Source organism: Gymnoscopelus microlampas (assembly GCF_963454915.1).
Source record: "Gymnoscopelus microlampas genome assembly, chromosome: 4".
Lineage (NCBI taxonomy): Eukaryota > Metazoa > Chordata > Actinopteri > Myctophiformes > Myctophidae > Gymnoscopelus > Gymnoscopelus microlampas.
In genome coordinates, this window is record NC_139941.1 from 23,059,424 (window position 1) to 23,203,602 (window position 144,179).

The 144,179-nt window shown below is 41.8% G+C and overlaps 2 protein-coding genes across 6 annotated transcripts in view; one reads left to right on the plus strand and one right to left on the minus strand.

Moving 5' to 3' along the window:
• The first annotated feature begins 33,445 nt into the window (after window positions 1-33,445).
• Window positions 33,446-103,656, plus strand: dmxl1 (Dmx like 1). Of its 5 annotated transcripts, XM_084056066.1 has the most exons (52): window positions 33,449-33,761; window positions 33,922-34,053; window positions 35,585-35,814; window positions 39,403-39,528; window positions 40,630-40,707; window positions 41,458-41,536; window positions 43,287-43,434; window positions 43,710-43,776; window positions 44,409-44,608; window positions 48,638-48,842; window positions 50,484-50,664; window positions 51,216-51,392; window positions 51,565-51,818; window positions 54,080-54,809; window positions 55,392-55,513; window positions 56,624-56,713; window positions 57,334-57,436; window positions 58,100-58,219; window positions 58,407-58,619; window positions 59,300-60,594; window positions 60,886-61,144; window positions 62,282-62,415; window positions 63,652-63,838; window positions 65,318-65,428; window positions 66,511-66,680; window positions 69,588-69,685; window positions 70,258-70,423; window positions 71,634-71,762; window positions 72,113-72,251; window positions 74,294-75,078; window positions 76,316-76,414; window positions 77,187-77,354; window positions 80,810-81,001; window positions 82,659-82,735; window positions 86,589-86,710; window positions 87,482-87,739; window positions 88,133-88,350; window positions 88,748-88,896; window positions 89,195-89,280; window positions 89,686-89,887; window positions 90,591-90,708; window positions 91,224-91,286; window positions 92,706-92,792; window positions 93,499-93,620; window positions 94,038-94,185; window positions 95,287-95,347; window positions 96,777-96,904; window positions 97,695-97,772; window positions 98,832-98,923; window positions 99,360-99,412; window positions 100,028-100,245; window positions 100,430-103,656. In XM_084056066.1, exons 3-52 carry the CDS (start codon window positions 35,728-35,730, stop codon window positions 100,658-100,660), a joined length of 9,423 nt encoding a protein of 3,140 aa, XP_083912192.1. In that variant the 5' UTR covers window positions 33,449-33,761; window positions 33,922-34,053; window positions 35,585-35,727; the 3' UTR covers window positions 100,661-103,656. The 5 variants fall into 5 exon arrangements, with proteins under 5 accessions (XP_083912194.1, XP_083912192.1, XP_083912191.1 ...); XM_084056068.1 differs by lacking the exon at window positions 33,922-34,053 and having other exon boundaries at window positions 33,446-33,462; XM_084056065.1 differs by lacking the exon at window positions 33,922-34,053.
• A 13,452-nt stretch (window positions 103,657-117,108) lies between these two features.
• hsd17b4 (hydroxysteroid (17-beta) dehydrogenase 4) overlaps window positions 117,109-144,179 on the minus strand; it is a 36,787-nt gene continuing 9,716 nt past the window's right edge. The window contains exons 7-25 of the mRNA XM_084055668.1: window positions 143,874-143,958; window positions 142,304-142,491; window positions 135,916-136,007; window positions 135,662-135,686; window positions 135,285-135,413; window positions 133,279-133,394; window positions 130,835-130,947; window positions 130,566-130,689; window positions 130,237-130,288; window positions 129,570-129,641; window positions 127,608-127,711; window positions 127,423-127,488; window positions 126,925-126,994; window positions 124,159-124,265; window positions 123,320-123,406; window positions 122,440-122,526; window positions 122,101-122,239; window positions 119,869-119,996; window positions 117,109-118,548 (exon numbers count right to left, since the gene is read on the minus strand). Of these exons, the coding sequence (XP_083911794.1) occupies window positions 118,459-118,548; window positions 119,869-119,996; window positions 122,101-122,239; window positions 122,440-122,526; window positions 123,320-123,406; window positions 124,159-124,265; window positions 126,925-126,994; window positions 127,423-127,488; window positions 127,608-127,711; window positions 129,570-129,641; window positions 130,237-130,288; window positions 130,566-130,689; window positions 130,835-130,947; window positions 133,279-133,394; window positions 135,285-135,413; window positions 135,662-135,686; window positions 135,916-136,007; window positions 142,304-142,491; window positions 143,874-143,958 (1,874 nt within the window). The 3' untranslated portion in view covers window positions 117,109-118,458. The remainder of the gene's footprint in view (window positions 118,549-119,868; window positions 119,997-122,100; window positions 122,240-122,439; window positions 122,527-123,319; window positions 123,407-124,158; window positions 124,266-126,924; window positions 126,995-127,422; window positions 127,489-127,607; window positions 127,712-129,569; window positions 129,642-130,236; window positions 130,289-130,565; window positions 130,690-130,834; window positions 130,948-133,278; window positions 133,395-135,284; window positions 135,414-135,661; window positions 135,687-135,915; window positions 136,008-142,303; window positions 142,492-143,873; window positions 143,959-144,179) is intronic.

The window sequence follows — 144,179 nt, forward strand, 5'->3', positions numbered from 1 at the left end:
TTGTAATGTATGGATAGTCTTTACTGTCGGGGGTATAGCTCAGTGGCAGAGCATTTGACTGCAGATCAAGAGGTCCCCAGTTCAACTCTGGGTGCCCCCTCACCAACATGTTGTGACATGCATATTTGGCTCTAGACTGGATTGAATCTTAACGCTCAAAAAAGAGTTTATGGAAAGTATACCAGTTGTACTGTAAGGCTGTACTTTGTGTGGGGGTATAGCTCAGTGGTAGAGCATTTGACTGCAGATCAAGAGGTCCCCAGTTCAACTCTGGGTGCCCCCTTAAGTCTTTTGCCCTAATCATCGGAATTGACTCTAGTCTGCATTCAATCCTGCTGAATAACCAAAATTGACTTCATGACAAACACATAGTTTGTAATCATATAAGGACAGTCAACACAAGCGGGGGTATAGTTCTTTCTTAAAGCATTTGACTGCAGATCAAGAGCGTTCCAGTATAACTTTGGACGTAGACAGGATATTGAAATATTTAACACTAAAATCTATTGTATTCTATACAACGGGCAAACTGGGGTTTATGGAAAATATACAGTGTGTAATGTATGGATAGTCTTTACTGTCGGGGGTATAGCTCAGTGGCAGAGCATTTGACTGCAGATCAAGAGGTCCCCAGTTCAACTCTGGGTGCCCCCTCACCAACATGTTGTGACATGCATATTTGGCTCTAGACTGGATTGAATCTTAACACTCAAAAAAGAGTTTATGGAAAGTATACCAGTTGTACTGTAAGGCTGTACTTTGTGTGGGGGTATAGCTCAGTGGTAGAGCATTTGACTGCAGATCAAGAGGTCCCCAGTTCAACTCTGGGTGCCCCCTTAAATCCTTTGTCCTAATCGTCGGAATTGTCTCTAGTCTGCATTCAATCCTTCTCAATAACCAAAATTGACTTTGTGACAAACACATAGTTTGTAATCATCGAAGGACAGTTAGTACAAGTAGCAGTATAGTTCTGTCTTAAAGCATTTGACTGCATATCAAGAGCGTCCCAGTATAACTTTGAACGTAGATAGGATTTTGAAATATTTAACACTAACCTCTATTATATTCTATACAAAGGGCAAACTGGGGTTTATGGAAAATATACAGTTTGTAATGTATGGATAGTCTTTACTGTCGGGGTATAGCTCAGTGGCAGAGCATTTGACTGCAGATCAAGAGGTCCCCAGTTCAACTCTGGGTGCCCCCTCACCAACATGTTGTGACATGCATATTTGGCTCTAGACTGGATTGAATCTTAACGCTCAAAAAAGAGTTTATGGAAAGTATACCAGTTGTACTGTAAGGCTGTACTTTGTGTGGGGGTATAGCTCAGTGGTAGAGCATTTGACTGCAGATCAAGAGGTCCCCAGTTCAACTCTGGGTGCCCCCTTAAATCCTTCGTCCTAATCATCGCAATTGTCTCTATTCTGCATTCAATCCTGCTCAATAACCAAAATTGACTTTGTGACAAACACATAGTTTGTAATCATCGAAGGACAAGCAGGGGTATAGTTCTGTCTTAAAGCAATTGACTGCAGATCAAGAGCGTCCCAGTATAACTTTGGACGTAGATAGGATTTTGAAATATTTCACACTAACCTCTATTATATTCTATAAAACGGGCAAGCTGGGGTTTATGGAAAATATACAGTTTGTAATGTATGGATAGTCTTTACTGTCGGGGGTATAGCTCAGTGGCAGAGCATTTGACTGCAGATCAAGAGGTCCCCAGTTCAACTCTGGGTGCCCCCTCACCAACATGTTGTGACATGCATATTTGGCTCTAGACTGGATTGAATCTTAACACTCAAAAAAGAGTTCATGGAAAGTATACCAGTTGTACTGTAAGGCTGTACTTTGTGTGGGGGTATAGCTCAGTGGTAGAGCATTTGACTGCAGATCAAGAGGTCCCCAGTTCAACTCTGGGTGCCCCCTTAAATCCTTTGTCCTAATCGTCGGAATTTTCTCTAGTCTGCATTCAATCCTTCTCAATAACCAAAATTGACTTTGTGACAAACACATAGTTTGTAATCATCGAAGGACAGTTAGTACAAGTAGCAGTATAGTTCTGTCTTAAAGCATTTGACTGCATATCAAGAGCGTCCCAGTATAACTTTGAACGTAGATAGGATTTTGAAATATTTAACACTAACCTCTATTATATTCTATGCAAAGGGCAAACTGGGGTTTATGGAAAATATACAGTTTGTAATGTATGGATAGTCTTTACTGTCGGGGGTATAGCTCAGTGGCAGAGCATTTGACTGCAGATCAAGAGGTCCCCAGTTCAACTCTGGGTGCCCCCTTACCAACATGTTGTGACATGCATATTTGGCTCTAGACTGGATTGAATCTTAACGCTCAAAAAAGAGTTTATGGAAAGTATACCAGTTGTACTGTAAGGCTGTACTTTGTGTGGGGGTATAGCTCAGTGGTAGAGCATTTGACTGCAGATCAAGAGGTCCCCAGTTCAACTCTGGGTGCCCCCTTAAATCCTTCGTCCTAATCATCGCAATTGTCTCTATTCTGCATTCAACCCTGCTCAATAACCAAAATTGACTTTGTGACAAACACATAGTTTGTAATCATCGAAGGACAAGCAGGGGTATAGTTCTGTCTTAAAGCAATTGACTGCAGATCAAGAGCGTCCCAGTATAACTTTGGACGTAGATAGGATTTTGAAATATTTCACACTAACCTCTATTATATTCTATAAAACGGGCAAGCTGGGGTTTATGGAAAATATACAGTTTGTAATGTATGGATAGTCTTTACTGTCGGGGGTATAGCTCAGTGGCAGAGCATTTGACTGCAGATCAAGAGGTCCCCAGTTCAACTCTGGGTGCCCCCTCACCAACATGTTGTGACATGCATATTTGGCTCTAGACTGGATTGAATCTTAACGCTCAAAAAAGAGTTTATGGAAAGTATACCAGTTGTACTGTAAGGCTGTACTTTGTGTGGGGGTATAGCTCAGTGGTAGAGCATTTGACTGCAGATCAAGAGGTCCCCAGTTCAACTCTGGGTGCCCCTTTAAGTCTTTTGCCCTAATCATCGGAATTGACTCTAGTCTGCATTCAATCCTGCTGAATAACCAAAATTGACTTCATGACAAACACATAGTTTGTAATCATATAAGGACAGTCAACACAAGCGGGGGTATAGTTCTTTCTTAAAGCATTTGACTGCAGATCAAGAGCGTTCCAGTATAACTTTGGACGTAGACAGGATATTGAAATATTTAACACTAAAATCTATTGTATTCTATACAACGGGCAAACTGGGGTTTATGGAAAATATACAGTGTGTAATGTATGGATAGTCTTTACTGTCGGGGGTATAGCTCAGTGGCAGAGCATTTGACTGCAGATCAAGAGGTCCCCAGTTCAACTCTGGGTGCCCCCTCACCAACATGTTGTGACATGCATATTTGGCTCTAGACTGGATTGAATCTTAACACTCAAAAAAGAGTTTATGGAAAGTATACCAGTTGTACTGTAAGGCTGTACTTTGTGTGGGGGTATAGCTCAGTGGTAGAGCATTTGACTGCAGATCAAGAGGTCCCCAGTTCAACTCTGGGTGCCCCCTTAAATCCTTTGTCCTAATCGTCGGAATTGTCTCTAGTCTGCATTCAATCCTTCTCAATAACCAAAATTGACTTTGTGACAAACACATAGTTTGTAATCATCGAAGGACAGTTAGTACAAGTAGCAGTATAGTTCTGTCTTAAAGCATTTGACTGCATATCAAGAGCGTCCCAGTATAACTTTGAACGTAGATAGGATTTTGAAATATTTAACACTAACCTCTATTATATTCTATACAAAGGGCAAACTGGGGTTTATGGAAAATATACAGTTTGTAATGTATGGATAGTCTTTACTGTCGGGGTATAGCTCAGTGGCAGAGCATTTGACTGCAGATCAAGAGGTCCCCAGTTCAACTCTGGGTGCCCCCTCACCAACATGTTGTGACATGCATATTTGGCTCTAGACTGGATTGAATCTTAACGCTCAAAAAAGAGTTTATGGAAAGTATACCAGTTGTACTGTAAGGCTGTACTTTGTGTGGGGGTATAGCTCAGTGGTAGAGCATTTGACTGCAGATCAAGAGGTCCCCAGTTCAACTCTGGGTGCCCCCTTAAATCCTTCGTCCTAATCATCGCAATTGTCTCTATTCTGCATTCAATCCTGCTCAATAACCAAAATTGACTTTGTGACAAACACATAGTTTGTAATCATCGAAGGACAAGCAGGGGTATAGTTCTGTCTTAAAGCAATTGACTGCAGATCAAGAGCGTCCCAGTATAACTTTGGACGTAGATAGGATTTTGAAATATTTCACACTAACCTCTATTATATTCTATAAAACGGGCAAGCTGGGGTTTATGGAAAATATACAGTTTGTAATGTATGGATAGTCTTTACTGTCGGGGGTATAGCTCAGTGGCAGAGCATTTGACTGCAGATCAAGAGGTCCCCAGTTCAACTCTGGGTGCCCCCTCACCAACATGTTGTGACATGCATATTTGGCTCTAGACTGGATTGAATCTTAACACTCAAAAAAGAGTTCATGGAAAGTATACCAGTTGTACTGTAAGGCTGTACTTTGTGTGGGGGTATAGCTCAGTGGTAGAGCATTTGACTGCAGATCAAGAGGTCCCCAGTTCAACTCTGGGTGCCCCCTTAAATCCTTTGTCCTAATCGTCGGAATTTTCTCTAGTCTGCATTCAATCCTTCTCAATAACCAAAATTGACTTTGTGACAAACACATAGTTTGTAATCATCGAAGGACAGTTAGTACAAGTAGCAGTATAGTTCTGTCTTAAAGCATTTGACTGCATATCAAGAGCGTCCCAGTATAACTTTGAACGTAGATAGGATTTTGAAATATTTAACACTAACCTCTATTATATTCTATACAAAGGGCAAACTGGGGTTTATGGAAAATATACAGTTTGTAATGTATGGATAGTCTTTACTGTCGGGGTATAGCTCAGTGGCAGAGCATTTGACTGCAGATCAAGAGGTCCCCAGTTCAACTCTGGGTGCCCCCTCACCAACATGTTGTGACATGCATATTTGGCTCTAGACTGGATTGAATCTTAACGCTCAAAAAAGAGTTTATGGAAAGTATACCAGTTGTACTGTAAGGCTGTACTTTGTGTGGGGGTATAGCTCAGTGGTAGAGCATTTGACTGCAGATCAAGAGGTCCCCAGTTCAACTCTGGGTGCCCCCTTAAATCCTTCGTCCTAATCATCGCAATTGTCTCTATTCTGCATTCAATCCTGCTCAATAACCAAAATTGACTTTGTGACAAACACATAGTTTGTAATCATCGAAGGACAAGCAGGGGTATAGTTCTGTCTTAAAGCAATTGACTGCAGATCAAGAGCGTCCCAGTATAACTTTGGACGTAGATAGGATTTTGAAATATTTCACACTAACCTCTATTATATTCTATAAAACGGGCAAGCTGGGGTTTATGGAAAATATACAGTTTGTAATGTATGGATAGTCTTTACTGTCGGGGGTATAGCTCAGTGGCAGAGCATTTGACTGCAGATCAAGAGGTCCCCAGTTCAACTCTGGGTGCCCCCTCACCAACATGTTGTGACATGCATATTTGGCTCTAGACTGGATTGAATCTTAACGCTCAAAAAAGAGTTTATGGAAAGTATACCAGTTGTACTGTAAGGCTGTACTTTGTGTGGGGGTATAGCTCAGTGGTAGAGCATTTGACTGCAGATCAAGAGGTCCCCAGTTCAACTCTGGGTGCCCCCTTAAGTCTTTTGCCCTAATCATCGGAATTGACTCTAGTCTGCATTCAATCCTGCTGAATAACCAAAATTGACTTCATGACAAACACATAGTTTGTAATCATATAAGGACAGTCAACACAAGCGGGGGTATAGTTCTTTCTTAAAGCATTTGACTGCAGATCAAGAGCGTTCCAGTATAACTTTGGACGTAGACAGGATATTGAAATATTTAACACTAAAATCTATTGTATTCTATACAACGGGCAAACTGGGGTTTATGGAAAATATACAGTGTGTAATGTATGGATAGTCTTTACTGTCGGGGGTATAGCTCAGTGGCAGAGCATTTGACTGCAGATCAAGAGGTCCCCAGTTCAACTCTGGGTGCCCCCTCAACAGCATGTTGTGACATGCATATTTGGCTCTAGACTGGATTGAATCTTAACACTCAAAAAAGAGTTTATGGAAAGTATACCAGTTGTACTGTAAGGCTTTACTTTGTGTGGGGGTATAGCTCAGTGGTAGAGCATTTGACTGCAGATCAAGAGGTCCCCAGTTCAACTCTGGGTGCCCCCTTAAATCCTTTGTCCTAATCGTCGGAATTGTCTCTAGTCTGCATTCAATCCTTCTCAATAACCAAAATTGACTTTGTGACAAACACATATTTTGTAATCATCGAAGGACAGCTAGTACAAGTAGCAGTATAGTTCTGTCTTAAAGCATTTGACTGCATATCAAGAGCGTCCCAGTATAACTTTGAACGTAGATAGGATTTTGAAATATTTAACACTAACCTCTATTATATTCTATACAAAGGGCAAACTGGGGTTTATGGAAAATATACAGTTTGTAATGTATGGATAGTCTTTACTGTCGGGGGTGTAGCTCAGTGGCAGAGCATTTGACTGCAGATCAAGAGGTCCCCAGTTCAACTCTGGGTGCCCCCTCACCAACATGTTGTGACATGCATATTTGGCTCTAGACTGGATTGAATCTTAACGCTCAAAAAAGAGTTTATGGAAAGTATACCAGTTGTACTGTAAGGCTGTACTTTGTGTGGGGGTATAGCTCAGTGGTAGAGCATTTGACTGCAGATCAAGAGGTCCCCAGTTCAACTCTGGGTGCCCCCTTAAATCCTTCGTCCTAATCATCGCAATTGTCTCTATTCTGCATTCAATCCTGCTCAATAACCAAAATTGACTTTGTGACAAACACATAGTTTGTAATCATCGAAGGACAAGCAGGGGTATAGTTCTGTCTTAAAGCAATTGACTGCAGATCAAGAGCGTCCCAGTATAACTTTGGACGTAGATAGGATTTTGAAATATTTCACACTAACCTCTATTATATTCTATAAAACGGGCAAGCTGGGGTTTATGGAAAATATACAGTTTGTAATGTATGGATAGTCTTTACTGTCGGGGGTATAGCTCAGTGGCAGAGCATTTGACTGCAGATCAAGAGGTCCCCAGTTCAACTCTGGGTGCCCCCTCACCAACATGTTGTGACATGCATATTTGGCTCTAGACTGGATTGAATCTTAACGCTCAAAAAAGAGTTTATGGAAAGTATACCAGTTGTACTGTAAGGCTGTACTTTGTGTGGGGGTATAGCTCAGTGGTAGAGCATTTGACTGCAGATCAAGAGGTCCCCAGTTCAACTCTGGGTGCCCCCTTAAGTCTTTTGCCCTAATCATCGGAATTGACTCTAGTCTGCATTCAATCCTGCTGAATAACCAAAATTGACTTAATAAACACATAGTTTGTAATCATATAAGGACAGTCAACACAAGCGGGGGTATAGTTCTTTCTTAAAGCATTTGACTGCAGATCAAGAGCGTTCCAGTATAACTTTGGACGTAGACAGGATATTGAAATATTTAACACTAAAATCTATTGTATTCTATACAACGGGCAAACTGGGGTTTATGGAAAATATATGTGAACAGGGCCGAAATTGTATCACATTTGACTTGCAATTTGTTTGTACTATTGCACTCTTCTCCTTTAATAAATAATCCAGAATAAAACTCACAACAATAAAATATAAATGCACAATAAAGTGCTGGGTGCGTAATTACTGTGAGTCCTATCTGAACTAATTGTTTGTCGACTACGCCACTTTTGTTATAGAGGGAAGTCCCCTTTGAATACACTTTAACTTCTTCTTCAGGCTTTCACAGGTTCGAGGTTAACTGGTAAGTTTCAATACTTTTGGTTTTGAGAATACAACACTGGCATGAGAATATCCCTTTAAGAAACTGGACACGAATACAGTGTATCAAAAAAAAGGTAAGTCATATTTATTGGGTCCCTAATACATTGGCTTCTGTGCCTTAAAAACAATCAAATAAACACTATACTAATAAAACCTATATAAACATACAAAACACAATTAATCTACACAACAACTATAAAATAAATTATAAAGTTGTGCAAATTACGCGGGGCTTAATCACAAGGGTTCCTTAGCATGGGGGGTTTCTGTGCAACAAATACTTTTCAAGTAAAGTGCTGTGCCAATAAAGTGCTTCAAGATACTCAACACGGTTTGTTCAGGGGTAATGCTGCATGTCCATATATGGGGGTAAGATGGGAAAGGGTTTGAGGCCAGTCGTCTTCTTCTTCTCTCTTCTTTCTCTCCGCCTGCAATTATAGAGATCTAGACCAGTTCACTGTGCATTTACACGATACATTTGCGTTGTCTCAGGCAGTGGTTATACAGGGATTCAACGTTGCTTGTTCGAATACTCACTCGCCAGCCAGGTTTTTACACCTGGCGCTGAGTTGGTTGCGTATGCAACGTTATCGCCACTTTCCAGTCTCAGCGCTCCTCATGTGGTCTGGTCTCACTCGCCTCTTCCTCCCCTTCGGTTCGATCGCTTTCTCCTCTTGGTTTCTCCTTTGAATGTAGGCACACCTCGGCTTCCAAACTCCTAGGTGGCTGGTATGTCTACTTCATCTATGCACTCCTCTACTCCGTGTCTCGGCACAACCTTCCCCTCTGCTGTCCTTCTCCTCACTGACGCCTCTGTCACTTGGGTGCTCTGTTCTCCCTTTCAAACGGTCCCGCCTCCGCTTTTGTACCTGCCAAACCACACCTCCCTCTTCTTTCATTTGTCCGTGGTGACAGTCTGTCTGGGGACATTGGCCATGACCGTGGCCTTGGGCGTGACCGCGTGACTGCCGCTCTGCCACTCAATGTCTCTCAATACCTGTGACCAGGGGATCATGGGGAAAACAATTATAAACAATACAGTGCGTAATAATAATTGGTACAAAAATAATAAGATGGTGGGGTTAAATGAGGCAATTATACACATTAAGCACCAATAAAAACAAATTACAAAAGTTTTAAGAACCCCTCATTTCACCCTTGTCACATATACAGTGTGTAATGTATGGATAGTCTTTACTGTCGGGGGTATAGCTCAGTGGCAGAGCATTTGACTGCAGATCAAGAGGTCCCCAGTTCAACTCTGGGTGCCCCCTCACCAACATGTTGTGACATGCATATTTGGCTCTAGACTGGATTGAAACTTAACACTCAAAAAATAGTTTATGGAAAGTATACCAGTTGTACTGTAAGGCTGTACTTTGTGTGGGGGTATAGCTCAGTGGTAGAGCATTTGACTGCAGATCAAGAGGTCCCCAGTTCAACTCTGGGTGCCCCCTTAAATCCTTTGTCCTAATCGTCGGAATTGTCTCTAGTCTGCATTCAATCCTTCTCAATAACCAAAATTGACTTTGTGACAAACACATAGTTTGTAATCATCGAAGGACAGTTAGTACAAGTAGCAGTATAGTTCTGTCTTAAAGCATTTGACTGCATATCAAGAGCGTCCCAGTATAACTTTGAACGTAGATAGGATTTTGAAATATTTAACACTAACCTCTATTATATTCTATACAAAGGGCAAACTGGGGTTTATGGAAAATATACAGTTTGTAATGTATGGATAGTCTTTACTGTCGGGGGTATAGCTCAGTGGCAGAGCATTTGACTGCAGATCAAGAAGTCCCCAGTTCAACTCTGGGTGCCCCCTCACCAACATGTTGTGACATGCATATTTGGCTCTAGACTGGATTGAATCTTAACGCTCAAAAAAGAGTTTATGGAAAGTATACCAGTTGTACTCTAAGGCTGTACTTTGTGTGGGGGTATAGCTCAGTGGTAGAGCATTTGACTGCAGATCAAGAGGTCCCCAGTTCAACTCTGGGTGCCCCCTTAAATCCTTCGTCCTAATCATCGCAATTGTCTCTATTCTGCATTCAATCCTGCTCAATAACCAAAATTGACTTTGAGACAAACACATAGTTTGTAATCATCGAAGGACAAGTAGGAGTATAGTTCTGTCTTAAAGCAATTGACTGCAGATCAAGAGCGTCCCAGTATAACTTTGGACCTAGATAGGATTTTGAAATATTTCACACTAACCTCTATTATATTCTATAAAACGGGCAAGCTGGGGTTTATGGAAAATATACATTTTGTAATGTATGGCGAGTCTGTACTGTCGGGGGTATAGCTCAGTGGCAGAGCATTTGACTGCAGATCAAGAGGTCCCCAGTTCAACTCTGGGTGCCCCCTTAAGTCTTTTGCCCTAATCATCGGAATTGACTCTAGTCTGCATTCAATCCTGCTCAATAACCAAAATTGACTTTGTGACAAACACATAGTTTGTAATCATCGAAGGACAAGCAGGGGTATAGTTCTGTCTTAAAGCATTTGACTGCAGATCAAGAGCGTTCCAGTATAACTTTGGACGTAGACAGGATATTGAAATATTTAACACTAACCTCTATTATATTCTATACAAAGGGCAAACTGGGGTTTATGGAAAATATACAGTTTGTAATTAGGGGTGTGCCGATATATCGTCCCGCGATATATCGCGATACGTTTTCGCGACGATATGTATCGTTTTGGAAAAAAAATATATCGTTTTTGAAAAATGATTTTTCAAATGATTTACAATCATAATAATCAGGCATGCAAACGGCCCCGAAGTGAAAAGAGTGACAACATGTTTTTTTTTCGGGTCAGGTGTCATACTATTTGGATTCAAAACGGCTATTGTAGCTGAAAAGCTACAAGTTTGCATGTCTGAATAATGCAAAAACAGAATTATTTGTTTGCATTTTCTTTTTTTCTCCTCCATATATTTTCATAATAAAAAAAGTGCGTATCGTATCGTATCGAAATCGTATCGAAGTTGTGAGCCAAATATCGTATCGTATCGTTTCGTGAAATTAGTGTATCGGCACACCCCTATTTGTAATGTATAGATAGTCTTTACTGTCGGGGGTATAGCTCAGTGGCAGAGCATTTGACTGCAGATCAAGAGGTCCCCAGTTCAACTCTGGGTGCCCCCTCACCAACATGTTGTGACATTCATATTTGGCTCTAGACTGGTTTGAATCTTAACACTCAAAATAGAGTTAATGGAAAGTATACCAGTTGTACTGTAAGGCTGTACTTTGTGTGGGGGTATAGCTCAGTATTAGAGAATTTGACTGCAGATCAAGAGGTCCCCAGTTCAACTCTGGGTGCCCCCTTAAATCCTTTGTCCTAATCGTCGGAATTGTCTCTAGTCTGCATTCAATCCTATCAATAACCAAAATTGACTTTGTGACAAACACATAGTTTGTAATCATCGAAGGACAAGTAGGGGTATAGTTCTGTCTTAAAGCAATTGACTGCAGATCAAGAGCGTCCCAGTATAACTTTGGACCTAGATAGGATTTTGAAATATTTAACACTAACCTCAATAGACGGATTTCCGCGCGACGTCATCACAGAGCAGAATGCGCAATCTGCGCATGCCCGGGTGAAAGGCGCGTTCGAAAATACAGCCCTGAGCGGCAGTGAGCGCACTGGCCAATACAAACTAATAGGCGAGTGTGCTCCGGTGCGTAATTTCCAAACGCACCCATAGGCTTCCCCCTCCTCTGCGCGGTCATATAGGGAGGTTTCCTGTTAGTAAACATGAGAGGAATATGACCGCGCAGCTGCGGGGGGGAGCCTATGGGTGCGTTTGGAAATTACGCACCGGAGCACACTCGCCTATTAGTTTGTATTGGCCAGTGCGCTCACTGCCGCTCAGGGCTGTATTTTCGAACGCGCCTTCCCCCAGGCATGCGCAGATTGCGCATTCTGCTCTGTGATGACGTCGCGCGGAAATCCGTCTATTCCTCTCATGTTTACTAACAGGAAACCCGTCTATTATATTCTATACAACGGGCAAGCTGGGGTTTATGGAAAATATACATTTTGTAATGTATGGCGAGTCTGCACTGTCGGAGGTATAGCTCAGTGGCAGAGCATTTGACTGCAGATCAAGAGGTCCCCAGTTCAACTCAGGGTGCCCCCATAAGTCTTTTGCCCTAATCGTCGGAATTGACTCTAGTCTGCATTCAATCCTGCTCAATAACCAAAATTGACTTCATGACAAACACATAGTTTGTAATCATATAAGGACAGTCAACACAAGCGGGGGTGTAGTTCTTTCTTAAAGCATTTGACTGCAGATCAAGAGCGTTCCAGTATAACTTTGGACGTAGATAGGGTATTGAAATATTTAACACTAAAATCTATTATATTCTATACAACGGGCAAACTGGGGTTTATGGAAAATATACAGTGTGTAATGTATGGATAGTCTTTACTGTCGGGGGTATAGCTCAGTGGCAGAGCATTTGACTGCAGATCAAGAGGTTCCCAGTTCAGCTCTGGGTGCCCCCTCACCAACATGTTGTGACATGCATATTTGGCTCTAGACTGGATTGAATCTTAACGCTCAAAAAAGAGCTTATGGAAAGTATACCAGTTGTACTGTAAGGCTGTACTTTGTGTGGGGGTATAGCTCAGTGGTAGAGCATTTGACTGCAGATCAAGAGGTCCCCAGTTCAACTCTGGGTGCCCCCTTAAATCCTTTGTCCTAATCGTCGGAATTGTCTCTAGTCTGCATTCAATCCTTCTCAATAACCAAAATTGACTTCGTGACAAACACATAGTTTGTAATCATCGAAGGACAGTTAGTACAAGTAGCGGTATAGTTCTTTCTTAAAGCATTTGACTGCATATCAAGAGCGTCCCAGTATAACTTTGAACGTAGATTGGATTTTGAAATATTTAACACTAACCTCTATTATATTCTATACAAAGGGCAAACTGGGGTTTATGGAAAATATACAGTTTGTAATGTATGGATAGTCTTTACTGTCGGGGGTATAGCTCAGTGGCAGAGCATTTGACTGCAGATCAAGAGGTCCCCAGTTCAACTCTGGGTGCCCCCTCACCAACATGTTGTGACATGCATATTTGGCTCTAGACTGGATTGAATCTTAACGCTCAAAAAAGAGTTTATGGAAAGTATACCAGTTTTACTGTAAGGCTGTACTTTCTGTGGGGGTATAGCTCAGTGGTAGAGCATTTGACTGCAGATCAAGAGGTCCCCAGTTCAACTCTGGGTGCCCCCTTAAATCCTTCGTCCTAATCATCGCAATTGTCTCTATTCTGCATTCAATCCTGCTCAAAAAACAAAATTGACTTTGTGAGAAACACATAGTTTGTAATCATTGAAGGACAAGCAGGGGTATAGTTCTGTCTTAAAGCAATGGACCCTTCGCTAAACCCCACCCCAAAAGCGATTGTCCAGTGCCAGCTTAGCAACCGTTGTTAGCCTGGCATAGGTCTGGCAAGCTTTCGTCACCTGCCATAGCTGTCAATGTTATCGTCCGCACACACACAATCATTTCCAATATAATGGCAAGAATAGGAATACCACGATAACATAATGGTGACTATGAACCACGTACCCAAACCCGTTGGAGGCTACTTTTCCCAAGCTGAAATCTGCACTTAAACTGCAAGGCTTCATGGCTGTGTTGTTGAACACATACGCAGCCTAACTTACGTCGGGAAAGTTACACGATTCACTCGCCCAGGTGGTGTCAATAATAGGCTACTAATCACCGTAATCGTAACAAAATTCAGAATCACAGCGCTGCCTGTTTCGGATTCCGCACGTTAAAGTATATTAATTCATTTGTTCGTCTATTTGTTAACTGCTACTGCAGTCCCTGCGGTACATGAAAACTCCTGTTACAGTCAAGGATCACCTTCAACCTGGTGTTTGCACTTTCTCCATTTACGGTCCGTATATCTATATAAACGTTCAGATTTTAAATATAAAGTGCTTACCCCATGGCCACGGATGTTACAATTATGCACGGGACTCTCAAAATTACCCGTATATTCCGTATTGTTCAATGAAAAGCATTTTAATCCGATCAGTGGCCATTTTATCATAATGTATTCGAGTGCAATACACCTACCAACCGATAGGGTCACTCAGTTGAAAGCATATGGAGAAAATGGCCACCGATCAGATTAAAATGCTTTTTATTGAACAATACGGATTATACAGGTACTTCTGAGAGCCCGTATATACATGTAACATCCGTGGCCATGGGATAAGCACTTTATATTTGAAATATGAACGTTTATGTAGATGTACGGGCCATAAATGGAGAAAGTGCAAACACCAGGTTGAAGTTCATCCATGACGGTCGTGACAGTCGACCATCGTGTATCCATGGCTATTACTCCCTCTAACATTTCCCATGTTTTTAGTTTATTGAAATAATGTCATGCACATTTGTCCAGTGCATAGCCTACTGCAGGCCTTCTTGACTAGATTTAGAAGAGATTTTGAAGCTCTTGCTCCTGAAATGATCGATTATTTTTAAGGGGAAAAGCCATCATTTAACATGCAAGTCAATGGGTGAGAAGCAGAGATTGCCAGGCGCTGCCAGGCCTGGGTGTGACTAACTTCGCACCACCAGTCACAGAGTGGAGTGGGTGGGGCTTAGCGAAGGGTCCATTGACTGCAGATCAAGAGCGTCCCAATATAACTTTGGACCTAGATAGGATTTTGAAATATTTAACACTAACCTCTATTATATTCTATACAACGGGCAAGCTGGGGTTTATGGAAAATATACAGTTTGTAATGTATGGATAGTCTTTACTGTCGGGGGTATAGCTCAGTGGCAGAGCATTTGACTGCAGATCAAGAGGTCCCCAGTTCAACTCTGGGTGCCCCCTCACCAACATGTTGTGACAGGCATATTTGGCTCTAGACTGGATTGAATCTTAACGCTCAAAAAAGAGTTTATGGAAAGGATACCAGTTGTACTGTAAGGCTGCACTGTGTGTGGGGGTAGAGCATTTGACTGCAGATCAAGAGGTCCCCAGTTCAACTCTGGATGCCCCCTTAAATCCTTTGTCCTAATCATCGGAATTGTCTCTAGTCTGCATTCAATCCTACTCAATAACCAAAATTGACTTTGTGACAAACACATAGTTTGTAATCATCGAAGGACAAGTAGGAGTATAGTTCTGTCTTAAAGCAATTGACTGCAGATCAAGAGCGTCCCAGTATAACTTTGGACCTAGATAGGATTTTGAAATATTTAACACTAACCTCTATTATATTCTATACAAAGGGCAAACTGGGGTTTATGGAAAATATACAGTTTGTAATGTATGGATAGTCTTTACTGTCGGGGGTATAGCTCAGTGGCAGAGCATTTGACTGCAGATCAAGAGGTCCCCAGTTCAACTCTGGGTGCCCCCTTACCAACATGTTGTGACATGCATATTTGGCTTTAGACTGGATTGAATCTTAACGCTCAAAAAATAGTTCATGGAAAGTATACCAGTTGTACTGTAAGGCTGTACTTTGTGTGGGGGTATAGCTCAGTTGTAGAGCATTTGACTGCAGATCAAGAGGTCCCCAGTTTAACTCTGCGTGCCCCCTTAAATCCTTTGTCCTAATCGTCGGAATTGTCTCTAGTCTGCATTAAATCCTTCTCAATAACCAAAATTGACTTTGTGACAAACACATAGTTTGTAATGATCAAAGGACAGTTAGTACAAGTAGGGGTATAGTTCTGTCTTAAAGCATTTGACTGCAGATCAAGAACGTCCCATTATAACTTTGGACGTAGATAGGATTTTGAAATATTTAACACTAACCTCTATTATATTCTATACAAAGGGCAAACTGGGGTTTATGGAAAATAATATACAGTTTGTAATGTATGGATAGTCTTTACTGTCGGGGGTATAGCTCAGTGGCAGAGCATTTGACTGCAGATCAAGAGGTCCCCAGTTCAACTCTGGGTGCCCCCTCACCGACATGCATATTTGGCTCTAGACTGGATTGAATTTTAACACTCAAAAAATAGTTAATGGAAAGAATACCAGTTGAACTGTAAGGCTGCACTTTGCGTGGGGGTAGAGCATTTGACTGCAGATCAAGAGGTTCCCCGTTCAACTCTGGGTGCCCCCTCAAATCCAGTTAGTCCATGAGCCAGACAAGATTTCATTATCGAAAGAGTGGGCAAAACCATATCTATATTACATTTTTATAGGGTCAATATAAGTAAATACATATATGATATTATATGAAAATGACAACATTTTAAAAATAGTTATCATTATGAAACTTCCCCAGTTGATTACTTACATGAAGACAATGATTTATCGTATTACAAGTTTTCTGAAATTGTATATTTAAAAATGCAAATTAGGCATTAGGAAAATATGCCCGAATTTGCACAACTTTCCAGAATCAACATTGGACAAAGCCAGAGTCAACATTCTTATTTAATTTTGTTAAGATGTTGGAGTCAAAGGTTTTTAACAAGGGAATATTCAATATCTGGCTCAATTTTGGGTCTCTGGCTCATGGACTAAATGCCTAATTTGTATCTTTAAATATACCATTTCAGAAAACTTGTAATACGATAAATCATTGTCATCATGTAAGTAATCAACTGGGGAAGTTTCATCATGATAACTATTTTTTACATTTTGTCCTTTTTTCACCTGCTCCTGTGGAAAGGTTATCATATATTTATTTACTTATATTGACCCTATAAACAATTTAATATAGGTATGGTTTTGTCCACTCTTTCGATAATCATTGCTCAATTTTGGGGCTCTGGCTCATGGACTAAGTGTCCTAAATTAGGGAATTGTCTCTATTTTGCATTCAATCCTACTCAATAAACAGAATTGACTAAATGAAAAACACAGTTTTTGGGCGGTGCTATAACCGCCCCTATATGTGAGGTTTGGACATCGACATTCGCTGCACTGTGATTGGCAACCATTGTACCCCCCTAACCCTGCACCGTGATTGGCCACCATTGTACACCCCTAACCCCTACACATTCAATGCAAATCTATACTTTTCTTTAAGTGAGCTTCCATCGACATTCGCTGCACTGTGATTGGCCACCATTGTACCCCCCTAACCCTGCACCATGATTGGCCACCCTTGTACACCCCTAACCCCTACACACTCTATTCAGGACTGTGATTGGCTAGTGAAACACATGACACATGTGCATAGCCCTATAAATAGGACTAAGCACTTAAAAAAACACATTTATGGTTTTTGGGCGGTGTAGCCGCCCCTATATGTGAGGTTGGGACATTGACATTTGCTGCACTGTGATTGGCCACCCATTGTACCCCCCTAACCCTGCACTGTGATTGGCCACCCATTGTACACCCCTAACCCCTACACATTCAATGCAAATCTATACTTTTCTTTAAGTGAGCTTCCATCACTGTGATGACCACTAGCTGCACTGTGATTGGCTGACTCTATTGGCTGACTCTTTTCAGCACTGTGATTGGCTAGCGAGACACATGACACATGTGCATAGTCCTATAAATAGGACTATGCACAAAACACTAGGGATGCACCGAATGGGAAATTCTTGGCCGAAACCGCAAACCAAAAATAGAAAACAGTTGGCCGAAAACCGAATACCGAAAGGCCGAATATGATAAATATATATAACATATATATAATAGAGATGGTCATGGTCCGATCAGGTTTTTTGAAACCGATCACCAATCCGATCATGATCAAGTCTGATCATCCGATACCGATCACCCATCCGATCATGTGGCGCAATAATATTTTTTATATTTTTAAACTTTTTGTATTTTTATTTAACTTTTTTATTTATTAATTAATTCACTAATGCATGTATTGGCTGGTCGTCCAGGCCCAGAGGTGGACAGAGTACTCGACCCCAGTACTTGAGTAAGAGTACAGAGTACTCCTGGTTACATTTACTCCACTACAACTAAAAGTAGCTCAGTCAAAATGTTACTCAAGTAAAAAAGTACTTGCTTTTAAATGTACTTAAGTATTCAAGAGTACATGCTTTTAAAAATACTTAAGTACAAGTAAAAGTACATTTCTATTTTTATTATAAGGCTTTTTTAAATCAGTAAGTCAAATGAGTGCAGCATTGGTTCAAAACGAGTAAACTAAATCCACAAAATATTACATTTAAATATACTGTCTTGAACAAACTAAAATGTGTCTAAAACCTCAGCAATTCCAATGCAACAAAATAACTCCTCATCTAAAGCAGTAACAGTGATGTTAGGTTTTCAATGTAGTTAGTGGGGGTCAGGACCCAGGAGTATGCCATACTGTCTGAATGAAAGCCATACCATTTTGGCATACTGAGTATAGCAGCATTGTATGCCTTTCATTTTTTTCAAGGCAAAAAAACAAACCATGTCACTCTGCCTTTCATGAATATTCAAGGCAAAAAAAGTACCATATGTCATTGCTATGTGCTAGCTGCTAACACCAAACTCCGCTGGAATTGATAGTTTTAAACTCTCTAAAGGGGTCTAAAATGTTGTGCTTAACTCGACAATAAGTGTTGTCCCTATCTACTTCAATGGACTACTTTATTTGGGCTGTTTGCTGGATTCTTTTTTTTAACGAGGCACAACGAGCGGGCGCGCGCGCGCACACACACACACACACACACACACACACACACACACACACACTGCGCGCGCGCGCGCACGCACACACACACACACACACACACACACACACACACACACACACACACACACACACACACACGCACACACACACACACACACACGCACACACACACGCACGCACACACACACACACACACAGAGACTGAATGTTTTTTTCATAGCGTGTGTCGCATCGGTCTCACACACTGTAAAGAAGTTCCACACCGGACCTTTTTAAACCTGCGTGCGTGCAGCAGAGGAGCAGTGCAGCGAGATCATAACAAACACTTCTTCCTTCTTTTAAGGCGGCTTTAAATAGCATTGTTTCGGTGTCATTCGGTGTCTTTCGGCCGATATGTTTCGGTGTCTTTCGGCCGATATGTTTCGGTGTCTTTCGGTGATATTCTTTCGGCGCTAAAACCCTTTCGGCCGAAAGCCGAAAATAGATTTTTTAACCATTTTCGGCCGATATGTTTCGGTGGCCGAATATTCGGTGCATCCCTACAAAACACATTTATGTTTTTTTTAAGTGAGTCATGGGTCTGTGATGACCACTGTGATGACCACACCGCCCACTTCACACTGGGTGTGATTTTTAGCGGCGCTAGCCGCTCGATCCTGCTCTATACCTGACTTTGTCCGTGTGCGTACGTCAACGTTCTGATTGGTCAGGTGCGTCAACAAAGTGATTGGTCAAGCTCCACGTGACACGTGGCTATAAACACATTATAAACACATATCGATAACAAAATGTATCAAAGGCGCCGCTACCTTCACACAGGGTGTGATTTTTGGGGCGGTGCCCCTATAAGTGACTTTTGGACACCGACCAAAAGATTTGTATACCCCCTAACCCTTCCATTGTTAATGCAAATCGATACTTTTGCAAAGTCAGCCAATCACATTACAGCTAGTGTCATCACCACTAACTGTAATGTGATTGGCTGACTTTGCAAATTCAGGACTGTGATTGGCTAGCGAAACACATGACACATGTGCAGCCCTATGAATAGCAGTATGGACTTTAAAAAAAGTAAATTATCCTTTTTTTAAAGTGAGTCATGTTGTGATGACCACACACCGCCCACTTCACACTGGGTGTGATTTTTAATCATCAAAGGACATTTAGTACAAGTGGGGGTATTGGTCTGTCCTAAAGCATTTGACTGCAGAACAAGAGGCCTCCAGTAAAACATTGGACGTACATACGATTATGAGATATTTAACACTAATCTCTATTATATTCTATACAGCGGCCAAACTGGGGTTTGTAATGTATGGACACTCATCACTGTTGGAGGTATAGCTCAGTGGCAGAGCATTTGACTGCAGATCAAGAGGTCCCCAGTTCAACTCTGGGTACCCCCTCAATAGAATGATGTGGCATGCATATTTAGCTCTAGACTGGATTCAACCCTAACAGTCACAAAGGAGTTTATGGAAAGGATACAAGTTGCAATGTAAATCTCGAATTTGTGTGTGCAAAATTTCACATGTTCATGATTTGAGGCATTTTGTTCAAACTCCTGTAAACTTTGGAAGCCAATCTTAGCCAATCAGGATGGAATTTGAAAAATCTGAAACATCCGTTTTGTTTAAAGACTATAGAGATACTGTGTACCGATTTGCGTGATGTTTGGACATAATCCATAGGACTACTGTCAAAAAAAATATTTTGCAAAAAACGGAACCACACACACACACGGTGCAAAACAGTCTCGGCCATGCCTTTCGGCCTGGCGAGAACAAAAATTGTGTAGGCTATACTGGTGGACTACATGATGAAACAAAATATTTGTAGAATAGTCATTTATGAGATGGTCTACTCTAGTCACAAGAACATAGTTTACAAATACACATAGGCTGTCATATAGTGAGGAGTGCAGAGCGTCAACCTGGGAATATGCATTTGTTAAACAGCTGAGGCCCCATGGCTGCCATGCCAAGTAATCCACAGGACAAAGTCATCTAAAAATAACATTGCCATGCAGTGCAGAGAGAGGGGGTATAGCTCAGTGGTAGAGCATTTGACTGCAGATCAAGAGGTCCCTAGTTCAAATCTGGGTGCCCCCTCTTTTTAGGGAGCTACTCAGACTATAGTAATCTATAAACTTTATTCTTCCTAGATAAACTTTATTTTGGCACGCTTTTTTTCCCCCAATTTCGTGCTATATATGTCAAAATGAACGGCTTCAACGGGAATCGTGCACTTGTACTTTGCTAAGAGATTGGTTACATAGTTTAATTGATATTGATTTATTAGTGCATTAAATGTCCCCATCCACTTTAAAGGACGACTTCACCACTTTTCAACATATCTTCATATAATAGGTCCTCACTAATGCTCATGATAAAATGATACAATTTTTTTCTAATCAGTCTGTGTCTCAGAGGAGGGCTGTAGACAGTTCAGAAACCCGTCTACCAGTGACATCATCGATGGGGAATCCAAGCTAATAGAAACTGCAGGCTTTGTATTCCTGGAAAGTTGCAATGCAATAATAGATCCCATTGTTCTCGCCTTAATACAAATCTGAATAAAAAAATTGTAATCTTTTGGGGGGGAAAAATCCTGCCTAACGATGATGTCACTGGTAGACGGGTTTCTGGACTGTCCACAGCCCTCCTATGAGACACAGACCAAGTAGAAAAAAATGGTATCATTTTATCATGAGCATTAGTGAGGACCTATTATATGAAGATATGTTGAAAAGTGGTGAAGTCGTCCTTTAATGGGAAAATGAAAAAACTCCCATTCAAGTATTTTTGTCTCGGAAACCGCAAGGGCTAGAGTTACAAGACTTTGAGGGAAGGTTCATAGTTTATTGACAAATTATTTAAAAAACAAAATTACACCAGTCGGCCACATGGTGGCGCTATAACAGCCCACTTTACCTTTTGGCCTATAACTTTTGAACCGTAGGTCGTAAAATAAAATATATTTACCCCTAGATTCCTTGGGTCATGACGCAACTCCCCATATAGGCCACGCCCATTTGCGTCTGGATAGATTTTCCGCCATTTTGAATTTTCTTCAAAACACACCTTTAGCTCCTCCTCCCACATATTTTATCCAAAAACGGTACACATGATCTCTGGACCCATGCGATAAACATATCCAAACGGCATTTTGATAGTCCTCACGGTTCGTCCGTAATTTGCTTCCAAAGTTAGTGGGAGGGGCCCGTTTTACCAAAAATGCCAAAGTTTACGAACGAAGCGTCCGGTCAATCCCAAATTTGAATCACATGTCGAGGGTGGTTTACTCAACGAATACCCAAAAGCGTTTACACTTTGATCCGTAGAGGGCGCCACAAATGTGCAACATGTAACCGTTGGATGCCTGCAAAATACAGTTTTTGCACCTTTTCCTACAGATTTTGTCCAAATCTCACAAAAATCGGTACACATGATCTCTGGACCCTAGCAATAAACATATCCAAACGGCATTTTGATAGTCCCTACCGTTCGTCCGTAATTGGCTTCCACAGTTAGTGGGAGGGGCTCATTTTACAAAGAATGCCAAAAATCACGAACGAAACGTCCAATCAATCCCAAATTTGAATCACATGTTGAGGGTGGTTTACTCAACAAATCCCCAAAAGCATTTCCACTTTGATCCATAGGAGGCGCCACAAATGTGCAAAATGTAACCGTTTGATGCAAAAACATGATTTTTGGGGGGATCAGTTCTCTCAAAAAGAAAAGCAAGTGATCTCAGGAGTGACATGACGATGTTATTGGCCCGCTACATTTGTGGGAGGGGCCTGTTTCTTTAGTGGGAGGGGCCTATTTCCTCAAATCAAAACGGCACGTGTCACGATTCACGAACGAGGGATCGCACGTCACGCGGCCTCCGACGGTAATCCTCCCGGCGTATTCCTCATGTCCCGGCGGTCGCCTGCGACCCGCGTCGGCGCAACCACACTTTGCAATTTCCCAGAATTGCGACGCGTCTAGTTTCTTTATATTTTTTATTTTAATGTATTTATTTGTATCTTTTATGTGTATCCATGGCTATCCTGGCTTAATTTATCCAGGATCAGCCATGAATCGGTTTCATGAAAGCTGAGTTATCTCGCCTGATTAATTTAGCCAGTTAACCCTGGATATGTTTATCCTGACTCGGTTTCATGAAAGCAATGCCACGTTAGTTACCATGGAAATGTAGCTGTGAAGTTAGCCTGGTAAGCTAACAGCCAGGTTTAACTAATCCTATTGCCTTTACTGCTCATTAATGTTGATCAATCTGAACACAAACCAATGAGTTTTTCCACACTTATTCAATTCTTATGTGTTTATGTGGCCTTATGAGGTTTTAATGCAGACGAATACAAATATTATACAGGTAGACAATGACATTAAAGGACTTAAGCCCTATATACACTTCATTCATTATACATCAAATAACGAAAATATATAGGCTGCACAACCTCACCATGACAGCTTGTGAGCTTGTAGATCGGCTATTTTTGCTGTGATAGAAGTGGAGAAGTGGATGGAAGAAGTTCAGGGAACTCATGTCCTTCCTAACATCCAAGGCCCCATCCCTGAAGATGAAAGGGCAAGTGTACTCAGCCTGCGTCAGAAGTGGCATGACGTATGGAAGTGAGACATGGGCCCTGAGGGTGGAGCATGAACAGAGGCTGAACAGAGCAGAGATGAGGATGATCAGATGGATGTGCGGTGTGTCACTGAGGGAGAGAATGACCAGTGCAGAGCTGAGACAGAAGATGGGAGTGGAGGCCATAGTGGATGTGGTGAGGAGAGGCAGACTGCGATGGTATGGGCATGTACAGTAGCAAGGAAGGAAGAGAATGATTGGGTGAAGAAAGTAATGTCGATTAACTTGGAGGGGACAAGACCCACTGGCCGGCCTAAGAAGACCTGGCAGACGACCGTGTTAGCGGACATGAAAGCACTCAATCACGAGATGGCCATGGGCCGTTCCCGGTAGAAGAAAGCCATAGCGAGAATCCAGGCCAACCCAGCGGTGCCTGGAAAGCAGACTTTAAACAGATGATGATGATGATGATGATGATGATGGACTATGATAGACCATAGTTTACTGCTTATGGTGATCCATTTTGATAGACATAGACCTATTTTTGTGATAGGCCTATATATAACTGCATGCCACAATCACTGGAGTTAAGCTACGCACAGGAATATATCAATGTCATTATACCAGTGAGATTTGTGGGTTAGCTGAGTTGTGGATTATTTCCAGGACTATGGATTCTTGGTCTATCCTGAGGAGTTATTGGATTACTTTTGTTAGTTTGGATTTATTTATGAACATGGAGTGGAGACGCAAATGGATGCGTGCGTGTGCAATATTGAGCCTTGCGGAGATGTCACTTGAATTCAATTACTGTGCACGTTGGAGTGATCTATTCAAATTATACAAAACTAGGCTTGATCTTCAGAGCTTGATTGTTTGTCATTTTATTTTTTAAATTATGCAATTCAATATAATCTAATAGTTTAATCTGAAACACTTAAACCTCAATTGATCAAACACACCACTGTACAACGCTCGTTTTTCACTTTTAAGCCTACACCTACAGCCAATCTAGCCGATCTACAAGCTCACAATGCGTTGCAACGCTCAAGACGGAAATTAACAATCTTTGGCAACGCAACGCAAGTAAGCTTGTAGATCGGCTATTTTTGGCGAATGTTCCCCCAGAGTAGGTTTGCTGGGTTTCAAGTGGTTAAGGAGAATCAAATAGGCCTACATCCCGTTTATTTTTTGTAAAAATGAATACTTACTCAATGTTACTGCTACTGATTGTTATATAACATATTAATATTATTATGCTTACAGTATTAAGAATTCTGTTATATTATATTTATTTATATGACGATTTAATTATGGAGTTTAAGTTAAGAGCAGTGGTTAAATGTAGCCTATATATTTTGGGGGTACTTGAACATTCAGTCTATCCACTATTGCGACTCGCAATTTTCTCTTTTATCACAGCAGCAGTATTTCTTTTATAAGCTTAATTCCTGGTAGGATCAGTAAATCTGTGCTCCACGGCATGGTTCTCAGCCTGGCTTGGCGTTAGTGGAATGGAATAAACCAGGCTGTACTAAGCAGACTTTGTCAAACCTGGATTTGGCTTAAATCCAGGATTATTTAATTCTGCCTTTGTGAAACAGGCCTAGGTGTCCAATTTATGAAAATGATCAATGAGGTTATCTAGTCATGCTGTAACAGATTCCAAGAGAATGGTGCGGCATACTGTAGCTGAAAGCATGTTTCTCAAAATTGACAGCTTAAACTTTTAGTTAAAGGACAATGAAAAACAAACCCACCCACCTTTGTAAACATGCTGAAAATCTGGAGTCTGGAGTTACCAGGAAGGATTTTCTCTTCTCACATACAGTCCCACACTCCACTGATCCCAGTGGTGGGGTAGCAATGGCCTTGGTGAGTCCACCCATTCAGCAGAGATCTAGAGAGTGGCAAACCCTTGGTTAAACTACATACTTACAAATGGATACTTATATGAATATAAATGATAACAAAAACAATGCACAATACAAAGATTACATCTAAATATAAATTTCAGGAATTTCTGTATGTACGGTTTGTCTGTCTGTCTGTCTGTCTGTCGCACATCTCTAGAACCTTGATCAAACAAACAAATTCACACTTGATGGGTGTATTGCTGAGGACACAAGGAGTGCAGTCTGAAGTTGATCGGATGAGTAACTCTCCAGAACCAGCCCGGCCATACGTAACTCACAAACCGCTCGTCCGATTGACCCGACACTTGAGTCAACACTGCACATCTTTGGGTCCTCAGCAGTACAACCACCAAGTATGAAGTTGATCGAGTGGTTCTCCAGAACTGCCCCTCTGTAAAACAACACGTGTTTCTGTGGGCAATGTCATAGTCCATAAATTCCAGGAATCTCTGTATGAACTGTATTTCAGTTTCTTCGCATATCTCAAGAAGGGACATTCTTTCAATCAACTTCACACCTGGCAGAAGATACTGCTCAAGGAATTATCAAGGATTCAAGGAAGTACAGTGATGAGTGTGAAATTGATTGGCTGAGTGGTTCTCCAGAACCGACCCGCATATCTCCAGAACCACTCATCCAATCGGCTTCACACTTGGCGTGTATCCTAAGGATGTGTAGGGTGGAGAACCTGCTAGACCCACTCTGAACCAATGAATGCGCTTTCTGAACGGTGGTCATGTCCCAAACTTCGCCAATGATATTAAATGGGGGAATCAGGCAATAAATTATGCTGATTATATAAACCGCTCACAAAATGTAAGGAAACTTGAATTTGGGCCATTATATATCATTTTTATCGTTGATTAGTCACCTTTACAACGAGGTACAGCTTGTAAGCATCGGGCATTCATGGAATGAGCAGCACAAGCAAACGTGTGGGTAGCGCCAAGCAAAAATGTGCCAAAATGGCCTGTTAAGACTTTTCTGCTGACATTCAATGTTGTGACATTCATGACATTCAATGGGCTTCAGGTGTGTGCCAGTCACAGGTGTGTGACTGTCTCACAGGTGAGTGACTGGCACCTGAACATGGGTTTTGCAACTTTGTTGAATTTGTGTATGCTCCAAGCAGCAACACTGCCCCCATGGAAAGATGCCACTTTTGTCAGGATAAGGCCCGTGCAACAGGGCAAGTGAAGCTGGTGTTCCGTTATGCAGAGTGACAGCATTATTTGGTGTTAGCCCTGGTACCATTTCCAAACTTAGGATTAAGTTCAGTGAGACTGGTGAAGTCAACAAGGAAGACAACAACCCAGAACCCTTGCTTCACTGAGGAACCATAGATTTACAGGCAAGATTTGCACAACGGTACCAAATACAGATGTCAAAGTTGCAGGGCCCATGCTCAGGTGCCAGACACACACCTTTGACTGGCACACACCGGCCTGCAAATGCTACCAGGGCTGACATCAAATAAATGCGTAATCTGCGTAACGGAACACCAGCTTCACTTGCCCTATTGCACGGGCCTTATCCTGAAGGGACAAACGTGGCATCTTTCTATGGGGGCAGTGTTGCTGCTTGGAGCATACACAAACTCAACAAAGTTGCAGAACCCATGTTGCAGAACGCAAAGTTGTAGAACCCACCTCTCAGCAGGTGTGTGCTGGCAGGTTGCTCAAAACAAGAGCGATTACCTGCAAAAGCATATTGGGTGATTTTGGCACATTTTTGCTCGGCGCTACCCACACGTTTGCCTGTGTTGCTCATTCCATGAATGCCCAATGCTTACAAGCTGTACCTCGTTGTAACGGTGACTAATCACCGATACAAATGATATGTAACACTTTACTGATTGGTATTAGTAAAGGGGAGATATAATGGCCCAAATTCAAGTTTCCTTACATTTTGTGAGCAGTTTAATTGAATATGGAAGCTGACAGATAGAATCTGTGGCTGTGAGAGTTACTGTATTTATTCTAAGAAGGTATTTCTTGGTGTAGCAAACATTTTGAGGATTTTAAGTGTTGCTGTTTTTTTTTCCAATTTTTGTCACCTGAGCGTTTTGAATTTGTCCTCCTGCTTCCTCCAGACATGCGTGTAACACTTTTTCAATTATGTTTTCTCTGTGACACATACTGTACACACACACACACACACACACACACACACACACACACACACACACACACACACACACACACACACACACACACACACACACACACACACACACGCACAGGTCTACCCATTGTGTCGTTGGGCATCATTGAAAGGTCTGTGAGGTCTGTGAAGGGAAACAAAATATAAGAGAAAAGGCAATAGCCACACATGTATTTATGTGGCTATCCAGCGAGCTAAACACTCTTCTACAAAAGCAGCCAAGACAGGAGCTGACTTGACAATCTTTAATAGAAGCTGTGAAACTATAAAAGAAAATATAGAGTGTTCCACTTAACATTACACAATTTGTATGAACATTAAACAAATGAGCATTATCAGACAAATTAATTATAAAAGCATAATGAGTTATCACTAAAGTAATGAAACGAAATGACAACACGACTGAGAATCTATACATTAATAGATAAAACATCACAGGAAGGGACAAAACAGGTAGGTAAAATAGGTAGGTACTAGGTAGGTATGCACAAACACAGGTTAATCTAAGGTAGGTAGGTATACAGGTGAGCTAGCATAAAGCCAGGTGACTATACAGTAAAAATCAATTATCACAGGTAAGTATAACCAATGTAGGTACAAAAGATCACAAACACAAATCAGGGACCAGAAAGCATGGCATAGCAATACACGTTGTCCAAAGAAACCACTCAAACCAGTAAATAAAAGTACATACTATCACTATACATTTACCAAAACAGACTTATAAACACATTTACTTACAAACTTTGCTTCTCAAGGGCATACAGAAACAGGATGGATGTCAAACTGAAGCTTCCTTCTTTTACTGTGGCTGAACCAGAGTGTAAAAGAGAGAGTAACGTCACGCTTTGATCTCACGCAAAGCGGGCTGCTATGGTTATAGTTCCAAACATTGGCACTATTTCATTGGTGATTGTTTCACGCAATCAATTCCACAACCCTCTTGTGTGTTGGCTAGTGAGGCACTAGTCCTAGCGAGCTGCGAGACCTGCCAGAATGGTTCATAGCACGCACACTGGTTGCGCGCATACTGTTTTTTTTATCAGTGTGACGTCGTCTGTTAAGGGGTCTATTCAATGGGAGTCAACGCTAGTAAACGCTAGTGTCATCTCTGGGCTAGAATAAAAGCCTGGAGCTCGAGGCTATCTCTGGGCTGAACTAACTGCAAAACTGCTGATAATCACTTGATTGCTGAACGCTGATAGACAACACCTGGAGCATTCAAAGCTGCAACTTTATGAACAGAACCACTAAACAAGAAACAAAAAACATTGACTTGCCCCTAGAGGGCACTAAACAGCACCCCAAGGGAATGTCAGAATATTAAATGCTTGTAGTGGGGGCAGAAATTCAGAATAACTACATAATTTGAGGTTCCAAACTTTTTCATGTCAAGGTTAGGACCCCCAAATTAATATGTATCTGGCCCCCCATCTGAAAAAAAGATTTGTGATGCTTCAAAAATGTTCCACATTTTTCAAATCAATATCTTTTGAAAATAGCCAATCTACAAGCTCACAACACGTCGCATCGTGCATTGTGTGTATAGGTTTAAAGTGGTTAAACTGATTTTGATGCTATACAAATTTTGGTGGTGACCCCTCAAGGAACCCCTGATCCCTGGACCCCACGTTGAGAACCACTGAATTATGGAAAACAAAAAGGACAATCAAACTGATAACCTATTTGCCCGTTTATTTAGGAGTTTCTCACATCCTTAATCTACAGTTTTAAATGTATAGGTGAGTTAATACAACCCCTTACACAGAGGTCATGGAGATGTTGGAAAATGACAGATATTTTACAGAAAAACGGCCACCACTAAATAACAGGCCTACCAGAGCCAATTCTTACATCAACAGTAAGGTGAATTAGCGATGATTGGAACAGTTTGGGAATTTCCGCCTAGTGTAAAGCTTTTTTGCCTTAAATTCAAACAAAATTGGCCAACACATGATGCATTTCTGTACTACTGAAGATGTTACCATACCTATCCATTTGAGGAGGAAAGAAGTTATCATATTCTAAGGAGGAGTGGCATACCTTTTTGGGTGATTGGGACAGCTCATCTTATCATCTTATCATTGATTTAGCACAGCCAGGCACAATGCGCTGTGTTATCAGACAAAACATGGACATCATGGACTGCATGGCGCCTTACAGTACAAGGTATTTCACTTTCAGCCATTTACACACCGATGGCAAAGGAAAGCATTCACATGGCACCAAACTGCTCATCTTGAGCTGTTAGGGTCTTGTCTTCCGTCTCCAATGACTCCATATTTGGGCATGCCTGACATGGAACTCCATATACTGTATGAGCAGGGATGAGAAGGGACACAGACAGACGGATACATACATCTCCATATTTGTGCATAAAAGGGACAGACAGACGGATAAAACAGGGATTGCATAACTGGGTCGGACTCGGGCATGCATTTCCAACTTTTACCGAGTGGGTAACAGACTGCTTAAAGATGTGGAATAATATAAGATTAGGTGAAGGGAGTGCATTGCGGAATCAGAAGTTGTGATCTCCATATATGAGTATAAAAGGGACACAGACAGGCAGTACAAGGGGTATTCTGACAACGGGTACAATGGGTATTGCATAACGGGAGGGGCATGGGTTCCAACAGGCATAGTTAGTTTATTTAAATTTTATTATATATATTTAAATCTCTGTCTGTCCCCTGCATATCTCAAGCACCATCTGACTGACCAACTTCAAACTGTGTGTTGTGCTGAGTGCAAATTCGGTTGGACCGGCAGTTGCCCAGAACAGAAGATCCACAAATCCCTGTATCTGTGTCCCTTGCTTTTATGCCCATATATGGAGATCCCTGATGTCATCAATATGACGTCATAGTACTGAATGGCGTGAACTTAGTTCTACAGTAAAGGTATTTGTTCCCAGTATACTCACCAAAATGGTGTGGATTATGGAAGTCATCTGGAATAGTAGAGAAAATGTGCTGTTGACATGCTCTCTGCTCAGAGAGAGGGGCACTATTAAATCCTCAGATAATTCAAGAGTACTGTGCAGATTGCCTGACATCAAGAATTTTCTAAGCACACATCCTTTTGTTTACTCCGTGAATGCTAACTCAACACAGAGAAACATATGAGATAGTGTAACGAGATGTTTACACTGGGTGAAATGGAACGTTTTTGAGTGTGTGTGCCTGGAATATGTTTCATACGTATGAGTGTACGCCTAATGTGCGTTTATTGAACATTTACACACATGCACGTGTGTGTGTGTGTGTGTGTGTGTGTGTGTGTGTGTGTGTGTGTGTGTGTGTGTGTGTGTGTGTGTGTGCGCGCGTGCGTGCGTGTGTGAAAAATCGATGTAATATTTAACAGTAGTTATACTGTGAAGCATGCCATGAACTGCATCTTTAATAACATTGTGTGACCTACTTCTTCATGAGGGAAGTTAACAGTTCACCATAAGAACCACCACTCAAATGCCATGGAAAAGAATGTCCCCAACCTTCCTTAATGTCAGTGACATGTCAGGCGTTTTAATTATTCATGGAGAGACTGTCTGCCCCATTTTCTCTCTCAGCTCTTTAATTGAACTTGAAGTGCCATCCCCTTCAAAATCCAAAGTGTTTTGCCCGTTCCAGTGAAGGGCGAGCAGAATATCACGCAACACTGTACACACTGTGATTAATAAAGAGGCTGTGGGACAACGGTCACGCCATAGATAAAGAGATACACTGTCAAAAAAGAACATGCAGAAAGGTTTAATTTTTTTTAATTGTCTCCCTCTCCCGAAGGAGAGAGGAAATTGCAGAACTATAAGAAATATGGATAAAGACATTGTCCAATCTGGTCTGCTTCAAATAACTTTACTAACAGGTGTCCTACTGGTACAGGCTCAACATTTCTCAACGCAAGAGTAGGGAGATTACCTCCAACCACTGTAGATGTGCTATATTGTTTTTAACATACAGATTGGTTAAAATAAATGTTATTCAGTAAAATAAGTTCCAAATTGTTAATTGTTAACACAACATTTTTTTGCACAATAAACCCCTGACAGGATGATGCAGACCCTGAAATATGTACCCTGCATCACCTGCATTACCATATTGTACAGAACGTAGTATCACCCTGATTTGCCACAAAATACATCAATGTCAAAATATGTTATTGATTGTATATTATCCCGCTTATTACATAGCTACTTATCATAATACTGTAATAAGAAAGCTTATTGGTTTACATAGTCCTGCCTCCATTGAAAAGTAAACAAAGGCACACAAACACACACACACACACACACACACACACACACACACACACACACACACACACACACACACACTACAATGTAAGATGGTGTGACTGCAGACTGCTGTACCTCTGAGTATATAACAATAGTGACATCTTGTGGCCATTTAAAACAAGAGACGAGAACGTTCTTCTGTTCATTTTCAGTGAGTGATGCCATCATACAACAAATGATAAATGAGGAGAACAGGGTTATGCTGAATAGGCAGTCCACCTTTGTTGTCACTCAGATGTCAGGGGGCACCCTGAGTTGAACTGGGGACCTCTTGATCTGCAGTCATATACTCTACCACTGAGCTACACCCCCACTAGCAATGATTCTCCATACATTACAAACTGTATCTTTTCCATAAACTAACAGTTTGCCTGTTGTTGTATAGAATATAACCCAGACTTGAGTTAAATATCACAAACTATACTCAATACTCAGAGTTTTACTGGGGGCCTCTTGATTTGCAGTTAAATGCTTTATGACAGAGCTATACCCCACAATGTCCTTAAATGATTACAAACTATGTATTTTCATTAAGTCCATTTTGATTATTGTGTAGGATTCAATCCCAACTAGAGCTAAAAAATGTAATTTCAGGGGGCACCCAGAGTTGAACTGGGGTCCTCTTGATCTGCATTCAAATGCTCTACCACTGAGCTATACAATTCACAGACAATGCTCTCAATACAACCTGTATCTTTTCTATAAAATCCTTTTTGAGTAATAGGATTGAATCCAATATAGAACTAAAAGTACAATGTTCTGGAGAGGGGGCACCCAGAGTTGAACTGGGGACCTCTTGATCTGCAGTCAAATGCTCTACCGCTGAGCTATACCCCCACTGGTGCTAAATGTCCTTACAGGATTACAAAGTATGTGTTTTTTCATGAAATCAATTCTGATTATTGTGTAGGATTCAATCTAGACTAGAGCTAAAACCCAGGATTAGCACATTGTATTTCAGGGGGCATCTAGAGTTGAACTGGGGACCTCTTGAACTGCATTCAAAAGCTCTACCACTGAGCTATACCCCATACACGCAAAGATTTACAAAACAACCTATATCTTTTCCATAAACTCCTTTTTGAGTTTTAGAATTCAATCCAGTCCAGAGCTAATATGCATGTCACAACATTTTGGTGAGGGGCATCTTAGATCTGAGTCAGATCTCTAGATTAGAGTCTAGACCAGCCCACAACCTTTGAGGCTAGCCTTGATGACTTGATTTCTGTGAACTCATCATAACCATCTGTTTTACTCTGAGGCAAGTAAATACAATTGTATTCTATTTGGAAGAACCTGAGTTAAGTTATCTTCAATAAGATATTTTGTATTACAACTATGTTCAACACAAATATGAAAAACATCATATGCACCTGACTCTTGCACAGTGAAACAGCTATAGGCTTAACTGTAATAAAATATCATTAATCAACTCATTGTTCTTTTATCAGAGTAGGCCTATATAGCAAAATATAATTGCACAAGTAAAACTAAGCCTACATTTAACATTATTCAAAATATCATTTGCTTCTGGAGGTCCCTGGCACAAAATATTTTTGAGATGAGGGGTCCTCATCATTTTGGGGGTCCTTGACATGAAAAAAGTTTGAGAAGCACTGGACTAGGTTATATCTAGAAATCTATATAGTTTCTAATCTTAGTAATATAATACAAACATTAGTAATAAACCAATTTAAAACTGTATGTACAGATCATCCTATCCTGCAGAGCCTGTTCTGCAGGAACCTCCCCTCAGTTCACCTCACGGTTCACCTCACCTGCTTTCACGTTTGTGACTACAAGGACCACAATGCATTGCACCTAAACAGTCGTCACCGTGACACATCTCCAACGTTGAGGAACAGACAGATACCGTAGGTAGGACAGGATGGTGTCTGGTATTTGGTAACTTTTAGGGACTCCCTGGTGTGTGGTTTGCATTCAGAACTGTTAGCCACTGTACACACAGCCGGGCAACGTGACTCAGACAGCTACCGAATGGTTGACATACATTAAACGCTCTCAGCTGGTTTGTTTGCTGTTCTAAGCTAGCGAGCTACTGCTGAAGCTATGGTGTGCTATCGCTAGTTAGCTGGAAAGACTGCAAGGAAGAGCTATAATACTCGCCAGGCAAAGCTACAAAAGAGTAACGGGACATAATTTAGCAATAGTACGAGGTAAGTCGTTACTTGCGTATATTACGGGTCATCATGGCATGTGTTACATTTGTTATGGTTGTGGCCGCTGTACAGTGTGGGCTAAGACACTTCAACTTGACAGTATAAGTTAGCTTAATGATTCATTGACCTGAAACTGCTCGATTTGCCTTTCGTTCAGATCGACGGTGTGTTTAAAGTCATGTAAATTGACTACTGAGACAGTTCAGCTGACGATACGCTGATCCAGTGGTGTTGACATTGACATTGTGTCACCGTGTTGCTGCGGTGTATGGATATGGAACCTCATCACGTGAGTTGCCACACGGAACAGATGCCTCAATATTGTCCAGTTTAGAATCGCCTACTGCAGTGGTTTTCAACGCTTTTTCCCGTTATGTATTTGGCATGTGAGCCACGGACCACCGTTTAATGAGATTTAGCCTCTCAGAACTCAGAACTTAGAATATTTTGTTATCTTTGGATAAGATTTTGTCCACAATTCTATGCTGTGTTGATGTTGGTACCATAGGAGAGATGACAGGCAAACGTTGATCAAAATAACAATTCTTCTACATTCCGTAATTATAGACTTCTTGTAAATTAAGTAATGCAGATGTTTAACAATAATTAAACTCTTGAGAGCATAAAATGAAACTAGGGTCCATTTGGTTTCATTTTACACTCTCAAGAGATAAAGATCTATAAGGGTCCATTGGTTTCATTTTACACTCTCAAGATAAAGATCTAATTAGGGTCCATTTGGTTATCAACTCAACATCATTTAGCTGGGACCACCTGGACCACTGGTGGTCCCCGGCCCACTGGTGAGACTCACTGGCCTACTGCAATGTGAAATAACTACTGCATTTAGGCCAAACTGTGACATTTAAGGGGCCTGACTTGCACATTGCTGGTATTATAAGTGAATAAATGTGTGTGTAATTGTCAGTATCATTGCTGACACGAGAGACACTGCTCAAGCAGTGCTAACTGACAGCTAGCATGTTCAGCTAGCTTGCTCCATAATGATGCATTCAGATGTGTCATAAATTACAGATTGATTTGGTTTACTGTGACAGATGACATTAATCGCCCCCCCCCCCCCCCCCTCCTACCTGTGGTTTCAGAATAAAGCCTCTAGCAGTAAACATTAAAGTGGATTAGCCGGCCAAACCAGTAGCATTGTAGTTGAGTTATAACAGAATTTTGCTGCGCTGACCCATTTCGATCACTGACTGACACAACCTGACCTGTTCCCATTTGTATAATAATAGGCTATTGTAAACCCAGCGTCAGGACTCAAGAGATTCAAGAGATTCTGCTCACACCCTGAAGCTGAAATTGGAAAAATCTTGAATTAACATACACTGTCTTGCTACTGGTTTACAAAGATGAGCACTTTAAAAAATATTCTGGTGGTTGTACCCTCAGTAATTGGCATGTAAGCACACCCTGAGGCTAACAAAATTGGGTGTTTAAACTGTAAAGTGCACCTGCTGGTGATATTATCACTATCATTATACACAGTAGTACTAATATTTTGGCTGGGTTCCCGTTTCAGAGTAAATTCACTAAGGCTGGGCCAGATAAGGAAACATTCATGTAATGCAACCGTAATATGTTGGGCAGCATACTGTATGTTGCGTAGAGGCTATGGGTGAGCTGTCAGCTCTGCGGTTTCCTTTTCATGAGCTTACTACTAGTGTTCAGTGTTAAATCAATTTACAATGAATATATGCAATGCCTTAAAGTCGATCCCAAACTGTCGTCATGTCTGTTTCTCTCCCATCTTAATTTCTCTTACTCATCTTTCTGCTTGTCTCTCTGTCTCTTCCCCTCAGAAAGCCTGCAGGGATGCTGTAGTGAAATCACAGCCTACATGTCACAATGACCGCATCATTACACTGGTTTCCAATCAAACTCACCTGGAGTAGGAGGGTACAGTGAGGCAGCAGGGAAGGAGAACAGGCAAACAACAAGAGCCATGAATCTCCATCAGGTCCTCACCGGGGCCGTCAACCCAGGGGACAGTTGTTTCTCAGTGGGGAGTGTCAACAATGTGCCATTCACGGTAAGTTGTTCCATGTTCCGGAAATACTTTCCTATCGTCTTTATAGGTGCATGTGTTGCTCTGTCTCATTGTCTGCTAGCCTGGCCCCAGATAAAAACTTGCGTTGCTGCTTATCTTTTTCTCAGAGTGTAGGAAGGTGCAGCTGCGACAGTGCTGTCAAACAATAGAAATATGCTCTACCCACACACTGGATCATGCTCCCAAAGTGTATTTGATTAATTATCACCAAGGTGACATTTCAAGCACCTCTCTTCCTCCTTGTCTGAGGAAGAGTGGAGATGCTCGAAATGTCACCTCGGTGGTAATTAAATAAATACACTTCAGGAGCATGAATCAGTGTGCGCTGCGGCCTCTATATTTCTATGTTCTGTCCAGCACCTGGGAATTTATCATTTACTTGGTTTTGTCATTCAAGGCAGATGACACATTAAAATACCCAGTGTTAAAAGTACACTATGAATAAAATGTTATTTAGACCAATCACTATGGTAGAGTATACTAATATAATATAACTTAGACAATTGCTGCAATTGTATTTGGTCTCCCTGCTCTTCTATTGAGACATTTATATTCTGTGGTCTGGTTTGACCACTACTGGTTGGCAAGTGGTACTGCATGAAGGTCAAAATTCAATTTCTCCCCCTGAGCAAGCAGGCAGGCTCTATTAGCTCAGTGGTAAAAAGCCCTTGCTTGTGGGATCCGGGTGTGAATTCCGGCTAAGAATCCCAGGTAGGACAGGAAAGTTATAGAGTGTAGCTGTAAGTTACGGGTCAATTCATTTTCTACACTCAGCAATGCATTAAATTAACTCTTGAGGATGTTGCTGTGTGGAACAGGGCTGGAAGTGTTAACCAATGCTGTACTTGACGGATTATATCAAACGCAAGATAGATGTTGGCAAGTACTTTATGTTGGACCTGCAGAAAGCGTTACGCGTGACACTTTTAATCATTCCATCTTGTTGAATAAGCTGAGGGCAATTGGTTTTGACAGCTCATCTGTGAACTGGGTGAGATCCAACCAAGATCTTACCTGGAGGGAAGAGAACAGGTGGTTGAGGTGAATGGTACCCTGTCCTCTTCCCTCCCAGTGGACTGTGGGGTCCCACAGCGAAGCATTCTGGGGACGTCACCATTCTTGCTTCATGTTAATGAGTCACGCTGTGAAATGAGCATGTAACTGAAATTTGTTCTTGTTCGCGGATGACTCGGCTCTCCTGGTTTCAGACAGGGACAAGTTGCAAGTTGAAAGTAGTGTTCTTAGCACAGAGCTCAGCAATATTTGCCTGACTTGATTCAATCAACCGTATTGATTATGAATAATCAATAGGGTGGCCTCAGATGATTCAGGTGATTCTTTTGTACTGACCAAGGTTACAGCTGGTTAGTTGGTGGCAAAGCTGGGCGGTCACAGTCAGGGGTATGACTGTACACTATTGTCATGGTCCTGTTGTCCTGCTTGTATGAGTATATAAAGTGACTGTAAGAGACATGTAGGGATCTTTTGGGATGAGCCGAATGTTTGCCTAAATGATACTGTATGCCCATAATTGGGATGCTAGGGTTCATGTGGTCAACAACAGTTAAACTGTTCCTTTGTGATACTGCTGCTATTCTTGATTATTCTATTATTTTCTTTGTTGTATACATATTGTTTATTACTCTCCGCAGGAGAGTTTTGTTTTCACTTTCTAAATATGACACACCGATTGGTCAAGCCTCACGTGACACGTGACAATACGGTGAAATATTGTATAAATACATGGCGTCACTTTGGCAGTGTCTTTGCCACTGCCAAAGTGAGGTAAGACAGGAACCATCACGAAATGGCTGCATGGCTGATACATAATTGGCAAATAGGACAGATAGGACACTTATATAGACAGGAGGGATATGACACTTACACAGACGGATAGGACACTTATAGTACACAGACAGGACGGATAGGACACTTATACAGACAGGACGGATAGGACACTTATACAGACAGGACGGATAGGACACTTATACAGACAGGACGGATAGAACACTTACACAGACAGGACGGATAGGACACTTACATAGACAGGAGGGATATGACACTTACACAGACAGGACGGATAGGACACTTACAGTATACAGACAGGACGGATAGGACACTTACAGTATACAGACAGGACGGATAGGACACTTATACAGACAGGAGGGATAGGACACTTACACAGACAGGAGGGATAGGACACTTACATAGACAGGACGGATAGGACACTTATACAGACAAGACGGATAGGACACTTATACAGACGGATAGGACACTTATACAGACAGGACGGATCGGACACTTATACAGACAGGATGGATAGGACAGTTAGAACATAAGAATTAGAACATTCCCAACATTCCCAACACAAGTCTGGTAAGAGTGAGGTAAGACAGGAACAATCACGAAATGGTTGAGAAATGGCGGATACTGTAACAATTGGATAGGACACTTACACAGACAGGACGGATAGGACACTTACACAGACAGGACGGATAGGACACTTACATAGACAGGACGGATAGGACACTTATACACACAGGAGGGATAGGACACTTATACAGACAGGACGGATAGGACACTTATACAGATAGAACATTCCCAACATTCCCAACAGCGGAGAGTTGTGCTCCGAGGAGCACTTTTTCTAGTTATTATTATTATTATTATTATTATTATTATTATTATTATTATTATTATTATTATTATTAATGCTGCTACAATGTTTTACTCTTATATACCTGTACTCAAAATAACAACAAAGAAACCTTGAACTAAACCTTGAATGGGAAGTAACTGTCAGCGACAGACTGACTTTGCACATTGTGGTGGACAGAATCTGACACTGTTCCCAATGGAGAGTCATTCTCGCTGAATGGATCAATAGCACAACTATTTCTGTCCCTCCATCCTCTAGTGAAGGAGGCAAAGGTTAGATCTCTGGATAGTCACAGTGAATTACAGCCCATTGATGACCCCCCCCCCCCCCCCACCCACCCTGCACACAGAACCACAGAAATTCAGAATGGAATGCATATCTTATCTTGCCGTACTAGCACTCCACAGCTATCATATGATGGTATGTGTGTGATGATGTCGTGACACTGGAGCCGGGGTCACTCATTAGCCTTGTCCAATTAGGCTTGTCCAACTGACCACTCTCACACTGTGGGTGCTGTATATGTCCTTGTCATCCCTGTCCTCCAACCCAGGGGCTCCCAAATGTTTACAGCTCGAGACCCAAAAGGGTATATTCCCCTGTACCCCCCCCAAAAAAGGAAAAAAAAGTGAATATAGCAACAAGCTCACAACGGCCCTTGTGATGTGGAACGTTCACAACTGCAGATCGCCTATTTGTTATTTAAATTTTCTTTTCTTTTTTTGATTCATGAAAACAAGTTAGAAAATGAACATTTTTAGAAATTTTGCCTTTTTTTGTTGGAAAGGTAAAAAAAACAAAAGGATATTTACTCGCGACATAGAAAAACAAGGATCCAAAATGGGTGGCAGACCTATGTTTGGTACACTACTCCAACTCTTTGTCAACTCTTTTCTCATGTCATGGGACAGGCCTACGCATCCGGCTGTGATGTTGTGATTTTGGGCAGTGACTTTGAGCGGCTGCAGATCATCCCGGGGGCCAAGCATGGCAACATCCAGGTGGGCTGCGTGGACTGCCCCCTACAGGGAGGACAGGTAAGAACGATCACTTCCCAGGCCTTGTCCATTTTGTGTTGTCGATTAATTGATAATTTATAAATATATTGGTCAAATCATGTAATGCTGATGCTGGCCCCAGTCCATGTCATTGCATTTGTAACATCGTATGACTGCAAAATGGTTTGATAAAAGGTGGGAAAAAACTCAAGCTCAATCAATGTCCAGTGTCCTTTACAAATCACAGGCCGCATAATAAGCTATCTTAGTCAAAATGGGCCCGAGTCTACATTATTAGTTCTTTCACGGCCTAAATGGGCTTCATTTCTGGTGTGTAATGTGGTTTCAGCCTGAACAGCTGCATTGCTGTCAACAGGTCTGATAGAATAGACAAAGAAACCCACACGTCAAGCTGTAATACAGATAAAGTGGAAAGAGACAAATGTGCCACGGCGGGGAAAAGAGAGCGAATGCTTTCAGCTGCCAATGTATCATCCTCTACTTCTCCAAAATGGAAAACTATAAAAATCTTCTGAAGCCTGTAGTCAAGTCATCCTGTGTAGAAGAAACAATGTATTTTCCTAATGTATGTCACAGTGCTCTGATTCATAGTCTGTCTGCACCAAGTCTTGTGCGTGCCTTTTTATTATAATCTGTGGTGCACATACGGTACACATGCACGTGTGTGTGCATGCATATGCACATTTGCAAGTGTCTGTGTGTGACTCATTTGTTCCTGACATTCAGCATCCTTGACAGTTGGCATATTATTTACCTCATTACACACAACTTGTATTATCCAGGGCCCAGGCCTTGTTAGAATCGTTATTTCTATTCAGGCATTTCAGTCATCCAGTCTGTTTACCGTAGTGACAGTGGCCACTGACACTGGCATTTGAGCACGGAGCCCGAGCCAATGTGTTAATAGGAGGAGTACAAGCTGCAATCATGACAATGCTGAGTCAACAAAGGATTGTAACAATCACAAGATATTATTGCCCCCTTTTCAAGTAATTCAAGTTCAGTAGCCAGTAGCCAGTATGACTTGTTTCTGGAACAAGAAATATTGGTTTGAGGAAGTTTTTTTTGTTTTGTGCTTAATATGTAGAAGTAATTGAGACATGTGTTTTCTGCTGACAGATTGCAGCTTCCTATGGAAGTATTGTATGTGTCTTTGAGCCTGTTCATCGCCAAGATGTGAAGGAGGGGCCATTGACGGTGAGTAGCCAACAGGACTGTTCAGTCCACAACCAGTCATGCATGTCTTCACATTAGCCCAAGAAACGAGACCCCTTTTCTCCCTTCAGCACTTTTCATTGACCTTTCAATTGCAGCTGAACCTTGACCACCACAGTAAAGTCTCAATTTTCAAGATTTTATTCATAATCTCATATACAAGAGTAACATAACAAGAAAAATACATTAACCAGAAACGGGGATGTATGTTTTCAATGAGTCTAACATGGTTAAAATTTGGTTTGAATGGGTTTATAATAGGAGGGGGGCATGTCTGATAGAATTCGTATCATCAAACATCTAAATATTGAACCGAGCAACTTAAAATTTGTCACACAAAAGCCAGTGTAGACGTTAAAATAACCCCAGATGTGTTTTTAAAGTGAAATACCCCTTTTAATACCCAATCGACTGATCTTATATCAATACATCTTTTCAAAAGTCTCATGTTTATGACATTGGTCCTAAGCAAGAGAAGTCAGGGAACAGTCACATGGAATCAATGGAAAGATGATAGACATCTCAGACACAGCCTGAGGGTCATGCATGATATCATGTGATTCGCATGAGAGCAGGCTCACAGGAGGTTCTCACAATACAGTCATACCTCCTGATATGAAAGACATGAAAAGATATGATTTAGCTCTGGTACCATCTTATTTGTGTTAGATGAAGGATGTTTATTTTATGTTGTCATTGAGACTTCTTTCTTTCATGTTTTATTGTGAACAGAAGCTGAACTACCAGTGGCAGAAGACTGGCCAGTTTGCTTTGCAGTCTACAGTGCGGAACCTGGCCTGGCACCCCACAGGTACATTTACACTAGGAGCACACCTTGTGTAGTACAACACAAAGATACAGTCATACTATACTGCAGTGGTTCCCAAACGGGAAGTCCAGGTTTGCCTTTGGGTTTTGTGACAACCACACATTATTACTGCTACAGTATGTTTACAACTATATAAAAATAGTGCACTCATTTACCAATACAGAGACACATTCTATGCCCTCCCAAATATATTTAAATAGCTTTCAACCTGGCATCCCTATTTTGGACTTGTCATTATAACCAAACATTTGACCAAATATTACCAAGTATCTGAACCCATTAAGACCTGAGGCCGATACTACAAATGTCTTCTAAACCCTAACAGTGTTCTGAAACACTTCTGTTTCTATAATATCAGTGGTTCTCAAACTTTTTCATGTCAAGGACCACCCAAAATTATATTTATTTGGCTGCGGACCCCGATCTCAAAATATTTAGTTCCAGGCACCCCCAGAAGCAAAGATTTGAGTAAAAAATCACACCCTGTGTGAAGTGAGTGGTGCCTTTGATGAGCCCCGTATTGACCCCCGTATTGATGTTGTCATCAATGTTTGTGGACAGACATACATACATACATACATACGGACACACGGACAAAGTCATGTATAGGAGTGGTTGCCTTCGGCACCACTCAAAAATGTTGTCTTTAAAAAATATATATTCAAAGATTTGCAAACATTTTCATGATTTTTCTAAAATAGCAGATCTACAAGCTCATAGCGCTATCAGCTTGTATATCTGTTATTTTTTAATAGCCAAAGTATAAAATAATGGTTAAAATCTAAAATGACAGATGCTTTCCGGGTCTTAACGGGTTAAATACCAATCCCACTGGGGGCGCAGATGGCCTAGTGGTTAAGGCGCATACCACATATATGCTATAATGCAGCCTGACAGAAAGTCGCATGTTCGATTCCCGAGCCTGACGGTCTTTGCTGCATGTCACTCCCCGTCTCCCGGTTTCTCAAACTGTACTATCCAAATAAAGGCAGAAAAGCCCCCAAAATATCTAACCCTGTCTTCTACCCCGAGCCATCCCAAACTAGAAAGTGTGTTGGAATTAGGTGGGTCATGGGCTTAACCAATTCAATCCGCGAACGCATCTGTGCCACTTAAGATTTCTTTGGCTATTCAAAAATGGCAGATCTACAACCTCATAGCTTGTAGATCTGCAATTTTTGAATAGCCAAAGAAATCTAAAATGACAGAGATGCGTAACCGGAATGAATGGGTTAAGGCCGAGAAGTAGTCCTATCAGTTTATTTTGGGAGGTCTGAAGCTTAGTTTTTAGTGACATTCAGATGTGTTGGAGAACCAAGAGGCACAAGCATAATCAAAATGGCATTGAATGAGGGCTCAAGCTAGAGTCTTGAGAGCACTTTTGTTGACAAAAGAGTAAATCCTGCCCAAAAATCTTGTTCTTTGATTGACTTTCTTGATTACATTTGATGCAATTTTTCCACCCGTCAGTTTGTGTACTTTTCTTTTAACATGACGTCTAAATAAATCAAAACCACTGCTATAGTGTCCAGTGAAAGGTTTTTATGAGAATGATGTGTGAATGTCACTGACAACCGGCCTACATCACTAAATCTCATCTGTCGCGAAACATGCCTGCACATCTTTTTTTGCTCATTTGTTTTGTACTACTTGTGTTGCAAATATGTATTAAATACAATACAGAAAATGGACAATCTCATGGTGACTGGGGTTTTGTTATTGGTTCTTTTAGGCAGCCATCTCTTAACAGGCTCTAGTAGCCTCCAGTTGTGGTGTAATGGTGGCGAGGCAGAGGAGGTCTGCGAGGAGGCTGGGAAGCAGACTGAGATGACCATAGGTGACTCCTCTCAGTCTCCCTGGAGGTGTATCTGGCACTGCAAGTAAGAGCCCACACTTTTAAAAAAAAGGATGTCCACTGGGGCTGGGTGATATGACTTCAAATTAATGTCACAATTATTTTAAACCTTTGCCTTGATTACGATTAATGAACGATTTTAAAAACAAGCTTGTGAATTGGCTATTATTTATAAATTAGTAGAACTTCACATGTGACAATATCCACATTGCTTGTGAATATCTTACTGTTCTTAGAGTACCGTACATTAGTGTTTTTCTAAACGATTGTATTCATTGATCTATTTTCCTTTGACTGTAGGACTGCCTCTCCCATCAATCTGATGAAGTTCTCTCCTGATGGGGATTTCTTTGCTTCTGCTGGACAGGTCCGTTGGCTTTGCACCCTGAGAGCCATGCAAGACATTTACTCTCAGCCTGGCAACAAGGCTCATTAAGACAGTATTACTGTGGTCATACTAATGTAGAGATCCACCAACCCCTGGTTTAAGACCTGTTATTGAATTCAATGTCATAGTCCAGATAGTTAACTTGTTAATATATGATATATAATATTAATAGAACTAATAACTCTCTAATAGTTTTGCTGCATTGATTCTAGCATTCACAATATTTGTTTTTATTGTACAACTACATTGCATTTCTAAACACACTATACAGTAAAATCCAATCACTTTTTGCACTGCTCCGCCTCCTGTTGCAATTAATTAGCTTCTCGCCATAGGCAATGCATGGAACCATGCTGCAATCTCAGAAAGCGGTGATTTCTGGGAATTCTGGTGATGGTCAAAACTCGACATTACTGCTATTGCTACTATGGAACCTGAATTTCCCCCCAGCGATCAAAGGCTTATCTGATCTTATACACTTGTTTGCACATCACTGCCACACCTTTCTCTTTATATATCTCCAGGGAACACCTCACAAATTCTCTATTTTTCCCCTGCCTTTTGTATGTTCTTTATGTCCTCTGTTTGTCTGTCCCCTGGTTTCCCCTTAGGATGACTGCCTCGTGAAGGTGTGGTACAGCACCAGTAAGTGGCAGTCTGGTATCTCCAGACTGTTCACACCTCCAGAGCCCAGCGACAGCAGCTACAGCATTAACACCCAAGGGGAACTGTCCTTCTCCTTTGTCTATTTGGCCCATCCTCGCTCTGTCACTGGCTTCTCCTGGAGGAAGACTAGCAAGTACATGCCACGGTATGGAACAACTTTGAGTGTTCTTGTTTGAGTCACTTTAATGTATGATGAATTTGAGTCACTTTAATGTATGAATTTGAATCTGATATGTTTAACTGTTCAATTCACCTATTCGAACCAATGCACCAGTTATGATATTTAACATAGAGATACATGTTCGATTTAGACTGTCTCCTGCCTGCGCTCAAAGAAATAAACGTTCCGCTTTTTTCCCCCTGTGTGTTCCTCTTGCCATCGTTGTCAAGGATATTGAATGACGGGCAAATACTGTATATTATACACAAACACTTAACAAATCACAAACAGTGACTAACTGCTTTTATAAAAAAAAGATGGGAAGCTTGATAAGTGTCACAATATATAAAACCTGCCGAACAGCAGGTTTTGCTTATCAACTAATCTCACGACTCACTTTGACACCATGGACATGTTGGGTAGTAGGACCGGTAACCGGAACGCTTCACCCCATTTCTTTTGCACACCGCTCGCCCCCAGCGGTTCTTGTATTCTTGTATTTGTTTTACTGAGGTTAAGGTTAGGAATACGTTTAGGGTTAGGCATGGATTTACTGAGGTTAGGTTTAGGAATAATGGTTAGCTTTAGGCACAGTTTTACTAAGGTTACTTTTAGGAATAAGGGTTAGGTTTAGGAATACTTTTTACTGAGGTTACGTTTAAGAACACCTGGTGGCGACCACTCCGTTGAGGCGAGCGTTCTTGTATTCGTAAGACCTACATGCAATAGGTTAACAAATTAATTTGTTTTTAAGCAGTAATTGCAAAGATGGGTTGTACACAATAGAAACCTCAGTGTTAATGTAACTCTGAGAGTGTATATATTTTCCTCATGGGCCCATGTTTACCCTCTCATGGGCAAATTCACAAAGGGATTCTGTGGCTTTTGTGCCCGCTAAACCTGAGCAAATATGGGGGAAAAAAGAAACGGCAAAGGGTGAAATGCCCCCCTAACTGTGCTGCCAAGCAAATAGCATCACAGAGCTCTGGTGCTATTTTCACATTTAATTGAGGTAATAATATGCATACATTTTGCGCAAATCTTGCACTTTTATATGCAAATGAGCCTCATTGTGAATAAATTCACAAACACCACCGCTAAAGGTCACATTCAGTTGGGGGCAAAATTATTATTATCTTCAGAGAGCTGGTTGTGAAGCGCATTTATAAGGGTTGTCACTTTCCACTGACTTTCCAGTGATCATGGCAACAGTAATTGTAGCCAGACTAATACATTGTCATGCCAGGCGTGCTTTTCAGCAGACATTTCAACTCACTTAATGGGAATCTATTATGTTTCATTTGCATTTCATACTTGGTCATCTGTGTACAGTGCAGAAGCTTTCAGGCTGCATTGTCCAATCATCCAATGCAGCCTTTCAGCGTGCCTACAAGCACTGTCTGTGCATTATATGATGCTGTGAGTGTGATTTACAGTATTTGATTTGCAAAACAGAACATATTTATATACATACAGTATGCATAGTATACTAGTTCTTTCCTGATGTGGTAGCCACTAGGTGGAAATGGGCATTCCATAAGGAGACACCTTTGTACCTTTGTGCGCATGGTGCTGTTAATATGGTTATAATAATCAGAAGCCGGCTCATGTCATGTTTCATGAATGAGGTTGAAAATGTGAGGCCATTGCTGCTTCATTCATTAGCGCTCCCCAATTATTCTTTAGTGAGGCTTTTTAGTCTCATGAAACTCGGGTGACAGTTTGGTGCAAATAAAATTCATACTTTTGTGGGATTACCTCTGTCAAGGTGGCCGTGGGCAGCTGTGGAAAGCTAGTGTGCCATTGGGCATGGCTTCTCCAACATGCGTAATTATAAGTAATAATGGTGCTCAGGTGGGCAAAGTTACTCTGTACTGGAAAGTAGGCTACTGGCTCAACTCGAGCATTGTCTGTAACAACAACCTTGTTCATGAATAGTCCAGTTTTAAGATGTAGCCTAATTGAAAATAATGTTTGAGCACAGCCCTTTTGCTCAACCTGCAAAGTCATTGTGGCAGGGAGAAGGTAGGCTGTGTGAAATATTTTCAATCAAAAGAGCTTCAAATTGCCAATATTGGCTCTAATCAATTTTGATTACTACACTGGCATTGTCCATTTCAGGCTTTGGCTACATAACACCTCTGCACCTGCTCCACAAACTCTCCGGTGACAGTCAAAGATGCATCCACATATATAAATAGTGAGGTTCAAAGACTATTTTATGTTTTGTTTATTTATAGTTTGCCACATTGTTAATTGCAGTCCGGCAAAACAACGGCAAACTGCCCCCTACTGAAAAACTTTATGGACATGTTTGCTTATATTATATCTTTTGAATCTGACCTTAAGACGTGGCAGATAGCAGGTGCAATTGATGCACAATAAATGGTGCTATCAGCGGACATAATCCATTCTTTGTGAATTTCTGGCAGAGTTAAATTAACATGGAGCAATGTACTCTCAAAAGAGCAGCTTGCTATCAGTGCTGTACAGTTCCACTGTTAATGGCCTTTCCTGACCTACAATCCGTCACTGACTCGCACAATATCCCTGTTCACACCAGATTTAGGCTGCAAGAAGACATTTAGTTGGGAATAGTGCTGCACATTTACATCCCCAACAAAATAAAGCTAAATACTGTGAATCTAATGCATGCAGAAACAGCCATTTTGTTGCAAAATAATGATTTCAAATATGTATGTCAGTAACAAATTAGATTCTAATGCTTTAGATTCAGTTTATTTATAAACAAACACATTCTTCTTTGACCTGCAGTGGGACACAGTGGGGGCAGTTATGTTATTCATTACAAAGCTGCAGACATCAGAGGTGATTTCTTTTTTGCAATAAGGAATATTTAGACTACTGCAGAATGCTACCTGCCAACATTAAATTGAAAGCTTCAAATTACATTTCAGGAAGCATACTAGTTAGATTTTGCTGTCAGTTTCCAAACGATCCCTGCTGTGTACTATGCAGAAGCTATGTCAATGAAGAGTCATTTTATTTCTACGCCGTAAATACAAAGTCCCTTTATTTCACATTTTATTCCTGTTTCTATGGTATCTGCCATTGTCTGGAACAGCCTTCAAAGCCAAGATCCCACTAAACACATTTTTTTTGTGAGTGCTGGAAGTTACAGTACAACATCATTGATGCTGTGCAACACAAAGTTTGACACTTGTGTTACTTAAACGTTGACCTAAACAGCATGGCATGGCTAAAGTAAGCACATTTCCAATGTACTGTCCCCGAAAATGCATCATCTAAAAACATCAGCCGTGTAGTTTGGAGGAAATGCGTCACTGCAACGACCAAACCATTGGCAACAACTGAAAAACCAAAGGCCGGTTTAAAACCATGTTCAATGGCATCACAGCCTTAAGGGGAAAGGGAGTATTTACAGGTCCCGGGGGATGGGAAATTACTTTTACTGCTTCACCCAGCAGATGGCTGTTCAGATGGCTCAGATTTGGCCGCACAGGGCGTGTCGCACTGCCTTTCCCTGTGCAGTCTACAAAGCAGAACAGCTTGCATTGCCTTTGTGTTGATGTTACCGGGCAACCAGATACTCACCTGTCACTCACTTTCAAGCCCGGCCCTGATCACACAAGTGCTCCTCCAGAAACACGGGGTGCATAGGGCGCATGTACGCAAGGCGACCTGCAACGCAAAAGCAGCAAATAAAACGCTTCATTCACATTGATAATAACAATTACAAAAACAGTGTGATTGGCCCTTTTAGGATGTAAATATTGGTTTTAAAAAACGTTACTGTGAAAATAATGGATGTTTCGGTCCTGAGACCATCATCAGCACCTCGTCCACTCCTTTTTTCACGGTGTCACTTATTTCAATATGTAAATACATCTATTTTTTGCATCCTAAGAGCCTCAACATGTGTTGTTAATGGGTGGGCCTGTTCTGTTTTTTCTGTCATATCAACACTCATCACTGATGCTGTCATTACCAATAACATCACTACCTTCCTGTAACCTTCTCCTCTCCTAACAGGGGCTCAGTGTGTAATGTTCTGCTAACCTGCTGTAAGGACAGTGTGTGTCGCCTCTGGGCAGAGACGCTGTTGCCGGGCGACAGCCTCCTGTCAGGTCTCCATAACAACCATACCAACAGTCCGCCCAGCGACCCGGTCCGGTCCGCTGGCACCAGCAGGAAGAATGCCTCTAATGGGAAGACGCAGGGGGGAAGACCTTCAGAGGTGAGCCTTGACAATTTTTGTCAGTGTGTGTGGGTGAATAGCACAGGTTGGTTTGCTCTTTGATAATAATCTGATTTGGCTTTTAAAACTTCAACTTCAAGTACACATAGGCATTATAGAAGACACTGAGCCATTCTCCAAATAAGGGTCAGTGGCTGAGGTCATTATGCACAAATGAACAGTTGCACACAAAGTCTAAAGGATGAACACAAAAAAAGCTCAAGATATATTCCCACTGTGGTCCTTGACACGTTTGTTTTCTTGCTTTTGTTAAAGCACTACGTGGGTGCCCATAATGTAACAGTACTAAGCTATGATGACACAGACTGAAGTCTCTTAATTTAATTTGAAAGCACAACACAGGAAACATCCTTAAGGTTGACACATAATCTAAGCTATCCAAGGTCAGGACAGCGCCGCATTAAAAGGATGATGTGTTTACGATACTGTAGCACAGCAGTCATATATCATCTCCGTTGAGTAATGACATGCGAGAATAATCGCACTGTAGCTGTTGCTCATCCTGCTCGGCCTTGTGGTGGACACCAGGCAGTCTTCTGTCCAGCATTGCTAATGCAGCACATTAGCTATTGCAGAGATAAAGGGTAAGAGTGCAAGAGAGGGGGAGGAAGGAGATAGAAAAAGCAGAGGAGAGAGGAGGCTTAGCGGAGTTGAAAGGGAAAATTAATTGGCTATCAGATAGTTTTCAAGGCTTAGTTTGTAGTGCTTAAGAGGAGCATCAGTGGGGAAAATTAGCCCCATTTCTGTGATCTGTGTCACACACACCTCACAATTATTACTCCGACATTGTTCCAGTTCCTTTGACAATTATATTATTTATTTATGATGTATTGTTCTCTACCCAGCTCAGAATATTCTTTTGTACATTGAGCCACAGCTGACTTAGGTTTGTTGCTGAAGGCTTAGTTATGCTCCATACACAATGCTTAAATCTGGTTTGCTATAATTTTGAATATGGCCATTTACGTGGTTATGGGACTTGCTGGCAATTATAGAGTTTGGGGACATGATAGATTACAGGGAGGAAAGAGAAATTGGTATGCAAATTCCTCCACTGTGCCCCTAGGACAGTCTGTGAGAGTACATGTGTGGAATTATTCATTAAATACATCACAGACTGCGCAGGATGAACCATAATACCGCTTTTCCCCAAGACTGGCTTGATAGGCAACACAGAAAACGCCCTGTCGCTTGTCATGTGCGTAGACTAGAGTGAAAGATTTCATGCAGAATAATTTAACTAATGACGAGTCAGGGTTGTATGGTCAGGGTGCTGTTAGACAGCATTTCAGGTAAATTGCAGATATGTTTAAGCAGTTATAAAACTGATCCAGAGTGTGTGTCTGGGCACATGCCTGTTCAACAGAACAGAACACACAACACATTTTAAGAAGAATTGGGAAAATGGAAAATAAAAAACTGCCATAATTTGGCATCCTAATAGCCACCAATCCTCTTGATTTTGTACGAAATGCAAATAACGGCCCGATATATCGGCTGACCTCTAGTTTTTCAAGGTCTATCAGCCTATTTTGGGCAATTGTCAGGTTCCATCATCTAAGAATACTTCTCATTGTTGATGAGTAAATTGGTTTTAATCAATCTGTTTTTTCCGTCAAGTTGAATCTGCAGGAGTCGTGGCGTTCGTCCTTTCTCCGAAGTGTGGTCCAGCCTTCCGTCATGGGCAGCCTGCCTCATCAGCAGAGCCGGCACTACAGCCACAAGACTGGCAGTAGCAGCATGCCGCACGCCAACGCCCTCTGCCACTTCCACATTGCTGCCAGCATCAACCCTGCCACAGGTTAGAATAGAAACGGAGGCACACCCAGCTCTATGTCCCCCAAAAACAATTCTGGATCTTGCAAAGAAAAACCTCCCATTTATGAATTCCAGCCCAGTGCGTTTCGGAGACGTTTTGCTCACGTCCGTCCGTGTGTGTCCGCCTGTCATTTGTCTGTGCTAATCTAATCAATGTAATGTGAAACTTTGCATGCACACTCTCGGAACGCCAAGGAAGAACCTCTTCCCCAAACTTTTCACATCGGCCTGTTATAGCACCACCAGGAGGCCAATTTTTTAAAAACGTTTTTATGTTACTTCTACAGATTTTGGCCAAACCTTATGCAAATCCGTTCACATTATCTCTATGGTCATGTGATCAAGAATGTTTCATTTTCCGTCTTGTTTGGCTTCCAAATTTAGCGGGAGTGACACACACACACACACACACACACACACACACACACACACACACACACACACACACACACACACACACACACACACACACACACACACACACACACACACACACACACGCAGCATAATTTTTTTTTATGCTTTTCACTCCAGACATCCCGTTGCTTCCTTCCATCTCCTCTTTGTGTGGGGTGGATGATGGAGAACCAGGAGGCCCATTCACTGTCCACTGGCTCAACAACAAGGAGCTCCACCTCACTCTAGCCATGGAGGTCTTCCTCCAGCAGCTCCGGGGCAGTCTGGAACAACAGAACGAAAGCACCCAGGAAGGTAGGGCAAAGAGGAGATGATAATAGATGGAAAAAACATTGCGATATGTGGATGTTTTCTGGCTCATCATCAAACTTCAAGGACTTTTAAAGAGAGATAAATGAAAATGAATATTTGCGTTCTTCGCCGTGCGCTGTCCTGAGCACCACAATTATGCTTCATTTTCATTTAGAACACGAAGATGGCGACGACTTCAACGAGGAGAATCCTGCTACCAAGCCGGTGTCTGAGGATCCCCAGGGAGCTGACGGAACGTCCATGCAGCTGCATTTGGCCGCTGTGGAGCACCAGGTGGAGGTTCTGCTAGAGGACTGGAACAAAGGGGCGGACATGTTGTTCAGCATCCACCCCATGGATGGCTCCCTGTTGGTCTGGCATGTTGACTGGCTGGATGAATACCAGCCGGGCATGTTCAGACAAGCACAGGTAGATTTGTGGTCATTACTGATGGACGCCGTATTCTCTCTTTTACATCATCCAACTTTATGTTGCATAAATGCAACAGCATTATGCTATTCTTCACCCCTTGAACAGCGTTCCTATTCTAGGCATTTCATAACATTCGGCAAAAAAACGTGAAATCTGCAAGCTCACAGCGCGTCGCATTGTGAGCTTGTAGATTGGCTATTTCCCGCAAAGAGAGTACAAAGAGTAGAAAGTGTAGAGGGAAAAAAAGGAGGGGTCAAGTAGACCCCCAGTGGACCCCTATCAACGAAGTATATAGGGTTTAAGTGGTTAAAGCACGGACGAAGAGTACCTGTAGCTTGATGTAAGCCAGTAAAGGAAAGTGCATACTTGTATGTGCGATCTCGTTTCACTCATGTGTTTGCCAATCTTGCAGATTGGCAAACACAGATCAGAAGTTTTTTGAAAAGTACAGGAACAAAGTGGCATGATTCCACCCATCCGTCTTCACTCAGCCTATCAGTATTTCATTGTTCCTCCCACGTAACCAGAGCAGGCTGCCATGTCCTCACTTTAGGCCAACCCCGGGCCCTTATATTCCAAGACAAATGTTTGACACTCCCATTAGTGGCGAAAGCTGATATTTATGTAATCTGTGACGGTTGACACTGATGTCCATATATATTCCCATTCCAACTTGCTGCATTTTTATGACCCTTCAATTTCAAATATATTTAGCCGTTGCATTGTACTTCAGTGTGCTACTTGGCGAAAGCATTAGCCGCCATCTCGATGAGGCCCCTGAATCACTTTGACAGCTGTGATTGTCTGGCACCCGTTCTTATAGCTTCCCATCCAGACGTCGAGATAATTATGTTCTAATTAGTGTGACTTCACATGAAATTGGAAAGTCCCTTGATGCGTTTTAATCAGCAGCCAAATGATTAGGTCTCTGTCATGATGCAGCCAGTCAGTCAGTCAATGAAGTCAGGGGAACTGATAGAATCACTGTCAGTGACATGCAGGTTGATTAGGCCTGGCTGGTTTCATTAGATAAAGGAAACTGAGCAGATGCATATACCCATGTTGATTAACATTTATGAGGATGGGGAATAAGCATGGTTGCGACGCTTGACGCTCCATCACTGTCAGAGTACATTTGGATAGGGTTCGGTGTGATGGGGGGGGGGGGGGGGGGGACTCTATGCCCTCTGGTCATTAATTGTTAATGCAGGTGGGGATATGTTTTATCCCTGCTTTTAGTCAGACTGAATTAAATAGATTTTAGGAAAAGTAGACTGGTTAATATTTACTTTATTGATAATCACAATTTATGTGAACCACACTCACCTTGGCGTCCCCATTCTGGGCAAGTTGTAAACATTTGTCAGCATTTTTTGAAATGTTTCAAAGCCAAAATATAATAAAATGATTGAGAAAATAGCAGATAGACGACACTTTGTGAGCTTGTAAGATTTGCTTTTTTGACTATTTGTCATATCACAAAATATGTAGGGCATAAGTGGTTAAGAAAATTCCCCCTTGTGTTTGATTTACAAATTGAACCCTGAATTCGGAAGCCATTTCATTACGTGACCAGAAAACGTTGGCCCCCTCTGTTCTAGACGGTTTTCTTTTTCTTTTTTAAGGAGCTGATAACCATTCCATTTCATCCATTAGCTGAAATAAAGACCCATAAAAGCATTTAGAGCTGAAACTTTTTTTAATTATTTATGATTTAATAATGAGTGTCACTTTTATTCACTCTTCCAAGCTGCTACATTATATCAGTAAATTGTGCTTTGTAGTCTGGCAAGAGGAAGCTTGATCACTTCACCCTTAATCGTTTCATCTAAATCATATTCACTCCCAAACTGAAACAGACAAACGTAATTGGTACAAACACAATTCAATTCTTACAGTGGGAAATGGTGAGTACATTGTGGGGAGTAATACAGATGAGCCTGTCAAGTAACCAGTGATCCAAGAGGGTGTGCTCCAGTCAGAACAAATAAGCCTCATTATTGACTTCAGGCTGCTGGGCACATTCTGTACTGTACCCCAATTGAAACAAGCCATAGGCTTTCTTGGGTTTAAAATCCTCTTAGCAGACCTGGTATTGAACTGTACTTTCCTGTGCTTTTTTTGCAAACTGCTTATAAAGTATTCAATCAATCAATCAAAACATCTGTCTGAATAGTCTAGCATTAGTGATGTTGCAGTTGATCCCCAACTTTGCTTTCCCTACTATTCTCTCCCTTTTCCCTGTCTCTCTCTATCAGGTGTCATTCGTGTCCCGCATCCCCGTAGCATTCCCCACAGGGGACGCCAACTCCCTGAGTCGCAGCGTGGTCATGTACGCCTGCATCAAGAACGTGGACCTGGCCATCCAACACGGCCGACAGCGTCCGACCGGCGGGAGCATGTTGCCCCACTCCACGTCTGCGCTCATCAGCTACGGCGGTCAAGGCAAGCCTCCTCCCAGCAGCAGCCTCCGCCTCAGCATTTTCACACCCAACGTGCTCATGATCTCCGCACACAGCGATGGCTCGCTCAACCAGTGGGGGGTGAGCTTCGCCGAGGATTCCGCCTTCTCGACGGTGCTCAGCGTGTCGCACAAGTCGCGCTACTGCGGCCACCGTTTCCACCTCAACGACCTCGCGTGTCACTCCCTGCTGCCCCTCCTGCTCACCACGTCCCACCACAACGCCCTGCGCACACCGGATGTGGACAGCATCCTGACCCCGCCCGGGGCACCCCGGTCTGCGGGTCTCTCAGGCCAGCCTCTTGCACGTCCGCTACACGGGTCGCGTCCCAGCCGGCTGTCCCTGGGCACCGTTTCGCAGGATCCCAATGCCATCTACAGTGAGCTGATCCTGTGGAGGGTGGACCCTGTGGGGCCGCTGTCCTTCTCTGGGGGGGTCTCGGAACTGGCAAGGATCAATTCGCTCCACGCATCCGCCTTCGCTAATGTTGCCTGGCTCCCCATGCTCATCCCCAGCAACTGTCTAGGTGACGTAGTATTTATATATATAAATTTCACAACTGCAGCTTGTTGTCATATCTGGAATAAAAAGCATTTCTCATGACTCACTGACCAATGACGGTGCACTATTGTAATTATTTTACCAACATGGGTCACTTAAGGTCAGTGGATGTATCTGGGAAAGTAGGAAAGAAAACATTTCTGCATTGTGAATGTCTAAATATTGCAAATGAGACTAACAAGGAGACTAGCTCAGTCTCTGTATGATGGCCCAGAAATACCATTTTGTTTTCTTTTTTTAGCCTTTTATGTAAATAAATGAACTCGACTCAACTCTTTAACTCCGTCTGGGTTCCAAATGCTCCAAATGCTTCCAAATGCTCCACGTAATATCCCATTCATGAAGACTCTGGAGTTACATCTAACTTTTTTATTGCCACAATAAAAAAGTTATAGGCAAGCTCCTGTCATAGTCTTTATTCTCTTGTTTGTTAAATATACTGTTCCCACGTCAGTTTTTTGACCTACTTCCATCTCTATTTAAGCACCCAGTAGAGTGAGAATTTTGTACCTCTAAATGATGAGTCTCTCTCTCTCTCGCTTTTCAGGTGTGTACTGTAACTCGCCCAGTGCATGCTTCGTAGCCAGCGACGGCCACTCCCTCAGGCTCTACCAGGCTGTTATTGAAGCCAAGAAGCTCCTGAGCGAGCTCTCTAATCCTGATATATCAGTAAGTCAACAACCAGTACAAAAAAACAAAAAAAACAAGGCATAAGTCTAATAATGGCATGGCGTCCCTGTCCACTCTTAAAGGTTTCATGACATGCTGGTTTACAAAACATTAAAAGTCTTTATCATGGTCCTTCAAACTTGTATTAAAATTTTTAACTGGAAAATCCACTCCAGTCAGCCATGGCAGGTTTTTTTTCTATCTGTGTTCTGAGGTCTTTTCAACTGCAATGAAATGATGTGCCTGCGGGTGTCGCTGTTGAGTGATTTTGCCTGTCAATCATCGCCTCTGCCCCCCCCCCCCAAGGAGAAGGACAGGGAGGGGAGGGGCGAGGAGGAGAGCGGGGAGGGATTAATGGACTGACATCAAGGTCCACGGGCCAATCACAGCACTTTTCTGAGCCTAATTATTCCGAAAACCCCAGACCCCAGAAAATCCACTGAAAGTTCTACCGACACCACCAATGGAGGAGTAGGGAGACCACCTCCGACCACATACAGTACTCTACTATACAGATTGGTTAAAATGTGTTATTCAGTAAAATAAATCCTGGATTGTACAGTACAGTATCTTTAACATTTGTAGCATTGACAATTTCGATTGAGATTGAAGTGGTGGGATGACACCCACCACATGCAGAGGTGCTAACTGCAACCTGTGCGACAGAGGGAGTGAAGGAAATTAACTATTGATTGTCGTTCCACATACCAGAGATAGAAGAACATGTGCCACTCCTTTTAAGAGTTAGCACTGGATTAATTGCAGGGAAATTGCATCGATAAAACATGAAATACCATGGGTTTAATGCTTGTTGGGGGGGATCAGTTGATGTACAGTATTCATTGCAGCACAAGAAGATTTTTCTGAACATTCTTTTTGCGTGCCGCATGTTATCACAAGTTATATCATGTCTCCACAGCAAACTATTTTCAAACTGATGGTAATGATCACATTTCCGTGGTAATGTAAATGCATTTGATTTTCATTCTACCGGAAAACTGACATAGCTTCATAACATTTATACTATAGTATGTTATGAATCCTGTGCCTTAAATGTGCCCGAAGATTTCTTAACATCTGTGTTTTTTTTGTTTGCTTGTTTCCATGTAGAAATATGTGGGTGAGGTATTCAACATCATTAGTCAGCAGTCCACTGCAAAACCAGGGTGTATCATTGAGCTGGATGCCATCACTGACTTTGTGAGTATACTTTGGTACAAAGGCCAAGACAAGCCAGTGGGCTGTGAAGAGAACACCATTGTTCAACAATGGTGACGTAGCAGTGCTCTGCTTAGCACGCACATCTGTGGTCACTGAATAGGTCTTGGATACAAAAGGGAATTCAAAGAGATTTCCCATTTAAAATAAAGGAGATAAAGTACAAAAAGGTAGCACTTTCTTTGACGCCCATGATGTCTATAATGCTTAGAATACTTAGAATTGCGTTGCAATATAATCTGGTTTTAACATTGCATAGTTATAGCATTAATACTCAAGGTGCTTTATAACACTTATAACATTATATGTAAAGTATTATAAGTATGTTTATAATGCATTATAAACATGGCCTACATTGAAACTGTTTCCGTACAAAGATTCACGATTGAAATCTGGACCCTGTGAAGCATAAAATCCTCCACAGTAGACTTCCTGCATCTCTTTGAAAGGTCAACCATGAACACTGCCACGTCCAAACCTCCCTATCACCCGAAAACCCCACAGGCATTTCTGGAGATGGATGTGTGTGTGTGTGTGTGTGTGTGTGTGTGTGTGTATACAGTATACACAGTAAACACATTGTTCTCTCTTGTCCTGTACAGCAGGGGAAGGAGACACAGCTGCTCCATGTTTTTGAGGAAGACCTGATCCTGGGCAGCAAGAAGCCAGACGGCACACAGGAGATCCAGGCTACTTTTGACACTGGTACGTGAAAAAAGCATCTACTGTAAAAGGAGGCATTTAGATAGAACGGCTATTTTCTCGGTTGTTCTATCCTATCTGAAATATGTAGCTGAGGGAACAGATCTTGCAACGCCTATAGTTTGGACCTTTTGATTACCTGTGAACCAGAGTGCAGCCGCAGACCCTCAGATAAAGCACAAATACTGTACATTGGATTGTTTTTCTCAGCCATTCTATTTCATCCTCCAAAATATGTAGCTGGGGGACCAGACCTTGCAATGCCTATAGGTTTGAACTTTTGATTACCTATGGGCCACAGAGCAGCCGCACAGCGCAGACCCACAGATAAAGCACATACTGTACTTTGTTCCAAAACTCCAGGCTCAAGACAAAAGTGCGGAAAGGAAAATCTGAGGAACTTGTATACTGGCTGGTTTTAAATCAGTTCTCAACGACTTTATAATTCACACTATTTTATTTTTTATTTTCTTATTAAACTTTTATCGCTTCTCATTCTACTTTGTGATTCTATTGTTTATTTATCTTTTTGTTCAGTTCAATCATGCTTAGTTTTTATATGTGCCTTTATATACTTTTGCTATAACTCTTTTTAACCGTTGTTTTACTACTATGCAGTATGCACTAGTACTACTACACACTGCGTTTCTGTGCTTTCCCCTGCAGGGTCCAACCAGACAGGCTTCTCAGCCAGCTTCTTCCTGGTGGTGGTAGAGTTCACCCAGACAGGTCGCTCACTCCTCCACATGTGGCACCTCCACCTGGCTGCCCAGCCTGTCATCATGGGTGGGTACCTTTTTTTTTTTTTTAAGATTCTTTTGGGGCTTTTTATGCCTTTTTATGTAGATAGGGAAAGTAGGCTGACAGGAAATAAGGAGAGAGATGGGTGGGGTGACACGCAGCAAAATAACATGCATTTTACAGAACTTAACCACATTTTTCTTACAATTGTTTTTGTTTTATGACCTCGCAGAAGAACCCACAGGCCTGTGTGAGAAGGATACTGCCACAGCTTCTCCCAATAACTATTCCCAGACATTCAGTTCCTCATTGCCTCAAAAGAGCAGACCCTGTACCTCCAACTTACAGAGCGCATGTCGCCTCAGCCTCACAACACACAGGGTGTACAGCCAAGAGATGGCTCTGCCTGCAGGGGTGGAGATCATCAGTGTTACACCATCGGCAGGTGGGTAAAATGAGGAAAGAGACACACACACACGTCACTAGGGTTGTTCAGTATGAAGATGTATACCATGCAATGGAAGAAATATGTAGACCGGTAGAGTTTTACTACAGTGTACCATTTCTATGGTATCTCTCTATGTGGGTTCTTAACAGTTTTTTTTACTGTGTACTATGGTTTTAATCATGTAGTGATTTTTGTAGTTTTTAGTGAGTATTTGTTTATTGTGTCTGTTTTAACCACTGCACAAGCTAAGCCCTGATACACTACATATTGAGTAGCTGCAGATCAGTCATAGGTTCTTTGAATGTTTTTTCATAAAGCCTGTATCTGCAAAAGCAGAAAAAAAAATCCCTATATGACGACCTGGAGTATCGATACAGTATCGCAAAATAAAATATCGCAATATATCGCTAAATCGATAATATTGCCCATCCCTACTGTACATACACCTATAGTTACAGCTTTCAGGAACAGACCGTGCCCCTAACATACAACACACACATACAGCCAAGGTGCATAGCCACAATAGGCATACAGCACCTATCAGTTTTCAAATCCATTCAAGAAATTATGGTTTATGGTCTGTAAAATGTATGGAATTTGAATTGGGGTAAACTGTAGGAATACCTGCAGTACTTACAGTATTTCTTTAACCATTAGTGTTCAACTCTTCCTCTCAGGTCACCCGAGCGCATCTTCTTTACAACCGGCTGGCCGGGCTCCCTACCTTCTCGCCACTTCCTGTTCGGACGGCAAGGTGCGCTTCTGGAAGTGCAGCGTGGCAGGTGGAGAACTCTCGCATACAGACCAAGTGATTTATCAGTGGGAGGAATGGCCTCTTCTTGTGGAGGAGGGACTGGCCAATAGCAGTGCTGTAACCGTGCCAGGGCGTCCCATAGAGGTCAGTTGCTGTCACAGCAGCCGGATGGCTGTGGCCTACAGACAGACGCCGAACGGACCTCTGAACTCCACCCCCCAGCTGTACTCCACCCCCCAGCTGAACTCAACCCCGCAGCTGAACTCCACCCCACCGTTGGCCCTGACCCCTGAACTGGCTTCCACACCTCATGTGAACCCCAACCTCCACTTGACCCCTACTTTAAATGTGCTCCGCGGCCTGAACCTGAACCCGAACCGCAGTTCCAGCCCCGACCCAACGAGAATCCAACGAGAATCCCTGGTCCACATCGCTGTCTTCCAGTGCGAGTCCACGGGAGGTTCTCAGTGGGTTCTAGAGCAGACTGTTGTCTTGGACGGAGCAAGCGACATGAGCGGTAGCACGGCTACAACTCCCGGTTTACCAAACACCACCCTGGACTTCTCTACACAGAATGACTGTCTGGGCTCAACTGGTAAGAACCTGGTTCATTTGGACTGGGTTTCCCAAGAGGACGGCTCACACATCCTGACAATCGGCATCAGGACAAAACTCTACATGTATGGCCCACTTTCTGGTAAGCCTCCAGAACTGGGCGTGGCATCTGACAGCGCCAGGGATCAGAGCTTGTCCCGCCTGGTCCTGCTTCGAACGGTCGACCTGGTGTCCTCCATTGAAGGCTCCCCGCCCATCCCGGTATCCCTCTCCTGGGTACGGGACGGCATCCTGGTTGTGGGCATGGACTGCGAGATGCACGTCTACTCCCAGTGGCAGCCCCCGGCACCACCCAGGCCCAACTCCGCCATGACCCAGGACACCGATATGAGCAGTAGTGTCTCCTCCATCCTCTCTGCAGTGAGACAGAGTCAGGAGGAGGGGCTGAGCCCCGGAGCCACCATGGCAACGCTGGCCCCTCCAAAAAAGGCAATTTCGAGGTCAATGACGAGCCTGGCCCAGAAGCTGAGTGGGAAGAGAACCGTTTATGACCTGCCGGTAGAGATGGAGGATTCTGGGCTGTTTGAGGCAGCCCACCAACTATTCCCCACCCTGCCCCAGTACCACCCTGTACAGCTACTGGAACTCATGGACCTGGGCAAGGTAACTTAATGGAATTGTGTGTTTTCTTTTTTGGCTTTCTCCATTAAATTTTATGTTCTTTCATTAAAGCAGCTTTAGTGTAAGAATACAGAGAGTTGCATGCTAATGTAATTCAGTTGTTCTGAATGTTCTGAACCCTTTTTGGAGCTCTGGCGATCTGAGAAAGGGAGCGATTAATTAGCAAAATTAAGTTTGATTTTCACTTTGGAAAAACAAGCAGAACAATGAGTTTGAAATGTAAGCTGCCTACAGTATGCAATATGCATAGATCTTTGTTTGTTTTGTCATCAGGTCCATCGGGCCAAAGCCATCCTCTCCCACCTGGTGAAATGCATCGCTGGAGAGGTTGTGGCCCTCAAAGACAACGCCACCAACCCGGAAAAGCGACTGCGGTCTCGAACCATCAGCGCTGGAGGCAGCACGGCCAGGGACAGCAAGATGTTCAGCAAGGGAGAGGGCTCCTCCCCAGACTACACAGAGATTGACTCCATCCCTCCCCTACCTCTGTACGCCCTACTGGCAGCCGATGAGGACACCTCATCCAAGACTGGTTGGTATATAGTCGTATTGTTTTATATATAAAACAATACGAATATTTGAATATAATATACTGACTTTAATTGCCTGTCTATGACTTAATGGTAGTTAGCTCACCCACCACTCCAGCCACCAGTATTTGGGGTAGTCTCACATTGTCAGATAATCAGAGATCTTCACCTGCCAATCGTCACTTCAAAATTCAAGGTAGTTGCCAGAATAGCCGCTAACAAGCCTACACATACTGCGATAGAAAGCAATCAAGTCACCACCCCATTAAGAAGGGCCAACCTAAGTACTTTGGATTGGTTCTGCAATGTTTATGTTTTTCTTTTACTAAACGTTTACGCCCAGTTTTAACAATGAAAGCTGGGAGATCGTCCTCAGTCTCTTGTTGAGCGAAATATTCTATATAGTCTATATTTGGGTAGTCTATATGAATCACTTGGAGTGGGGAAACAATGGTAGAGGAATTTAACTTTTAAATGTTTCCATTTTTGTTTTGGAATAAAAACTATTATAGTTAACACATTGAGTGCCAAAACAGTATATATACTTTTTTTCAAAAAGTGACGTGGAGTGCCAAAACCGTATATATACGTTTTTTTTTTTTTTAAATGAAAAAAAAGATTTAGACCTTAATCCACTTCCTGGTTAACTTATGACTTCAGAAGCCTGTATCTCTGCTCCTGTGTACTTTTTTTTTTACAATGTACTTTTGACTATTTTCAACTGGCTGCAACTATGGAACGGATGACCGAATGTTTTTAATTTTTTCCCCCCGATTGTACGAGACCTCTATGTGTGTAATGAGGGGATCACCGTGAGGACGGTGATCACTGAAAATATTTTGTGACTAGTTGAAAAAGGTTCAAAAATGGTTAAAATCCAGGCACTCAACGTACACTTTTTTAATAAAACTCTGGCACCGAATGTGTTAAGAGATCTCATCAGAGTGTGTTTTATATCAAATAATCTCCTAGTAAAATACCAGCACACAGCAGGCAGTCCTGCACTCTAGTGTTCTAATTCAATTTGCTGTCTCACTGTCATTCTCTTCAGTTTTCTTCTGAAATGTCTTTTTCAATCATTCTGCCCCCTTCTGAAATGGATGACTTTTCCAATCATTCTGCCCTGTGTCTCCTTGTAGAAAAAGTGAGCAGTGTGAGTGCGGATAGCGGACGCGGATCCTGTCAGACCGATGGCTATGATGAGCTGTTCCAAACGCCCAACATGGGGGATCTGGACCCCCTGGATTACGACCAAGAAGAAGCAGGAAATAAGGTCTGTGTCTGGAAAACCCTCTTTCCACAGCCCTCATGTCCTCCAAGTCATGCAAAATGTAACGTCACTGTCGGGTAGAAACCTGTCCAAAACCGTATTATTTTTCATTGGTTAAATATCTTATAAACCCACAGACAGACTTAACCACTTTCACCCTTGCATTTCAAAGATTTCCAAAATGTAAAAAAAAAGAAGTGAAAATAACAGATCTACAAGCTCACAATGAAGATCTACAAGCTCGCAACAATCTTACGTTGTGACATTGTTGCGATGCGCCGTGTTGTGAGATTGTAGATCGGGTATTTTTGCTACTTCTGCGCAACACTGTCATACGGCGAAGTAAAAAATAAGGCACTATCTTTTGAAAAAACTAAAAGATAAAATATGGAGATACAAGGTTTCTGCCCAACAGTGACAACATGAGATTTATCAGCACAGGAGGAGACTCTCTCAACGAGAGTCATTACACTATCGAGGCACACAATGGTCGCTCTGCCCGGTCAACTGTCAAATAACTCTGAGTAATACATGTACAATTCCCCACGGCCACTGACTCTGACATTCTAGCGCGGCAGCCGCATCAAAATATCACCGGTGTTTCTTTCTTGGTATCACAGTGTAGGGTGCGGTGCAGTTGTTGTACTGATTACGCTGTTGACACTGTAGTGATATCAGGGTTTTCTGTGATGTCATAATGTCACTGTGATTGCGTGTTCTTTGCACATGTTTTTTGCTCAAGCTTGATTGGGGTGGGACACTGTACCGACATTCTGAATGTGTGTCTGTTTTGTTCTGCAGTGCAGGCTGTAGTATTGGGGTATATATTGTGTGAATATCCAATGTGTACGGATTTGATTGTGCTTTTTGGTCAGGATACTGCGATGACATTATAACTTTGTTGTGCTGCAGACTATTATACAGATGTATACTACTGTATACTGTTGCTTCATTATTGCTGGTGCTTTTTATGATGTTATTCCCGTATCTGCTGCATCTTACAGTACTTTTTCTTACTCTGCTGTATATGTTTTGTTGAAATAAGTATTAAATAGCTCTATATTCTGATAGTCCTCATTAATATGGAGTGTTTGTTCAGTAACAGGATTCTCCATGTCTCTCCAGGTCTTTTAGTAAACAGATTTTTTTTTCAGGTCAGGATACCAACTTGGAACTTTACTTCTATTATGTTAATCTCCTCCATTGTGTCTGTCTCTCAACATTGTGCCGGCCATGCAGGTGATTGACCTGTCCCAGTATAGCCCCACATTCTTCGGTCCTGATCACGCTCAGGTGCTGTCCAGCCACCTACTGCACACTAGTCTGCCAGGCTTGACCTGCATGGAGCAGATGTCTCTGATGGCACTGGCCGACACCATCGCCACCACCAGCACTGACATCAGGGACAGCCAGGGCAAGAGCAAAGGTACTGTAAGCCACTGGTTCCCAAAGTGGGCTCTGGGTGGTCGTGGGGGGCGGGGCTTCAAAGGGGTCCCCAGCAAAATGAGGAACAGGAACTCCACAATAGCTGATCTATAAGCTACAGATGTGAAAATAGCCGATCTATAATCTCACAACACGCCACAACGTGTTGTGAACTTGTAGATCGTCTATTTTCAAATCTTGACAGATCTTTGCTTATGGGGGTCCCTGGCACAAAATCCTTTCAGATGGTGGTTTGTGGCGAAATGCATATCAATTTGGGGGTCCTTGACATGAAAATGTTCGAGAACCACTGCTGTAAGGCAATTTGTTCTGTAATGCTGCTTGGGAGTCACATGGGAAAGGTTTTACCTATGGTAGGGGTGCATCGATATCCGATACCACTTTTTCATGACGAGTACTTTATTTTTGAGTACTCGTCATTTCCGAGTACTTTACATAATATTGGTTGCTCTACAGAAGAAGGAAGTGCTGTTGTTCTGATAGCGCAAATGACAGGTGATATACAAAACAAAATTCAGCAAGTCTTGCTTGATATATAGTCTACAATGCATTGCATAGGCACTGGTCTATTTGACTGCCTATGCTCAAAGAATACATATTTTTGCCTTACTTTTCTCTTTTCCATGGTTGTCTACACCACTTAAGGACTATATATCAAGCAAAACGTCCAGGATGTCGTTTTGCTTTGCTTTTTTATTCAGTAGTATTTAAAATGCTCTTTGCAACAATTTTGTCCAACAATTTTGTTTATCCTACTCATTCATTATTCCTTGTATAAGAATATACTTGGCCAATAAACAGATTTTAATGATGATTACTGGCCCATCAGTGTTTGTGTCTGCAGACGCCCTTCAAGTTATGGGAACGATGCCGCTTGGAAACTTAATCACCCCCCTAAATTATGGGATCAATGCTGCAAACACAGCTCATTGCAAGTTGTCTTTGTAGGCAACACGCAGTCAAATGCTACAAAAAAAAAAAGAATAAGTAGCATGGGCTGGGTGGGTTTTACCGATGCAAAGTAATTTGGCCTGGTATCAATCCAATACTAATATCAGCATCAATGCAACGTCTGTTATACAGTTGAGAATAGAAATTACAGTACATTAAAATGTAAGAAAACATTTTTCAAAAGGCTAACTGTGTGCTATAATTCATTTCTTCTATACTGGTAATATCAGTTTGACTTAACAGTGGGGGCGTAGTGAAGAAAATAATTGATGTTTGTCTACGTAACCAAGTGTGCATCACTGCAACGACATAAGAATGAGTGACATAAGAAAAATCCCAATTTGATATATGTCCTCAGAGTTTGTGAAGCATTTCCTTTAAGCTTTGAATTCAAGGTCTCTCATCTCACGCCATCTGGTTACTGTATGTTGTGTTGATGTAATAGCTTCAGTATAACTGAGATTTGGAAAGGAAACTGACACAACGTTCTTCTTCATTGACTTTCCAGGTGGGGAGACACTGGACGACTGTGGTCTGAAGTTCCTGCTGGCTGTCAGACTGCACACTTTCCTCTCCACCTCTATGCCCCCCGCACACCGAGCACAGCTGCTACGCCAAGGTACAGTGGGACACTGACTATCTAAATGTTTTCTCCGTGTACCATGCACAGGCACTCGATGCCGTACTACGAGCTTGTAAAAATCGTGAAAATGTGTGCAAATATTTGAATACACATATTTCTTTTTAAAGTGAACATTTGTAACTAAAATCCTTGCTTCTAGGGGGTCCCTGGAACAAAATATTTTGAGATGGGGGTCCGCAGCCAAATGCATATACTTTTGGGGGTCCTTGACATGAAAAAGTTTGAGAACCACTGATTATAGCAACATGCGTTTTTAAAAGAAAAAACTGTCAGGATTTAGAAGACATTTGTAGAATCCCCAGACGCAAAGATTTAAGCTACAAATGTTAGCTTTAAAAATATATATATTCAAAGATTTGCACAAATGTTCACGATTTTTCAAAAATAGCAGAGCTACAAGCCATGAGCTTGTATATCTGCTATTTTTGAATAGCCAAAGAAATATAAAAATGACACAGATTCTTTCCCGGTCTCAATGGGATAATTGAACAAGTTGCACAGTATGACTTTTATTTATACACTTTTTTGGCTGCCCCTTGCTGTGTCCCTGGCATATTTTGCATGGAGGTAACAGTGTCTGACCTCAATATACCTTTTTGTGCAAATCCAATTGATTTCATCATTAGCTTGCTGATGGTTGTCTAATGAACAACCTTCACACAATTGGAGACAATGCACTATCTTTATAAATGAAAGCCTGATCAGTGGCCAAACAGTGAAAGGATTTGCATAACTTAACTGCTCAGGTTTCCAGGTCCTCTGCTGATATTTTCTCTCTGGCCAGAGAGAAAAGATGAAAATCCAAAAGGAAAACATTATCACACATTTAAACCATATCAGGTGGTCTACAACGTGTCAAAGCATGTGTCATTTTAGATTTTTGCGTTGGCCATTCAAAAATAGCAGATATACAAGCTCATAGCCGGTCACTTTGTGCCGTGCTGCGAGCTTGTACATCTGCTATTTTTCAAAAATGTTGAAAGTGTGAGAACTACTGATTTGGAATATATTGGAATCTTGGCCTCTTCTCTAACCCCCCCCCCCCCCCTGTTCTGCAGGCCTGTCGACGTGTCACTATGCCTGGGCATTCCACTCTGAGGCTGAGGAGGAGCTGTTGAACATGCTGCCTGCCGTGCACAAGGGAGAGCCCACCTGGCCTGAGCTACGCTCCATGGGCGTGGGCTGGTGGCTGCGTAGCACCAACAAGCTACGCAGGTGCATTGAGAAGGTACGTGAGAAAAGTGGGCTTCATTTGTATATATGTGCATGTATAAATAGCAGCACGTCAAACCTTCATGGAAACACAATATGTGTCGGCTTAGTATGCCTTTTCTGTATGTGGCAATTTGGCAAAAATAGCTGATCTACAAGCTCGCAACGTTGTGAGATTGTAGATCAGCTATTTTATGGCGACGAGATCTGTAGAAGGAAAAAGGATGGAGCCAAGTGCAGACCTCCGGTGGACCACGATCAACAAATAATTTGGGGTTTTAAGTGGTTATTTATTTATTTCTCAGTCTCTGTAGCAGATAGACACATGGAATAAAAAGCATTTTAGAGCTTACACCTTTGGTTATTACTGAAAAATACGGTAATTTTCCCTAATGTTCATAAAATATTCATCTCCTATATTACATTTGGCTAATGGGAGGGTGGGCGGACCACGGCCACGTCACTCTGACTTAACCATAAACAAACCACGGCCACATCACTTTGACAACATAACCATGAACAAACCACGTTAACATCACTATGACTAGATATAACCATGAAAAAAACACGGCCACGTAACTATGACTCATTGTGACATCATTATGCAAACCCAATGACTCATTGTGACATCAACATGATGACGGGGGTAAACACAGCTGAACTATATAAAAGCCATATTTTGGCTGGCGGACCACGTCGTCCCGCTCATGTCACTATGACTTAACCATATAATGACTTCCCAATACAGGTACGCCCAAATATGTTAGACTTTAATTTATGCATGTTTTTGGCTGCCACTTGCTGTGTCTTTGGCATATTTTGTATGCAGGTAACGGCGTCTGACCTCAATATACCTTTTTCTGCAAATCCCATTGATTTCGTCATTAGCTTGCTGATGGTTGTCTAATGGACAACCTTCACACAATTCGAGACCTTCGAGAAATAAAAGCCTGATCAGTGGGTTAAACAATGAAAGGATGTGCATCACAGACCACGTCGTCACGCTCATGTCACTATGACTTAACCATATAAGATGTTCCCAATACAGATACGCCCAAATATGGAGTGTGTTGTCTAACCTCAAATGTGTTGTCATGGCATCATGCAGGGCAGAAAATGGGGCATGCCCATACTGACCGGTATAACGGGTACTCTGACAAAGCACCCGACACTATGACTCAGTCATATTGGTCGTATCTGTGGTGTGACGTAGGTGTCACGGTCTGAACCTCTAGTATGTGTATATATAGGGGCCCAATATATATTGGGGCAAATCTTCTGTTAAAGCCAAAGTCTAGGCTTTAAAATGTTTTCTTTCTTTTTTTTTCCTGTTTCCATCTGCTACAGAGGCAGAGAAATATGTTTTTTGACAATTCTGTAAAGTTTTTCAGAAAACTCTTGCGATTTAGAAGGCGTTTAGAATCGGCCTCAGGTCTAAGCACAATACAATCTTCTTACTAGTCTATGTGAGTGATACGTTTCTGTTGGTTCAGCGTCAACAATGCAGAAGTCGGCAGCTCTTGTAGAGGGAAAACATGCGTCTGTGTGCCGTGGTCCTGGTTTCTCTCCAAGACAAAGAACAACCAACAATTAAATGTTGGCTAACTGACTCGACTGTCATTTCAAGTCCAACAGACAATCATCCCATTTGTTTATTAGAGGTGTGGCTGATGCATCGGCACTGACAACAAACCAAACCCCACTGCCACATAAGGATTGTCCAATTTGTTTTTGAAAGCTGGTGGTATCCTATCTTATGACGTCTTTTATACAAAACGTTGCTCAAGTTGAGACCAGCTTACAGCGACTTAGTCATTTTAGTTATTTATTAACCAAAGCAAGAGGTCCACTGAGCTGCACAATAGCACCCAGATAAAATATTTTTTACACAATAGGCACTTTAGTAGTTTAGTGTCTGGGGAAGTTAAGTAAAGCACTCCCCAAATATTTACAATTTACAGTTTGTTCAGTTTGTACCTTACATTTATTGGCTTTATATGTGCCCTAGGCTAAGGGAAGGTTCTCATAGTATCTTTTGGCGGTTTTATTGAGAGAGTTGTCGCTGGCAGACACCATACTGCATTAATTATCATCTACAACAGCGTAATCTGTCTGCACTTAATCGACCGTTGACTTGCTCATCGTCCGTACATGATTGATCAGATTGATTGTGCTTGAAACTACCAAAGGAGGAAAGTGGTATTTTTTCGCTGATGCTGCAGTAAAATACAGTGCCACATTGCAAGATCCTGACTGTTAATTTAACTCTTGAGGGTGTAGAAATTTACCTACAGTATAAGGATCCATTTTTACCCTCTCAACAGTTAAATGAACACGCAGGATTTTTGCAGTGCTTATTGTTCCTGTCTGGTGAAAACCATGTCCAAAACTGTTACTTTTCAGGAAATGGAAAAAAATTAACCTGTTCCAATGGATCCAAATTAGTTATTATTTAGTCACAAGTTGTTAACACTTTCGATTGGTTAAATATTTTAACCCACAGACAGACTTATTAACCTGGCATCCCTACTTTGGACATGTTTGGACATACGCAGACATTTCTCACATTTTGTCAAAAATAGCGAAAATACGCTCACAACGGGTGGCAATGCGATGCGTTCTGAGCTTGTAGATTGGCTATTTTTGATACTTTTGCGTGACACTGCCATGCGACGAAGTATAAAATAGGGCATTCATTTGTGAAAAAACAAGAAGAAATATGGAGATACAAGTTTTCTGCCCGACAGCAATGATAATTTAGTATGCGCTGCTCCCCAAAATGACCCACAAAGCAACAATTCACACTGTAGATAAAGCTGCTGTGGACTGCAGGGACGTGTTCTGAAATTCTAAGCACTTTCTTTTTGTTTTGTTGTTGATGTATTTTTTTGTTTCTCTTTTTTTCTCCACTCTTGTTTGTCAGGTTGCCAAGGCTTCTTTTCAGAGGAACAATGATCCTCTGGACGCAGCTATTTTTTACCTCGCCATGAAGAAGAAAGCAGTGGTCTGGGGACTTTACAGGTAGGCACTATTCTGACAGGCTTTTACATATGGAATACACACGCACGCACATAAACACGCCAGCACTCTCTCCCTGCGAAGCCAAGATCAATACTGTCAGATTATAAAGAGATTAACCCATTGAGACCTGAAGCCGATTCTACATGTCTCCTCAATCTCAACAGTTTTCTGAAGAACGTATGTTTCTATATCAGTGGTGCTCAATCTTTTTCATGTCAAGGACCCCCAAAATGATATGTATTTGGCCGCGGACCCCCATCAAAATATTTTTTTCCAGGGACCCCCAGAAGCAACGATTTGAGTTAAAAATGTTCGCTTTAAAAATGTATATATTCAGAAGATTTGCACACATTTTCACGATTTTTCAAAAATAGCAGATCTACAAGCTCGTAGCGCGGCACTCGGTGCCGCGCTATGAGCTTGTATATCTGCTATTTTTGAATAGCCCAAAGTGTAAAATAATGCTTTTTTAGCTCAAATCAAAAAATGACACAGTTCCAGGTCTTAAAGGGTTAATGACAGCAATGTTGTTGTTGTTGTTTTGGAATCTTATTCTCTTATTCCCCCTCCAGGTCTCAAAAGAATGTCAAGATGACAGCCTTCTTCAGCAACAACTTCAGTGAAGAGCGGTGGAGGAGAGCGGCGTTGAAGAATGCCTTCGCTCTTCTGGGGAAACAGCGATTCCAGCACTCTGCAGCCTTCTTCCTTCTGGCTGGCTCCCTCAAGGATGCTGTCGAGGTAAATGAGGACCAGAAGGGATGCAAAACAAAAATAAAGAGAGACGCTTGTCCCTTGGAAAAGCGAGTTTACGAATTTGAGATTTCCATCTATTTTTATTTTTTTCAAGAGAAGCAAAGTCAAGATGAAAGTCCCTTGTTTTTGCCTTGGTCTGATGAATCATGAATCACACCTACATTATTGGTGTCTTTGTTTAGGAATTTCCTCAGCCTATAGGGTGATGTTGTATGATCAAAATGGTAGCATATTGTAAGCAGTCCCCCAACAGAGACACAGTGGTGATGGATGTCATACTGCAACACCAGCACTTTTTATCAGCACATACAGTATTTTCCCTTTTTATTTATTAAAACAGCCTGACATGTTCCAGCGGTGGTGTCTTTGTCAAAAGCTTTTAACAATATGCACTGAAGAATTATTGATGTTGGGCTGTTGACTCTTGGGTGTTGCCGTGTTCTACATACAGTATCTCCCCCAAGCAGTAACCTACTGGTGGCGAAGCCCTTTGCAGAAGGGACAAGCAACGTTGTCCCTTCATGTTATGAAGGAATGCACTTCCCTAACTTTTTGTTGCTTTATACTGCATGTTCCTGCTACTAAATATAGATTTGTGCCCTAGTATGCGTTCTTACACATGCTTTCCCAGTGTAGGCAAACCATGAAAAGATAATGTACACGGTTCAACTTTAGTTTGTTTTAACCTTGTATTCATTAAGTTAAGTCTGGTTGTGAAAGACCTGGAAGGGGGGGGGGGGATCACATTATTTTCTCTGCAGGAGAAATGACTACGTTCGCTGAGAATGATATGCAAATGAGTGTCATCATGGCAAAGGGCAACGGTTGACTTTGTTTGGTCTCTCTAGTGGAGGTAGTCTAATTTAAATGCAGCTCACACCTTGAGAGCCTGAAATGAGTTGCACCCCTCATCTACCTCCCTGCTGTGTGTACGTACGGAGATGTACTCTCGCATGTTTGATTTGCTGCTCTCCCTCATTAGGGATGAAAGGGAAAATCCTAACCTCAATTCATCTCAGAAAAATAATTATGAGGTGTGTATCTGTGACAGAAGTTGGACGTGACCTCATTTCATTTGGAGATATGTTAGGAAATGGGTATATTTTCTCGAGGCTTGTTCTGTCCCATTCTGCCCTCACCCAAACCCTGAAATGTGACGAGTATGACAGACGATGATGATGTCTTTCTCTCCCAGGTGTGTTTAGAGAAGATGCAGGACCTCCAGCTGGCACTGGTGATCGCTAGGCTGTATGAGTCTGAGTTTGAGACGTCTTCCACCTACAAAAAGATCCTACAACGACACGTCCTCGGCCTGGACAAACAGGTACACTCACTCACTGTGTGTGTGTGTGTGTGTGTGTGTGTGTGTGTGTGTGTGTGTGTGTGTGTGTGTGTGTGTGTCTGGAATAAATCTATGTTACCCACGTTTTATACAATGAAGAATCTTAGTATGGCACTAAATTGTGCAAATTATGTTTGTAAAATCTGGATGGTAAAGGAAATGTTTCAATAAAATATGGGTTAGGTTATAACAGTTTTATAGTCAAACAAGTCAAGTTGATGGAAATGTACCTAATTCACTTGAAATTGACTTGACATTTGTATGGAAAATTAACTCAGGAGTTACCTGAAGGTGCCCTTTTCTCCAGCCTGATTGTATGTTCTCCTGCTCAGATTGCAGTTCATCCAGACCCGTTCCTGCGCAGCATGGCCCACTGGGTCCTGGAGGATTACAGCAGAGCCCTGGACACTCTGCTGGAACAGCCTGCTAAGAGCACCACCTCTGGGTCCACTGGGGGCACATCTGACCCCGGTACATTTATAGTGCTAAACGATGTCTGTCTGGGATTTCGCTAGTACACACAGTCAAATCCTCAGTGCTAACCTACCTCTGAGAGTGTAGAAATGTAACCAAATGGACCCTTCCGTGTGCATTTGGTTACATTTGTACACATTTGTAGTTAAGAATAATAAATGATTACTGAGGATTTGATTTTGTATTTCCTGGATGTCTATAGTCCAGAGACATGCTGCTGAGAAGAATTACAGACAATAGCAGACCCTCAGTACTCCTCTCTTGTACTGATATGTCTTTGGTATTAAAAGCAGGTTGTTTTATAACAAGATTAAGCAACAATGTTGCATCTGTGACTGACAAATACAAGTAGACCTATCAGATTTACTGGTAGTAACATGGCCGATAGACCACTGTTAATTCACAGCTGGGACTTAGTATTGTATGTCAATACAATACTAATGCAATCCGGGAATGCATCTACAAATACCCTCTAAATCCCAACAGTTTTCTGAAAACTGTATGTTGCTATAATATCAGTAATAATAATAATAATATAATAATAATACATACGATGTATATAGCGCTTTTCTAGGTACTCAAAGTCGCTTTACAGAGCAGATTAAAAAAAAACTTTATTAGAACGAACTAGTTAAAAGGTTAAAACTATAAGAGAAAGGTAAACAAAACAAAAGGGAGGGGCGGGGTTGGAGTTTTATGTAGGGAATGCGAGTCTGAAAAGGTGGGGTTTGAGTGTGGTTTTCCACAGTTCCACAGTGAGGGGGCAGCTGCCGAGAAGGCCCTGTCTCCCCAAAAATGATATGTACTGTATTTGGTTGCCTACCCCCATCTCAAAACATTTAGTTCCAGGTACCTGCCAGAAGCAAAGATTTGAGTTTGAGTACAAATGCTTTAAAAAATACATATTCAAAGATTTGCACAAACTTTCATGATTTCTCAAAAAATAGCAGATCTACAAGCTCATAGCGCGGCACTCTGTGCCGTGCTATGAGCTTGTTTATCTGCTATTTCTGAATAGCCAAAGTATAAAATAATGGCTATAGCTAAAATCTAAATTGACACAGGTGCGTTCCCGGATTGAATGGGTTAAGGAGGATGCCTGCAAGTGAACACAAGTGTAGATCACATGAGAAAGGCAGATGCGACTGGTATTTGTAAAGCTTTCATTAAGAATGGAAGAAGCGCTGAACTTAGTATGAACCTCACCATGACTTGAGAGATAAACCTCTCCCTGATGAGCACCCTCCTTGTGGAGATGATTTCTCTGTCTGGGAGGTTGCCCTTAGTTGAGCTCACAACAATTTGCCATCTGTTTCATCAAATCTTTGCTGGAGTTGATGAGCAGATTCTTGTACATTTTGTATGGAAATATATCTCGTAGAATGAGGGTTAATATAATGACCCTCCCCAGAGAGACAGACACGCACGCACGCACGCACGCAGAGAGAGAGACATACACCTAAAGAACCCAGAAATGTATATACCGTGGTGATGATGATGATAATAATACATGTACAGTATAGGGAAAAACAAAACAAAAAGTGCTTTGCCTAAAATTGAATAATTAATCGTATCAAATAAAACCATAATAAACATCTTCATTTTAATTACTTTCGATAAAAGTACGTTTTTAAGAGATTTCTTTTTTTTAAGGAAAAAAAGAAAAAGAAAGGAAAACAGAAGAACATCTAAAATTATGGAAAGACCTTTGGATATAAAAGAATCAATATTTGGGAATCACATTCTGTTAACCATCTCTTCTCTGTTAGCTGTCAAAAAAACGTTCTCCCAAGTTGTCGTTCTAGTCCCCCAATAAGAGATCGTCAGGCATTTGGCCTAGATCAGAGCGCTCTGCACTTCAAAATGTCTACAATATAATTACTGATTCATTACCCGTCCCTTCTCCGCATCTGATTCAATAACAATGGCACAACATGGCAGGAACTAACTGTGATCAAAGCAGTGGGGGGACTGTTTTGCACAAACGCTTCAGTTTAAATAGCTCAGTCTCCTCTCGCTTGTGTGTATTTCTTTGGCAGGTCCCTCAGCCATGTCCCCGTGCAGCCCTGAGGTGTTCAACTTCTACACCTACCTCCGCACTCACCCATTGCTCCTCCGCCGGCATTTGGGCTCATCAGACAAGGCCAAAGTCGGCCTGACCGCAGAGGGCCGCAGAGCAGACTCAATCACCCTGGTGGAGAGAAGGCTGTTTTTCACTGCAGCGTATGCCCACCTCCAGGCTGGCTGCCCTATGCTGGCCCTGGAAGTTCTCTCCAAGATGCCCAAAGTCCACAAGCATTCCAAACTGGTTGTCAGCCGGGGGGATACTGGCATGACCCCAGAGCTCAGTGACGGAAGCCAGAAAGGCCAGGCATCCGACCTTGATTGGTCGCAGCCGGTTCTGAACGGGTATGAGTCGGCCGGGGACAGCCTGTCCAACAGCCAATCAGACTCGATGTTGAGTTTCGACTGGAGTCAGCCGATGGCTGTCCTGGATGAGCCCCTGGAGCTGAAGTGGGACAGTGAAAAAGAGGACGAGGAGGAGGAGGAGGAGGAGGAGGAGGAGATTAAAAGCAGCAAGAAAGGTGTGACGGGGGACAGCGTGTTTCATCATGACACTCAGGACACCATGTCCCCGCTGTCTGAGACCGCCACAGAGGACATCGACGACTTCATAGTGCCGTCGGAGGACATCCTGGCAGCCCAGCTGAAGTTCAGCGCGTGCCTGAAGATCCTGACCAATGAGCTGAGGACCCTGTCAACAGGCTACGAGCTGGATGGTGGAAAGTTGCGCTACCAGCTCTGCCAGTGGCTGGAGAGAGAGGTGAGAGAATACTTTAATACTCTTTCATGTACTGTGGCAGCTCTCTTGGTGGCCGAGTGGTATTTAAAATTTAAAGCTGCATTTTGTTATATTTTAAACCGAAAAAAAGGCCTCAAAGTATGATGCCCTGTAGGTTTAATTCAGATTTGACTTGAGGGTCCATGTGTTGTCCTTTTATGAAGCATGGTGTCAAAATCTGGCCCAATTTGATCTCCCGACTAAGACTTGATTTGTTGAAACAAGGGTTTGTTGATGTAGTTCCAATTGTATATGAGTATATCAGTCGGGGCTGCATATCACGCAATGTAGCTTTAACATACAGTAGTGCCTTGGGCCTTATGAGCGTTTGGTTTCTTTATAACCCAAAATAACACCTTTTATATCATTATCGTTTTTGCCATGTGTATCACTGGAGTGCTCCCTATACTATCGTCACTGAGGGGCAGAAACCTTGAATGTCCAAAACTGTCACTTTTCACGAAATGAAGAAAATAACGTGTTTTAATTGATCCAATGTAGTTATTATTTTGTCAAAAGCGACTTTTCATTGTTTAAATGTTTATACAAATCCACAGACAGACTTAAGCAGTTTCAGTCCCTATGTTGGGCACGTCGTTAAAGGAAATAAATACAAATAGCGAAAATAGCAGATATACAGTACAGTACAGTACAAGCTCACAACACATCACAATGCATAGATCGACATTAGGAATGGCCCGCTGCCCCGTAAATACTACAGTATTTAAATCCTCCGGGCCAGCAGAACGTACCTTCTACTTGCCTGCTGACACTCGAACCAGTAAAAATAACGCTTAAAAAATAAAACATTAACGTCTAAGTTAATTATTTTAACGTTCTAGTGAGCCCCATGTCTCAGCTGGATGAAAGGCTGATGACGGATACGTCTGCTCCGGTGCCTCCCTGCACCACCCCCTGCAACGCGTTGTGAGCTTGTGCTGTAGATCGCCTATTCTCACTACCTTTGCACGACACTGTCATGCGACCGAGTATCAAATAGGGCATTCATTTGGGGGGTGGGGGGGGGGGGGGTATTGTGGGTCCAAGCAAGACAAATGGCTTGTTTGTCCATGAAACAATTGCAGTGTCTTGTGAAAATTAAGCGTTTAATAACTTGATGAAATGCCTTACATTATGCATTCCACAGATGCTCTAGCCCATGGATGATAGATTCGCTGTAGCAACATTAATATAAAAACATTCCATTTTGTTTCCCCAGGTGGTGGCTCTCCAGCGCTGCTGCAGCTATAAGCCCTGTCTGCCGGAGCTGTCCGACCACAGTATGGCTCCTGTCTCTGGGGCAGCAGAGGAGGAACCGGTGGGTGTTTGTTGCTGCCATGGCAGCAGATTTTTTTTAGATTCATTAGAAAATCATGAAGTGTTTTTTTCTGATGTTGTACTGACAATATTTATTAATATAATGTGGCCACTTACAGTATAAGAAGAACCTTGCTTTAATAGAGTTGCAATTTGCATGACTCCCTTCTCCCCTCTTTGATTGTGCCTCTGTTCCTATTTTCATTGCATAAACATTCCTGCAAAAACACAGCTTTGTTCTATATTTACCAATTGATACAATTTTAGCTTTCAATTTGAGCTTGATATGGCTTTATTTGGTTAATTGAATTATTTTTTAACAACTCAGTTTGTTGACAGGCCTGGAGAATGGTTTTGTAAAACGGCTTTGTCACAGCTTTAGCAGAATATATTGTTGTGAGAGATTGTTTTAAACGGTAATTTAGTTTTGCATACCACTTTGGAACTTGAGCTGAAAAGCAGCTTGCTAGTTAACCGCATGAACCCTTGTGTCGTTACTCTGGGGCGCACACATTTCTTCGCCAATTAACAAGCTTAGCTCACCAAGCTTTGCAATGCGACTCGTTCTGATGTTGTAGATCGGCAGTTTTTGCCAAATAGGTTTGGTATACTAAGAGGGAAGAAAAGGAGCGGACTGCGTATAGCCCTGGGGGGCCCTGGTTAACTAACTCTATAGGGTTTAAGTGGTTCGAATTGGGACCTTTTACAGTAATGCTGATTCATGTGGCCGTAAAACCATTGGCTAATTGATTCTAATTGTTTTCTTTCAACAGCCTGGGAGCCCGCCTGGTGAGAGCCAGAGGAGCCGGAGACACTGGCTCCAGAGTAACCAGCCTCTACTGAGGATGTTCCTCAGTTACTGCAGCCTGCATGGCTCTCATGGTGGAGGACTGGCCTCTGTGCGTATGGAGCTCATTCTGCTGCTGCAGGAATCCCACCAGGTATTTGAAACGGATGCACATCCACTGTCACCATTAAGAGGCCATAGGTCATATTCAGTAAGCTTTGTTGGCATGAATTAAGCTTGGGCGCTATCGAAATATTACGGTATACAAGGGTTGTTGAGAAATCCCTAAGGTAAGATTTTCAATACAGTCATAAATACAGACATTGAAAAATAATTGCCACATATAACTTTATGTTGAGATGACTTCCTCCAACTACAAAAGCAGCTTATTAGTCACCTGGTTTCATTCAACAGCCAGTCTGCCACCATCACGCCACAGTGTCATCAGGGCCTCCAGCAAACTATGCTGAATCTATGGAAGAAGGCTACTTATTATTCATTATTCTATGGGCCATACATTTTTAACCACTTACACCCTACAGTATACAGTACACTATATAATGTGTCGACTGGAGTTCCCCAGGGGTCTATACTAGGCCCCTTATTTTTTCTTTCTATACCAAATCTCTTCACACAAAATAGCTTTTTTTTATTAGACACACTAGTATTGTAGGCTAGACAATGCCATACATGCTATAATGACTTCTATCATCACCAGCAGCTCAGCTTTACGTTTCTTTGTTTTACACAAAAAACATCATATAAGGTGTCAGGAAGGTATGAAAATTGTTTATACGGAAAATAATATAGAATGTCAAAGAATGTGATACATAATATTTTAAGCAACTGTCTCGTGTCATAGCTGTTGCCTAGTTGATATGCAAACATATTGCATCTTGTGATTATATTATTGCGCGGGGGGGGGGGGGGGGGTTACCACAGACTCTCAGTTGGCATCTCAGCAGTAGTTGACCGATTCTCTTTGTGAAGGATCCAAAAGGTACATACAGTACTGTTCATGAATGAAAGATGAACCACAACCTTCTGAAAGCAACTGGGTTTTTGAAAACCAGGGTTTTGTCATTCATTCTCTCATATCTGTGTGTGCGTGCACCTTAATGCAACCAGATTCAATACTTTATTGCAAACTCACAGACCTGCTTCCCGATCACATGGATTGATAGCACACCTTAGTGAGGTTCCATCCTGAGGGAGGTCTTGCTAGAAGGTTGAGTCAAATTGTAATCTTAATGAATGTTAACTGCTCTCATAAGTTGTCATGGGAACAGTGCTGTGTATTGCTGGCACAGTTGACGTTCAAAGTGATTCCTTTCTGCTCTACTGCTTTTGATTTCTGAATAAAAGCAGCAACTCATGTCCACACACGCACGCACGCACACACGCACGCACGCACATACACAAAACTTTGTGTCCCAGCACAAGTCCTGACTCCTGCTGTCATCCATATTCTTTCATATTTCCTTATTGTCAAGCAAGGTACAGTTGTTCTCTTGGCCTATTGAATGTACTGTATACTGTAGGTTAGCTGGACCATTAGTTCTCAAAGTGGGTGCCGGGGACCCACCCAGCTAAATTTGTTAATCCTGTATAACATCAAAATCAGTTTAAGCACTTTAACCCTAGTACATCGGCTATTTGAAAATAGACGATCTACAAGCTCACAACACGCCGCGACGCGTTGTGAGCTTGAAGATCGTCTATTTTCACAAATATTTTGGAAACATTTCAAAAACACAAATCTTGTATGGGGTCCCTGGCACAAAGTATTTTCAGATAGGGGTCTGAGAGCAAATACATATTAATTTAGGGGTCTTTGACATGAAAAGGTTAGCTAGACCCTCTGTTGTGGAAGGGTGTAACGATGGTCTGTTGACGACTCCTCAAGAGCAATACACATGAAGTGTGGGACACGCACACATGCAGCACGCAATTGATGAAGATAACTACTTAAACCTTTTATACTTTTAGTTTACTGGAGTCCCCCAGGGGTGTATACTTGGTCCCCTCCTTTTATCCCTCCACACTAACTCTTCAAGCTCACATCGTCGCAAAATGTGTGAGCTTGTAGATTGGCTATTTTCGCCAAAAGGTTTGCCTCAGAATAGGGATACTAGAGTTCATATGGTTTATATGGCTACACACACACACACACACACACACACACACACACACACACACACACACACACACACACACACACACACACACACACACACACACACACACACACACACACACACACACACTGTCACACACACACACACACACACACACACACACACACACACACACACACACACACACACACAAAGTCAACACACTTCCACATTACTTTCTTCTTACCAATTTTCCTCTCAATTTTTCTCTCTTTCATTGACAGTCTCACACACACACACACACACACACACACACACACACACACACACACACACACACACACACTGCCTTTGGTCAGATTCCACGCATCTTATCTCGTCTTGGGTTAGTTTGCACTGGGTTACTTGTGTCTTAACACTCCTCATCCCTTCTGATTATGTCTCAGCAGGAGGCTGGCTGTTGCCTCACAATTCACATCAAAGCAAACATACCCAGACTTCTCTTTTCTGAGCACTTTTCATGAGCACCCCCCTCCCCCCCCCCACCACCACAAAAAGAAAAACAAGGGAGTGAGACGGTTGGATGTTTTTCTCCATTTGTATTAGACAGGTCATTAAATCTTGTCAATTATAATAGGGCTGCTATAATTATATATTTTGCCCCATTTAAACAGCTCATTAGTTTACACTGTATAAATCTTAAGCCGAGTGTATACCAAAAACAGCAGATCTCCAGTATAAGCTCACAACGTGTCGCAGCGCGATGGGTTGTGAGCTTGTACAGCTTCTATTTTCCACCGTTCATTTTCAGTGCGCAACACCGCATGTAACACATTTGCATCCCTGGATGTGTCTGTCATTGCATGCTGTCATTGCATGCATTGGAACTCATCCTACAAGGCCACGGCCATTTAAGTACTTTTTTTGTAAAGCACGTGTGCTTTATTCTTGCTCTGTAAAGCACTTTGTGATTTTAGGGACAGAAAGCAGACCTTTACCAGATGACCTGTGAGATCTGGATGGTTCATGATATCGCACAAGATCAGAAATGTATTTTGGCCCTAAACCATTCAAAGCTTTATAGACCAACAGTAGTATTTTGAAATCAATTATTTGACACACAGGGAGCCAGTGTAAGGATTTAAGAACTGGAGAGATATGCTCCACTTTCTTGGTATTAGTAAAAACACTAGCAGCGACTTTGTGATTGTGTTAATGTGGCTGTTTAAATTCTGTCCATGACTACATTAAGGTTTTTGACTTGACTAGAGGTTTTTAACATTACCGATTGGAGATGGGCGATGGACTTTTAATCTGCCTGCCTTGGCTCCAAAAACAAGTTCTTCAGTTTTGTTTAATTGAAGAAAATGATGGCACATCCATTTGTTGATTTGTTCAATGCATTTCCTCAGAGTTTGTATTACACCATTAGTCCTCTGGTGATACGGTTATGTAGATTTGTACCGTATTAACATCCACATCCTGCCCACAGGACGACTCTGCCAGCCCAACGGTGGCACTCTGCCCCCAGCCCGCCTCTATCCCTCTTCTTTTGGCTTGCACGGCCAACGCCAAGACGGTGGTGGCCAATCCCATAGTCCACCTGACCAACCTGACTCATGACATCTTGCACACCATCAATGCCCTGGACTCTCCTCCGCACCCTGATGTGATCAACAGCGAGGTGAGACACAAAGAATGACCCCTGGTCCTCAGGGTCACCAGAAGGGCTGCAACTAGACTTCATTTTCTTAGTGGTTATTGTGTTGATTACTTTTTCGATTAATCAAATAACCAAGAAGTGTGTTTTTTAAAGATATATGTTGTTTATTGTTTTAAAAAAAACGAATGTTTTTTTTAATCAACTAAATCAATTAGTCTGGTTAGTGTAAGCTCAGTTGTATGGTCCGTTGAACAACAGTGTTGTGCAAAAAAAGCTGTTGCACCCCTAGTCACTACTTTACATACTGTACACACTTTTTGATGCATGAACAGGATTGACGGAAGGAGATTTGCAATCTTTTGTAGTCTTTCAGGAATCTCTTCATTCACACAAATAAATCCTCTATAAAGCATGGACAGTGTTCTTTCTGCTTGACAATATAGAGCTCTGAATTTAAGTTTCCATTGCAATCCATTGCAGGAAGACAAGGGCAGTGGGAGATGTGGGAAATGACCCATAAAATCAAATGTATTATTTTTTGGTCCATGTAGCTCACAATCTGTGAAATTGATGTTAAGCTTACTGTATGTAGTGACATTCTATTTGTAGGCAGGTTATGGGGAAGTAAATGGTTTCTATTTTTCAGTGAGAAGTGTGTCCCAATTACACCTTAATTTCTGTTTGTGCCCACTCCTGGGGCCATATGAATGAAGGGCATGAAGTTATGCAACTTTCTACACGAACATTGGTATTTATGAAAAGGAAGCTTGGTGTGAGAAGGTGCATACTGCTCTGCATACGCTGCTGTAGGCACAGTACTCAGATATACATAGAGGAAAGATATTTCAAATGTGATGTGTTTATGCTATTTTACTCTCATTGAACTAGTCTGTTTTAGGGGTGCAACAGTTAATTGAAGTAATTTATTTAATTGGTTATAAAAAGAATTGCGTTGATTCGTTGATATATACATTAGTTTTTCTCGCTTCTCTGTTATTCGATTAATCAGAAAGGTAATCGTTAGAATGAATGCTAAGAAAATAATCGATCGTTACAGCCCTAGCCCATAAAAATTGTGACAGAAACCTTAACGCTGACATTAACGTGTATTTTCACTTGCGTATTCTGCCGATAGCGAAGATAGCCACATTTAATGGATTTTTCCCCGTGGGTGCAAACAATTATCAATTAATTTACAAATTTTAGATACATTTCTCAAAAGATTAAATAGATAATTATATCAGCTCCCACTCATTATTACCCTGCCCCCAGCAATGCTTTGCTGGGTTTTTGTAATTGCTCCTGTCTGTGTGTGTCTGTGAACAGAACTTGGTGGCAGTAATCTGTACGTTGTGCCAAAGAGATGATTAACTTTTTGGTCAAAGATATCAAGGTCAATCAATCAAAATGTCATAATTGGTTATATCTCAGGTACCAAGAGCCGTAGAACAACAGATGTTGATTTGTGCAAGGTTTGAACCCCCAGGTGTGGTTTGTAATCTACATGTGATCAATCCCAACAAAATGTGTATAAGTGTGTAATGACAGTGCATACTGGCAGTTTTGGCTGTATTGGAGCTTGAAGTCCCCCTTCCTCCATTGGCTGGACAGTGATTCTGTCCACTAATGCAAGTTTTGATGTCCCACTGTACATACTGTATGACCCTTGTTCTTTCAGATCTACGTGATGCACAGTCTGGCTGCTTCTCTGTCTGCCTGTATCTACCAGTGCCTCTGTGAGGGACACAACTACAGGTGGGTGTGTAACTGAGCATTCGTTCTTAGATTTTTAGCTCTCCTTGTGCTCCAATCTGATTTTGAGATCTGTTTTCTAAACGTATTTAAACCAAACTGAACTTTTTTCAGTGGGGGGCTTTTGGTGTTATAGGACATTGGAAAGACTATGGTTGAAGTAAATAGTCTTGCGTTTCTACCGATGTATTTCCTCGCACTTCGTGTGTTAAATCTTTGTTTTTTGATGCTTGTTGATTTCAAAACGAATCGATTCAAGGCTCAGCTTGGAGGTTGATATGTGCTTTACTCTGTTTGTTGCGGGGCACAATGTTGCCACTCCTGCGTCCTCCTATAACGTGCACGTGGGGCTTAAACAAACAGCCACAACTTAGGCCGGTATGCTTTGACTTGGGTTTGAATTGGACATCTTGTTCTTTTCCATAATACAAGCAGCTTTAGTGACTAGATCATATGTGTGTTCCATCAGGGGTAGAGTTTTAGTGATATTGGAGTAAAGCTTAGCTTTTACTAATCAAATAATTGGGCTTGGTCAGAGCTTTGCAGCGGTGCTTGAAAGTTTGTGAACCCTTTTTAAATAAACAGCCAAAAAATCGTTTGTGTAGGGAACACATCCTCAGCCCTGAATCCTCCTCTCAAACAATTCTGTAATCAGGGCCAGATTATAAGGCTTCTGTGTGCCTATGCTCACTCTTTTGGCTCCTGTGCTTTGTCTGATGTTTAATGTTATACTGTAGGTATGAAGTGAAAATGATCACTAAACATGCCCAAATCAGCCTTTTTTAGACTGCATACTTAGTCGAATGCCATTTGGTCTAGCTTTTCTTTTCATATGGTGTATTGTTGTGCATTCTGTGTGTTGGAACCCCATTGTTGTCTTGCCCACCTTTTTGAGTTATCATACATGTTAATGTCTCATACCAGAGAGGTGAGTAGGGTCACAACATCAAAATGTATAATTTCAGTACACATTTTGATGTGTTGGCATTGTGAGCCCTGGTAATTCATGTTCTCCCTTTTGTAGGTGTTGTTTTGCTCCTTATTTAGTTTGAGTTTTTCTCTCTTTTTTACTCAAGCCTATTGTCAAACCAACTGGGTTGTTTGTTTATTTGTGTGATGGTGAAAACACTGAACTATAATTTCACCTTGAAATTAACTGCTAAGTTTAGCGGTTCACATACTTTTGCCACTCACAGATTTACAATATTGGATAATTTCCCTCAATAAATGATGTCCAATATTTGTATCACATTTGTATGATTGGGTTCTCTTTATCTGCTTTTAGGACTTGTGTGAACATCTAATGATGTTTTAGGTCATATTTATGCAAAAAACATAGAAAATTCTAAAGGGTTCTCAAACTTTCAAGCGCCACTGTTGGCTACAGCTGTGCTGCTTGTGAGAATGTCTGTCACGGTTGTCTGTCAGAGTGCTTGTTGCGCTACAGAATCCTTTTAACTCTGGCTTTGACCGGATCATGAACCTCGGAGCTATGGTGCTGTGACCCCAGAAATAGAATTGCTTGTGACAGTGAAAAATGTCACACAGAGAAAGGGAAAATGTTTTTTTAAGGGCATGAGACTAGGGAAAAGACTTATTTATTATTCTGGCTTAAACATCTTAAAGTTGCACTTTCATCACTCCTGACTGACTGGGTAACTGGCTGGCTGCATCCAGGGCTTGCTCTTGACCAGAGATATTTACACACAACTTCAAGAGAAGTGATGGAATGAGTTCTGCAGTTCTTTTCTTGCTTAGTTACCATTGCCGCATTCCACATACCTGTTCTCACTCACTCACTCGCCCGACCTGGCACGTCGGCACGGGCTGGGCCGGGTCCAATTGGTCACGTATTTGTCCGGCTTTGGGTCGGGCTGGGCTAGGCAACAAAATACTACTTTTTCTTTTTCTTTTCTTTTTTATCCAAATACATTTTTATATTGATTAATTTGTAGCGTATTGTGTTCACAATAAGCAACTTGTCATATTAGTCAGATCCGGAAGAGTAAAGCCATTTAAAATATTTATACTATTGGAATCTTACACACCTGTTCCCAGATAAATAATTACATCTCATTGCACATCAAAAGTAGGTCAAATCAATCAGCTGTCTTGTCACTGCAGCAGCGCAAGTCAGACCCCCCCTTAAAGTTTAAACCATAACATGACATATAGAATGGATCTTCAGACAAACTATTGAGATTGAAAAGCTTTCTTCATGTCTTCCTCACCTCAAAGTAAATGTTGGATTATTTCTTCAAATGACCGGAGCACAGTAACATGGGCTCACATCCAGGTCTTTACAGTATATTGGTTGTGATTTCTCCATCGCAACTCTTTCCCATCAAACAAAGGAATCCAAACATTTTGTACTGCTTATTTTGCTTGTTAAAAGCATAATTTTATTAAGACATGACAATATGGACAAAACGAAAATATCTCAATTAAGAATATATTTCATAGAATAACCGAATATCATTTTGAAAAGTAGTTAGTTAGGGGCAGCCCTGTTTAATTGAATATCCACGCACACCCCTACCTAATTGTATATATTTATATAGCCCTATTTGCTCCAAGCTGTTTTTTTTAAATATAGACTGTTGGAATAAGGTAGAATGACTCCTGTTCTTAACGAAATACCAAGATTTTATGAGAAAAAAGGCTGCATGCAGCAATTAAGCTTGTTTAGAAAAATGACGGGTTACACGGGCTGGGCTGGGCCCAATTTATCAATTATGTATCGGGCTTTGGGTCGGACTGGGCTTGACGTTCTGTCGGGCTGGGTCGAGCCGGGCTCAAATATTTAGGCCTGATTAAAGCTCTGACACACACACACACACACATACACACACACCACACAGAAGCGCAGTTTCAAGAAACCTCTGTAGCCATAAACCAAGAGAGCTTATAACATCATTACCATAACAAAGAGAGTGAAATTAGAAATAGCCTTGGTAGTTTACTGTTCAAGTCCCAATTGTAACATGATATGTGGCTGTGTTTGGTAGGGAGATGGAGTGGATAAAGATAGAGTGTACAGTATGTACTGTATATAAGTGAATGTCATAGAGGGAATCTCATATAATGTTGGTTTGTGGGGTTGACCCTTTCAGCCAAGCTGACAAAATTCTGATCCACACACATCTCGCTCTCTCGCTCTCGCTCTCTCTACTGTATCTATCTCTCTCCCTATTCAGAGCTGTACTCTCTGACTATCTTGCAATAGCTGACATACGCTGTTATATTTGGCAATCAAATCTGGATGAAGGCATCACATCCCGTACCGTGTCTCCCCTCTCAGCGATGTTCCTCTCGACTGACATGTTCCTCTCTGATGTGGAGGCAATTGGTTCTTTGACAGGAGCTTACAGAAAGACTCTCAGAAAGCAAACTAATAGACCCCCTGTCGGGTTGAGTTCTCAGTATTCCCCATACCCATTGTTCTCAGCCCCTAACCACTCAAATTCATTTACCGCACGCTGAAGAAACCCTTTTGATGTGCGAAATATGGCTCATATCATAGGAACGTTTGTTGAATTCATTATTGTAAGCAAGCCGTTATAAGACAGGGAAATGTAGTACAGTGGTAGCCTGTTAGTATTTTCTGTCTTTGCTGGAACCGATCTCAACTGGCGATTTGGCAAACCAGCAGCTTTTTGTTGGGGAGACATTTTCCTAAATTAGCAACAAAGTTAAAACATTAACCGTGTTTGACATTATATATTCACACCACCTTCTGTAACCCCATTACTTTCCCCACTTTTCCCAAGTACTGTACTTCATGTTTTATGTAAATGTCTTCGTTTTGCTCTCATACTGATTTTGTGTCTATGTGCTTGAATACGTTCTCCCACAGCCACGTGAATGAGTTCACAGGGATTGTGTACCAGAGTGTGTTGCTGTCTCAGAAGCAGCCAATGAGAACAGTCAGCATGGAGGAGACTGCCCAACCGAACACCTCTCCTGCACAGTGGCCAGGTAAACCATCATTTATACTACAGTCTGTCGCATGGCGGTGTCACTTGCCAAAAATAAATGATTGTCAAGCATAAAATGGGAGAGGGGAGGGGGGGGGGGGAGAGGAACAACTGACAAATTGACAATAAACATCTAGAAGTGAGCCTCTAGAGGGGAGAGAGGGGAGGAGGGGAGAAGAGGAGAGGAGAGGAATTTAATAATTTGAAACATTAAACATCTAGATGTGAGGAAAGAAACAAATGGGGGGTGCCTGGCTGGTGCCTGGCTCAGCCAGGAGATTATGTCCCCCCTGTGAGCCGAGTGGACCCGAGTTTGAATCCGACTCCTGACTTTTTTCACCTGTGTCTCCTCTCTTTGCCCTTGAAATGTCTGAATGGGTGTACATTTAGCAGTAGTGACATATTAGGTCTTTGACCAACTTAAAGACCTGGGGTTCATTAGAACAGGTAAGCTCAAGGGCGCCCGCCGTAGTACGTGACGTTTCGAGCCTAAGTGGCTCTTCCTCAGAAAATGGAAATGCCAAAACACACCTACACAGACTCAGCTGACCAGCGACCCAGCTAGCACCAATGACACCATCAATGAGCTAATTTGTACAGCAAAATGCCCATCATGGATTTGACAATATTTGACAATTATTCTATACATAGTTAATAATATACTATTTTTTTCGATGGAAAATTAATTATTAGACTATTACAGAAATTAAATTGCATTATTGTGTGCATGTAACCATTGTTCACATCATTCATCCCCTCGGTTGTACTGTAGGTATCGCCTCTTTGATCCGACTGTTGAACTCGGCAGGCGAGGAGAGCCAGCCAGGTCTGGCTGTTCTACTCTGTGAGATCCTGACCGCTGTCTTCCTCAGCCTCTTTGTCCATGGCCTGGCCACCCACTCCAGCAACGAGCTGTTCCACATCGTAGCCCACCCACTCAACAGCAAGCTGTGGGTGACCGTTTTTGGAGGAGGGGCTCGCACACCTGTCGTAGAGAAACACAATAGCCCTGCAAAATCATCACAGCCAGGTTGGTATGATGTCTGATTGTGCTTATACTGCTGGAGTTGGTTACTTGCGGCCAAGTTACTTCAGGCCAGGCCTATTTGTGTCTGTCTTCCTATCACAGAAAAAAACTACATGTTAGCAATGCTCCTGTCTCTTTCATGCTTTCTCCAGCCTTTCTGTCTCTCACAGTGAACAGAGGGATACTGATGCAAGCTTGCCGTAACTTCTCTAAAGTTATCAAAAAAACTTTGATGTTAACTTTATCACTAGTGAGTGTTAGAAGGTGCTGAGGGCCTCTAGTCGCGCCTGGATGGTACTGGATTTTGGACCATCCATAATTTAGTACTGTATGTCATGAAATGATGCTCGTATCTACTTATTTATTTTTTTGCTTTGTTTTGTGTGATTTCTCCAGTCTCACCAGCCAGTGAGCCCTCAGAGCGGAGGTCCAGACGTTTCAAGATGCGTTCTTCCCGCAGCAGCTCCAGGGAGGAGGCGTGGGCAGAAAGGGAGAGGCCAGCCAGCCCCACCTGCCCCAGGCCTGAGACGGTAGTGGAGCATGAAGCCCACTCCATCTTTAAGGAACGCTTCGTCCCTCCGGAACTTAGCATTTGGGACTATTTCATCGCCAAGGTAACCAGAGTGTACAACTGTTCTACTGAAGCAGGGGTAAAAAAGTTTTGACAAATACCCTAGGTTATGAGTATTATTCGTTTCAGAATATAATTACTACAACAAAAACTGAATCTTTCTTATTGCCTCCTTTTCATTGCTTTTAGGCCTATTTAGATTTACTTATTTTTTTCATGGCCTGATATAGTGTGAATCTTAAATAGTCATGTTTGATCTTCTGTCTGGAGAATTTCTCGTATTGAATTTCACAAATGTAATAGAAAATGGGTTAATTACCCTGCGTGGTCCCAACAGTCTGTTGTATTATCATAGTTTCTAAGGGAAATTTCAGCCCAAATCAGAATTCCTCAATTATTTATGAATATAAATAAAATCTCAATATTGTTGTGCCGCATAGCCCTGCCTTCCACCATCCGAGAGCAGAGTCGAGTACGACTCAGAGGAGAGCCAGGCCAGCCAGGACGAAGATGAAGATGAAGAGGAGTACGAAGACGTCTTTGACCCCAACTCCCCACTAAGGGAACATTCCAACCATAACTCCTACAGGTACACAAGCTGTGGAATTGCCATAACAAGCAAATGTTATAACTACAAAAGAAAAACCCTAAATTGCCCTTTTGTCATTTAAATTTGTATTTGTTAAAAATATATTTACGAGATCATTCTAAAAATCACAGCGAATACCTTGTCTCTGGAACTTGATACAAAGTCAGCAGCAGTGGCCTGGTTATGTTGTCAGAATGGTTGCTGAGTAGGATGCTTTCCAGTCAAATCACTGGTCAGTCACTGGTTCTGACTTTAATGTAATGATGTACGGTGTGCTTTTCTCTTTCTGTTGTTTTAGTTGGTGTCTGATGCGCCTAGCGATGGTTCAGTTGGTCCTGTGCAATCTCAAGTCCTTCTACCCTATGGCAGGACATGACCTTTTAGGTATGCACTAAACTCACTGGCAAACTAAGGCAAGCTGTTAGTCCATTGTAGCTTCATTCAGGCCCTCACTGTTGCCAAAGGACTCAACCCTCTGACTGAAGCTTTCAATCTACTGTACCACTGTAAGGTCACTGTAGCACTTAGATTTTTTCCAGGCTTCTAAGTTTTGTTCCCTGAGCCAAATGCACTTTGCTTAATGTCAGGGGTTTGAGTTCTTTTTAACACATGCAAAGGTCAGGCATTCACACTCCTAAGCATACCAAGCTCACTTAACTTTCCATATAAACTCACACACCGTGTGTGTGTGTGTGTGTGTGTGTGTGTGTGTGTGTGTGTGTGTGTGTGTGTGTGTGTGTGTGTGTGTGTGTGTGTGTGTGTGTAATTTGCGTTTGTACGTGTGTCCAGATCTGCCTGTGGGCTCTCCTCTGTGCCATGCAGTGCTGAAGACCTTACAGCGCTGGGAACAGGTCCTTCAGAAGAGGCTGGAGATCTTTGGAGGACCGCCCTCCAAGTACATCTCCACACACCCCCAGGATGACACGGCTGCCCCCGGCCCAGCTCTCCTCAGACACAAGGCCCTGTTTGAACCATCGAACACACCATTCAGGTATACACCATTAGTGTGGTCTGTTGATTCATAGTGTTCCTTTATAAAATACTGTATCACCTGTTATAATATCTATCGTTTCTAAATCAATCAGGGGTTTTAAATTGCTTTAGAGTGGATTTAATTGAGAATAGAATTCCACATTAATTAAACTCTTTTCTTATCAACCGTGTTTGTCTTTCATTCTCTCCCTCATGGACCCTGGAGAGAGACAAATTAGATTAGCACTACAAATAGATGAGAGCCATGTTTTATTTTGGAGGTTATGTTTTATTTTTTTACATCACACATACCCTTGAGCGGTCAAACATGGGGACAAGTGAGAGCTATTCTGTTTGATTTTTAACTTGCCTCCAGCAGCAGATGTGTGGAGCTTGCACATCATACACTTACCAGTGTAATGGGGTGAAGAAGTGCCCCTCAGGGTCTCTGTACATTCACAGGTCTAAATCTATCCTTAAGTGCAATCACAAGTGCCCCGGCCGCTCTAACTTTCAACATATCTCTTTGGTCGCTGTTCTTGGATGAACAGTGGAGTGCACATTTGATGTAACTTGCCTCAAGCACCGAGTACATATTCATCAGCACCGCTGGCACTAAATCCTTATTGAATGGACTATGAGCTCAATTAATTATGTTTCACCAAAGAATGGCTGTAATAAGCATTAGTATCAGTATAAGGAGAGTCTGTCTAACCTTCCAGGTCGAGCCACCACTCTGCACTGCCAGTGAAACGGCTGTGGCAGTACCTGGTCAAACAGGAGGAGATCCAGGAAACCTTTATCAGAAATATCTTCACTAAGAGACGGGACCAAAACGAGGTAATGGGTTTGTTGCTGTTTTTTTTTTTTACTCCGACTACTGCATGAACTGTCTGTAGTACTATGGAGCACCCTGCACCTTTAACAACGCATTTAGCCATTTTGTAAGATTACAATCTAAACACATCTTAATATTCACCCCTATGCAAACTGTGTCATTACTGTCTCTCATTACTGTCTCCTAATTCTCATCTGTGGTTTCAATGTTTTTGGTGTGCGTGCCAGCCACTTGTATTCATGTTCCCCAACTGACGGCATAAATAATGCTTTTATTTGTATTCAAATGGTGTCGCTATTAATTAATTCAACCTGTTCGATTAACAGCCCAGTAATACTCTCCGTGTGTGTGTTGTTTTGTGTTTGACTGCATGGTTCATCACTATTGTTGTTTTGTGTGTGTGTGTGTGTGCGTGTGTGTGTGTGTATGTGTGTGTGTGTGTGTGTGTGTGTGTGTGTGTGCGTGTGCGTGTGTGTCTCCCTCCTATGTGTTGTGCTCCTTCCCTTTACAATTAAAGTCAGTTGAGGACCAGACTGACAGTATGAAATGTTCAGGGATGGACGAGACTTGGAACTATCAGGTATTTTTGCTTTGGATTTGGCTACTGGTGGTGATTGAATGGGGAGGGCATGGTGGTGGTGAATATGGGAAATAGAATTTTGGGTATGAATCACGGCAGTTGAATTATTGAATTAGTACTTGTATGTGTTCAATCAATAAATAGCATAACGGTGAGATAATCTCCTTCATCGCCTAGCCTTTAACTGTACATGGAAGGCTTTTATCCAGGGCGTTCTTAGTTTGTTCCCAAATAAATGTGTAAATGCCATTTTAACTTTTGCAAAAAGAGCCTGGTAAACATTAGTAGCGTGCAAAAACAGCCCAGTATTCTGTCTAACCATTTCAGAAACATATTTCACTATGCCTTAGTGCAACGGGTGCAGAATTTACAGTAGGCTACAGATGAGAGCACCCACATCACCTCATTGAATAACTGATACGGTCTGACTCACATAATGTAAGAGACATGAAAAATGTCTATCAGTGCTAACGGGGGCCATGAGCTGTGTATGTTCATGTCATATTCTGATCTAAGTCTTATTTTGAGCTGTATGAATATTCATGTGAGGCCCAGTTCAGTTTTAGATCTTTCATTATGCTGTGTGATGATGCTATGTAGAGGTTTGCTAATCTTCCAGCTTCCTCTGTCGAAGCTGCTACATTGTAGCTCGTCCGTTTGGCCCAGTGTTAATTATCCCAGCCTCTCAGAGGACATGCTATGAAGCTGAATAGCTCCTGATTAATGGGCCCAAACGCTGTCGCAGTGAATACGCATCCCACAGGGATGTGCTCTGCTAAAATGGTAAACCATCTTATTTGGATTTCCATGAGTCGAGTTTGACTGCATTCTTTCTGACAGACAAAGATGTGGTCTTTTCCCATTGTATAATCCCAATAAAGAGTGTAATTCAATCTTACGCTGAAACTATGTGTGCCTCATTTCAAATGGCTACTGTTTCAGAATGCAACATCCCTATACATAATGCATTGATGTAGCCTATTGTACTATTCCATATATCCCCTTTGGATTTTTATGGCACAACATGTACTACATGTGCTGATTGTTGAGGGGTTGTTTTTGTTGGTCACGATAACTAACAACACTAACCATGCTACAGTATGTTGGCTGCCGTAGCATAACAGTGCAGCCTGATGATGCGCTCCCTGCATGTATCCTAACCCCCAAGGCATCACACACGTCACGCGCACACATTCTTCAACTTAGAGTACATCTCCTGGGTCCTTTTCCAATTATGCATCAGTCATTGGATCTTTTAAGGTGAGAGTAGGGTGTTGTATTGTGTCAGTAGCTGGGTCCCCCGTTTGCCCTGAGGAAATGTTTGCTTAGGTTTGAGCTACAGTATATTGATTGGTGACCGAGAGCTGGTTTGTTTCTTAATGTGTGGTTGCATGCATGTACATTTATTTACCTCTGCAGATTGAAGCAGATCTGGGCTACCCTGGAGGAAAGGCGCGCATCATCCACAAAGAATCAGACATCATCACAGCCTTTGCCATCAACAAGGTACGTTTCCATAGGCATATTTCTTTGGTAGAAGAAAGAAATGCAAAAAACTGTGACGTGAGTAGCATTTGTGGTGTCCCTTTATGTCCATTTATGTTTCTCACACACACACACACACACACACACACACACAGACAAACATGGACAGGGTAAAAATTGGTTGTGTCCACCAAAGTGTTTTTCCCCAGGTGAAAATATTCACCTCTCAGCAAGCAGATAAAAACACCTCAACATATGATGCACGTGATGCAGCAGATAAACTCTTTAAAACTTGAGCTTAATGTAACCGTAAACTGATCATTAGTTTTCTACAGGGTTTCATCTGCAGAGAAATCCTAATTGTTTTTTGTTTAGTTTTTCTTAGATCCTCTTTGAGTACCTTTGCGACATATTTGAGCCCTTTTGATGTTGCTCAACCAGAGTCGTCTTTGTTTGAATATAGCGAGAGATGTGCTGCTCTTGCACTGGCAATGAATGTTTTAGCTCCCCACCATTGAGGGAGGCACACCGCAGGTCATCATTAAACTGCAGAGAGCTGGATGAGTCTATGGCCATGGGCTGATTGGAGGATGAGAAACCTTCCCTTCATCTCTTCTGTTTTGTGTTTCCCCTCGATTCTCAAAATCATCCCTCTTCCTCTGTCCATAATGTCTCTCTTCTCTCTCTTCTTTCATTCCCACTTTTCTTTTGCCCTCGTGGTTCCCAGGCGAATCGCAATTGTTTAGTCATGGCGTCCACCCACGACATTCAGGAGCTGGACGTGTCATCCATCTATGCCACACAGATCTTGACGTGGATCGATGACGATATGGAGGCCGAAGCCAAGAGGTATGGGTGTTCACTAGCCACGGGCAAGAGATGAAAGGGGGGCCATGTTCAGATTCAAATGTATATACAACTTTATGACAGTTAGAGTGTGTGTGTGTGTGTGTGTGTGTGTGTGTGTGTGTTTTTGCACTGCCTTTATCTCAGCGTTGTGTGTGCAATCTGTATTGTTTATTGATGAGACTTATGTCTGGAGGCAGGGTCGCACGCACGCATGCACGCATAATATGGAGCATATCAATTGACAAATTCACAAACTCTGCTCTATTAACTTGGTCTTGGCAGCCCCAATGAAATGTCTGTTAGAGAGAAGATAAGTGTTTGATATATCCTCTCTTCCAAAGTGATTAAACAAATATCATGACTGTGAAATCAGCCTTATAAAGCATTTTCTAACTGCTGGTTTTGGCCTTTCCACAGCACTGGCAACGATGATTTCCTCGTGGTCCACTCGCGCGAGGACTTTGCAACCCTCCACGGCACCACACCGTACACCCACAGCAGTCCTGGCACTCCCATCAACATGCCCTGGCTCGGGGGCCTGCAGACAGGCAGGGGAGCCTCTGTGGTGAGCCTCTCAATCTACTCTTGCTTTGAATTAGATTAGTTTCTTTACTCATAAAAAGGCAAGGCAAGTTTATTTGTATAGCACATTTATACATGAAGGAAATTCAAAGTGCTTTACATATAAAGGGATAAAAAAAGGAATTTAAAGTCCTACATTAAAGGCGCAACACTGTCAAGATGCTTGCATACTCCACAGCTTCTCTCAAATTGATCTCTGCCGCTGGAGAATCTCTAAAGGCTCATACTCGGCCTTGTCTTTGCACTCAAAGCAAATATGGTCAAGGTATAATTCAAGGTCAAGTGTTAAACATTCATTGATGTCTGTCTGGCCGGGATAGACCAAAGGGATCATAGGTCTAACATTATGCTGTCTACCCATCGATTTATAAAGGAACTGAGATGTTTTTTATTGCCAAGATGCCTGTAAAGAAAGCAGAAAGCGTTTCATGTTGCTGCACACCACTTTGTTGTAGCTGACACGTGAGTGTCAGAAAGTGGAGGTTTTATCTTGTGCAATTGGCAGCGTTGCCTTTTTGACTCCAAATACTGTGAGTCATGACTCAATGTCTTGTGAGTCACGTTTGTGCAGATCACCCACTTATGTCACTGCCCTTGACGAGTGGAGGAGTGGACAGAGATTCGGTAGAATGCTACTCAACAATAATAAATAAATCCCTCCTTTATACTGTACACACAGCAGTTCAAGATATGCCTTGGTAGGATACTGGTTTGACTTTGACATAAGCACAACAAACGACTCTGCAATAAAAAACATCAAGCATTACTGGTGATTTAATGTTGATTTGATGGTATGGTTATAACAATACATTATGGAATACTCTTCACACATAGATATGTCCCAGCTCAAATTCAAAGCATTTAAATACATCCAAGGTAAATTGTCATTTCAAACTCAATTGAAGATATAACAGAGCCACGATATTACATTTTTAATTCAGCGTGTGGAACTTTGTGTTTGCATCTGTGTGCTTTGCTTGGTGTAAGTTTCCAAGGGGCGGACAGTTCACCCGAATCAAATCCTACACGCTTTTCTTCAGAATGATCTCCACTTACAACTCCTCCTCATTTTTATTTTCCCTAGCTGATCAAGAGGAACCTCAACAATGTGAGAAGGATGACCTCTCATCCCACACTGCCTTACTGTGAGTACCAGTGTGACCACTGACGAGCACTTTTATGAAAAGTAAACCTTAAATAAACCTCCGTTAACCTCTTTCATCCTGGTGTCCCTATATTGGGCACGTCATTATAAGCAAGAATAGCCGATCTACTAGCTCACAACATGTCGCACCGTGACGTATTGTGATCTTGTAGATATGCTATTTTTGCTAGTTATTGTATGACTACGTATATTATAGGGCTTAAGTCAGGGGTGGCAACCTTTTCGGGGATGTGATCTACTTTGCCTTTTCCAAGGCTGGAGTGATCTACCATTGACAGCTAATCTGACGGTGAACATATTCACCACTTGGCTGCTAATCAGTTAGCTGTAAAAGTTATACATATATATATGTATAATATATACAGTACAGTACAATACAGTAACTAGAAAAAGTAAGCAATGTTCGGAATTGGAAAATCAGGCTGGAATGTGAACGGACGGATCCGTCTGGATCTCTTAACTAAAGAGATATGTACCGATTTGCGTGATGTTTGGACAACATTTGTAGGAGTAATTAAAAAGAAATTGTTTTGCAAAAATCTGCCTCCTGGTGGCGCTATAATAAATGTTGAAAGGGTGGCATTTGTTCCTCAACGTAGTGAGTTTCACCGCAATCGGACGCTGCGTTCATGATTTGCGGCATTTTGTTCAAAACGGGCCACTCCTGCAAACTTTAGATGTCAATCTTAGCTAATCGGGATGGAATATGAAATGAGTAATATCCAAAAATTTGTTTTACTTCCTGGTGGCGCTATAAAATGAAGATGTGAAAAATGCAGGGCAAAGGTTTTTCCTTGGCCTCTGGGGAGTGTGCTTACAAAGTTTTACACAGATCGGTGTAGTTCTAGGTAAAAACACGAATCAGCCTGTTATAGCGCCACGATGAGGTTGATTTGAAATATTTCAAGTGGCATTTCTTCCTCTGCCTAGTGAGAATGTGCGTGCAAATTTTCACGGAAATTGCACGCTGTGTTCATGATTTGAGCCATTTTGTTCAAAACGGAGCACTCCTGCAAACTTTGGAAGCCATTCTTAGCCAATCAGGATGAAATCTGAAAAACCTGTTTTGTTTAATGACTATAGAGATACTGCGTACCGATTTGCGTGATGTTTTGATAAAATCTGTAGGAGTACTGTCAAAAAATGTGTTGTGTGCAAAAAGCGGGTGCCTGGTGGCACTATAACAGGCCCATGTGAAAGATTTGGGGCAGATTTCTGAATTGGCATCCAGGGAGTGTGTGTGCACAGTTTCACTGCGATCAAGCCAACGGTGCCAGAGATTAGCTGTTCACAGACAGAGGGGGCGACGGACACACACACACACGGACGGACAGCCTGAAGGAGACAATAATGAAGTCAATATAAATTAAATGTGTTTAGTTTTTGTCTTCCTGTTGTCTCATTTGCAGACCTAACAGGGGCTCAGGACGGCAGCGTGAGGATGTTTGAGTGGGGCCATTCTCAGCAGATCATCTGCTTTAGAAGCCCAGGAAATTCCAGAGTGACCAGGATTCGATTCAATCATCAGGGAAATAAGGTAGGTTAAGCTTATGTACCGTAAGATACAGTATAATACATTTATGCATACAAAGCCAACGCAGGCAAACGATGGCAGAGCAGTAGCCGTCCTCCTGTGTCTCGTCTGCAAAGGATTTACTTTGTGCTAGATATGAGTGGAGAGTTGATGTCACAGTAGTACAAATGACAATTTCTGAGGCTCTTAAACATAATCTGAGAAAAAGACATTAACCTGGAATGGGCAGCAGCTGAGCCGTGCTATCACATTAAGCAACGTTTTCACACGTTCTCTCAACAACCGACACCATTGAGCATGAAGCTCAGTGAGGAATTCTGTTTCTCCACATCCGCCCGCAGCCCAGTGATTCACTTTTTTTTTCTTTCTTTTTTATAACTCGGCCTCCAGCGTTATCATTTTCTGAGTCTGTGCTGCTTTCACGCCGCTAATGTTTTATCTTGCCAGTCCTGTGCAAAAGAGTCAAACATGTAATACGCTTCAAATATTGGGAGGGGGCTGTTGGATCCATGTGGAGCACTCAATTTCTAGTTACACATTAAAGCGTTGCCTTAACTTCTGAGGCAATAAATCAGGCACACAAGTGGCTCAAAGCTAATAGCTTTACACCGCGGGTGCTCGTACTGTGCTAATAATTTCTTATCTGTCAGTCTCTAGCAAAAATATTCAAATGCCTTACTGTTGTGAATATTTAACACATTTGTGTTTGCCTAACCATCTGCTGAAAGTGTTTTCAGTCCTGTTTTCACCCATGTCTTATGTCTGACAAATGTACAATATTGTCTCCACACAGTTTGGTATTGTAGATGCTGACGGCGGATTGAGTCTCTGGCAGACCAACACCAGTGGGAATCCACCTAAACCCTACCTAGTAAGAAATGTTATGATTTTGTTACCTTTCCACATTTCAGCTGTTTTCATCCTCACTTTTTGTCGCTGCTGGGCGGAAACTATAGATTACAAACGTAACCCCGGTTATGTGATTATTATGAGCAAGATGTCTCGCTAATGGGAGAGCGCCCCCTGGCATAATCACAGAAGCATTACCTATACACTTCCAGACGATTTTATTGGCTGGACTGGCTGTCACCTGATCAGGATGGCCCTGTCCTTTTTGTCAAAAGGCGCCTGTCAGTGGGTGGAGCCACACCGCTTGCCGTAGTGCGAACATCCCCATTGGGTCTCCATTATGTCCAAGGGCAGTGACATAATGGAGACCCCTTTAAAGAGGGCCCAGGGTGCTGACATCCTTCTAGTCGAATGCGCCCTCAGAGCTTCTGGGGGCTGCACCGTTTTGCTAGAGTAGGATATTGTATGGCCTCCACTATCCAGTGAGAGAGCCTCTGCTTTGCCATGGGTTTACCAACGAACAGGCCATGAAACAAATAACTGGTCTGACTTTCTCAGAGTCCTAGACCTTTAAATATTCTCAGAGCCCTGACTGGGAAAAGACGATGCAACCTCTGCTCTTCCTGTGAAACAAAAGGGGTAAAAAAAAAGTGCTTAGGAAGCGAGATACAGCCTTTTTCAGTTATAAATTAAACAAGGAGTGGATGGAGCTGCAAATCTTCAGATAATGATATCTTGGATTCTGAACATTTTTTTGCATTTTTTTTTCAAAAACACGTCAAACACGTCATTGGCACGTTGCGCCATAGCAGTAAAACACGTGAAACACGTCAATGGCACTCAATGAGTTAAACCCACAGACACACACTTTTCATAAAATCAAAAATTGTGAAGCGTTGTGTGCTTGTACATCGGCTATTTTTTCTACTTCTTTTGTGTGACAAAAAAACAAAACATAAAAAGTTGAAATATGCAGATACGAGGTTTCTGTCCGACAGCAACGTTTTGTTCTCTTACCTTCTCGTCTTGCTCTGTTAATCAGTATGACTGAAAAGCCTTTGCCCTGTTTCCTTTGTGTCAGACACTGCATTGCCACAGCAAGACGGCTCACGACTTTATGTTCGTGGGCTCGTCCTCGTTGATCGCCACCGCGGGCCTCTCCATAGACAACAGGTAAGCTAAAGCAAGAACCGAAGTAACGACAGGATTTCACTCCTAAAAAGGTTCACTCTCACAGAAGCCCCTTCATCCACAAACTGAAATGAAACACTGAACACCCCCTCGACAATGTGCATGCAGACTGACAAGGTCACCTCCGATGTCATTCACTTTACTTGAACCCTAGCATCCCTGAAAGTAAGTAAGTAAGTCGGATAGGTGGTATCAGCCGAGAAGGTGGGGGGAGTCTAGCATCAGCTCCCAGTACTTACTACATTGCAATGTGAGCATATAGATGAGCTATTTTCGGAGAAGAGATTTGGTGTACATGGGGGAAAAAAGAGCAGACCAGAGCCAACTCGGGTCAAGTTTATTAAGAATAGATGGATTAAGTGGCTACTGTGTACCTAAGGAGGTTGGAATGAATAGTAATATTCTCCCGTTTCCACAGGAACGTGTGCTTGTGGGATACTCTGGTGACCCCTATGAACAGCCTAGTACATGGTGAGTCACAGCATTAACCACAGCACAGGAATACAGGCTTCTGTTAAGCACTCTGTAACTCTGTTTTGATACGCGCTGCATATAACTGTTATTATTGTTATAGGATTTGACTGGAGGCTTTTTCAGTGGCAAATCAATCAATACACACAATCCAACCTTATCTCTCCTCTTTCTGGCTCATATCCTCTCTTCCCACACTTGATATTCCCTCTCTCGCCCGCCCTTTCTCCTTCCCCCACCCCATGCCATCTTCCTCTCTCCATTCCTTTCCCCACATCACTCCATCCTGTTGACTTTTGTTCTTTGCGCCCAACTCACATACGCTATCGGTATTATGTATATGTCTGTCTTTATTTGTTTTATTCAACCTCTTTCCCTTTGCTCTACCTCTGTCCTCTCTATTTTCACGGAATACTACAAAATGATGGAGCGTGTGCTAGAAAAAGAAATTCACCCACTGCTTTACAGCTGTAAACCTGTGATGTGACAAATAAATCAGATTCTGATTCTCATTTTCCCTGACGTTCTCTCCCTGCCCTCGCACACATTCCCCATCTCACCCACCACTATCATCCCCTGTCCTCCCCTCCCCACTCCACTCCTCTCTGTCCACAGCCTTCTGCTGCCACGACACGGGTGCTACCGTGCTCTCCTTGGCCCCCAGGCAGCAATTGCTGATCACAGGTGGCAGGAAGGGCTGGATCAGTGTCCTGGAACTGGCTCACAGGCACCAGCGCCAGAGCTTCCAGGCCCACGACTCGCCAGTCAAAGCCCTGGCGGTCGATCCCACCGAAGGGAGCTTCATCAGCGGCTCTGCCGAGGGCAACATCAAGGTATGTCGACCGCTTCCCCGACACTTAGATGGTAGACCAGTGGTTTTCAAACTTTATTGCCTAAGGCACACCAACGGGCAAGTCAAAATCTCATGGCACACCTGTATTCACACAAATTTGTAGAAGTTTGTAACATTATATTATTAAGTCATAAACTAGATTTAAAGAGTCCCATACTCCTCAGGTTTGGAGTCTGTCCACACAGTGTCTGCTGCACTCCTTCCCCAACGAGCACGCCCGCCAGTCCATCTTCAGGAACCTCGGCACGGGCGTCATGCAGATCGAGGTGGGACCGGCTAATCACATCTTCTCCTGCGGCGCCGACGGAACCATGAAAATGAGGATCCTCCCCGACCGCTACAGTGTCGCCAACCACAACAATAACCTTAAGAATGACGTCAAATTCATCATATAGACATGGATGGAATGTTGAAACGTGGCGTCAGTCAAAGGTATTCCAACTAATACAGCGACGTGCGTGCATTGTGCGGCAGAGCAAGGGCCACTGAGCCAAGCTTCATAACTGAGAAACCATCGGAAGTTGATCAGTTATATGGACAGACATCGTTTGGATGGGAGGAGGGGGCTATATGACGGAGCAATGATGCCTCATGATCACCCGGTGTTACTGAAGGATGGTATTAAAATGAGACATCTGTCATTGGACAAAATAGGAGGAAGTTCCTAAAAATTCATGATTTTTTTTTGATTGAACAGAGAAGTGAGAGATTCTTATCTAAAAACACGGTGCAGGACAAGAGTGACAGAGGTACTATGGTGGTCTCTGTGGGAGCTGAAGCCACAGTCTTGGGTCAGCCTGTACCGAAAGCACCACAGCACACACGAGTGATTAAACCAAGAGATGCAGTTTAACTGAGCACAGGTTACGGACCAAGGGCACGTGCACAGGGTACGGACCAAGGGCATGGTCAGTCAGAGCAAACTGTTTAGACAGGCACCCTGTCAAAGATTGTTTTGTTGTTGTTTCAAAATGAACAGCTGTTCCAGTGAAAGCCCAAGAAGACCACTTTTTTTTTTCCCCGCACAAAAGAGGCAAACGTGAGAGGAATATATAATAAGACTACCGAATCATTAACATGTATTATCACCATATCCTTTTGTGTGATGTAGTACTACAGCAATCATAATAGTTGGGTTCTATACTCTACTGTGGAATGGACTGAAAGCTATTCTGGATTCGTTGGACATCCCATTGGAATGTTCAGGTGATCAGAGGTTAGAGATTGAAGTATTAACTTAGGATAAAGTATTGGTAATTTATAGTTTGATACAGTGTATCTTTCCAGGGTGCCAAGTATTGTACAGGGGCTTGTAGCTTGTTTATTATAAGACTGCACAACACTGTTGTCCTTTATTAAGGCCAGTTGACCTCGTACAAAGCACATTATAAACCAATCGTAAGAACTCCTGGTGCATTCCGGTGTTCCACGTGAACTTGTGAACTAGTACATTTAATGACATGAACAAGTGCACGGTCTCTTGGCTGGAAGTGTGTCTTGCTATCAGTGTTTTACACCGAAACATAAACCCTGCTTTGTGATTTTTATAAAGCTGGGAAAAGGCTTTTACGGATACAAATTCTAGAAGACTGACTGTGGACATTACCTATTTCTCAATTTACATGGACCACCTGAATGCACCATTTGACTCTTTCTCTATTTGCACATACAGTATAAGTGAAGCATTAACATGTAGTGTAGTACATACTATAACATTGCTAACTAGGCTAGATGTCAGAGCGCACAGAGCCTTACATAATAAGAGTAATATTATGTACATGATTGTTATGGTGGTGGCCTAGATTTAACCAGTGGTATTACTGTTATTATTATTATAATTATTATTAAGTGTCCTTAATCTCTGCATACTACTTCTGCCATACTGGCACCGCACCAGTACTGTTGGTGGTGACAATGATTATTATTACTAGTAGTATTAAGTTGCACAAAGTAGCTTTAATTTAATGGCAAGGCCCTTATTGGTATGGGACATAATGAAGTAATACTTTGTTTTCCTTTTAAGATGCTTGATGTTAAGCTTAACAACATGTAGCCTAAATGAAACATTGTTGTTGACATTGGGTAGGGGTGTGGGCAATAAGAATATTTTAAAGGAAATCATATTTTGGTGTGGAAACTGTTTTATTCCAACAACAATGCACTTCCCTTCTCTTGACCCCAAACTCCATCTCCATATGGACCACTCATTGAAAGCTGCCTTGAGAACTATAGTTTTTAATTTGCCACACAATAATGGTTGTTTTATTTGGCACAGTTGCTTGTTCTGGTTTACTGCACAATAATGGTCATTTTATTTGGCACGGTGCTTGTTCTGGTTTGCCGTTTAGCTTATTTTGTGACTTTGACAGATTCTAGTAATCACATTTATTGCATTTGTTTTGTTTCTTTCTTTTGTTTTAACCACTCAAAAGCTTTTTATATACATACCATCCAAATGGACAACATTACCTTCAGGACATGCTTGGAAATGTAATCAAGGTCAAAGTATATGACGTGTCTTCCACATAATAAAGGAAGGGTTTAAGTGAGCACACATTGTCACATAGCCATTTTGTCATAAGGAGTATACTGCATAATAGCTACCACCCAGAGAACCTTGCAGCGCAGCTGTAGGGAAAGTATTTGCTTTGACTTAAAAGGAGGGGTGGGTGGTTGTCGCTTTAGAAAAGCTTTGTAGATGTTGTTTTATTGCATTTTTGTGTACATGTAGAGCCATAAACTAAGCTTCTCATGATAACTCCCCATAACTGTGATGACTAGTGGTAACCGTGTCTAAGGACAAGCTTCTTTCTGAAGATAATTGTGTAAAAAAAAAAATAGTAAGTATATTTATGAATTGTGTTCATATAGGAATATAAACAATTGCCGATGTGATCTTCATTCTTTTGACACTAGTGGTTGCATTTTCTTTTTTTTCCCTTTTTCTTCTGTTATCATCTCAGAGTTTGTGCCAGGACACCTCCAAGCACAATGTGATTTTCCACAAGTCCAAGGAGTTGGACTTGGAGGATAGGAATATTTTTTTTATTAAAGCCAATTATGTTGTAGCTTTCCATGAGATTGAGCAGGAACATGTCTTTCACTGATTGCTTTTACCCCACCATTTAATTGATTGGTGTAATCTATATACTTGATCAACATGTCTGCGTGTTGAGCTTTTGCACATTTAGATGGATATGCCTGTTTTGGCTTATCAACCGCAACGTTAGATTCTAATCTGACCTTCTGCCCCTCCCCACCCACCCTACAATCTCACAAAATGTGAATATGAGCTCAGATAATTCTAATTTTATAATAAGATATTATGTAAATCTCATTGTACTATTATATACATAAAATGTTAAGGATGTAATAAAAAGATGAACTGAAATGAACACGTTGGCAAAATGTCTGTGTCATTGTGAACACAACGTGGGCTGTCTTGTCCTTGGTTCAACTGCATTCGTCAAGCACACATTTGTATTTCAACAGACAGCAAACAACGCAGCGGGGGATGAGGTGAGGAAGATGAACAGTGGTAAGACCTCCACAAAGAATGACTGTGGTGAATGTGAGGACCAGTGGTGGAAAGTAACATAGGAGTATTTCCAATTTTCTATCCTTTTACTTCTACTCCAGTACATCTCAGAGGCAAATGTTGTACTGTACTCCACTACAATTATTTGAAAACTAGTTACTTGGTAGATTTTGATTATTTAAAAAAAAAAAATAGCCGATCTACAAGTTCACAACGCATCGTGCGTTGTGAGCTTGTAGATCGGATTTTTTATGCATATGAAGAATTGTGAAATGGGACAGCCTGCATAATGTACTTTTACTCAAGTATATTTTGTATACTGTACTTGTAACAGTATTTCTACAATTGATAGTTTTACTTAAAGGACAACTTCACCGATTTTCAACCTATCTTATAATTGGTCCTCACTAATACTCATGATAAAATGGTACAATTTTTTTCTACTCGGTCTGTATCTCAGAGGAGGGCTGTGGACAGTTCAGAAACCTGTCACCAGTGACATCATCAATGAGGAATCCAAGCTAATAGAAACTGCAGGCTTTCTATTCCTGGAAAGTTGCAATGCAATAAAAGAAGCCATTGCTCTCGTGTTAATAAAAATCTAAATAAAAAATGTGAAATCTTGTTGGAAAAAAAAATCATGCCTAACTAGAAAAAGTGCTCCTCGGAGCACAGGTCTCCGCCAGGTCAGGTAGGTTATTGTGGCCTCCTGGTGGCGCTATAATAGGCCAATGTGAAAAGGTAGCCATTTCTTTTTAGGCCTTGCACGGCAATGGGACACTGCATTCATGATTTGAGGCATTTTGTTCAAAACAATTGTTTTGCTAAATTAGACCTGCTGGTGGCGCTATAACAGTCCAATGTTAAAAGGGTGGCATTTGCTCCTCAACATAGTGTGAATGTGCGTGCAAAGTTTGACCCCAATCGGATGCTGCGTTCATGATTTGCGGCATTTTGTTCAAAACAAGCCACTACTGCAAACTTTAGATGTAAATCTTAGCCAATCAGGATGAAATGTGGTGAAATGCGTGAAATGTGGATAAAAGCGGAAGGAGTAATATAAAAAAAATGTTTTACATAAGTCGGCCTCCTGGTGGCGCTATAAAAGGCAGATGTGAAAAATGCAGGGCGAGGGTTTTTCCTTGGCCTCTAGGGAGTGCGCTTACAAAGTTTTACACAGATCGGTGCAGTTATAGGTAAAAACACGAATCGGCTTGTTATAGCGCCACCATGAGGCTGATTTGAAAATGTTCAATTGGCACTTCTTCCTCGGCATAGTGGAAATGTACGTGCAAAATTTGAAGGTAATTGCATGCTGTGTTCATGATTTGAGGCATTTTGTTCAAAACGGAGCACAAACTTTGGAAGCCATTTTTAGCCAATCAGGATGGAATATGAAAAATCTGCAAAACGTGTTTTGTTTAATGACTATAGAGATACTGTGTACCGATTTGCGGGATTTTTGGACAAAATCTGTAGGAGTACTGTAAAAAAAATATGTTTTGCACAAATCGGCCTCCTGGTGGCGCTATAAAAGACCCATGTGAAAAAAATTGGGCAGAGGTTCTTCTGTGGCATCCAGGGAGTGTGTGTGCACAGTTTCACTGCGAGCAAGCCAACGGTGCCGGATATTAGCTGTACACAGACAGAATGACACATGGACGGACGGACAAGCTCACAACAACCTGTTGAGCTTGTAGATCGAATATTTTCAAATAGCCTATGTATAAACTAGGGCTAAAGTGGTTAATGTAGTATGATTTATAATGTAATTATTTATATCTGCAAAAGTGCAAAGTAACTAATAAAGTTTTCAAATAATTGTAGTGGAGTGAAAGTACAATATTTTCCTCTGAGATGCAGTGGAGTAGAAGTAAAAGTATTGCAATTTGTAAATAATCCAGTAAAGTGAAAATACCACAAAATGTTACTTAAGTACAGTACTTGAGTAAATGTACTTAGTTACTTCACACCACTGCCCCCCATTTCATTTTATTTTAATTTATTTTATTTTACTTGGTAAAGCAACAACTAGTCAGGATGAAGCTTTGTTGTGTGATGTGATGTGATGTGAAGTGAACATGTCATGTTGTATTGTTGAGCTGTGTTTGATTGTGATGCTAAGACAGGCTATGCAGGCCTAGTCAGTGGTATAAAGTAACCAAGTACTGTACAATTTTGAGGAGCTTTTACTTTACTGGAGTATTTTAAATTTCCAATACTTTTACTTCTACTCCACTACATCCCAGAGACAAGTATTTTACTCCACTACAATTATTTGAAAACTTTGGTTACTAGTTACTTTGTAGATTTGGATTATTATTACAAAACATACCACTTCAGCCCTATAGCCTATATACATTAGTTAGGCTATTTGAAAATAGCCGATCTACAAACTCACAACGCGCCACATCGTAACGCTTTGTGCATAATGAGTACTTTTACTTTTGGTACTTTATATTTTGATGCCAATACTTTTGTACTTTTACTGAAGTAAAGTTTGAATACCAGACTTGTACTTGTAATAGAGTATTTCAAAATTGCTGTATTGGTACTTTTACTCAAGTATCAGTAAGTATCATCAGGATCCTGAATGGCTTGGTTCCAGGCTTAATAATTTATATTTAAAAAAATATATTTTCTTAAATCTCCATGGGAAAAATGTATGGGTTTTCTATCTGTGACACCACAAAATGGCCACCACTGCTATGCCCTATAAGTGTATACAGGGTATTTGCACATTTATAAAGTTTACAATTTAATGACTTTTAATACTAAATTGGCCAAATGGTCAAATATTACGTAAGAAAGAGGCAAACATTTTCTTTCTTTCTTTCTTTCTTTCTTTCATTCAGATACTCAAGGCTGGCAGAGGTGTTGGAGGAGACACACCCCCCTCCCCCTCCTCTTCATTATAAGCGTGGACTATGAAGACAGGCCATCAGTGGAGGAGGGGAGCAAGAACTGGGCTTCACTACTACAACTAGGAGGTCTAGATGACTCCCTAATGTAGTCTTTTTTTTATTTTATAAACACACACACACACACACACACACACACACAAACACACCCCACACACACACCCCCACACACATACGTAAATGCCCAGAAGACTGAGGTTCTCACCTACAGTGTAACACCCTCCCAGACCATCCACCTCTAATAAAGTACTGGTGAAGCTAACCAGAGAGATGTAAAGTACTGGTGAAGCCAACCTGATGTATGGAGGATGAAGATGATGGGAGACGCCTGCTGGAAGGCTCATCCGAGGATGCCCTGCCCTAGAGATGGAGATCTAGAGATCTCTCACTATCCATGGGTTTGTCTGCATGGTGGATTCCTCCGAAGACTTGGTCCGCACGGTCGAACGGCCGAAGACCTCGTCCTTCTCAGGGGTTTCCCCTGAAGACGGCTGATGAAGACGACTCAAAGTAAGAACCTCTTTAGGGCTGTCACGATTATGCTTTTTGTGACATACAGTACCTAACTTTTCCTTTTCCTTTGCTGGATGCTGCTTCTGCTGCTGCAGTTTTGTTGTATGATGTTTTTGTTGCTGTTGATGCTGTACGTGTCATGTGCTGATGTTGTTCAAGATGTAGCTCTGTTGCTGTCAGAGCTTTTATAAACACAAACACACCCCATCCATACACCCACCCACCCATACACCCCCACACACATAGCTACCCCACGCTACCCCACGCTCTGTTGCTGTAGCTCTGTTGCTGTTGGGGCCCGGTGTGTCAGTGAAACATGTTCAGTGACTGTTGGTTTGTGGCTCTGGAATTGAAGGCTGATCTACACTATCAGGTCGGTTGTGTTGTGACTGTTATTGGAAGTGTGTGTGTGTGTGTGTGTGTGTGTGTGTGTGTGTGTGTGTGTGTGTGTGTGTGTGTGTGCGTGTGTGTGTGTGTGTGATAGAGAGAATTTGCATTAAATTTTTTTAGACATAGTCCTCTGTAAATCCGGGCCATTTGAAAAGGTCACTTTTTGGTAGGTACAACAGAGCATTCCTGCAAACTGTGGAAGCCATTTATAGCCAATCAGGATGGAATATGAAAAATCTGAAAGACCCTGTTTAGTTTAATGACTATAGAGATACTGTGTAGCGAATTGCGTGATGTTTGAACAAAATCTGTAGGAGTACTATCAAAAATTTGTTTTGCAAAAAGCGGCCTCCTGGTGGCGCTATAACAGGCCCATGTGAAAGATGTGGGGCAGAGGTTCTGTATTGGCATCGAGGGAGTGTGTATATGCACATATTCGCTGCAATCAAGCCAACAGTGCCGGAGATTAGCTGTATACAGACAGACAGAATGACACACGGACACACGGACGGACAGGGTGCAAAACATACTCTCTAGAATAAAATAAAAACTAAAATAAGATGAAAACTAGAAAAAAAAGTGGTCCTCGGAGCACAGGTCTCCGCCAGGTCAGGTAGGTTATTGTGGCCTCCTAGTGGCGCTATAATAGGCCAATGTGAAAAGGTAGCAATTTCTTCTTAGGCCTTGCACGGCAATCGGACACTGCATTCATGATTTGAGGCATTTTGTTCAAAACAATTGTTTTGCTAAATTAGACCTGCTGGTGGCGCTATAACAGGCCAATGTTAAAAGGGTGGCATTTGCTCCTCAACATAGTGTGAATGTGCGTGCAAAGTTTGACCGCAATCGGATGCTGCGTTCATGATTTGCGGCATTTTGTTCAAAACAAGCCATTACTGCAAACTTTAGATGTAAATCTTAGCCAATCAGGATGGAATATGAAAAATCAAACACATCCGTCTTGATCACATGACTATAGAGATCATGTGTACCGCTTTGCGTGAAATGTGGATAAAATCAGATGGAGCAATATAAAAAAAATGTTTTACATAAGTCGGCCTCCTGGTGGCGCTATAAAAGGCAGATGTGAAATATGCAGGGCAAGGGTTTTTCCTTGACCTCTAGGGAGTGCGCTTACAAAGTTTTACACAGATCGGTGCAGTTATAGGTAAAAACACGAATCGGCCTGTTATAGCGCCACCATGAGGCTGATTTGAAAATCTTCAATTGGCATTTCTTCCTCGGCATAGTGGAAATGTACGTGCAAAATGTCAAGGTAATTGCATGCTGTGTTCATGATTTGAGGCATTTTGTTCAAAACGGAGCACTCCTGCAAACTTTGGAAGACATTTTTAGCCAATCAGGATGGAATATGAAAAATCTGAAAGACCCGTTTCGTTTAATGACTATAGAGATACTGTGTACCGATTTGCAGGATTTTTGGACAAAATCTGTAGGAGTACTGTCAAAAAATATGTTTTGCACAAATCGGCCTCCTGGTGGCACTATAAAAGACCCATGTGAAAAAAAATGGGCAGAGGTTCTTCTGTGGCATCCAGGGAGTGTGTGTGCACAGTTTCACTGCGAGCAAGCCAACGGTGCCGGAGATTAGCTGTACACTGGAATGACACATGGACACACGGACGGACGGACGGACGGACGGACGGACAGGGGGCAAAACATACACTCTCGCCATGCCTTTCGGCCTGGCGGAGACAATGATGATGTCACTGGTGACAGGTTTCTGGACTGTCCACAGCCGTCCTATGAGACACAGACCAAGTAGAAAAAAATGGTACCATTTTATCATGAGTATTAGTGAGGACCAATTATATGAAGATAGGTTGAAAATCGGTGAAGTCGTCCTTTGATTATTATTCTCAATTCCATCTTCCATGCTAGCATGGCATGTGAGTCAGGAGTACAAACCATGGCTCAAATGATGAATCAAGGGTTTATAAACAGAAAGTTTAAGGACCAAAACTCCAGAAGGAAAAAAAACACTCTCTGTCTAAATTCTCAAAGGTGGGTGAAGTATTACATTCTCAGTTAATCATTACATTCTCAATTGCATGTTGCATGCTAGCATGGCACATGAGTCAGGAGTACAAACCATGCCTCAAATAATAAATCAGGGGTTCATAATCGGAATATTGTGGGTTCAAAACTCCCGAAGAACATTTTTCACTTTCCATCTAAATTGTGAAAGGTGAGTTAACTATTACATTCCCGATTGCTTCTTCCATGCTAGCATGGCTCAAATGATAAATCAGGGGTTTAGCATCTAAAGGTTCTGGGTTCAAAGCTCTCAAAGAGCATTTTTCACTTTCCATCTAAATTGTGAAAGGTGGGTTAACTATTACATTCCCGATCGCTTCTTCCATGCTAGCATGGCTCAGATGATAAATCAGGGGTTTAAAATCCAAAGGTTCTGGGTTCAAAGCTCCCAAAGAGGATTTTTCACTTTCCATCTAAATTGTAAAAGGTGAGTTAACTATTACATTCCCCATTCCATCTTCTGTGCCAGCGTGGCTCAATAGATGAATCAGGGGTTTGTAAACCAAAGGTTCTGGGTTCAAAACTCCCAAAGAGCATTTTTCACTTTCCATCTAGATTGTAAAAGCTGAGCTAAGTATTACATTCCTAATTGCATCTTCTATGCCAGCGTGGCTTAATAGATGAATCAGGGGTTTATAAACCAAAGGTTCAGGGTTCAAAGCTCAATTAATACAAAAGACCACTCCAACAACTAATACAAAATATCTCAAACAACCAAAACAACAATCAATACAAAACTTCAAAGTGCCTCAATAAAAAAACATAAAACACTGGTCAAAAAAATAACAAATAAGTCAGCTATAATACTAATAATGTCAATGACATACAACAAAAAATTGCTTTGCTTCGTATGTAAATGTATTAAGGTGGGCTTTACCCATGCTCCTCCCCCTCCTACCGGAGCTAAAAGAGGGCGTGAGGAGGGAGGCGGGCTGATTCCACGTTCCTCGCCTTAAAAAGAGCAAAGATAGAGATTTACCAGGACCAAAATTCAAACCCCCAACCTTCCGCATACAAGGCCTCTCCTTTTCTCTTGCGCCACCAGGCTTTTCACACTAATTAGAAACTCGAGGTAATATTTGAAGTTTAAGGGAGAGGTGGCAGGTCAAAAGTTGAAAGTCTACAGCAAACACCTCTCCCCCTGACAGAATGTACTAGATTCACTGATGATCAGGGTTCATTATGACACAATGTTTTTGTTGAAAAAAAAAAAAGGCAACTGATAGTTGGAGAGCAAACAGAGGGATGTTTAATGTTATCAAAACACGTATTCGTTGTCATATCTTAAAGTAATTTATCAATTTCAGAAGACCAAAACTATCAGTTTTAATGTGTGAACCTGGCTCAGAGTTCAAACAAAATAAGAGCAATACACTTAAACACAGAATTGATGAATATAAAGACAAAGGCTAATTAACTAATTGTTTATGAGTGAGTTAGTCTGCAGAATCTGTAGTGGATGTGTGTAAAGCAGTGGTTTTCAAAGTGGGGTCCAGGGGACCCTCATGGTTTCTTGAGGGAGTTCTAAATGTACCCTTACATTTCTGTAACTCCCGAGAGTGTACAAAATGGAACCAAATGGACCCCTAATGGTCCATTTGTACACTCAGAGATATGGGGCTCATTGAAATTAAAATGTCTTAGAAGTAAGGAGTTGGATGATGGATGCAAAGTTGCAAACCAAAAGACAAACAAGCCGAGGGGAGAATGAGAGACTCCAAAATAATGAAGACTGCTGTCACTATGCGAGTCAGGAGGGAGTGCTTGATTGATTGATTGAAATTTTTATTAGGCAAAAGAATGTAAAACACAGTTACATTTATAATGCTTTTGTCTAAAAGGTCCGGCCAAAAAAGTCCTTGCGGGCTTGTTTCCGTTGGGGTCCTTGAATTAATTTCATAGACATATATAGTGGCAACCAAACAGTTCAAAATCAACATAAGAATACAGAGGAAAAAATATATACCATTATGTTCAAAGAATGAGAAATGCATGAGAAAATAAAAAAAATGACATACAAAAAAAGCACTAGAAAATAAAAATAAAAAGTATGTACAAAAAAAAGGGGAGAGGGGGGTCGTCTGTCTACAGGGAAACTGGTACTAGCTCCTCTTTAGGCCTCCAGAAAGATGGGTTTTTAGGGCTGTTTTGAATGAGCCCAGCGAACTGCATTTTTTTGAGGGATGGGGTTAGACTATTCCATTCCTTGGTGGCTGTGTTATAGAAGGAGAATTTGCCCATGTTTGTTTTATGGGTGGGTGTTACCAGATTGTTGTTTACGCTCCCTCTAGTTTGTGACTGTGGGTGTCACTAACTTTGCAGGACAGAAAGACCAAGGCAGACTAGTTCAGATACAAGGAGTTTTCTTTTTTTTATTATGACAAAAACCAGGGAACACAAGGAGCACGAGAAGGACTAGGAAGGCACTTGCAAGTTTCACTTGTAAAAGCACAAGAAGATGGCCTACATACACCAAATCAAGGAGACTAGATCAAACATTAAGATACTCACAGACAACTACATACAACAAACAGACTGGCAGTGAAGGGCAAACAGCAACACATTGGAGACACAGGTGCATTTGTATGGACAATCAACACACGATTGGCTAGGGCTAAACAAGACACAGGTGAACAACATTTGTAAATGACAGGGTGAGACAAGACAGGTAGCAGCAAACAGGAAACACTCAAGACATCATTACAAAACAAAAGGAACACAAGTGTAAATTAAAACCTGAACTAAGAAGATATATTTCTAAATTTGTAAAGAACACAACTGTATTGTAAAACACCAAGTATAACTAAGAAACAAGGAACACAACATGAAAACACAACAGTTATTGTTAAACAACAGATCTGTTGGAACATTTTTCTCTGCACCCAGATTTACTCTTTCATTGAGAGCAAACAGAGGGATGTTTAATGTCATCAAAATACAAATCCGTTGTCTTATATCTTATAGTCATTAAATAGAGTTGCATCTTCCATATCAGTGTGGCTCAGGAGATATACCAGGGATTTATAAGCTGAAGGTTTAGGCTTTGAAACACCTTAATATGATTTTTCACTCTCAATCTAAAATCGAAGAGGTTGGTTAAGTATTGCATTCTTACGTGAGTTTTCCATGTTAGTGTGGCTCGAGGTATTATTCAGGGTTTTATAAATAAAAGGTTCAGGGATCTCATGATGAACATTATCATCACTCTATCTAAATTCTTAAAGGTGGGTTAAATATTACATTCTCGGTTGCATCTTCAATGCCAGTGTGGCTCAAACGTTAAATCAGTGGTTTATAAACAGAAAGTTTAAGGGCCAAAACTCCAGAAGAAAAAAAAATCACTCTCCGTCTAAATTCTCAAAGGTGGGTGAAGTAATACATTCCCTCTTGCATCTTCCATGCCAGCTAGCGTGTGAGATAAATCAGTGATTTGTGAACCATTGGTTAAAGGTTCAAAACTCCCAAAGAACTTTTTCACTCTCCATCTAAATTCTAAAAGGTGGGTTAAGTATCACATACATTCTTTAGTAAGGCGGGAAATTGATACCATAGTGCACTTGGTGATACAAGCGCGAAATGTGGCACAGATGACCTTCATATGACCGTAATTGATAATCAACCTCTGGCCACGCAGAATTCCTAAGATTTCAAGATGGCCACCACCAGTTTTCAAAATGGCTGCAACTGGGCCAATGTGTTGGACTATACGCTTTGCTGGGGCTTATTTTAATATAAAAGAATATGTTCTGGAGGTATTCCTACCAAGTAAGATAAAAAATAACATTAGGTTCCAATATGGCGGCATGTATTCCAATATGGCCGCCGATAAATTGCAGAAATGTGCATCTGCTTATGGTTTATCCACATGAGCTTGTAGTACATGTATTTGTATTAATTACCATACACAGAATCCATTTATGGAACATTTGAAATTGATTTATTAGCTTGGTAAAGCTTAGTGCTTACTTTTTGTTTTGTTATCAAGTCATTATAAACACATTTTCATTTACAATGGTGGCTGGGCAAGTGACAGGCCAGTGTACTAGCAACTGCAACCACAGAGGGGTGTGCAGATAAGTCCAAACTTAAAGCATTTGCAGTGTCCAGAACATGCTTTTTTACATCCACATCGTGTCAGCTTCTGGCATAATTTGGCAAACAGGACTGCACAAGAGTGACTGGCCCCATATATGTCCTGCTTGGAATGCACTTCACTTGCATTCACTTCCTTGTAGGAACTACTTCTATGAAGTTCTATCGTACATGAGTACTATGAACTCCTCAATGACTTGCATATGTTTATCATTTATTGCAACAGGTGTTGAACCTAATTTGGAGAAGTTGTTTGCCATGCTGACCTTTTTCCCTTAAATTCCATGGAAGGACGAAACTGTGTGGCATCCCCTGAATGCATGAAAGAAGCAAAGACCTGATGACTTTGATTCAATAGCTGATGCAATTTCATGAACGGGATCCATCTGAGATCCTTCCCTCCTTCCAAAGGCAATCCACAGCTAATTCAAGCCAAGTCTTTGAACAAGTGAAACTGTTATGTCAACAATGTCAGTATCTGAGGCAGAGCTGCAGAGGATAGCATCTGACACATCATGATTCGCAGTTCAGATACTGACGCTGTTGTCATAGCAGTTGCACTTGTTCATATTAAGTAAGTCTGAGACTTATTGTCAGCATCAGCTGAGAACGCAGGGGTCTTATAGACCCCCTGGTATTGCTGAGGTGGAGCGCCACACTCACCGTACCTACTCATACACTGATCCTGATCGAACCCATGACCATGTGATCCGAAGGTGAAAGCTCTACCGACTGAGCTACCCAGACACAAAGACTTGGCTTGAAAAAGCTGTCGAAGGATCGACCTCAGATGGATCCCCCTTCATGAAAATGCATCAGCTATTGGATCAAAGTCATCAGATCTTTGCTTCTTTCATGCGTTCAGCAGATGCCATACAGTTTTGTCCTTCCACGGAAAGAGAAAAAGGTCAGCACCGGTTTGAGAAAACAAAGGTTTTTGTGTTTATTGGTGAACATATTGAAAAGTCTGTTCCCCGGTCATTAAAAAGCTACCAAATCACTTTAAAATGTGCTATAAATTGATTCTGTGTATGGTAATTAATACAAATACATGTGCTACAAGCTCATGTGAATGTACATTTATGCAATTTATCGGCAGCCATATTGGAAAATATGCCGCCATATTGGAACCTAATATTATTACTCTCCGCCAGGAGAGTATTGTTATCACTGCGTTTTCACTTTCTAAACATGACACACCGATTGGTCAAGCCTCACGTGACACGTGAAATACTGTGATCTGATTGGCTAGTGACGCCACCGGGCCTATATATACATGGCATCACTCTGACAGTGTCTCCGCCACTGTCAGAGTGAGGTAAGACGGGAACCATGAAATGGCTGCATGGCTGATACATAATTGGCAGATAGGACAGATAGGACATTTATATAGACAGGAGGGATATGACATAGGACACTTATACAGACAGGAGGGATAGGACACTCACACAGACAGAACGGAAGAGGACACTTACCCAGACAGGTTGGATAGGACACTTACATATACAAGAGGGATAGCGACCTATAAATACATGTGTCACTGTGATAAGCCAGATTCCAATACCGAAAATCCGGCCACTAGCTCACTCCCAGACCTTCGAACCGGAAGTAGTCAAGTAGTCGCGGTCCAATTGTTCCTATCTGTCTTATTGGACAGATAGGACAGATAGGACACTTATATAGACAGGAGGGATATGACACTTACATAGACAGGACGGATAGGACAGGAGGGATAGGACACTTACACAGAATGAACGGAAGAGGACACTTACCCAGACAGGATGGATAGGACACTTACATATACAAGAGGGATAGCGACCTTCGCGACCTTCGAACCAACACAAGTCTTCTGGCGGAGAGTTGTGCTCCGAGGAGCACTTTTTCTAGTTATTATTATTATTACTCTCCGCAGGAGAGTATTGTTTTCACTTTCTAAATATGACACACCGATTGGTCAAGCCTCACGTGACACGTGACAATACGGTGAAATACTGTATAAATACATGGCGTCACTTTGACAGTGTCTTTGCCACTGTCAAAGTGAGGTAAGACAGGAAGGACAGATAGGACACTTATATAGACAGGAGGGATATGACACTTACACAGACGGATAGGACACTTACAGTACACAGACAGGACGGATAGGACACTTATACAGACAGGACGGATAGGACACTTATACAGACAGGACGGATAGGACACTTATACAGACAGGACGGATAGAACACTTACACAGACAGGACGGATAGGACACTTACATAGACAGGAGGGATATGACACTTACACAGACAGGACGGATAGGACACTTACAGTATACAGACAGGACGGATAGGACACTTACAGTAAGTATACAGACAGGACGGATAGGACACTTATACAGACAAGACGGATAGGACACTTATACAGACGGATAGGACACTTATACAGACAGGACGGATCGGACACTTATACAGACAGGATGGATAGGACAGTTAGAACATAAGAATTAGAACATTCCCAACACAAGTCTGGTAAGAGTGAGGTAAGACAGGAACAATCACGAAATGGTTGAGATATGGCGGATACTGTAACAATTGGATCGGACACTTACACAGACAGGACGGATAGGACACTTACACAGACAGGACGGATAGGACACTTACATAGACAGGACGGATAGGACACTTATACAGACAGGAGGGATAGGACACTTATACAGACAGGACGGATAGGACACTTATACAGATAGAACATTCCCAACATTCCCAACAGCGGAGAGTTGTGCTCCGAGGAGCACTTTTTCTAGTTATTTTTTTATCTTACTTGGTAGAAATACCTTCAGAACATATTCTCCTATATTAAAATAAGGGGGAAATCAAAGATTTACAGCACCAGCAAAGTGATATAGTCCAAAATGTTTGCCCAGTTGCAGCCATTTTGAAAAATGGTGGTGGCCATCTTGAAATCTTAGGATTTTTGCGTGGCCAGAGGTTGATTATCAATTAGGGTCATATGAAGGACATCTGTGCCAAATTTCACGCTTGTATCACCAAGTGCACTATCGTGTATTGAAAACTGCATATTTCCGCCTTACTACTTAGTTAAAAGGACAACTTCACCGATTTTCAACCTATCTTCATATATTTGGTCCTCACTAATACTCATGATAAAATGGTACAATTTCTTTCTACTCGGTCTGTGTCTCAGAGGAGGGCTGTTCAGAAACCTGTCACCAGTGACATCATCAATGAGGAATCCAAGCTAATAGAAACCGCAGGCTTTCTATTCCTGGAAAGTTGCAATGCAATAAAAGAAGCCATTGCTCTCGTGTTAATAAAAATCTAAATAAAAAATGTGAAATCTTGTTGGAAAAAAAAATCATGCCTAACGATGATGTCACTGGTGACAGGTTTCTGGACTGTCCACAGCCCTCCTATGAGACACAGACCAAGTAGAAACAAAATGGTACCATTTTATCATGAGTATTAGTGAGGACCAATTATATGAAGATAGGTTGAAAATCGGTGAAGTCGTCCTTTAAGTAAAACATGTGAGTAATTCATCCAGAGGACAGATTTTCCTTTGTGTTAAGCTGACCATAAATGTTACAAATTTGGAGACATTAATTGCCATGTCAACAGCAGCTCATGATTGGTTGGGATTTATTAGAAAATATCTGATACATATTTCTGACATTATTGCCCATTAGTTTCACCACTCATCTTGACATTCCATTTCTAGTCACCTGTCTTAAGTGGCAAAGAAATGATAAAATGACCAACATCAACGCCAAAGAAAACAAGTATTCATAAAATTAAAGCTTAGTTTAGGTAATTAATTTCATTTATTGTAATTGCCACTTCTGGCAATGCCACTGGCATTCTGTTAATTAAATTATACTATCACAATCAATTCATTAAAGTGTCTGGAAAAAAAATAAGTATTTTAATGATTACAGTATCAAATATAAACTGTCTAACATCATGGACAGCTGTATATTATATTAGTAATGATGCATTAACCAAACCGTGTAAATGACAAACGAAGATGACATGTTTCTAGTCAACAAGTAAATGCTATTTTACACTTTCAACAATTGTTTTGCCTCCTCGCTTTTTATACTTTCAACAAGAGTTTTGGCTCCTCGCTTGGATTGCCTCCTCGCTTGGACTGCCAAACCAAGAGATATGTACCCTAGGGCTGTCAAAACAAAGAAGCCATCCTCATTATGCATTGCAAACATGGACAATTATGCGACATCTCTGGGACATCTCATGCCATTTTTACACCAGTAAGTGACAAGAGGAAATCTATAAAAGACCCGCACATGGGTTCACATTAGAATTTTCAAAGGCAAGCGTGAGTTCACATTTTATCAGAGAATAATGGCTGTTAGGGTTGAAACAAAATTCCAGCCATGTGCTCAACTCCAACTTCCATTTGCACTCCTCTGCCTTCTCTTCAAAACATCATGACATCTTTAAAAACGGCATCAAAGATAATCTACATTAAGTATCTTTTCACATCTCATTAAGTCAACACACGGAAGTATATGTATATGGTATCATTTACAATGTGTTTCTGTTGAAAGGCCAAAAAATGTAATGTCGCTCATCAAAACAGGAGAGGATGGAAGGAAGGAAGCCATAAGCGCCATCCCCGTTTGTTTCAGGATGTTGACAGAGTAGTCGGTTTGAGGAGCTCACAGCTTGGCATAATCTTTGAGGATGACCTCAAGTTTCTGGCTCTTCATGATGTTCCCTCGGATCTTCAGTTTGCCAGCTAAGAATGCCTGGGAGGAAGAGGGGAAAAAGGGCATTTCACTCACATTTATTCTTACAGAGTCATGCTCTCACTACTTAACAGTGCAGTTTATATTTTTATTGGACAGGTGGTGGGAGGTAATGGTGCCAAATGGCCTCCGGTTGGCCCATCATAGAAATGCCAAAGCAAGTTTTTTATGTTTGACTCTTGCTCGTTCAGCAACAGAACAATAATGTAATACATCAGTCATATTCTCAATGTCAAGAGCAAGGCACCTACTGTAAGTGAGAATCAAAATTTCCAGAAAAAAAAGAAGAAAAGAATCTCTCTCGCTTTCCTTCTTTCAAACTTAACTACTGTGGAAACAGCGTGTATGGGCTAGAATCAATCAGAATGTGACGGCTATCATGACCTTGGATGACATTTATGGAAACAGTTGTCAACTGCACCCTCTAATTTTTGTCATGCATCTCCATTTCAAGGCTTTCACAGTCGTTATTCTGAGTTTGCTGAAGAGTCTGGGGAAAGGTCCCATCATCGAGGCCTTGCGGCGCACTACAAGAGTGCGCACACAGTGCCCTCCGATCAATATCAAGCACTCTCAGAAGCACATCCAGCGCTACTGGATGCATATAAATTCTGCACACGGCGACGTCTGCTTCCTGTCACAGGGGGGGGACAGGACGGCCATAACAAGTACCAGCAGATTGATTATTGGAGCGCAGAGTGCTTTCAGAACAGAGTCCGAGACATCATTACTTTCAGTGTTTCTTTATCTGACATGACAAAACCCTGGGAAAATCATTAAAATTAAATGACAGGTTCTTCAAAATCACTTTGTCTCCATTAGATCGGACTAGAACGATATGTAGTGTCTTGCCCGCGCTTTGACATCACCTCTCTCTTTAGAGAATGAGGGTGTATTCATGTTCCCTTTTGCTCACTTTTTTTGTTTGGTTCACTCACTGATTATTGTATTTTTAGAAATACAAGACTGTATCCAATAAGGGCATGGCTTAGACTTGGCTCTGACAGATTCTAGCCGAAGACGTCGTCATCCACGCCACTTTGACTTCCATTATAAGTGATTCAAAACATACGGTATGTGAACAGTGATTCTGATCTTCTAATCATTTTAGCTGGAGATCAGCTCCGGACAGACCCTCTTACAGAAAGCTACCTCTTTCACAGCCATGCCGTAAAAAATATTTTTTTAATTTCCGGGCCGTTCAGTTCACACATGTCAAAAGCTTCCATTACTGAGAAGCCACTCAAGGTGGCGTTTAATGAGCCGTGTCATCATCAATGTGACTGAGGGATGGCGTAGTTGCACTCGCTCGTTTGTTACCTTCTGGGGGTTGATCGTTCCCTGCACCACCTCCATGAAGTCGCCATCCGACACTGTGAACGTCACGTCCACTTGGCCGCTGTACGGGCCTTTATGCAAGGCACCGGTGCCGCTCTTCAGATCAATGGCTGTTGGCAGATGCACACAGGGGAGAGAGAGAACAGAAAGGGAGGAAGGACAGAGATGAGATGAGAATAAAACATGAGGAGTCTCCTGTAAAGCAAAATTGTTTTCCCCAGGTAGAATCTATCCACTTTGCAGGAAGACAAAGACTTTTTGGAGTGCCCCATTTGTGTTTACCGTCTGTTCAAAAGAGAAAAGGGGAAAAAAAGAATGATCATCTGGATCTTTGTATCCATGTGCTAACAGCGTGGCTCCATGTGGATCTCAGTCATTACTTTATTACTCCAAATTTGGTCAAGGTAATAAAATTGTTTATTTTAAGCTGTTTTGTAAAGCGACTTTGGGTACTAAGAAAAGCGCATTTAAGTCTGATGTATTATTATTATAAGGTTTCTGCCCAATCAGAAGCCCTTTGACTTCCCATTATAGGAATATAAGTGAAATGGTATCGTATGTGGAAAAAAATGTGTGGATGTATTTCTGTGGACTACTGGCATTGTTGCACAAGAATTCTGGTACTGATCGGTCCAGCGGTTTGTGAGATTAGCTCCCGACACACACAGACCCTCTTCAGACGGCTTGCCTCTGAGGAGCCACGCAGTAAAAATGTCAAAAGTGTACAACGTTTGTCTCCCTTTCTCCTCTCATGTTTCAGTTAATGAGTTAAAAGGCAAAGGTACTGGTTGCCTTGATATTTCTATGTCACTCTGCTGCAAAACTCTATGACATTTGAGATTGGCTTCAAGAGGCTATAGTCAGAATGCGGCTGGTTTCACTGTTGCCATAGTATTGGTGTAGCAATTAAGAGACTACATCAAGCTGTAAGTGTCATAAAACCCTCCAAGCTTCAAGAGTGTGATCTACTCATTTGGTCATTCCCATGCAAAGATGCTGCATTATAAGTAAACAAATTAAATATATGCGACACGACACGATTAAAGCTGGATGGCCGACTTGCACAGAATGATGTGCTCTGTCAGCAATCCTACCTTAACTCATTGACTGCCACTGACGAGTACACTTGTCAGTTGGCCCGAGGCTCACACTAACAATGATGAGTTGACGAGTGTGTGGTGTTTTCAATGGTTTACGCTATTGCGCAGCCTGTGAATCACAGGGTCCCCACACATTTTTAGCAATGAATTTCCAAAACTTTTCCAAAACTTTTCCAGAATATTTAGCCCAATTTCCAGGCCAATAAAACAATCATTCAGCGCAATAATGTGTCTCTTACTCCTATGTACAATGCCCAAAGATAGGCAGTGTAGCAAAAATAAAGCATAGAATATAAAATAGTACAATTTCATTCAACATTTCGCGCAAAATTAGGGCATAGTGACCCTGCGAGCGAAAATAGGAGGGGTGGACGACGCCGTTGCACGGTTTGTTGTCGCTCGTGGTAGGTAAGGACAATCTCATTCAAAAACATGTATTTTGATGAGATTTCATCGCCCGCTCGCTTCGCGTCACGTCGCATCACTGGCAGTGCGGATGGGGTGTTACACAGCCTGTTCGACGAAAAACTACTTCTGTTACATATTTCGTGTAATGTTATACATGTTTATGAAAATGTTTTGTATCAAAAAAAATCAATACCCAAAAACAATGCATAGCCAAATATTTTTCCAGGACCCTTGATAAATTCCAGGACCTTTGATCAATTCCAAACCTTTTCCAGTACTGGATTTTTTTTTAATTTATTTCAAAATATTTCCAGGAATTTCATGACCGTGGGGACCCTGGAATCATGATGATGATGATGAAGACCACAGCGAAAGATCACGTGATCACAACAAAAGAGCCCCCCGCCCCCCCCCCCCCCCGACCCCCGACGTCTTTTAAAGCGATTGGTGGGTGGATCGCTGTGAAGAATATATTATAAATATTCTATGATGTTTCAAAGGTTAGTGAAAACGCTCAGAATCGCTGGCAAGGGCAGCCATAGATGATGTTTAACTCTGGCAGTCAATGAGTTAAAAGAGTAACATTTTATGTAATGCTTTCAAGGCATCCTGAGCCAAACTAAATTCCTGGTATAATAACCTTTTAATGAACCTTTTTGATAGGAGAGGAAGTTATATTCGCCCACTATGCACCCACTCAACTTACTCCACTGAGCCACGGTCTTGCCATCTTTGGTGATCTCCCAGCCGAACACAGTGTTGACCTTCTTCACCAGCTCTGAACCCGAGTCTTTAATGCGACGGCCAATCTCTGCGAACACCAGCTCACTCTGAAGGCCCCCTGCCTACAGAGAGGAGGAAATTCACCACATTTTGAGAGCATTTCATATAATGCTGCCAACATTTGTTATATTTTGGTCTCCGATATTTACACAGAGAAAGAAGTTACAAGAAAAAATGAGCAGCGGAAGCATCTGAAAAAAGACAGAAAGACAGACAAAGACAGAAGGAAGCAACAGAATGGTTTATTTTCAGCCTGACATACTTGAGTCAGGTCCTCTGGCGAAGCCTCTGGTGTTCCATGTAAATCCACATAAGCCCCAGACAGCACCACAGCATCAGTCTCTTTAACCTGGATGGACAGAATACAGAGCATCACAGAGACACATACTGTAGTGCAGTGCAGTGCTTCTCAATAAGCTCACGGTGAGCTTTAAGTCGGCACATTATCTACTGATTGATCATTAAAATAAAATCATTACAATAAACAGGCTCGGAAAACGCACGTGGGCCCACCCATCTGACCACTTAACACGGGGGCAGCCCATCGGCTGCGGGATAAGTGGTCAGATGGGTGGGCCGCGAAAGCTTTCGAGATTCCGACCACATCACTGTCATGACCTTAACCCATTCAATCCGGGAACGCATCTCTGTCATTTTAGATTTCTTTTGGCTACTCAAAAATAGCAGATAAACAAGCTCGCTCTATGAGCTATTTCTTTTTAAATTGTGAAAATGTGTGCACATTTTTGAATATATATTCTTTAAAGCGAACATTTGTAACTCAAATCTTTGCTTCTGGAGGTCCCTGGAACAAAATATTTTACAAATGTTTGCTTTAAAAAATATATATTCAAAGATTTGCACACATTTTTACGACTTTTCAAAAAATGCAGATCTACAAGCTCGTAGCAGTGCTTGTAGATCTGAGCCTGTAGATCTGCTATTTTTGAATAGCCAAAGACCCAAAGTATAAAATAATGGTTATAGCTAAAATCTAAAATGACACAGATGCGTTCCCGGATGGAATGCGTTAAGGCACACCATCTCGTGTAATATTGCTTAATTCAAGCACAGTCTGGACCTGAAATAGTAACATTCACACGTTCAAATTGACAAAACTAAACTAGACAACGTTACCTTACCTTGCACTGGAGGTGAATCCGGTTCCCTTCCTTCCACATCTCAGTCTGTAGACTTTGGCCTGGCAGTACAGGCTTCACGAAGCGAACCTGGATTAGAGAGGCAAGGGACCAAAGACGGCGTTAGAACAGTGATTAAAAAATGTAACGTGAACACAATAAACTTGAATGTAGAATACTATTGGGTAAAATGAGTGTGTTCACATTCTACAGACAGTCTATACATACAGTCTAGTGCAGTGGTTCTCAACCTGTGCGTCGGGACCCCCCCAGGAGGGTCCCCACATGATTTTGGGGGTGTGTCCCCAGATGACAGTGAAGTGACAATTTAAGGACTTTTAGGGCCTTTTAATAGCGTCAAAAGTAAACAACAAACTATTCAATAAAAGCTGCTCAAACATTGGCCAAATTTTCCAATAATGTAAGAGGCAAAAAGAAAAAAGCAGATCTACAAGCTCACAGCACCTCGCAACACAAGGCGTTGTGAGCTTGTAGATCTGCTACATTCACAATATTTTTATGTGGAACCGAGTCAAATTAAATGTAATGCCTCAACCCCTACATTCCAAATGCTTATCAGGATGGGGGGTCCTCAGTTCAAATATGATTATTCTGGAGGGTCATGGCTTGAACCACTGGTCTATTCTACAGAAGTCGTTACAGTAAGTGTGTGTGTGTGTGTGTGTGTGTGTGTGTGTGTGTGTGTGTGTGTGTGTGTGTGTGTGTGTGTGTGTGTGTGTGTGTGTGTGTGTGTGTGTGTGTGTGTGTGTGTGTGTGTACACGCACAATGTATATAACTGGAGATAACTCAGGTAATTGCAGGCAATGTCTGTCTACATTACCTTGATAGCCTTGAATCTGGACGGGTCATTGTCGGCATACTGCTTGAGGACATGTCTTGCAGCAAAGCCAAACGAGCACAGGCCATGCAGGATGGGAGCCTTGAAACCTGTCCAACGATTATTACATAAGTAATGTACAGCTTAAGTCATAATGCAGACATTCAAGGTGCAATTTGAACCACATGAACCCTAGCTACCCTATTCTGGGGCGAGCCTATTCTGCCTTGAAAATAGAAGATCTTACAAGCAGGCGGGAAAATACAAACGGACCTACTGTAGTGTAGAGCAGTGGTTCCCAAACGTTTTAGCCCGGAAGTTCAAAGTTTTCCCGGGACCCAAACTAGTGAAAATAGCAGATCTACAAGCTTGTGGATCAGCTGTTTTCACTACTTCTTTAAACATTTGTTTTCTAATTAATGGAATTTCTTTGACTTACATTTTTTCATGTATGAAGTTCTTTTGAAGAAACATTGAATTTGTTTCTAATCCATGAAAATTTTACCTTTTTTATAAATGAACTAATAATAATTAAAACAAAATGTATAGGAGAAGGGGAAAAAAAGGGATATTTATTTACTTTTTGGTCCGGACCCACAGATGGGTCCCAACCCACTGTTTGGGAAACAGTGGCATAGAGCCCTGGGGGACCCCGTTCAACTAAGTGGTTAAGTCATAATGCAGAATCCCATTCCCAAGACAGTGACATTAAAGGCGTCTTCTCTTAACTCGAGATGATGAATGGGATTCCGTCTGGTCTTTGCATTGGGACTTGAGCACAGCTCTGCGTCAGGCTGCTCTTATAAATGTGAAAAGGTCCTTGTGTGCGCCATGTCCCCAAACGCCACGTTGCTTCCCTACACGACATTAACGCATTCAATCCGGGATACCCATCTGTGTTATTTTGGATTTCTTTGGCTATTAAAAAATAGAAGATATTGAAAGAAAATTGTGAAAATGTGTGCAAGTCTTTGAATATATATATATACTTTGCTTCTGGGGGTCCCTGGAAAAAAATATTTTTAGATGGGGGTTCGCTGCCAAATACATATCATTTTGGGGGTCCTTGACATGAAAAAGTTTGAGTAACACCCCCTATATACGTTTAAAAAAAAAAAAACACTGTTAGGATTTAGAACACATTTGTAGAATCCCCAGAAAAAAAGATTTTAGTTACAAATGTTCCTTTAAAAAATATATATATTCAAAGATTTGCACACATTTTCAAAAATAGCAGATAGCTGCTATTTTTGAATAGCCAAAGAAATAAAAAAACGACACAGATCATGCTTTCCCAGTCTTAATGGCTTAAGTCATTGTTTGTTTCAGACGATCTCAGGTGCTCGCCTGGCTAACGTCAGTTTGACGGATATGGTGAGGATGTCTTGTCTCTCCCTATACGTTCACCAGGTGTCTTGTGCTGTCACATGCAATCTGTCATCCCTGCCCTGGAGAGATACCATCTAGGTTTTCTCAACGCATTCGTCACTGTGTGGAGAGGGTATACACTCCACAAAGTCATCTTTATGTGCACTCTGCTGCTTCCAATTACAATGTTTACCATTTACACAGCGGTAGCACAAGCTGATCCTATCCCAAGGGAGAAAAAAATAAAACACTAGGACAGCAACGTATTGTAGCATAGACTTGGCGATAATAAGTGAAGGCAAGTGTAGTTCAGCTGGACCCTGGATACAACCAGCCAACTAACCTCTTTGTTCTGGTAGCAGGACTGGAAGTTGTGTCATTATTTCAAACATAAATCAAATATGTTTTTGTTTAACAACTTTCCTGCTCGACTTCACTTCTCCATCGGTGAAACTACTGTAAACAGCTGAATGTACCGAGTTCTAAAATGCAGAGCAAGACAGAGTGGGAGTGATGCTCTAACATTAGTTAAATAATGGACCATTCGCAATGGGTGGCTGTTCGGAGCGGGCTGCTTCTGCATCCAATCGCTTTCACCCTCGACACTGCAATCCTTTGGATCATAACTGTACACCCACCAAGTGTTAAGTCAATTGGATGAATGGTTCTCAAGATATACGAAGGAGAGTCAGACATATATACATAGATCCAGGGAATATTTTAAATACTAGTGCAGGCCTGTACCTGCCAGTTCGGAGCAGACCGGTTCCGGGGAACCACTCATCCAACGGGCAACACTTTTTTGCATCCTTTTCACTATGTCATTTGCGGGTGACAACCATCATTTTGGGTCATTAACGTTGCGCCATTTTGCATCATATGTGTTATTATCACAGCCAGTTGCCATCTATTATAGGCCAGTCCCCCAGGGTCCGGTAAAAATAAATCAACAATGATAGTAATACTTATCTTCAGAATCTTATACCCAATCTCCTTAAAGCAGACTTATCTCCAAAACAAAGGTTTTTGCACAAATTACAACAAATGGCTCAACAAAAATAGCATGGCTCAGTGCCTCAGTGAGGAACCTTGGCAAAATTAGGGACTTTTAGGAATTAGGTTACAACAAAGCACCATAGCACTTTAATGGTTAGCGTTTTTAGAGTGCAATCAATTCCTCCTACAGTTGGAACACTAGAAAGTTCAAATAAATTACCTGTAAAATGGCCTTGGACATTGAATGACCATCAAACATATCCAGTCTTAAAATAGCTCCTGTCTTGTGATGCTATTAGTCAAACGAAACAACGTCCGTTGGTAACAAACGCGTCAAGAGAATCTTTCCTGGGTTTGGTCACATCAAACCAGGTGTTTCAAAAAGCTTTAGCCAGATAGCCTCACCTCCCATGGCAGCAAAACTGGGGTCTATATGGAGAGGGTTCCAGTCCCCGCTCAGACGGTACAGGGCGGCCTGCAACCACACAGGAAATAAACCACACAGAAAATAAATGCTGGTGAGCTTTATACAACATACAACAATATACTGCATACAAAAAAACTGTCTACAATATACACGCAAAAACTTTTTACCTGGGCACTTCAAATAGAATACCCCAAATAAGACACACTATTGCAGGGAGTGACTGACGTTTTGACAAGCGTCTTCCTCGGAGTCAGGCAGACAAGCAGAGTCCGATTCTACTTAATAATGCAGTAAATGTGCAAACTTAATGAGTGCTCCGGTGTCCTATTCGGGTGGTTTTATTTATTTATGTACTTATATATACACTACTGTACACTACTGTACAGTTGAGCACCAAAACCCTTCGACTCAAAACTTGGCCGCGACTTGACGTTTGGGACTGTGTACAATATCCACAACAAAACACACAAACATACCTGGTCTCTTGTAGTAGTGTCAGTCACCACAGCATCAGGTGCCCTATTAGGAGGAGGCACTAGGGCCTGGAAATAAATAAAACATACAAACAAATAAATAAATGTAAGTCTGTGCACAATCTGTAAGACACCTCACCTGTGTAAAACATCAAACAGAAAACAGTGAATAAAAGCTGTATGAATACCTTGGCTTTCTCGGACGTTCTCTTGCCACCGAAGCCGCCGGCTCCAACCACAAACACTGACCACTGGTTGTAGCACACCAGCTCCCCCCCACTGTATGTGTTCACTGTAGAGAAGCACAGCGGTGTTCATTTAGCATGGGATGGCATGGCCAAAAACTCATTCATCATAGAATTGATTGATTGATTGATTGAATACTTTATTAAAACTATTTTTCGATTAACAGTACAGGTAAAACCGTCGAAGGTTATGCTAAAAGAATAACACAAAAAGCTTGTTTCCATTGTGGTCCATTGTACTCAATTCATGAATAATACATGACACATACAGTACAATACAAACACAACACAAAATATATTGCAAAAAAGCTCAGTAGAATCATAAGGTATATTTACATAGAAAGGAGGGCTGAGGCGGGGGGGGGGGAGAGGATTCTACCATCAAGATGAGTTAAACTACTGCATGTTCACTTGTATTTTGAGGGCAGGGGTTCCTTTATGTTAGTTTTGAGTTTGGGTAGGGAGTCGAGAACCTTTATGTCTTTTGGAAGGTCATTCTACATTTTGGTGGGAACATAGTAGAATCCATTTTTACCCATGTTTGAGCACATACCTTTTATCACTACCAGACACTCTGAATCTCATTTGTTTGTTGGTCGTGAGCCTTATTCGGTGACAATAGCAGATCTACAAGCCCACAATGCATCACATTACTGCTATTTCCGGCAACAAGATTTGGTGTAGAGGGAGAAAGGAAGGAAGTATAGACCCCTGGGGGACATTTCTACTGTCTGTAATGTACATAGAATAACCCCTTAAGTTGCTGTGGAGAAAGCTGAGAGAGCCCAACTCTTTTTCTTTGACAACAGATTGTAAAAAATAATTGCAAGGAAATCGACCAATTTAGATATTAACTGCCTATTTATTATACAATGGATCGTTTGAGTCAAGCAATTACTTCGGGGACGCTGATACACAACAGATGGGACTACCGCTTAGCTGCTTCTCTATAAGGGCCCATAAACGCAATAAAAAAAGACTGCTTCCTGTGCAACCTCATCCCATTAGAACACGTTAATTGCAAATTGAGAGCACAAGAAACGCTGTCTTTCGGAAGTTGGCTGTAAAAAGGACAATTAGCATCCATCATATGGAATCAATCCCACACCGCTTCCAACATGTCTGGTTGGTCGATTTCAGTAAACCTTCTCATATACAACATGCATAAAAGATAAACAAGAGTACGTCAGAGCGGGACAACATCTCTGCCAACATCTTTATGACGTGCGGCACTGCCTGTAAATGCTTGCTCTCAGCTCAGCAGGATAATTAGAGTATAGCCAGACATTCGCAGGAAATTTCCCTTTGGTGAAACCTCTGGGAAGCCATCCCATGTTATTTGTTTCAAGTCTGTTTAATTATAGAGCAGAGTGGTGCACTAATCTCAGCCATCTCTGAGGAAATGTATGCATATAAATAACCACTCATAGACATATCAACATTGAGTTTATTTAACCCCTGTAGACAAGCATGGGGAGTTAATTTGGATTCATTCAGCTTTTTTCTAAATGATACCTTCAAGAAAGAGCATGTTAAAATGTATTAATGCACTACATGACAAAAACACCAGCTCAGTGGCCTTGTGGTTAGCGTGTCCGCCCTGAGATTGGGAGGCGGCAGTTCAATCCCCTGGCCGGGTCAAACCAAAGACTATAAAAATGGGAACCAATAACTCCCTGCGTGGCACTCAGCATCAAGGGTTGGACAGTGACATACTTGCGTCATGTCCAGGCCAGGGAATGTACTTGTACATCATGGCTGGGGGATGCACTTTTACATCAAGCCACCTCACGCTACAGAAACAGGAGATAGGTTCCTGACCTATAGGCCACATGACCATAAGTTCCCAAGGCTACTTACTTACTACATGACAATTGCAGCGGACTAAAGGGGACTTAAACTCACCGTCCATGAGTATCACTGCTCCAGAACCTTTGTCCAGCACATCAGCTACGGTGGCCTGAGAGGTCAGCGTACCTGTAAATGCAATTATCGCATTTAACTCACAGCACATAGTCATTTGGTTCCTGTTAAGGGCAACGTGTTGCAGGTGTAGCGCGCCATTCAGAAACGAGATCTGGCAAACTGCAATATGTATCAAGGTTCATAGACATACAATATATATAATTCACTGTTGCTAACGGGATAAACTTTAGCTCAAACCTTACGGATCAGGAGAGGTAACCTGGTGTGAATAAGTTAGTTGTGTCGTGGCCCCAAGATATATGATGTGGTCAGGATCTAGTAGCCAGTAGCCACCAGAACTGCAAGGTATGCCCACTAGAGGAGGATCTTGTCTTATGGCAACGACATAGTTAACTGAACCACACCAGGTCACCTCTCCTCTGCTGTATCTCATCAAGCAGGAGCCGTATCAGTAAAATAGATGTGGCAATAAGTCAAACCTGTCAAATACCCTTGGCAAAGAATGACAGCTCAGAATAACAGAATAGGGCCAAGGTCAGAGACTCCTGAATTGATTTTCACTACACTTTACTTTCCACTTAGTGTAACATCTATAAAGATGTACTGTTATTGGGTTTGGAGGTTGAACGTTCATAAAAGGAAATACCTGAGGTCGGCAGAGGTTTGTAGAGTTCCAGATACTGTTCTCCATGCAACACCTGTTAGAAAACGTGGGAACAGCACAGTATGAGTGAAGCTGATTGTGTGCCATCTCACTGCCTTAAAGCCTAATTGGAGTAATGAGTAGAAAGTGTTTGATCTATTTCTGTGCAGGACTGTGTGACACAAACCATATGGATACATAATACTGGATATGCAAATGAAGGCAGAAATGTGTAGTATGATGCTTAATTGCTCATACACATATTACGCACGTGTGCGCACACACACACCCCACACACGCGCGCGCACCCAATTTCAGCCTCAGTGTCCAACCTGTGTAAAATCTATGTTGAGTCCAGGGACAGAAGACAGTCCTCCATCCATCATGGCGGACTGGGAGGGGATGACCCCAAAGGTAGGCAGGCAGCTGAAGTCCTCATGGCCTTCATACAGGAACCTAAATAAAGATGACAGTGTGTAAACATGACATTCTTCATGGGCCTAAACAAAGCCACACAGCACAGGAAGGCATGCTGCATGATAGATAGTATCAATAGCAACAAGGTAGCATTTCTATCTCATATCTACTCTCGCAAACATACCTGAGATGCTCAGGGTCGTTGGTGGACATGCCCACTCCCAGGGCATAGAGGATACATTGAATGTGAGAATAGGTGAATGTTGAGTCTGAAATTTTCTGTCCCACTGCTTCCATCTGAGGGGAGAGGAGAGGACGTTTCACTGGATGTCTTAAACACCATCACAATGAACAAAATGTTCTCTGAAAACCAGGTATTAAGTAAATATCTAGTTTTGAGATAAAGAATATTCTTCTTATTCCACAGATATAGCAGAGCCAAGCAAATGATTCAACCAAAAATGCTTAAACCTCACAGCAATGAATGTACTTAAACTGATGCACTCTACGTACTGTTGTGAACTATAGACCGGCATGAGAGGACAACCTCACTATACCACACAGACTACAAGCTGAGCAAGCTAGCCCACACAGGAAAAACTGTTTGTATAAGTAAATATGCAAGTAAAAAAAAGGTCTCTTGGGTCAGCCATGTCCCCACAAGGTTAGCAAAAGGAGGCAGAGGGGGCGGATGTTGTAAGGCAGCATCCAAATCAGTGTGAGAAATAGATGTAATATCTGAACAACCCAGAGAGAGTAAGCAGACACGGCAAACAGGCACAACGGCATGAAATAAACAAAAGCAGAATAAGTAGTACGAACTAGAGCAGCAACAGTACACAATAATCCACACAGAAAGCCGACACCAAGTAAGCTGGGAACCATGTTTGTCTTCAGGTGACATTGTGTGTGTGTCCCTGTTCTCCTGTCCAAACACACTGGCATACATACACATCAAGCAGTCCATGGTTTGACCATAGACTCAGTAAGGAGGATATTGATCATCCAAACAGTGAGAGCAGAGCACCATTAAGCACACTTGGTCCATGAGTGTTCTGAATTTTGACACTGTATGCCCATGGCATGGGGGAAACTGGTATTAATATTACTGTAGGGGCCTGCTGTGCTGCTGATGTTTGATGAGATTGAATCTGTAGATCTGCTCTCATGCCATGAATGAGATACAGTATATCGTCGCTGTCGGGCAGAAACCTTTGATCTCCATATTCTAATCCTTTTGTGTGTGAAGCACACCAACCACTTTTTCCATCGCCCACTCCTTTTTTCTCTCTACACCGAATCTTTTCACCAAAAATCAAGTGGTTAAGGCAGGTGCCCTGGTACTTACAGTACAATGGTAATAAAGTTTTGACAGTCAATGTCAAGCCATTTTTTGTTCTGCAAGAGGAAGCTGTATTTCTCTTAATTTGTCATAAATAAATTCAAGTGCTATTTCTTTAATTAGAACATTGCCAATGGTCAATATTCTTTAAATGAGGATTAGGTTTCCATGAGTTCAACTATTGTATATTGAAAAAACAAAGGTTTACTCAACATCTTCGCCATTTACCCTAGGATAATTATGATACATACTTAAACAAAAGGCTGCGTGTTCCTGCAGTTGGACACAACATCAACTCATTCTGAATGCAATGTTTGTATAGCTGGATAGGACTACATCCAGGTATTTAAACAAACAAACGCTCGAAGACACAGACAAAATGAGCATTTCACAGCCTGGAATTTATGAGGTAAAAAAAAAAGAAAATAAGAAAAACAAAACACCAAACTTGTTTTTTGTTTAGTCAAGGCACTGGAAAAAAACGTTCATACTTTCCTGACTTGTACTGTATATGGTACAAAGCCAAAACACCAGAGCAGTTCAGTGTGCAACAACTGGTACAGAAAATGGCTGCCGTGATTTAAGGCCATGGTATGATGTGATGTGATTATACATATGGCCCATGTTTTATTTAAGACACAGAGCCAGCTGTGAGCTGCAATCAGTTCACTGTCCGTGACTGTAGCACAAACTGAATGAGGGCCTGAGATGCAAGTTGCCATTGAGTCATTTTGCTCCACCTTTCTTTTGTACACTGCACTCTAAAAATGAAGCGGGTACAACTGTGCACTTGCCCAGCGTTCCGTGTGCACAGTCCGCGTGTGAATTATGCCCCGTGTCGGTTTGGAGAGGTTTCTTAAAGGGTGATGGCGATTCTCATTGAGAACAGAGTAGTGGCATTAAACAGTCATGAGGTGGCCTGTATTTGTAACCAATGTTGACAGTCAGTGGGTTTATGACTCCAAACTCTCTGTGTGTGTGTGTGCGCGCGTGTGAGTGTGTTTGTGTGTGAGAGTGAGAGAGCGCTAAACAGGAGAAAGACAGGAGGAAAGGTGCTGTAGGTAGGAAAGAATGAAAGAAGCAAGGAGAGAAAGGAGTAGGGAAGGATGGGTGGAGAAGTAAGATCTGCAGGCAGGGAAGGATTGGTGGTAGGAACTTTAGAGGCACCAGTAGCTCATTTCTTTATCACACACACAAATTAAGAAACTGTTAATTCATCTCCTCTTGGACGCAATTAAAATAGTTTCCCCCAAGGATTTGGTTACAAATGCATAACTGCTACTCACAGGATTGATTCCAGAGGCTGGCGCACCTGAGATGGCCAGAGATGCTGTGGGGTTGACACCCACTTCACCATCTGAATCCACCTTGGACAACACCTGCACCAGCGTCTGCAAAGACTCTGTTCAGTGGACAGATGAAGAGTGGGTGGAGAGAGAGAGAGACACAGAGAGAGAGAGAGAGAGCAACAGATAAAACATTAAAGACTTGACTGCAACTCCGTCTGCACACTGTCTAAGGAGGAGCTGGGGATGGACCTCACTCAGTTAACCACATGAACTCTATCATCCCAGTATCGGAGCTAGAAGCGCAACACGATGTGAACGAAGATATTTGGTGTAGAGGGAAAAAAGGAAAAAGAAAGAGGCCTAGAATAGATCCCTGGGGGACTCCGGTCAATGAAGCATATAGGATTTCGTAGCAACGCTACAAAAGAAAAGATCTACGGTTCTACAACATTAACTCCTTTCTGTGACCACGTCTGCCAATATTTGTGCTGCCTCCAAGAGGGGATACTGACCTCCAATCAATAAACCTTGAGATGACAAGCCAACTATCAGTATCCTAGCAGCACGCCAATTCCCACATTTTCATAATTCATCCTCACACTGCTCTCCTGGCTATAAATACAAGTTATAAATAGATCCGTCCAGGTGATGTGACCCTCAAATGCCCATGCGGATTGAGGCAATCGAAAGGGGGGTGGGGCCTATGTAAATGTGTAGATGCCTATATTGTAAATGGTATACTGTGAGGGCAATAAAGGGTAAATGTGTCCATCAGTGTCTACATGTGTTGTTATATCACAATGTATCCCCGATTACATAGAATCTAACAGGCCTATCCACTCAGTGGGACAAAAGAAATAGGTGAAGGAGAGTTGGAAGTACAACTGCAGCTGCTAATTAGCATGGCTCAGTGGCATTTGGTATCAAAACAGACGGAGCAACAAGTCCCTGTAATAAGCTACACAGTCTCTACACAGTCCTGCTAATGAGGCCAGCTACCCACAGACTAGGGCCCGACTGATGCCAGATTTTTGGGTCCAATGCCGATCCCGATTTTGGAGAGTCCTAGACCATCGATTACAGATGTTTTGGCCAATATTTTGTACAAAAAAGAAGTCCACAACTTTGAGCAAAAATAGGCAGAAATCTATCAAAATAAACACAAATACATTTTTGATAGATAAAAAATGTACACAAACTGAACTTTATTTAACAACAAACTTAAACCCCATTCAAAATGTAAAATTTCACAAGATCAGATATTTTCCTTTTTTAAATAGGGAAGCCAGGTTCAAAGGGGTAACAAATACTGTAGCAGACGTCAAAAAAGTGAAATAATGGTCGGTATATCAGCCAGACTAACATATCGGTCTTGGTCTACCAGACTTGGCTAACGCTATAACACCGGCCCTCCCTCTGTTGTCTACTTCCTCTAGGGGAAATAACAACAGCTTTCTGTCTCTATGTGAACTTAAGGGTATATGCCACAATCGTTCTACCTTTGTCTCTTTCTCTGACTTTCACAATCTTTCACAATCTCTCTCTGACTTTCACAATTCCTATTAGGAATCCTAGTAAAACAAATAAGGAAAATAATTAAAAAGCTTATTTTGATTTTTAGATCATTTCTCAAGACATCATAGAAGCAGCAAGGGATTAACTTTGTAACATTAATGAATGATCATATGAAAGACTAAGCAATCAGATGACGTGGTTTAACAGCACACAGAGAGAGAGAGACAGACAGACAGACAGACAGACAGACAGACAGACATGAGACTTTAAACTCATACGTACATAAGAACCTATATATTACATCGTTAGAAGTTATTATGGATTTGGTTTTGCAGTGGCTTTACGTTTTCTCTCAGTAATACAATACAAGGGTGAGTCACCATCATGGCACAATATAGATTACTCTGTCGGAGTATATGTACGCGTGTCTACGTCTGTCTGCATGAGGGCTCGAGTGTTTGTGTGATGAATAGCCGTGTGTTACCAACCTTGTATGTTAGCAGGCTTGGTAGCATCTGTAAAATCACAGATGCGGTCCCAATGGTCCCTGACAGCCTCTGGAGATATGTTCTGGTTCTTGTGCCTCACAGTGTGACCCTGGGAACGCTCCCAGCGCACTGTGTACACACACACACACACACACACACACACACACACACACACACACACACACACACACACACACACACACACACACACACACACACACACACACACACACACACACACACACACACACACACACACACACACACACACACACGCTGCATATTACAAACCAGATGCAGACACTCAACCACCAGAGGCCACTGAATATTGTAAATGAGTACAGACTTTTCCTAGGGGGAGTGGGGGGGGGACTCACATTTTCCAATCCATCCTGCTCCAACCTGAAAATAGACGAGGAACATAGGAGTGTTATAAGAAAACACAGACAGGGAATAAAATGACTGTAATGCTGGGAGGGTTCATGAGTGTGTCGCTAATGCTGCAAAGAGGGAAATTCATTTTCTCCAGAGCATTAATGCAAGTGATACAGTATTTCCTATCCTTGGAGATCACAGAGAAATGGGTGTGCGATGGGGGGGTGGTAATGCTCGTTAGGCTTCTCTCCCGTACCTCAAACAAGCCTCCATTTTCATGGCACTGGTCATGGCAGAGCCACAGGACCAGGGGAGCGACGTACTCCGCCTTCAAGGACTCCAGCAGGTCTACATGAAGACAAAACATGTCACATGAATAATACAGTGAGACACTTTTGTCATCTAAGTACGAGACGGTACAAAACGATGTCAGTTCTTTGGCTTTAGATCACATCATCATACTCATATATAATACTAATTTCTCATAGCCAACCCACTCTCTGAGGAGTAACCACATTCCCCTATTCTGGGGGGAAGAGATTTGGTGTAGAGGAAAAAAGGAGGGGGCCTATTATAGACCCCTGGGGGACTCTTGCTTGGGTTCAAGTGGTTAACTGGTAAGAAGAAAATAGTAAGAAACTAATTATAGATAACATATTGCACATTACATTTGCCTGTCTTCAACCTCTAAAATAAGTGAAATAGAAGTGTACAGTGATTCAGAATTGTTTGAGTGTTCAAACCCTGCCTGATTTAAATGCACTTACTAGCCGTAACATCTGGAGTACCTCAGAGTTATTTTAGAATCAAACCTGGCTAGTTTGGCTCTTAAACCATAGACATTTTGCACTTTAACGCTGCAGTCCTTTTTTTCACATCCAAACATCATAAAGAGCCACAACATAAAACATGTTGGCGTCTAAATACCACAAGCTCAATTTAAGTGGTACTACTGCTATAATAGCAGCGTACACTGCATTGTACAGTAAGTATTACTGTACAAAACATAGCGTACTCAATTGCATTCAGACTTCCCAGCCCATAGGACTACATGCAGTTACAAATTTCCGCCTCCCCCGAACACCAGCCAATTGTGTTCGCATAGACGCTTGACAAAGCTGGATGTACCACGGTGGATTCAAACCCACAATCCACAACTTCCGCGGGGGTGGGCAGGCACTTTACCACTATGCCACCCCTGAGTTAAGAAGCTTTAAGGGAGAATTCCTAAGGGAGGACATATACAGTATGATCACATTTTCTTGGGATTGTTCGTGTACATTAGGGGCTCTATTTTCGGCCGAAGTTCCTATACCCACTATTTGGGGATTTAGCTTTGCGTAGGGGTGTTCCCATGCAAAAGTTGCTATCTTGGGACACCAGCCTTATCCCTAAAACACCTGCGGTACCCGTTACATTATGCATAGGTGTGGTTTGGGCGTTACAATATTAAAACCAATCACCGTGCCAGATGCCATTGCCTTTAAGAGTGCGCAAGCCATTCTCCCCAATGCAATCTTATGCCCTCTCCCTCTGCCCATGGAAGAGCAACGTTGCCTTGGAATACATTTATATTTGATATACAGAATTATCACTCACACATTGCTGGTTATAGATAACTTTAAATTACAGCAATCAGCTTGTGTTCTGGTTAAATGAAACGGTCCGGTGTGGTTATAGCAAACGCAGATCAAACTACATTGTATTTGTCTTTGATAAGCTTAACTGGCAACAGCTGATAAAAACACAATTTATTGACACAAGGAATTAACAGTTACACTTTTGTGGATTACAGTAAAATTCTAATGACAATCACATTCACAATCACTTAATTCCGAAGTGAACTCTGCAGCCGCACTGAGGCGCTCAGCTGTAACGTTAGACATTACCCGACGTTTGTTTTCTAAGCTCTAACCTTTGAATGCCTTTCAATAAAACCATATTTGATAGACAAAAGTATCACCTACATGTTACTGATTATAGAGAATGTTATATTTCAGGCGCACGCTCTACCAAACTAATTTGGCATAGCTGGTGGTTTAGGAATCCGCTATGCGCTTTCCCAAACGTGTGTGGGCAAGATAGCAATTTTAGGGAAAGTGCAACAACACGCCCACGGCCACACCTCCAGGTGCAAATAACGGAGTCGGCATAATGTATAGTGGGTAGTGCGGCCCTAAGACACCGTTTAGGGACAGTGACAGCTGCCTTGCCCGTAACTCACGGGTAGAGGGTAAGGCTAACGGGTAAGGCTTCGCCCAAGATAGAGCCCTAGGTCTATAATACTTGAACTTGCATGACACCAACAACAGAGTTGCCTTGCTGGCCGGGGGTCTGGCTGTATGGATGCAGTGACAAGGCAAAAGAGGATTTCAAGGGGATGTGGGCACATTTTGTGGTTTGGTACTTAGCTTAGTGCCATCATAAAATAAAGCTTGGTGTGAAAACCCAAAGTCAGCTTCAAATTCATTGTCAGTGGAGCAGATGTAAGCTGTCGCTGTTAATGACATTACATAATATTGTCCTGGCTCTGTGGCTCTCTCCAGCTTTGGGAGAATTAAAATCACTCAAATAGCATATGTTAATTTTAGAATGGGTGGCTGCTGGTGAATGAATGCCTTTCCACAAGGGCAAGGTAAGTGTATCCTCTGGTTTTACATACCAGGAGTGGAGCAGCTCAGCCACTCAGCTTTTAATTACAAGCATTATGTAACACTTTGGTTGAAATATTATTCTTAAATGATCCCTGTGTTATTTGAAAATGTAGTTCCATAGAGATAGGTGGCTTTGACACCTACCGGTGCATCTTTTGTAAAGATCATTTTGACAGGTGTTCCAGACTAAGAACTTATAAAGGTTGGTTGATTGATTGATGTACTTTATTTAGTAAGACATGAGAACAACAGTACATGGAAGTACACAATACAAGGTCTACTAAACTGGAAGGCTCATAACTTTTGTGTGCGTGCGTTTAGCTGTCACGACTACACACTTGAATAACTAATGTTAACAGAAGTGCAGACAGGTCAATGTGCAGCACTGGTGCTACAGTAATGTAACATCACATTAGAGTTGACATTACCAGCAAGGATGTTGTAGTTTTCCTTTAACAATATGTAAGGGCTAGGCAATATAACATTGTAACCATGAATGTTTAACCTATCACATCATCCAGCAATTATACAATATAACATGGCTGTCATCCTGTTGGCCCTGAAGACAGTAGTGCTTAACTTACATGTACCAATCATACTTATTTGCATCAGCAGGTTGTAATGTACACGCAGACCGCACAAATAATGTTCATGTCTATTTATGTATGAGTGGAACGCACGCCAAAAAAACAACTAAAAGAACAGTACAAGGTCGCAATAAAAATCCATGTTGCCTGCCTGGTGGTTGTGATATACAGTGTACAGTATGTTAGGATAAAAGTGTTAAAATGGAAAATGTTTGCAGGGATTTGTCAACATTTCCCAGAAGCCGGGAAATATATTTATAAAGTCAAAAGGCATGCTGACACACGCTGTTGCTATCCCACTGTAGATCTCACAATTAATGGTCACTGTGTTTTCACTTTAGCCAACAAGAAAATGATTGTTTTGTTGGAGGGAGGTAGTCTCACAGTAGCCAGACAATTATATAGATGGATATCTAACCTCCGTCGCTCGATGTAGGACGATGGGTCTGACCATGTGACACTAGGAGGGAGTATGTGCAATTTTAAATAGGTGATTGGTGAAAAGCTAACCTATTGCGCCGACCATGGCTTGCCAACTCAGACAAGTGTGTGCTCGCCGATGCGCGAGGCCATCGGCAGCTCTGCACAGGTACTCGCTCGCCTAGCAGCGAGCTGCTGTGGACCTCATGGGCCTCAAAGCTTCGCTGCCTGTGTGCCTGTCTTGCTTCCAAGTCATGCATGTAACACCATTCTTTATTCAGTTGAGAGCGAAACAAAAATTAGCGCTCCCCATCGATCAAGCCAATCCAATCTAGCACTAATCGACTCATATTCTGACGGGCCGCTCTCTGGGGGATGTTAGTGTGTGCCAATGTGCATAATATATTTGCTTTTTTTTTTTTTTTTTACCAGTGAGCCAATGTGCTTGTTTGCTTTTTGTGAGACATTTCCCATTCTGTTGAGAAATGTTTATAAAAAACTATTTTGATTTACAGTTCTAATGAGTTAATCATAACTCTGGTCAAAGAGAAATAATTAGGTTCAGGTAAAACAAGTCATTACTGCTTTTATACGCTGCATTCAATGTCTGCAAAGGATGTCTGTGAACACTGGATAAACTAACACTCTGTTTAAGTGCAAGGCTGCAATGTTTTAATGTTTCTTTACATAAAGGTCTGGGTCATTGAAAGCTGGCTGATACATGGAGCAGTGCCATTTACAAAGACAGAAACGCTGCTATGCCAGTTGGCATAGCCCAGTAAGACAGATGCCACTTGAGAACAGCGAGGAGGAATGACAAAACAATTATCTTTTCTTTAACATCACTAAATATGACTTGTACAGAGCTAATACACAAGTGTCATCGATCTTTATACCACTTACATTTCATGATCTTTACAATTTCCTCCATTTAAACATGGGTCTAGTTATTTAGCCAACTAGACCGGTGCCCAGTGGGCTATGGCCTAATTGGGAACGATGCAAGTTAGAATGGAATGCCCCACCCGGATATCGCACCCGGGGGTGCGATACACGTTGTCATAGTACCCGTTGTACCGAGATTTCTGTATCCATCTGTCTGTGTCCCTTTTATGCCCGTATATGGACCAGCGGTTCTGCACAACGACTCGGCAGCGGGCACCGCACTGCCTTGGGTCGGCGGCGGCGACTGTGAGTTTTAAGTGGGTCAGACGGTTCTGGAGAAACGTGAACTACAGACAGAGATTTCTCGCATTTAGAGTAGGATAGTTAAAATGTATGGAGTTAGTTGGCATCTTCTGGAGCTCATACCCTTTAGCTAATGCTGTTTATCAATGAGTTGGCTTCTACTGGGGCAAGCCACACATAGCATTTATTATTATCTTTCATTTAACTCTATATTTTACTCATGAATAATGTAAAGAATCAAATATTTATGTGCACTCAATGTTCATGTGGATACTGGGGCGTTACACTTTCCCCAAATCCCAAAACTAAATACAGTTCCCAGGACTGCCAGATTAAATCAAGGACTGCTTGTTTTAAATGTTTAATGTACAGTACAGAGTATATTATGCTATAAACAATCTAGAGTCTAGAGTGTGTCTGTACATTTTATATACGTATATAATATATATATATGGCTCAAAGTCCAGAAATGCACTTTTAGGTATTTTTATTTCCCTCCAAAAAGAACACAAACTGTCTCTGTGCTTTGAGACTTGAGAAAAATACAAAATAAACACTTAAGGTAAACACTAAGGCAACAAAACAACCCAAATGGTTAAGAACCCTGGCAAGCTATACCCTTCCACGAAGGACCCTGTGAGCTCTCCCTCAGAGCTGTTACTACCTAAGCTGGAGTGGATCCTACCACAGGACACAGAACCAATTAGCAACAATTAGCTCTTCCATACATTCCCCATAGCATACGAGTAACCTAAACATTCCTAAAGATGTTTTACAATTAAATTCAAACATTTGGGGTGAAACTTCAATCCAATGACATTTTAAACAAACAAATTACTCATAAAGCACCCACAAACACCCCTATCCTCCATAGCACTTGTAGAGTTCTCAAATTCTGCTCGAACCGACGTTTTTGGGCCGGGCTGAGCCCAAAATCGATGCTAATTAGTCGGGCCGGAACGAGCCTCAAGTCCCGTGAAGAGAGAAAAAAAAAAAGGAAAAATATATATATATATTTCCCCCCAAAAAAATAATTGCTGCCCCTAGCGGCCTAACAGTAAGGCAGACGGAAATGGCAGTGGATGTGTTGGATACAGCTCAAAGTGAACTTTACTCAGGTATCCAGTTTGTCGCTGTCCGACCTTCTTAGCCTGTGTTATTAAAGAAAAACGGGCGACAATGGCCAAAACTCAATCGAAAATCGGCGATCAAAAATCGGCGATCGGAAATCGGCGAAAGTGGCCGTTTTCAAGATGTTTTGGCCATTATCAAAGCTTGATAATGGCTCAAAGCTTGTTGGATGCATGACTTTGAGGACATTATGCACATAATAACACCTTTTCGGGTTTTTGGGCCTAAAAGTATGGTAATTGTTCAGGTCGGGCCGGCCCAGTAGGGCCCAGTTAGGGCCGGGCCTTAATTTTCAGGCCCGTTGAGAACGCTAAGCACTTGACACCCTCCTAATCAACAGGATTGCCACCAGCAGTGTAGTTTAAAACTATTGCAACCTTGCATGTTACAGAAAGCAGTCATATGTATCTGTGTATGTGTGTGTATATATGTGTGTACATACATACATACATACATACATACATACATACATATATACATATATACATATATACATATATACATATATACATATATACATATATACATACATACATACATACATATATATACATATATATATATGTATATATACATATATATATATATGGCCCTGTGACTGACACACACACATAAATATATGTATAACTGTACATATATTATTGCATCAGTCCATCTGGCTTACCTGGGGGCATGACGGTCTCTGTGAGTCGGGAGCCTGCGGTGGGAGCGATAGTGTTGCAGAGGATGTTATACTTCTGTCCCTCGATGGCCAGGGTGTTAGCCAGGCCCAGCAGGCCCAGCTTGGCAGCGCTGTAGTTGGCCTGGCCAAAGTTACCGTAGATCCCTGCGGCTGACGACGTCATAATGATTCTGTTCACAGACATTCCCGAGGCAACAAGTCAGTGCTAATGCAGAATGACACCCATGGCTGCACGGTGATGGATGTGGCAGACTAACGCGTATATTACATTCACACACCGACACACACAAATGCACATAAGGACACACCGAACAGATGCAAGGATATACTGCATGCATACAAGGAAAGTGTGCATACTGTATAGGCACATAGGAGGTTATAATGTCTGTAACACAAACACATGCCAGATGTATTAATTTCTTAGCAACACAAAGCATACAAGCAGAAATAAATGCATCACACACACACACACACACACACACACACACACACACACACACACACACACACACACACACACACACACACACACACACACACACACACACACACACACACACACACACACACACACACACACACACACACACAGTTGTAAGGATGTAGCATAGTCTCGGGCAGTGAGTTGGCTGCAGTCAAGCAGTAATAATGAGTTGAAACACAATACAAACACTCCATCAACCAGAGGAGACATCTGCACCATGCTGCCTCACTGCCCATCAGAACCCAATGACCCAAATCGCAGCCCACTCGCATCGGACGAGGTTAGTGATGGCCAGAGACCAGCCGCTATGATCGGATCTGCACCATCATCCTTATTGGGTTTTGGGATACTCTAAAGCCTTGTGACTGAATGTAATGTGATCTCAGTTTCTATTACTGCAGGCATTATAATAAAATAAATAACATCATCAGTACACTTTATCTTGAAAAAATGGGGGGGACCAATTGCTAAATTAATTAAAAACTTTCCTGGCATTCAGAACCCTCTTTAAATTATCAGCTCCAAGAAAATTATAATATAGAACGTCTCCAAGTGGGCGAGACCACGGAATACAAACAAAACTGATTCTTAACGTCACATATTTTCATTTCACAAGATTAGTATTTCAAGAATGGAAACAACTAGGGAGGTGTTCATCTGTCATTCTAACTAGCTAAAATTCATAAAGAAGAATAAATGTCATTTTCTCTTTCACTGCCTTTCTCTGGTGCATACAGTATACTGTAACAACCCAACCCCAAACACACACACACAGTCTCTCTCCCGTCTCACACACAAACGTGCACACACAGTATTACACAAGCAAAAAGAGACACACACAATTGTTTAAGAGGATGGCAATTTGTCATCTGATTTGACTGGCTGCAAATCAAGGGGATATCATGACATTGCGTAATGTCATTCTTGTGTGTATACATTATGTGTAAGTGTGTCATTCCATCTCCTCCCCTCAAGGCAGGCAGAAAAACAAGGACAGTGTACAGTGAGTCAGAACTGGGGTCTGAAATGTGCACAGTATATTTTTTCTTTTGCAGCTGGGTTCCTCACCTGCCAAACTTCTGGTTCTTCATGTGGTTCCAGGCTGCTCTCGTCACCATGAAGGAACCTCTCAAATGAACTCTGTGGATGAGGTCTGGAATGCAGGGCAGGAAGGAGAACTCAGTATAACATGATAAAATGGCAGGCAAACAAAATATATTGGATATTGCCTTGGAGGAAGCCGAGTCACAGAAGAAGTCATCAGTTTGAGGATATTTTATTGTCCCCCTGGGGCAATCTGTTCTACAGACAACAAGCTTAAAGGAACAATACCTGGTTTCACAAAGACACATACTATAAGTCAGTGCAGGTCAG

Coding starts and splice junctions, on each gene's coding strand:
- dmxl1 (XM_084056068.1), top strand. CDS start 35,728: ATGAATCTCCATCAGGTCCTCACCGGGGCCGTCAACCCAGGGGACAGT. Junction 35,815..39,402: donor TCAACAATGTGCCATTCACG/GTAAGTTGTTCC, acceptor GTCATGGGACAG/GCCTACGCATCCGGCTGTGA. Junction 58,220..58,406: donor TGCCCAGCCTGTCATCATGG/GTGGGTACCTTT, acceptor ATGACCTCGCAG/AAGAACCCACAGGCCTGTGT.